The sequence below is a fragment of the Eleginops maclovinus genome, chromosome 20 (genome assembly GCF_036324505.1).
Source record: "Eleginops maclovinus isolate JMC-PN-2008 ecotype Puerto Natales chromosome 20, JC_Emac_rtc_rv5, whole genome shotgun sequence".
Taxonomy (NCBI): Eukaryota; Metazoa; Chordata; class Actinopteri; order Perciformes; family Eleginopidae; genus Eleginops; species Eleginops maclovinus.
The window spans coordinates 25,427,142-25,569,261 of record NC_086368.1 but is presented as its reverse complement, the minus strand read 5'-3'; the positions used below and the strand labels follow the sequence as shown (position 1 = coordinate 25,569,261).

General features: G+C 40.7%; 11 protein-coding genes and 1 long non-coding RNA gene across 13 annotated transcripts; 2 read left to right on the top strand and 10 right to left on the bottom strand.

Annotated features, from left to right (window-relative positions):
* Positions 1-21,962: 21,962 nt before the first annotated feature.
* Positions 21,963-40,225, bottom strand: mst1rb (macrophage stimulating 1 receptor b). Its single transcript, XM_063911481.1, has 21 exons — positions 40,056-40,225; positions 36,381-37,697; positions 31,831-32,007; positions 31,608-31,730; positions 30,765-30,935; positions 30,501-30,661; positions 30,145-30,280; positions 29,905-30,041; positions 29,498-29,677; positions 29,161-29,260; positions 28,854-29,072; positions 28,621-28,767; positions 27,842-27,995; positions 27,610-27,699; positions 27,283-27,498; positions 27,089-27,169; positions 25,831-26,012; positions 25,628-25,737; positions 25,323-25,488; positions 24,351-24,487; positions 21,963-23,534 (listed from the first exon to the last, which is right to left on the bottom strand). The coding sequence occupies exons 2-21, from the start codon at positions 37,584-37,586 to the stop codon at positions 23,303-23,305; spliced, it is 4,125 nt and encodes a 1,374-aa protein (XP_063767551.1). The 5' UTR covers positions 37,587-37,697; positions 40,056-40,225; the 3' UTR covers positions 21,963-23,302.
* A 1,052-nt stretch (positions 40,226-41,277) lies between these two features.
* On the top strand, positions 41,278-43,206 carry LOC134883232 (uncharacterized). 2 transcript variants are annotated; one of them, XM_063911513.1, is made up of 3 exons: positions 41,278-41,668; positions 41,885-42,478; positions 42,603-43,206. In XM_063911513.1, exons 1-3 carry the CDS (start codon positions 41,321-41,323, stop codon positions 43,008-43,010), a joined length of 1,350 nt encoding a protein of 449 aa, XP_063767583.1. In that variant the 5' UTR covers positions 41,278-41,320; the 3' UTR covers positions 43,011-43,206. The 2 variants fall into 2 exon arrangements, with proteins under 2 accessions (XP_063767583.1, XP_063767584.1); XM_063911514.1 differs by having other exon boundaries at positions 41,885-43,206.
* Positions 43,207-43,387: 181 nt separating this feature from the next.
* On the bottom strand, positions 43,388-46,751 carry LOC134883581 (E3 SUMO-protein ligase ZBED1-like). The gene is made up of 2 exons (XM_063912011.1): positions 46,256-46,751; positions 43,388-45,512 (listed from the first exon to the last, which is right to left on the bottom strand). The coding sequence occupies exons 1-2, from the start codon at positions 46,619-46,621 to the stop codon at positions 43,836-43,838; spliced, it is 2,043 nt and encodes a 680-aa protein (XP_063768081.1). The 5' UTR covers positions 46,622-46,751; the 3' UTR covers positions 43,388-43,835.
* Positions 46,752-47,589: 838 nt separating this feature from the next.
* LOC134882367 (uncharacterized) lies at positions 47,590-49,673 on the bottom strand. The gene is made up of 3 exons (XR_010168148.1): positions 49,383-49,673; positions 48,977-49,151; positions 47,590-48,722 (listed from the first exon to the last, which is right to left on the bottom strand). It is a non-coding gene; the product is annotated as an uncharacterized LOC134882367 (long non-coding RNA).
* A 687-nt stretch (positions 49,674-50,360) lies between these two features.
* mon1a (MON1 secretory trafficking family member A) lies at positions 50,361-56,857 on the bottom strand. The gene is made up of 6 exons (XM_063910683.1): positions 56,710-56,857; positions 55,263-55,414; positions 53,113-53,478; positions 51,811-52,576; positions 51,567-51,714; positions 50,361-51,334 (listed from the first exon to the last, which is right to left on the bottom strand). The coding sequence occupies exons 2-6, from the start codon at positions 55,384-55,386 to the stop codon at positions 51,194-51,196; spliced, it is 1,545 nt and encodes a 514-aa protein (XP_063766753.1). The 5' UTR covers positions 55,387-55,414; positions 56,710-56,857; the 3' UTR covers positions 50,361-51,193.
* A 389-nt stretch (positions 56,858-57,246) lies between these two features.
* traip (TRAF-interacting protein) lies at positions 57,247-62,296 on the top strand. Its single transcript, XM_063910684.1, has 16 exons — positions 57,247-57,435; positions 57,994-58,112; positions 58,201-58,258; positions 58,349-58,435; positions 58,586-58,625; positions 58,708-58,835; positions 58,929-59,023; positions 59,237-59,350; positions 59,460-59,547; positions 60,056-60,145; positions 60,250-60,338; positions 60,420-60,569; positions 60,693-60,738; positions 60,816-60,920; positions 61,022-61,072; positions 61,793-62,296. The coding sequence occupies exons 2-16, from the start codon at positions 58,015-58,017 to the stop codon at positions 61,898-61,900; spliced, it is 1,347 nt and encodes a 448-aa protein (XP_063766754.1). The 5' UTR covers positions 57,247-57,435; positions 57,994-58,014; the 3' UTR covers positions 61,901-62,296.
* grm6b (glutamate receptor, metabotropic 6b) lies at positions 62,076-81,746 on the bottom strand. Its single transcript, XM_063910682.1, has 11 exons — positions 81,409-81,746; positions 79,261-79,853; positions 73,733-73,949; positions 72,156-72,291; positions 71,655-71,809; positions 71,107-71,247; positions 70,244-70,444; positions 68,767-68,906; positions 67,295-67,918; positions 66,909-67,220; positions 62,076-63,773 (listed from the first exon to the last, which is right to left on the bottom strand). The coding sequence occupies exons 2-11, from the start codon at positions 79,795-79,797 to the stop codon at positions 63,546-63,548; spliced, it is 2,691 nt and encodes an 896-aa protein (XP_063766752.1). The 5' UTR covers positions 79,798-79,853; positions 81,409-81,746; the 3' UTR covers positions 62,076-63,545.
* Positions 81,747-82,456: 710 nt separating this feature from the next.
* Positions 82,457-88,945, bottom strand: comtb (catechol-O-methyltransferase b). The gene is made up of 6 exons (XM_063911229.1): positions 88,648-88,945; positions 86,786-86,957; positions 83,678-83,795; positions 83,264-83,457; positions 82,785-82,916; positions 82,457-82,707 (listed from the first exon to the last, which is right to left on the bottom strand). Coding segments are annotated over exons 1-6 (798 nt in total). The 5' UTR covers positions 88,650-88,945; the 3' UTR covers positions 82,457-82,527.
* A 255-nt stretch (positions 88,946-89,200) lies between these two features.
* LOC134883086 (SRSF protein kinase 2-like) lies at positions 89,201-99,234 on the bottom strand. Its single transcript, XM_063911228.1, has 15 exons — positions 99,073-99,234; positions 97,374-97,674; positions 96,887-96,995; positions 96,697-96,784; positions 95,334-95,421; positions 94,634-94,740; positions 94,320-94,485; positions 94,171-94,196; positions 94,014-94,070; positions 93,069-93,438; positions 92,759-92,850; positions 91,432-91,539; positions 91,260-91,329; positions 91,087-91,179; positions 89,201-89,956 (listed from the first exon to the last, which is right to left on the bottom strand). The coding sequence occupies exons 2-15, from the start codon at positions 97,600-97,602 to the stop codon at positions 89,772-89,774; spliced, it is 1,788 nt and encodes a 595-aa protein (XP_063767298.1). The 5' UTR covers positions 97,603-97,674; positions 99,073-99,234; the 3' UTR covers positions 89,201-89,771.
* Positions 99,235-100,114: 880 nt separating this feature from the next.
* Positions 100,115-118,305, bottom strand: ccdc120b (coiled-coil domain containing 120b). Its single transcript, XM_063909878.1, has 11 exons — positions 118,219-118,305; positions 118,010-118,108; positions 110,442-110,541; positions 109,522-109,652; positions 108,577-108,678; positions 108,367-108,487; positions 107,228-107,287; positions 106,489-106,642; positions 105,687-105,788; positions 104,268-105,296; positions 100,115-103,192 (listed from the first exon to the last, which is right to left on the bottom strand). Exons 3-11 carry the CDS (start codon positions 110,488-110,490, stop codon positions 103,096-103,098), a joined length of 1,845 nt encoding a protein of 614 aa, XP_063765948.1. The 5' UTR covers positions 110,491-110,541; positions 118,010-118,108; positions 118,219-118,305; the 3' UTR covers positions 100,115-103,095.
* A 1,417-nt stretch (positions 118,306-119,722) lies between these two features.
* On the bottom strand, positions 119,723-132,733 carry mbd1b (methyl-CpG binding domain protein 1b). The gene is given in 17 exon segments (XM_063911506.1): positions 119,723-122,094; positions 122,294-122,452; positions 125,174-125,257; positions 125,350-125,430; positions 126,722-126,898; positions 126,981-127,142; positions 128,325-128,417; positions 128,509-128,529; positions 129,094-129,189; positions 129,266-129,313; positions 129,315-129,407; positions 129,734-129,777; positions 129,910-129,992; positions 130,137-130,417; positions 130,505-130,643; positions 132,008-132,148; positions 132,394-132,733. Coding segments are annotated over 17 exon segments (2,487 nt in total). The 5' UTR covers positions 132,705-132,733; the 3' UTR covers positions 119,723-121,620.
* A 2,332-nt stretch (positions 132,734-135,065) lies between these two features.
* On the bottom strand, positions 135,066-141,258 carry cxxc1b (CXXC finger protein 1b). Its single transcript, XM_063909801.1, has 14 exons — positions 141,116-141,258; positions 139,897-140,012; positions 139,713-139,813; positions 139,465-139,604; positions 138,856-139,011; positions 138,314-138,460; positions 138,115-138,222; positions 137,829-138,007; positions 136,988-137,195; positions 136,338-136,448; positions 136,177-136,226; positions 135,999-136,095; positions 135,548-135,700; positions 135,066-135,424 (listed from the first exon to the last, which is right to left on the bottom strand). Exons 1-14 carry the CDS (start codon positions 141,116-141,118, stop codon positions 135,278-135,280), a joined length of 1,716 nt encoding a protein of 571 aa, XP_063765871.1. The 5' UTR covers positions 141,119-141,258; the 3' UTR covers positions 135,066-135,277.
* Positions 141,259-142,120: the final 862 nt, after the last annotated feature.

Sequence of the window (142,120 nt, the reverse complement as noted above, 5' to 3'; positions counted from 1 at the left end):
GCTGATGCTAATCTACTACAGCCCATTAGGACAAAGCGCCCGACCTGGGGTGAGAGGGCCTTCGCTGCAGCCTCCCCCCTCCCCTCTGGAACTTGCCTACACTCTTGAATCCTTTTTCAGTAGTGTTTTTCTTATCTCTGTCAGGGTGCTCTAGTCCACTGATGAATGTTTCAGTTCCCTAAGAGAAGAGCGAAGATAAGAAAAACATTGGTTATTCCCAGAAATCACTGGGAACCAACAAAAAGAGCAAATTGCCTCGTGTATCATGGGGTCCATTGATACTGTGAGAATATTGACTATCATTAACACCTACTGAACCATTAATAAAGAATGCCTGTGGTTAGAAAGCTTAAATAATAGGCCAGTGTTTGTATTCCACATCTACAGTGCGGTATCTTTGAAGACGAACCCTGTCAGAACAGTTTTCCTTCACTTAAAATAAGTAGGTTTCACAGCTTTGTTGATATTAAGTTCCCTGAGGCAGTATCCCAAAACCCCAGAGATCTCGACTTTCTCCTTGTTGGAAAAATGTTTGAAATGTACTTCAGATAAACTTCTGTACAGCAGACCTCGTCTTCTGACACAAACCAAGTGCTAAACTTAATGACTCCAGTCAGCAGCACAAAAGAAACCCATGCAGTGCCCTTCTCCTTCTTCTTCTTCTTCTGCTGCTTCTGCTTCATGCTTCTTCTTCTTCTTCTTCTGCTGCTTCTACATGCTGCTTCTTCTTCTTCTTCTTCTGCTGCTTCTGCTTCTTCTACATGCTTCTTCTTCTTCTTCACATGCTTCTTCTTCTTCTTCTTCACATGTTGCTTCTTCTTCACATGTTGCTTCTTCTTCTGCTGCTGCTTCTGCTTCTTCTACATGCTTCTTCACATGCTTCTTCTTCTTCTTCACATGTTGCTTCTTCTTCACATGCTTCTTCACATGCTTCTTCACATGTTGCTTCTTCTTCACATGCTTCATCTTCTTCTTCACATGCTTCTTCACATGCTTCATCTTCTTCTTCTTCACATGCTTCATCTTCTTCTTCACATGCTTCTTCTTCTTCTTCACATGCTTCATCTTCTTCTTCACATGCTTCATCTTCTTCTTCACATGCTTCTTCTTCTTCTTCACATGCTTCTTCTTCTTCTTCACATGCTTCATCTTCTTCTTCTTCACTTGCTTCTTCTTCTTCTTCTTCTTCTTCTTCACGTGCTTCTCTTTCCCAGTGAGCAATTGGAAGTGCAGTGACAGCTCCAAGGAGGCAAACTGAATCGAGTTCATGGGGACAGACAACCTTGTGAAGTCTGGTTTTATTTCTCTCTCAGCGAGGACGTTACAGGCTGGAGGTAGAGGACTGTCTCATGACGGTTTCTTTTTTGTTTTGTTGGCTTATGCAAGAGAGAGGCAGGCAGGCAGATCAACACAGCTCCCAGTGCTTTGCAAGTAACATATCAGCAGCCAAATGTACAAATTGCTCGAGGCATCTTTGAATTAACAAGAGGAACATGGTGGACTGCCAACTGTAGATGCCTGGTGTCTTGTCTAGACTCTGTAAAATCATTGTGTACAGTCTTACTCCTCAGTTTAAGGCAGAGTTTTGAGCATTAGTTGTGGATGTGACTGACAAAAGTAGCAGTCCCCCTGTAGACAGTTAAGTAAAGTTGGCAAGTGCAAATCTATTAGGGGCCGACTTCGATTTAGAGTCAGCATTATAACCTTACTGAAGGTAGGATGTATTGCAAGGCAGTTGTGTGAAACTATAAAACTTGCAGCCAGGAATTTCTAATAAGCAGCTGTATGCAAATGTCTCTAATTTGTGGTTTATTTGTACATTAAGCAATGATGAGCAGGACACTGTAATGTGTAGTTAATGAAAACGCAGAAGAATCAGCAACATTAAGTATTTTGGGGGCTTTTTTTTAAGTCATTTTTACATAATGTATCTGTTCAGAAAGCATGATCTGGACTCTCTGTTGATATTGTTAAAGCCCTTTTGTTTCTGAATCTCATTAACTAATTTAAACTGGATTTGAGAGTTCATGAATCTTGGGAAAACAAAGATGTGTATCTTAGTTAGAATAGCAGTGCAGGCAACATACCTTCATACATCTGGGAATAATACTGATAGAGTTGTTGATTAAAGTCAGTTTAAGTATTTAACTCTTTTTCATTTTGTATTTTATTCCACAGTTTTCCTTAAGTTTGTACTGTATGTTTGAAATAATCCATCTCTGGATACAGTGAAATACCTTCATAGATGGTTAGAGAGATAGTCATTGTAATAACAAATATTAAGTAAAACATATAATAATAATAATAATAATAATAATAATAATAATAATAATAATAATAATAATAATAATAATAATAATAATAATAATAATATTATTATTATTATTATTATTATAATTATTATTATTATCATTATTATCATTATTATTATTATTATTATTATTATTATTATTATTATTATAATAATTATTATTATTATCATTATTATTATTATTATTATTATTATTATTATTATTATAATAATTATTATCATTATTATTATTATCATTATTGTTGTTATTATTATTATTATTGTTATTATTGTTATTATTATTATTATTTTTATTATCATTATAATAATAATAATAATAATAATAATAATAATAATAATTATAATAATAATAATAATTATAATTATAATTATAATAATAATTATTATTATTATTATAATGATAATAAAAATAATAATAATAATAATAATAATAATAATAACAATAATAATAATAATAATAATGATAATAATAACAATAATAACAATAATAATAATAATAATAATAATAATAATGATAATAATAATAATTATAATAACAATAATTATTATAATAATAATAATAATAATAATAATAACAATAATAATGATAACAATAATAATAATAATAATAATAATGATAATAATTATAATAATAATAATAATAATAATGATAACAATAATAATAATAATAATAATAATAATGATAACAAAACATATGAAATAATATATATATTAATATTAAAGTAGTAAAAAAAAATATACCAACACACAAATAAGCAAAATAAGTAAATAAATCAATTTAAATATAACTTAGAAAAAGGATAAATAGCAATCTAATGAATCAGCCAGAAAAAGAAAAGGTGCAAAAGAAGAAAAAAGAACAGTAAAAAACCAGATTTGCACCCCCACATATTCATAAATGTATTGGCACCTTTATATATACAGTCTATGATTGGATCCTGGGGGCAGAGGAACAAGCCGCATTAAGATCTATGAATGCTAAACTAGCTGGTCCATGAGAGCTGTGAGACTCAACTAAAATAAGTCTCGGGCACCAAACCAAAAGAGTTGTCTGAAAAAGTCTCAAATGCACTTTAGAGCTCAGGAAATAAGTCCTGTTGACTAGTCTGTGGATTTATATGAGCTACAGCCGAGTCATTGATTCTTTGTGAGCGATAATAGATGATAAAACGTTCATCATAAATAATGTTTAGACAATAGATGTTCTAAAGCTGCTAATGTGTCTCAACTTTAACTGCTCTCCGTATTTTAACTTGAAACCACAGTGACGCCAGGAAGGAAATGCATTTGTGATTTTTGAAAAGCCTAAGCTATGAATACACGTACGCCCTAAAAAAAAAACACCAAGTTGAGTCATGGATCAAACACACGCAGTTAGACAAATCCTCAACAATTACCATGAGAATAACCATGAGTAAACCCGCTGAATATCAAACAACCGTTGTCCTCTTGGCTCAGATCTGGTACACAAAAGCGTCTGAAACCTGGATTAGAAGGAATGACGGAGGATGCTGGTTTGGCTGCGTCGTTATGTGATGATTGACAGGGCTGGTTACAGTGGGAGGTAAGAGGTGAGACATCGTGAAGAAAGGTGTCAGTGAGGCTGGGACGTTGAGTCCAAGAAAGACGACAGCAAACAACGCTACCGAAGCAACACCTGCAGGAAAATGTGGCCAGAGTGTCTGTCCGTCCTGCTGTGCAGTTAAATAGGTGATGATTAACACCAATTCATGTGAAACCATCTGGTATCAACAGGAGCTTCAAGACAATGCCTCCATACTGTGGGAAAGATTGGGTCCTGTGGTCAGTGATGGGTAAACAAGTTCAGCTGCATGTTGTTTATAAAGCTATAGAAACAGGTGGGTGAAAAGTAACCCACACCAAATCCCTCATCCTGCCTACTCTAGTTTGGCTTTTGTTTATTATTTTTTACCCAGAATGCCTTTGACTAACCACTAGAGAACTAACATGATATGTGCTGAATTATGTTTGGAAGTCGAACGAGTGTTTGATGACAGAATTGAACTTTTCTAGATGTAATTAAAACGTGTATTTCTGGAACTCTGGTTGGTGAATTGTAACCTCTGTCTCTCAACAATGATGCCTGGAAACAAGCCATCACTACATGATTCTCCACAGGTGACAGCATCTCACATGTGCTGTTGATGTCTAGGTTTGTTTCTGTTGTAACAGCTGGCAATATGTGATTGTGACAACATGTCATCTACAGTACATGTGGCCAGCTGTATGGAGTACAAAAGCAGCTGGCTCAAAATCAGACCAAATTGACAACCTGACATTGTTGTTAGTCCATCTCTTTTTGGCAGGTAGGGAGGTCATTTGTTCTGTCCTGACCAATCATTGGCACCCTGTTCATGTACTTGCCAGTTGAAATGCTGTAAAGGCTGCTAGAAGAAGTGGATCAAAGCTTCTTCCATACTAATCTCAGAGAAATCAGTCATTTAACTTACCCAAACCCTAACCTTTTCCAGTCACGTTCATCAACATTCACCTGGCTTTATTTTTCATGAATGTAGCTCAGTTACTAACCTTTAAAACAAATATTTATATTTCAGTGCAGAACCTGTTATCAGAAGTGTTCTGGTTTCCATTTGTGTTATATTTGCTGTCTGTATATATGTAGAGAAGTATTGACAAATCACGTTCGAGCAGCCTTTTGTTGCATGAAGGGAAACGGCACATGATGAGAGGAAAAATGGGGAGAAGCTAACGTCTGTAGCTTGTGTAACTGGATATTTGTGAATCAATCTTGTTGTAGACCTCCTCTCTCTTGGCAAGTGTATCTGCTATCCAGATATATGCTGGCTACACAAGAAGCCAGAATTAATTGCCCCTACAAGCTGAATCGTCATCAGACCAATAGCCGATGGGTTTCCGAGATTGAATGCTAGCTATGTAGAAAGATGACTTCCCCGTTCTTTAACTGTTTCTTGAACAACAGCCTTTAATCCGCAACAGGATGATGTCTGTGGGGTTAGGGTGTTACAAGCTGGAATCAAGCTGTAGTTTAAATAAAAATGTATTTAACAGATATAGGGGATCTACTAATGCATCATCTTGAGCGCCACACTTTAAACCAGAAGTCAGGACACCTCTGCCTTTGGTGATTTTTGTTTTTAAAGCCGTGCTTTGCTAACCCCCAATTTATTCAAATGCTATACTGAATCCCTTTAGACCCTTGTAGACATCTAAAATATTAAGTAGCAAGACAAAACACAGAGGCCTGACTACTAGGAAGAAGACAGCTATTTTTACTGTACGCTGAATTATACTTATTCAGATGGCAGCCGTTTGTTTTGCTGTCCTCCCCCGCTGTCTTTGCGTAGTTGTAATTATCGTGCGAGGGATTGAGGAGTTTCAGGCTTTCCTTAGTTTTGTCGATGAGTGTTGATTTTTAAAGGGGTGAAAGTCTCGTGTGTGTCTAATCTTGTGTAGGCCTGTTGATGGATCACAAGTGCCTTTTATGCACAGACGTGGGCGGGCACTGTTGTGTCAGAGAGCAGAAAGAGCCTTGACAATACACAAGGTCCTTGCTCGAAGCTTAAGGATGTCAAAGGTTAAAGGCAGCTTCATTGAGAAGGAAGTTAATGCATTTGTAAAAACATTATGTCAGTGTTTGGCTGAGAGTTGTTTCTGTTGTTCAGAGGACACACACACACACCGACGGCCCTTTCACAGGTCATTGTCTTTACCTTCCCGTTCACATTGCCTGTTCCCATCCATCAGCTGTTTCCATGACTCCCACTGCCGTCACGCGCTCCTGCTGCATCGGCTGCCACCTATTCCTGAAAGAGATTGTCTTTAATCACACTCTCTGTTTGGTGACTATCTTCTCTCCCAGTGGACTCGTTGGGACCTGTCAGACTGAACTAGCTCCCTGCGAAATAATTTTAACAAAGCTTAAATGTAAAAATCTGTTGATTGATTTGATTAATATTCTGCTTTCTTAGCTAGTTATTAATGGCCTTCTCCTTAGCAAACTGAGTAATAAGTAATGTGTCACAGGAAACTAAATTAGCATTCATTCTTAGTTAATCAGTGGTGCTCCGTTGTTCTACTACACAGCTAAATTACCAAATTGTAAAAAAAACTAATGGATGATAAATGTTGCAAAATGTGGAATAATAGCATATTTTTGAGTGAAAACAAATATCTTTTTAACTTTCCCCGGTGAAAACAACCCAAAAGCTTCTTATTTTCTCCAAACAAACAGTGATTATTTTAAGCACAAGCTGATTGAGCTATCTGTCCATACATTGCAACGTGGCTTCCGTTAGCGGCCAGAAAACAATCTTAAGTAAAAGTCAAGATGAAAAATGACAAGAGAAGAATGAAGTGTGTAGTACTGTTAATGCACAAGCAGCTTTTGTTACTCATCTGACTTTGTAGAACGGGTTTTATCATTTACAGACGCCTTCTTTGCTTCCTCTGTCAACAAAGCAAGGTAAAGATTAAGCTGCAAACTCATGAGCTATTTAGTCTTCAGATTGCAGTCGTCCATTGTATGTCTACATCTTTTATTTATAATACTTAGAGTGCAAGCACTGAAGCTGTAATGCACTGCTTTTGACAATGTGGGGGTAAAATAAGTTACTGACTTCTTAGTAACAACGTACAAAGAGAGCTGGATACAGCGTCAGCAGCGGGACCCCGTTCATTCCTACGAAAGTGGCGCATGAAACCAAAATGGCCAGACTCTCGAGAGCAAGTACCTGTATCTGGGCCCATAGAGAGTGCGCACTGATTCAAAAAAGGGCTAGAAAAGTGTTTTTGCTGGGTAGTTTATTTAGTTTAAAAAAAGCAGATTAACAGAGGTGTGTTTCCAAATGTTAGGTCAATGGGAGAGTTTCTTTGGGCTCAATTACGTCACGGACTGACACAGAAGGTGTTGGCCTATACGAAAATTGCCTACAACATTCGGGGGCTCGCCTGGTTCACATGATGGAGCCTCATGTTGCCTTCATTGGTATCGACGCAACACAAGCGCTATTCGTTCCTTTCCGAGTAGAACAGAGATTTATTGAGGTTTTAAGTGCCGTTTTTAAGGTGACAATCTTAATGCAAGGGATGATCTCATTCTAAAGCCATTCAATCGTGCAATCGACGTTTACCTAAAATGAAAATTTGAAGCAAAAAATCCTGTCCTCTTGCCACTTTAATCTGTGATGTTTCTGCATTTGGCGTGGATGAATTAACTTTATAAATAACAAATGAGCAGAGGGGATACACATTTTTGTTCGGAAAGGCTTCAGTGTGACTGGTGCAGCTGTCACACAACATCCTGCAGAGAGTGGAGTGGATACTGGACCTTTTATCAAGAAGAAACCCCTCCAGAGCCATCACTGTGGTGTTCCCGGAAACCACTTCAGCGGTCTGTATGGGAGCACTTTTATCTGCAGAATTGGGACCAATCGAGAGGGAACAGTGTTTGCACCCTATGGTGCTATTGGTTGTGGAAAAATGGCTTTATATGCCTTGGCTGGTATACAACGACGCAGGGTAATTTTCAGTCAAATGACTCACTAGATGGCTCTCCATATCATCACAGATCCACCGCCATGGTTATCAGTTGGCAACACACATCGTGGGTTGAAGAGATCACTCCAAGTGGAGACCTTCATGGTTTAAGGAACACACACACACACACACACAAACACACAGATAATTGAAATTCAACTTAATGACTGGCCTGCTCTGACTCACTGTGTTGTACTTAGCCAAGAAATAATTGGGATTGCCCTCAGCTGATGACGACCATATGGGACTTAAGTTCAAATATCTTTTCCTGATAATTAAACTCAAGCTATAATTGGGGAAAAGCTTATAGGCTGTCTTACTGAGAGTTACCTAAAAGCATCAATATCAGGTTCTTGTTATTACTAAAAAAGAGGAAACAGATAGCCCCAGTCAGAAGTACAGAAGAAGACAGACAGATAGATAGATAGATAGACAGATAGATAGATAGATAGATAGATAGATAGATAGATAGATACTTTATTGATTCCAAATTGGGAAAGACTCCCATTTTGACACGTTTTATAAAGTTATTAAATCCATTTAATTGTTTATATTCACTGTGTATTCTAATGTATTTCAACTTGAACCTTCTGTATGCAAAATATGCCAGAGCAGATATATCAACTAAAAGGAAAAAAAATGCTTCCAGCCGGAACAGCCAAACACTGAATAACAAAACACAGTTACAGTCATTTAGAGACAGAAATGATTTGAAGGACTTGTTAGCATAACGTGGGAAAGAAAGGGCCTGTTGTGAATGCCTTACGTAATAGTCAGCCAGCACTGGCGCTCCACGGATGGCCCAGGAGAAGTAGGCAGTTGTACCAGCACATCTATTTCCACAGAGCTGCAGTGAGAGCTCTCATGCCTCTCTGCAAGCCCCGACTCTGACAGGAGGCCGATGCACTTGATGAGCAGCAGCGAGATGCCATGATTAAAAATGGATGCTGATGCGAGAGAGAATGTCAGCATGATGCTTCCATAACACACTCATATAAAAAAGCAGCCAGATTTCTGTCACTGGATGTTGCGCTCATTGGTGGGATATTGATTATGGTGAGGTGAGCAGAGTGTGCTTAGAGACAGGCTGGTCCCCGGAGAGCACTTGCATGATTGATGCTTTCTTTACGAGGCTCGTACCCTGAGCTTGTCAACTAGTCATCTCGGAGGTAAAAAAAAAAAATGACACGTACTGCACCTGATGATTAATGGGATTTTGTTGAGATGTGATCACTAAAATATTGAATACCAGTAGGCCTACATAAAGTATGACAGCATGAATAGGAGCTCATTATTACTTTTTGCCACGTGTGGGGTTTGAGGAGAGGACAGCTTCAGTTTGCATTTGTGAATGCAGATCTCACACAAAGTTCCTCTGATTAGACTGAACATCAGAAAATGTGGTGCAATGCTGACTCAGGCGAATATTATACAGATGTCTAGGGATATTTCATATTTCCAGCTCTGCCCTCAAATACACAACCAGATAAGATTGTGCTGCAAACAAAGACCCACACACATCCAGTGGTGGGGGATTACTCAGATTCTTGATTTAGGTAAAAGTAGCAGTACGACATTCCTGCATTACAATATTTTATTAAAGGAAAGCTTATTTTTATATCTAAAACTCACCTGTGTTTCCTTGAATTCTTGAGGAAAACACCTTCTGGTTTGACTCCATCGAACAGAAAAACATTTCCAAAAATCTGTTGGCTGAACGCTTTTAAAAATGAGTCCATTAGAAAGTTCACTACTGCCCAAACACATGCATTTCCCTAAACCTTAAAGAGGAAATATTAAGCTCATTTTCAGGTTAATATATGTATTTTGTGCCTCTACTCTGACATGTCTCCATGCTTTAATGTTCAGAAAGCTCTTTATGTTTCTCATACTGCCTGTGCTGCAGCACCTCTTTTCACCCTCTGTCCGATACCAGAGCCCAGTCTGCTCTGATTGGTTAGCTGGCCGGCTCTGTTATGATTGGCCAACTGTTTAGAGATGTCCCAGCCCCTTAACATATCATGTGCAATGTGCCGGACCTCTAGTAAATAGCACGTAGTGTTACGTAGTGATGTCATTATGTTGCAGAAGTAAACAAAGGAGTCCAAAGAAGTGTGTTTATCTCACACGCACACACCCCTCCCCATTCCTAGAAACACACCCTGGAGGGAGCTTTGGGAAATTAGCGTTTGCAGATCATTTAATTGCACAAAAACCAGAAACGAAAAACTTCAGAAAGCACAATAAGGCCCCTTTAAAAACACTGCTCTATTTTGTTACTCGCACTGTTTGAAATACCTGCAATCCATTTCCTCATGCTACTCTGTGATGCAGTGTACTGTTTTTATCCATTTTGCATCCATGTGTATTTTGGTATGCACAAAAGATCAGCAAATAACACAAGCCAATACCAAGAGGCTGAATAATATCCAATTAACCTAAAGCAGCCTAATGGCTTGACACATGCATGATGTAGAGAGAAAAGAGAAGTCTATCAAAGTGAGCAGAGATGAACAATAGCTGAGAACTTCCATTAACCGTCACACAGATGAGCCAAACATGTGCTCACTCGCCTCCCATTGTGTTCCAGTGTTATCACCCCGTGCACCCGAGGCACAAATTAGTGACACGGATGTCCACAAAGATGGGTTTATCGTTAAATTTGCAGTGTAAGAAGAAGAAGAAGTACAATACGAGAGGCGAAGAACAGGACTCACACAAAGCCTGCTATAATTGAGCTCTGCCTTCGGCTGCTGGGAGCAGACTGCTGTCCCCCCGGATGCTGCTCTCGGTGACTCATTCCTGTATTGATGGTCAAACAAAAGCACATCTTAGCCGTTTAGGTTAGTAAAATAACTGATGAGATAGTGAATGGCTTAACGTTTAACACAGGGAGTATTTATGGATTCTGTTTGGCTTAATTCTCCACTTTTATAGCTGGCACTTCTTCCAGTTCTCTGTCGAACATATAAAGAGGAATATTGATGGCAGCGTATTTTAAAGAAGGCATTGAATCACATTATATACGCATTTGGAACCACGGGGCATAAAGATTTAATGACCATACTGCAAATGAAGAGAATAAGCGTTAGCATGAAGGGAAATGTTGAACTTTCCTTGACCCTTGAGGAACAATGTAATGAGTTAAACACTGGCAGGCAGACACTGTGGACGATTCAATGTCCTGGGACAATATTCAGTTGGTAACCGTTGATTCTTTGTGCTTTGTTGGACATTATTGTTCTTATGATAATCTTTGTTCGTTTCTTACTGTGCTGCCTCCAGGACAAGAAAACCAAATGCGTGAACAGGATGAGTCGAGGAGGTCCAAGTATTGTTCAAAAGTCTCTAGGCTTGCTGCTGAAGGCAAGGTACCGTTAACTCGATACGTAGCGAAAGCTGCGATGTATTGTGCGTACACTTTCTCAATATTAATTTGCTTATGGAGGATTTACAGTAGAGGTTTCAGCATTGCCTTGTATTCATACCCTTTGGCCTCTCCGCATATACACAGGATGCACTGCTCAGGTCAGCCTTGCTCTGGTTGGATTACCCAGCATGCACCTGACTACAGAGACTGTTGTTGAACTTCATAGTTTATTCCAACCTGAGGACAAGACATGAGATAAATGTGTGTTTAAGATGTTGAGGGCTAATTACATCTGGTGTAATCTGGCAAGAAAACACAATGATAATCTAGTATAAACCAGAGTCTCAATTCCTCCGATTTCCAAGATTCCAAGGTGTGACGTCAAATTTCACCAGAAGATGAGCGAAAAATGAAGAATAGGTATTAATGTAGTGACCTTTGTTAACAGATCTTTAATCGACCGATGTGAAAAAGCAACGTCCATAGAGTCTAGGTTAGAAGAGAGGGTATTGACATGTAGAAGCTTAAAGGGACCATTCTGATTGACAGGTTTGCTGAGACTCTTTGAGGGGTCCTATTGTGCTTTTTGGGGTTTCCCTTTCCTGTAGTGGTTGTATAGGTTTTCTGTCCATTGGACGCCTTTGTTTACTTCCGTAACATAATGACATCACTATGTAACACTTCTATTGGCTGGAGCTCCATCACAACGTACATGCTTAGGGTCGGGACATCCCAAAGCGGTTGACAACAGAGCCGGCCAGCTAACCAATCAGAGCAGACTGGGCTCTGGTTTCAGACAGAGGGTGAAACGAGGAGCTGCAGCACAGGCAGTATGAGAGAAATAAAGAGCTTTTTGAACATTAAAGCATGGAGACATGTCCCAGGAGAGGCACAAAATACAAATATGAACCTGAGAATGAGCAGAATATGTCCTCTCAGAATAAATGATGCACAAAGGGACAAGAATTTCACCTTTGACCGTTTTTCTGGGTTTCTCAGGCTGCTGGGAACTCCATATGGTTCACCTTGGTTTTGCTAAGTAGAAGCTAGTTTCTCTTCTGAATTATTTAAAACGTGGAATAAAGGAGGTGCCCGAAACCTTATACGGTTATTCTCAGTCCATTCCAACGTCCCTCTATAGAAATCACAACCTTTCTTTGAATGCTCCTAAATGGGATTTCCTCTTTGAAGGACAGCTGTAATGCCTCTTTGAATATTACATGAGTCTGCTAATGGAAAGGAAGAGACTCTAATCAGGATCAGACTCAATAATTGTTGTGCTTGGGGCAATCAATTATTCAAATAAAAGGCAACTCCACATGTGGACTTTGTCTTGGCTTTTGCATTACGTTTATATCGACTTCAGGTTTGAGGTGGTGACACTCATTTTACCTTCTTGTGTTTGAAACCAATTTTATAGAAAACATAATCACAGCTTGGTTTGCAACTTGAGTCCATACAAAAAAAAATGTCTGAGTCAGGCTGTACCTTTTTGGGGAACATAGTGATTAGACGGGCTCAGAAAAATCCCTTTAAACCATCATTTCCTCCAAAGTCGAGAGCTGTTTTTCACAGAGAAGCATTTCAGGTCACCAATTTCAAGTCAGAGCATGTGTCGATACCCTACATTAAATGCCGGGGATGATATTTACAATCATTTATTGATCTCCGCTTCTCTTGCTCTCTGTAAATCCTAACGGGTCACTAGCTTTGTCTTGACTGAATTACGGCGTCATTATGTAAGCACAGAGCATCCATCTTCCTCGTATTTGAGAACATGATTCATCAATAATAAATTAGCTGAAGACTCCTGAGCTCAATAGTTCTCAGCCCTTAGGTACAGCGGGAGTTTTCCGCCCTGTTGTTAGATGATCTTCTTCTGCAGTTTTAAACAAGTAGGGGAATACAGCGGCTGTTGCTGATCTAATTTCAGGTGGAGGTATCCCACTGGCAACAAGATTAGAATAAAACAACAGAGGATCAAAATTTAGCTGAAGCATCAAATAAATAACATTATATGGCCCTGGGGTATAATTTAAGAGGTTGATTGGACAAGCAGGGTTGGGAGGGGTACTTTAAACATGTATTCTGTTCACTCGTCACCTACGGTGGCCGACAGGTGCAAACGTGCTACAACGGCCTGAGCATTTCCATTAGGAGAAACGCGCTGCAGCTTCAGAAGCAAAAATGCAAAAACGCAAATGAGCCCAAACACATGCAAATTAAGAAACATGTTCACCAGCTTGACGAAACGGGCGCAGCATTTATTTAAAGCGCTGCATAATCGAAACGCTGCAAATAAAAAGTGCTGAAAGAATCAGAAACAGAAACCAGGGACACTAAAAAGTGATGCAGCTGAGACCGGAGCTTGTTGACGCTCAGGGATTTAAAGTTTGGCTATCAATCTCTGTTTCATAATTGTAAGTCTTTTTATTTGAAATCCAACGGTTGTTTAGATGTGTTATATAAAACAGGTCCAGGAAGCGCTAAATGGAAAGTAGAGTGCGACCAAAGGTGAAAACTCTCCTGATGATGGCGCTCGGGGTAAAGGTCAAATTGCCTTATCCTCTGGGAACCATGACCTGTACCTAATGTTAGAGTTACTCATCAAATGGTAGAGGATATAGATTATTTCTGGACAGATTTATCCCGTTTAAAATATTGGTATTGACTTATTGACGTATTTTGGGGGGCGATAAAACAAATAGATGTGTGGTGCTGTATAAATGAAATGCAAGACAAACTGGTGAGAAACATCTGAGGGATTTGTATTACAATAATTCAGAAATCATCCAAACTTTATCCTAAATCATATTTTTTAACACTTTGCCAATGCATTAGCTAAGTGTTGCAACATTTTTGGACTTCAGAAGTGATCAAAACTAAGCTTAGAGGATCAATTATAACCCCAGTTAATTCAGAAATATTTGAAACTAACGTCATGTTGTAGTTTTGTTAGCTCCACTGTGATGAACCCCTGTATAATGTGCGCTACACATTGTGTGGTAGTGTTCTTGCTGCTGCTTTCATATTGCAAACATTGGTCTGCTATCTCCCACTTAAATCCTCTGCAACCTCAAGGAACTGGCTCATGTGTCCGCAAAATGCCATACCTCCGATATCCCCTCTCCTAAAGGAATCAAGTGCATTGATATCCAATTCATGGTGAGAGTCTGTGCTGGAACTATGTTTTTTTATTTACACTTTAAGGTAATTCATTGGGAGCATTAAAACGTTGACGTTGACAGCCCTACTTATATGTTAACACCTCAAACTACAGATGAGTCAACTTAATTGTCATTGATTGAATTTTAACAGATCATGGTCTCTAGCTACGTTTACCGTAATGTTGTCAGTATGTGTTTATCATTTCTGTCTTCAGGAGGAACCCTGACCCCTTTAATGCACCCCTCACACTTTGGTGATTTAATACACTCTGCACCCCGGCATAGAAGTGTGAATGGACCTTGAGGACCGGCTTCTTCGCTGTCCTGTTTACAATTTACTACTGTCCAGGGAAAACTGAGAAGCCTGCCACAGCTTGATAGAGATGAGTGGGGGCAGGGAATCATTAATCCCCTCCTCCGTTTTGGATCTGGACAGAGCTGCACTGTTAGTTCCTCTGTGGTGAGAAATAGGGAGCAATCCAATCTTATTTTCCATTATTTTGATTTGTAATGAGAAGAAGAGATGAGTGGGAAACTGCTGAAGGAGCTTCACACATTTTCCCCGAAGTATGATGCAAAAAATAATTTACTTGAACTTTGAAGCTGAGGGAATTTGCTTGTTTATACATTTTTCATCCCCACTTTTGGCAGGGATGGACAAAGGCGGTGTGGAATCATTGGAAGATAGGTAAAAAAAAAAAAGACCTTCCACACTTTATCAAACTACTTTCCCTTCCTTCATATCAAAGCCCCCAAGATGAAAATCATCAGTAGTATCTCTCGACCTCCTGCTCTTCCTCCTGGGTAAAATAAGTCAGGCTTGATGCTGTAAAATCAATACCTTTTAACATCACTATATCTCAAGCTCAGGTACATGGACAAATATATCGGCTTGACAGAGCGTATCTGCTCTCTGATGTTAAAATCGGCTGGGGGAGGAAAAAAGTTAGATTTTATCTTCTCCCTGTAAAAGAAAAGAAGATGTGTAAATTATTAATGACTTCTACTACATATGCAGGCCAATTCTCTCCAGGGAGTGAAGTTTTTCTTCCTGATGCAGAACTGACATCGGACTACCAACAGTTTGCATTCTTCTCATGTGCTGCAGCTCGCGGCTCTCCGATCAGCAGAGTCAGGCTGCTCAGAGGCCGAGGTTAGAGGCTACTAACTCCTGCAAGTCGTTGCAGGGCTTTTGTTTTTCAGATTCATAACAAACACGTCAGCACTACAGGCAAGGCAAGATTACCCTTATACACAAATCCGCCGCGAAATCTATGGGCGCCGCCATCTTTGCCTGCCGACATCGCTGGAATGTGACTTGCCGGGGCCCTCTAACGGATTTTCAGTGAAAGCATCCTGCTCGCAGACTGCTCGTTAAAATGTCAGGTAGATAAGGTAGTGACAGGTATTAACAAGAAAATGGAAAATTTGATAGATGACGTCAGGCAGTGGCCAAAACTTACCGATGAAGGTAATTTATTGACAACATAATGTATTAATTGATGACAACAATAAAACCTAGCTGTCATTACTAGCTGTGTTGCTAATATGTTCACACGCTTTACACGTTGCAAATAGCTATTAACCACGACCAGTTGTAGCAGTTGTAGCAGTGGCGGCTGGTGGAGTTTTCTCCAGGGGGGGCTATAACTCCAAAATGTATTAAAAAAAAGAAAAAAGCATGCATACATGTACTAAGGTATCAAACAAGTGTATTTACATAAATGAAAACAACAAAAACAACATTATAGATAGATAGATAGAAGTGCAAAGAGAAACAAGTGCGATATATAGAGTATGTACAGTATATGCAGTTAAGAGTGATTATGTAAAGATAAGGGCAGTATAAAGAGGTGGGAATAATTGGCATAGTATAAACAGATGTAGTATGAACAAATATACAGATGTGCTATATTACTATACAGAGGGCCAATATACATATATAATACATATCTATCTATCTCTCTATCTATCTCTATCTATCTCTAGATATATCTCTATATCTATATATTTAAATAATATATATCAGATATAACATGGACAATACACATACTTTATGACAGAAGGCTGTGACGTCAGCTCCGCCGCCAAATCCAGCTGCATTCAGCTCGGGGCGCAGGAGAGGTGCGCCCCAACATCGTCCTATCTCTTGTATTGAAGAGGAGCTACTGCGCATGTACAACTTTTAACGAGAGTCAGGGCGGAAATACGTCACCAATCAGACAATGTCAACGAATGAAACAACTTTACTCATCATTAACTATGAAATATTTATCTTGCACATCTAAAAAATATATATACATATATTTTGAAATATTTTTATTTTATTATTTCATTTTTATTTCATTTTTTTTATGTCTTATTCAAGGAAATGTGGTGCGAGGTGAGTGGTGGGGCGGCGCCCTAGCACCCTCTATTGGCCAGCCGCCACTGAGTTGTAGCAGTAAAATACATGTTCTTACAGGTAATCAGGATTATTTTATTAATCGTCTGGCATGCGATGAGCTTCAGAACGCAAACTACAGGGCACTGATTGAAGGTCAGAATTACATGAGCTCCGGATGGATTGGCCAGATGCCATCGCAGATGACATGCAACCTGTGGCATTAACAGATTGAACAGTCAGAGCCAAACTTACCCAAGTGTTCTTGTTTGGCTTGAAGCCATCTCGGTTTATGTATTTTATCCACTTTTGACGCACATCTTGGTCCTCCGCTCGACCAGGAAATCGATGTACTCCGTAAGGCCGTAAACACGGGCAGTCAATGTGCAACAAAGGTTTGTGAATTTCACAAGCGGCTTTATGCCAGGCCTGTATTTTCACACTGTTGTTAAAACAGCCGACCACACAACATGTTCTTCCCGGCATTATTGAACAGCTTACGTACTAAAAAAGAAAAGAAAGAAGAACATTTCGCATCTGCAACAACCGCCTACAGGACCAACACGCTACAAAGCACGGCAAGTCACGTGATTCCAGCAACTCAGAAATGGCGGCGCTGCTTTACTTCCTGTTTCGCCGGATTTGTGTATAGCACATTTCAACACAAGGCAATTCAAAGTGCTTCACAACAAATGAAAACCATTAAGAGCAATAAGGTAGAGCGCAGCGGAAAGAAATAATGAAATTATATTTGAAAACATTTGAAAACAGGCATTTAAAAGCCAAGAGTACAGTGACCGACAGGTGCATAAACAAAAGGCCTCAAATAAAAAACTCTGCAAGAAGCTCAAGACACAACGGAGACTGTTTCAAGGGGACACTAAAAAGTGATGCACACAGCTGGGCTTGATTACGTTTGTGCATTACGTTTTATTGGCTTATTATTACAAGGTGATTGCATGATTCCTCACAAACGTATTGCAGATCTGCTAGCTCTCATAGTCTTGTTCTGAAATAGTGAACCATAACTCCTTTAGAAAAGTATGGATATGCAAAGATATTTTAAAGTTAAATTGGACAAAACTAAGATTGTGAGTGCTCATCCTGCAAGAAATGCATTTTTCAAAACTAAAAAAATAGCAATAGTTTTTGAACATGGTGAATAACCTTCTTCCAAAAAGTGGACCGAACGTCACTCACCTGATGTTTTTTTTAATTGGTTTGGGCACTGCTCTTTTAACTCTCATCCCTTAAAATAAAAAACACCTGTGAATGTACTTTACAGAAATGTGAAAAAGAGAGGGCGTCACAAATGTTTTTGCACATTTGGTTTCTTTAAATGTTAGTTTAAAAGTCTGAAAAACATTTCGCTACATACTAAGACCATCTCCTCCTCTAGATCCTCGCAGCAGCTGCCTTAAGTCTCTTTTTTCCAATGTGTTGTGAAACATCTTGACCTTTTGTAAAAGGTTAAAAAAAGAGGCAACATGCTACATAAAATGTGTACATTCTGTAACTTAAGGGGCACAGCCATGGCTGCTTACTGAGACAAACATTAACCTCATTTAGAGCAATGTATGGTGTGAGGAGCATGGTCACAGGAAAACCTCTCAGCCCACAAGAAGTAATGAATTCAAACATAGCAATAATTGCTCTGAGCAGGGAGAGCCTGGATGCACCAATTATGGTCTAAATATTGTACAAAAATATGTTTCCTCTTCAAGGCGGCCTCTAACAGCCACTACAAAAACATTAAGGCCCAAAGGCTGTGCAGTTTAATTAAGTTGAATGATTTCCGTGCAGCTCTCGTAAATTCACTCGGTCGTTTGGGGCTGAATGTGCAAGGCTGCAAAATTGAACAGATGAAACTTCTTCAGAATTATTTTTTGCAGTATGTTTAAATGTGCTTCATCTCCCTATCTTAAAGTTGTTTTTAAAGAGGCTCTTTTCTGCTTTTCAGTGTTTCCCTTTCCTGTGGTGTGTAATATAGGTTTTTGTGCATGTCAATGGTCTGCAAAGGCTAAAATCCCAAAGTTACCTCCAGAGGGACTTTCTCTCTCACACACACACCTCCATTGGACTCCTTTGTTTGCTTCTGTAGTATAATGACATCACTGTGTAACATTCACACTTCTTCCCACTACCTTTTTCTTTTTATATCTTGGCATTTGCATTAACGTGAACAGTTTGTTGCTGATTGGTTAAAATAGTTATCTGTGGCTTGGTTCGTTTGTCAGGGCTGTGTATGAACACCAGGTTTTCTTACAGAACACAAACAAAATAAAAATCAATTTTGACGTGAAGAGATTTTGAGAGTCTAGGGAGAGTCCTGGATAAGTATAGCTGACAGCATCTTTAACTGTAATGTCACCGTGGCACTTTCCGAATTGTAAAAAACCGAAGATATTCAGGCTGGGCTTCGGTGATTCTTGAGGGTAATACCTCCAGCGCCAAATAAGCTTATCTGAATCCAGGTGCTGAATGTGTCAGAAAGACCTCCATTTCTTGTCATTTAAGCTGCTGCACTGGTTCCATAAGGTTCTTCACTTCATTTATGCCAGATTCCACTGGAACAGAATCCAACAGCTCCCCGTTTCAGCTCCGTCACTCATCTGTGAGTGCCTGCCATCATCGCATAGCAATGGAAATAATTAGCATGCCACTTTTAAAAAAAAGGGTCTGTTCAGATGGCCAATATCACAGATTGCTCCCCCCCCCTCCCCCCTCCGAAATTGACACAGCTCTCAAGCTATGGTTATTCATGTTTCCTCTAATGAGGCTGCCATATAACACATGCAGACGCAAATCGCACACACTCTCTGCGTCACGATCAACCAGTGTCCACTGTCGCATCTCGCTATGTGGTTTCAAGTCAACACAAACAGAAGGTTGGATGGAGGAAATACATTTGGGCAGTTCATCCCAAAACCTGAAAAATGAAAATATATTTTTCCTCTTTACTTTTTTATAAAATTAGATGGTTTTGGTGTGAATTGCAGAGTACATCCATTACATATCATCTGTAGAGACGTCCTCACACATATTGGAACTATATGGTACTCATCTTGTGTTGCCACAATAAATACATTAAAAAACTCAATATCTTCTTCTTTTTTCCAGAGAACATGACCCGGTAACTCAGGTAATCCAGTTTAATGTGGGAATTATTTTCTTTCTACTGAACCAAACACATGAACGACTGAGCACAAGCCTCTTTTCAATAAGTAGATGTACAATTCCTTCTGCGCAGTGATCCAGTTGGCTTACAGAGACTAGATGGATGAATAGCACTGAAGGTAGGAGAAAATACGATTTTTTTATTCTGGGTAAAACTGTCCCTTTAATTAAGTATGAGACTCATTAAAGGGCCCTATTATGCAAATATTCAGGCGCCATATTTGTATTTTGTGCCTCTCCTGGGACATGTCTCCATGCTTTAATGTTCAAAAAGCTCTTTATTTTTCTCATACTGTTGTGCTGCAGCACCTCTTTTCACCCTCTGTCTGAAACCAGAGCCCAGTGTGCTCTGATTGGTTAACTGGCCGACTGTGTTGTGATTCGTCAACCGCTAAGAGAGATGTCCCGCCCCTTATCCTATCATGTACAATGTGTTGGAGCGCTAACCAATAGAAGGTGATGTCATTATGTTACGAAAGTTAAACATAAGGAGTCCAATGGAGGCGTTTCAGGCAGAAACTCCCTCTAGAGTTAACTTTGGGGTTGTTTCCTTTGCAGCCCATTTACATGCACCTGTATAACACACTACAGGAGAGGCATAATAGGGCGTCTTTAAAAGGAAGGAAACCGAACACCGCTCATGAGAAAAGCTATAAAGCTTTAAATCTATAAAGCTTGGTCACACAGCTGACAGCAGCACTCTTCACAGGTTCTGCTCTTTTTATAGCCCATACAATACAACAGGGCACAACAGACACAGAGAATAGGAGAGGAAAGGGGGGGGGGGGGATCATGGCTGTCTTGAATCTTTGGATCCTGCGGGCTCTGCATTGCAATATTTGGCCTCACACACACACACACATTTTGACATTTTCTCACTGTGTGTATATGAAAGGCCCCATCACGCGGGGATTGACTTTTGTTCTTGGCAGCATGAAACTAGAGAGAACTTTATGATGTTTATTTCCCCCTGGTTTTGTTTGACTCTGGTTTTGTTGTGGGGGAAGTGTCCTCGCTGTGTGTGTGACGTCTGTTTACAGCACTGGGACTTGCTACTGTATGTTGGAGACGCGTTAGTGTGGTTTGTTTGTGAGATTGACAGATTGTTTATCTTTTGCTGGCTGTTTCTTCAACTCGTTTAATTGAAAAAGTGTCCGTTTGCTCAGGCATTTTTCTGCATTTAATACCTAATGCTGCATCAAGAGTTGGTTGTTTCTATGGGATGGATCATCATCTTTTAGGGCAAACAATACTGACCTCTAGTGGGGGAAGCAACAAAAGACAGCAGCTTGATAAATCCTTAGAAGCGTCAACCTCCCTTGCTACATTTGACATTAAAACAAGTGTTACATAGTGATGTCACTATGTTACGGAGGCAAACAAAGGAGACTTTCAGGCATGTTTAAAAGACGTAAATGAAAAATGTATTAATTAATCTTTCATAATGTAATGAAATAATCAAATCTATATATTTGTTTTAATGGAATAAGGGCTTATACCTCAGTGCACCTACTTTTCTAGACCCCTATCAATTTCTCATTTATTTTTTATTATTTTTCGTTAAAATACGACTTGTCAACATTTTCAAGGACTTCAAGGGCAAACAATGCTGACATATAGTGCGGAAAGCAACACAAGACAGCAGCCTGATACATCCTTGGAAGCATCAACCTCCCTCGCTGTGTTTTATGAAGTAACACTACATTAAAAAATAGTGATGTCACTAAGCCACGGATATAACAATGGAGTCGTTTGAGGCATTTTTTAAAGACATAATTGAAAAAAATATCAATTCATCTTTGATAATGTAACCAAATAATCAAATCCATATTTTTTTTAAGTAATAAGGGCTTTTATCTCAGGCCCAAGATTACAGGTTGTACTCTTTTAGAACCTTAAGAATTTGTAATTTTCCATTTGTAGTTTAACTTGTACACCCTCGTCTTGATATCCATCATCCTACCATGTTTTGCATGAATCCACATATTTACTTAAAGTCCACAGAATGAGAAGAGATCTATAAACAAATAAATATTTTAATTTATTACACTATCTCAAAGACATTTGTGTCAGAAATACAAGCAACAGTGTGACGTCAGATTGCCTTCAGGATATTGTGTCTAACATTGTAATCCATAATATACAGAACAATCATTACACCGCAAAATAATTAAAAGCATATGTGTGAATGTCTAAACATATATGCACGAATGGGCTCTGTAACAGTACTCTATGTTGTAAGTAAAAGAAAGCTAATGGGCCACTGAATTACATAAATGCTCTGCTTTATGTAACATCTTTCCTCAATACCGTAGTCAACCCTGTTGGACATGGAAGAACTAGCTTTGCATTTATAATGTCCACACTGGATGAGGAAGAAAGAAACAGATATATGAAGAAGACTCCTGCTGGGCGCAAAAAGATCAGTGCTGAGGAAGATTTGAGTCTATGCAACCCAAGCCTGTTCTTTATTTCCACAATAGTTTGTGTTTGAAAACCTGTACTTCAATTAATGTGAAGAAACTCTGCTTTTTAAACCCTTGTTAGGTAATTAGCTAACCTGCAGGCTGGGTAAGCCAACCAGTGTAATGTGTATTAGCCTCTTGTTATTTTCTCTATCTAAACAAGCAAGTACGACTGAAGACGAAGAAATACAACAGAAATGAAATGCCTATTCAATTATTTTAAAGCTGGGCATACACTGTACAGGCAGCTGTTGCTCAAGAGGTAGACGGTCGTCCTCTGGTAGGGGGTTATTTCCCCAGTCACTTGAACGTGTCGAAGTGGTCTTGGGGACGATACTGAACCCCGAATTGCTGGGTGAGTCAAAGTGTGGTGTTCTGTAAGGCAGTCTACGCCTCTGTATGACTGTGTGGGAATGAATGAATGCTGAGTTGTATATTTAAAAGTGATTTGAGTGGTGGTAAAGAAACGCATCATAAATACAGTTTAACAATTTTAACCCATTTTTAGAGATCGAACACCAATTTTAAACTGAATTTCAGGTTTGTTGGGTGTTGTTGGCTAAGCTGTGTTCAGGGATAAGATAGGACCAATAGTGGGGCAATAAGATGCTGCAAACCGTACGGTGTATATCCAGCTTAAAATGAGAGTGGAAGCTCAAACTTTATTCATCTATGGTTGCAAAGTGACAGCCCTTCAGTATGGCTGCCCAAAAGTGTGCTTTGCTCCCTAAAGCATCTTACTTGACTTCCATGCACATAAACAGTACACAGCATGTCTGTTTCAGATGCTGACTTGTAGGAGACACTGTTGCGACCTGGTTGAGGTTTTTTTCGTGCCCCCGCTGTTAGCATCGATACCAATTTAAAGTCGAGAGAGGAAGAGGAAGTGGATCAGGAAGAGATGGAGCCTGAGTCTTCGACATCTGTGGAGTCGTTTTCATCTGCAGACTCTGTGAGGGCCGGGTAAGGCCTCGGCTGGTCCAGGTTTACGTAGGTGACGTTCAGACTGATGTAGTGTTCTCCCTCCAGGCCGGACAGTATGGTGGAGACGGCAAACACTAACGTAGCAAAGCTGGGCCTCAACTCTGGATCAGGGTCCCAACACTGGAGCATAATGTTATACCTGGAAAAAACAGGGACAGAGGGAAATAGTTTTACATAACTCAACTCACGTGAAACAACACTTCATTTATTGGGATTGAACAAACCACATATAACCATGTCAACTATTTCGCTTTAGAGGATCTGGTAGGGGAATTTTGTTAGCTCGGGCAGATGCTAGCTAGCAAACAGGGGGATACAGCTAGCCCCTTTATGCTAGGCTAATCTAACCTTCTGTTAGCTAAAGCTTCAAATGTACTCCCCAAACATAAGCGGTATCAATCTAAACGTTGGTTAAGCTAGCGACTCTTCCTCTTATTCTCTATGTTCTTCTTCCACATTGGTCCCTGGAAGACCCTTTTCAATGAGGCCTTTCATGAGTCAAGGGGTTTGAATAGTTGATTTATTCTCCATCAATCTTTAAGTTTGTGAGCAACAGCTTACAGTCCAAAGGATTTATCATTAAAATGGCAAAACACATGTTGGCTCTTCCTTTGTAAAGTCAGACCAGTGTGTGTGTGTGGTATTGTGACAGACAAAGTCTTTAAAGTGTTTTGTAGACATACACATTAACTCCTGCATTGCGTAACTGTTGGAATAACATAGTGGACAAATTACGGGTTTTACTGAGTGACCGTTTAAGAAATCTTGTTACTACTACATGGACTTTGTTCTTCCATCTTCTAGTAAATCTATGTTGTTATTATAGTAGTGTTCATACTAAACTAGCCCTCCATTATGTGGAGTTTTACATTTTGCAGACTTAGCAAACGCGACTAATTTAAAGTTATTCTTCGGACTTATTCATCAAAACTAGCAACACAATGCTACTACTTACAAAGGGTTCGGGCAGTACTGAGGCTGGGGGAGCCTCCGGCCCTTCAGTAGGTAATGTGTTATGTCATAAGGGTCCACCTCTGGGTAGGGGCTCGCTCCTCTTGTCAGCATCTCCCATATCAGCACACCAAAGGACCACTGCGTCAGGAGAGGCAAACGTTACTAGTACCAGAACACCTGTACACACTTCTTGTGTTTTGCAGACATTTAGAGAAAAGGATGGAAATCCATAAACTTTGAAAGGAACACTTATGGATTGATTGGTTTCTCACTCCAAAACTGTACAGCTTTGAACTCATACATACACTGGAGCAAGGTAAATGTTGAGACAAGACGATGATGTTGGATGAGGAAAATAATTGTGAAACCCAAATGTTTCCTCTCATTGTTCTGCCTGTAATTGTACAGCTTTAAGCTACCAGGAAGTGGCTTTACACGCTAAATTATTACAAACAATAGTGCACTATTAGTTCACATAATATTAATATGGTTGAAATATTTATTGGCTTTTAAGTATTGTTTGTTTTATTCAAGTTTTGACTTTGTCTTTTAAGTTTGGTTATGTTAGTTTTCAGAGTATCTTTGCACGGTCAGAATGGTTTAGTTTATAAATATGTAAGTCTCAGTTTGTTTGTGATAGATGCAGGTATTACATACATATTCATGGTTGGAGAACTTAGGAATGGCTGTGTATTTATTTTGATTTCTGGAATAAGCCTGAGTCATCTTTTGCTAGCACACTCACTGAGTTGAGTTTGGTAAGTTGGTATTTTATCTACTATAATATATAAATCATGTTCTTGTTAATTAATTCAACAAGACTAAACTGAATGTGGCAAACAATTGTGAAGCAATTGTGTCACAGTGCCATCTGCTGGAGTCTGCTCAACATGATGTGCTTCAATGTGAAGAGAACTAAGGGAGACTTGTGCTGTCCAGGAAATATCGTTCAGTATCGTTCTTCTTTACCCACCACATCAGACTTGGAGGTGAATTTCTGTGTCTGCAGACTCTCGATGGCCATCCACTTGACGGGCAGCTTGGCCTTCCTGTGATCCTGAATGCTGTAATACTCTTTATCAAAAACGTCTCTGGCCATGCCAAAGTCTGCCACCTTCACTGTGTATGACTCGTCCAGCCTGAAGGCAGGAAAAGTTAAATCAAAGTTTGTTGCAATGTGACAAGCCGAAACATCTCCCCACGCTAAACAAAAGGGTTATTCAGACCCTAATGGCGGTTGATAAAATGCTGCTTTCTTTGCGCATCTCAGTGACTCACATGCAGTTGCGTGCAGCGAGATCTCTGTGAACAAACTTCTTCTGAGCCAAATACTCCATCCCCTTAGCGACCTGCAGCCCGAAGCCAATCAGATCCTTAACAGTGGGATTCTAAACCAAACCCACCAACAAAGACAACACACAATTTAAAATCGTTGAAAATGGACATTGTTTGATAGATGGGTCTTAATGAAGGACTCTCACTCTCTTCTCGCAGCGTATGAAGTGACGCAGGTCCCCGTGTTTCATGTACGGCAGTACCACCAGTGGGAGCCCTTCCTGCGGCAGGAGGATGCCAAGCAGGGAGAGCACGTTGCTGTGGTGGAAACCCTTCATTATGATTCCTTCCTTCAGAAACTGCTCCACCTCCTCCACATCTGTTATTCCTGATGACACACATGAACATTATGTGCTTCAATTTAAAGGAAGAGAGTTTCTGGAAGCCCAGTTTTTTAAATTCATTAAAGTATTACGTTTTCTGAAATGATATATTGAAATATGGAATGAGGCATCATCTTATTAAATCCATGCTAACTTTGTTAAATCTGAACAATGGATCTTCTTTCATTGTAAGGCAAGGCAAGTATATTTATATAGCACCTTTCAACATAAGGCAATTCAAAGTGCTTTAGAAAAATAAAGGACATTAAGAGCATTTAGAAGTGTTGCAGCATAAACACATTATAGAAAGGCATTTAAAAACAGTCATTAAAAAGCAAAGACAATTAAATAAACACAACAGGTATATTAAACATGAATAAAAGTTATAATGCAGAATAAAAGTTACAGTGCAGTGTTAGATAAGAACAGTTAAACTAAAAGCAGCGGCAAAAAAAAATGTTTTCAGCCTGGATTTAAAAGTAGTAGGAGTAGCAGCGGACCTGCAGGGTTCTGGGAGTTTGTTCCAGATATTGTAGAGTTAAAGGATTTCACTGAAAGAATTTTCCCTTTTGTACCAAACAGCCTTAATTTCACCATGATTATAGGATGTTCTGTAGCTCAGGCTATGAAGGGGAAAAAAACTCTAAGGAATATAGATGTGATTTACACTGTAACGTCTGGTGTATGTCAGTGCTTCTACTGTCTTGTAAAAGTCCATTTGTTTTGCATAAACTTCAGGTGAGAAGGGTCAAACAACCGTACTCATGGATATCATCATTACCTTTCCCATGTCTATTGCTTTCATTAAGAAAATTATATTACAAGTTTCTGACATTTATTTGTTTGACTAGGCCAATGAGGCATTATCAAATGCTCACTTTTGGTGGATTTAGGAGAAAAGTACAGAGGCAAATTGACACAATTGAATAAAAGAAACACCATGAATTGTGTTTGCATGTTTTCTGCCTACTTCTCTGAGGGAAGACATTGACTAGCGTATGAACAATCTTTTTGCCTGTCCTGCCTTGATAAAATACTTTATGGTGCATAGAAATATAGTATATATATGGATGTTACTCACTATTCAAAGACTTGACGGCACAGTGGATTTCTCTGTTGTTTTGGTCAGTGAGGTAGCCATGATAGACCGTCCCAAAATGTCCTACAGGAGGAAAAAAAACAGAATGAAACAGTTCTACTGCTGCTGCTCTCTAATAACACAAAGTCCCATAATACGTTTATTTTGTCTCAGGTGGAGGCGCTGGAGTTCCTCACCCTTCCCTATGATCCGGTGATGTTGCACAACAAGCATCTCAGCAGGAATAAGAACATCCTTCACCTCCTCCAGCAGCTCGGGCCGGAAACTGGAGATGCAGATCTTCTCTGAAGGCATGAGGGGGGTGAGGGTGGGATCGAGGCCTGATGCAGTGTAGCTCAGGCAGGGGAAAACCACCGGGCCCACCATCGGGGTCGGAGGACTTAGGGACACTACTGATAGAAATCCAGAGAAAGGCGTTTATTTATTTTAACACACATGTTTTCGTACATTAAGGTATGTGTGTCGTTAGCAGTTCATTATTACAGTGCAGCATAGATAGTCACCTCTCCTGTAGTCCCCGATGGGCGACATCTCCGTGTTATTTGTCCCAGAGCGGTTAGCACTGTGGTTCAAACGGCTCTCGACCATAGAGGCTGAAAAATATTTGACAACCCTTTTTAAATCATCAACCCCAGAAGAAGGACACATGTACATCCCGTGCAAAACCAGGGATGTTCTAGTTGAAAGACTTGTGTGACTGTCTGACCAAGGTCCATGTTACAGAGAGGAGCCCACCTTTCTTCTTCTTCCTCAAGTGCTTCATGACAACGAAGGCCAGCACCGCCCCGGCCACCAGAGCCGTCAGGATCCCCAGAACAATGCCCACCATGTAGTGGTTGCTGACCCTCATCACCGTACCCACGTTGTGCACCTGCCCGTTGATAGAGATCTGGAAAAACAGTTATCATGAAAAACAATTATTAGGAAAAAAAAAAATGTTACCTAAGTTTTACTTTTGGGCTTTTAATGCAAGTTAATGTGCAAAGTGGGGTCTTTTCTAGAAATATATGGAGCTTTTTCCGCTTTTGCATATATCACGGCCCTGTGAGTGAAATGAGAAAATGAATTCTGGTTATCCGTTTTCTGTCCAAGTTATTTTTCTTACTTTCTTCTCATCTATCTAATTTTTTCGTATTTGACATGGAGAATACAGGTTTTTGTAGGCTTTAAAAAAATTGCCAGGATCATTTCTTTTAGATTTCTTTCTTATTTTGTAGAAAAAGGAGAGGTAGAGAGGCATCAGGAGTTTTTGTAGTTGTAGTACTTATTTTTGCCACAGGAGGCTGAAGAGCTACTGCCAGATGTTCTAAATAGGAATAAAAGCATTAAAGTTTTCTTCCAGATGAGTTTTTATTTCCCCATGCACTCTTAACACAAGGTACCAGGCTTAACCGTCATCCCATTGTTAATAGATGGAGAAAAAAAATGAAGGTTGTTCCTGTTGCTTCCTGTTGCAAGCTGAGTTCAGGTAAGACAGTCAGTTAATCATCATTTAAACCTCCCGCCTGATTCACCTTCACTGGCAGTCCTTCACCGGGGATGGTCATGTTCTTGGGGATCCTGCAGGTGATCTCATTATCCAGGACTTTAGCATCACAATCAACGCCTGCCACCGTCATGATGATGGTCATACAGGAGCTCACCAGATTCAGCTTCTGATGCTGTGCAAAGAGAGGGGAAATGAGGAAAGATATTAACGTGTTTTGTCAGGAATTCAAAACCGAATACCCTCAGAGCTTTCTCTTACATGTAGTGACACTTCGTCAAAGCCAGGGTACAAATTCAGCACGTGTCCCTCTGTTTCAAAAGGTATGGGCTCTCCGTACGGGTGGTAGGAGAACTCTTTGTTCCAGAGTCCCAGCGCTCCGTCCATGTCGAAGGAAAGCTCTCCCTCCTCTGTCTCATCCCTGAGGAACACCGGGGAGACGCACTCCATCCTGGTGGGCAAAGACTTACCGATGCACTCCTGAAATAAAACAGTGTGTTCGTACTTTAATGGCGGTACGTAGACTTAAAGAATATTGTCTGTGTTAATGTTATAATGAACATTGTACCCTTGTCACAGGTTTCAAGTGGCTCTCGTTGGGTTTGAAGCGGATGATGGTCCGGTAGACAGAATCCAGGTTCTCCCCCCAGATGACAATCCTTGACCCCCTGCAGTCCAGACAAAGGGGAGATGAGGTCACATTTTCATCAGAGGTGGAAGAAGAACTCTTTATTATTTACTTAGGTTAAAGACGCAATACTACAGTGTAAAAATACTCAATTTCAAGTAAAACAAATAGGTATTACCATAAATATACACTATAACGAAATGTTATGTTACAACTGAATGTGTCATATGAGCAAGAGGAGAAAAAGATGAGAGGTGGAGGTCACAGTGTGGCGTACCTGTCGAAGCTACAGTCAGGCAGCACGGCTGTAATCATCGGGTCTTCTTTGTAGTAAAACACCTTTGTGGTGAGGACAGGAGACTTGTCGATGAAAACACTCAGAGGGACGTCCCTCACCTCAGAGATAGGCTGGGACAGACAGATGATGGAGGACACATTGCCTTTGGGCTTTGTGACTCTGTGGAGAGACGGAGGAATGGGAATTACAAGCCATAACAAGTAAGTATGCCATAAATGAATGTCTTTTGCATGTTTCAAAAAGTACCAAATACTTTAGTTCTGAGTCAGTGTTTGGATGCCATGACCTGTGTAGGAGTCAGTCTGTATTTTCCCAAACCATAATTACACTACACAGAAGCTGAGGCTAGTGTAATGGACACCGATGATAAATAGGTCTTTCCAAACCTCTTTATAGGGCAGGGAACATCATTGAGAGTGACTCTCCTCGTCTTCCCAGCATCCAAGTGAGGTCCAGTCACTGTGATGAGTGTTCCCCCGACACGAGGCCCATAGTTTGGCTGGATATCTGTGATGTTGGGAACCTGGCGGGACAGTAAATTAAAGTTATTGGGTATAGAAATGACTTTGAAAAGTGGTAGCAGATTAGATTGTTGTAATGAGGATATCAGTAATGGCAAGAATTACCACAAATGTGAATCCTGGCATTTCTGCCTTCCCGTCAATAGCGTAGCGTCCCTCCACCTTGCCCTCATGCACCTCCACTGTAATGTTAACTGGTCTGGAAAGCTCAGTGGCCCCAGAACGAATCTTACACACCAAGCTGAAGAGCAGCACCACAAATAAGTGTGTCAGTGACGAATAGAGTAACTGCAACACCAGTGACATTCAAGTTTAAAAAACTATTGCACTTTTTCTCCTTTTTTAAGTAAATAACCAGATGTTTCTTTTATTATTTTAACAGCGCAAGAAAATCCCAAGGTTAAACGTTCTGCAGCATAACTACAACAGGTTCTACTTGGAAAAATAACAAGGATTCTTACTGCGTGTTATTGCTTTTGACCGCAATCACAGTGCAAGCAGTCTGCCCCAGTCGGATCTGGTGGGTTCTGGATGTGATGGCGGGTCTTAAAGGTGACTGGAACTCCCATCCACACACCGTTAGCTCTGTTTGACCATCAGGAGGAGCGGTCCGTGGAGAGAACTGTGTCAATAAAGCAGAATATATAGTGCCACTTTGACTTGCAATTGTTTTTATTAGTCGCACCAAGAGACGTTTGTACCCTGGATTACAGAACAAACCTCACCCCAGTGATCCCCGGTGGGCAGGACGTGTTCCTCCAGTGGCTTTGACACTCGCTCTTCCAGGAGCAGACTCCAGAGCACCAGCCGCAGCCCATGAACTTAGGGGCTGTCAGGCAGATCGCACACGTCAGGAAGTGTTGACAACCCGGCCCTCTCTGGGGCACCTGGATCATCTGGAACAGAGACGGAACAGTTTTAAAAGGTTAAATATTCAGGCCATGTTTTCACTTCAATTTGTTTGTTTGTTTGTCAGTCGGTTAGCAGGATTGTGCAACCTTTAAAAACTTGGTGAAGGGTGTAACATTGGCCAAAGAAGACCCCCTTACATTTTGGAGTGGTGCATTGCAGTGCTTGGCTGTTAAAATCTAAATACTGGGCTTCATTTAGCACCAGGCTGTTTAACAGTCATATGATATGCCTATCCTGGTGCTACTGTCTCAGAGTACAAAAATGTGTTACTTGTCCCACACGACCTTAGTGATTACTGATCCAGGTCCAGCTTCTCCTTGCAAAGTCGTATTAAGTTTATTGATTTAATAAATTACTTCAGCCCCTTCTCAGGGTCACGGGGGCTGCAAAATATCCCAACATGCACCGGGTAGAACGCAGAAAAACACTGTGTACAGGTCTCCAGAGCATCATGGGGTCAATATCAGGCAATCCCTCACGCTCCCAACTCATTTGTTATTGAAATGTAACCCGACCGGCATGTCTTTGGTTTATGGGAAGAAATTTGACCCCTAGAGCCTCCCACTCAGATGAAAGTGATATCCACAGAGCCGTTGTACACATTTGTTATTTATTTAAATCATTTCTATGGTCATTTCATGATATAACTGACGTACCTTGTCTCCGACCACAAAGAGGAGATACTCTGTTGAGTAAACGGCAGCAATTGAAGACACCCTCTGGTTTTCTACCAAAGAGTAATTGGCAAAGATAATAGGGCTGGATCGTGTCAATACAAGCTGCCGAAAAAACACAACATACAATTATTGGTATTCAGTATAAATAACGAGAGCGGCTGATAAAAAAGTATGTCATCTCTTTGTAAATCATGCAGTTTACCTGCAGCAGGCGTCCAGTAGAGGTCCCGATATGAGCCACGGTCTTGTTCTCGATGGTTGTGACGAGCAGAGATGTGAGCAGGACGTCCGTCATTTGCCTGTTGAAGAGGTCCACTCTGTAGTACGGCTTTGACACCATGGTAGGATGGTCTCTGCATGTGGCATTGTTCTCCATGCTCTAGTACCAAGGCCACAGGCAGCAGAGGGCAAGGAAATTAGACAATGAGGAAGAATCTCAACACCTCTTATGATAGTTTTATATGACAGGTTTGAACTAGGTTGACAGTTCTACGTAGATTCATCGAGTAGTCCTTGCAGACGACCTGTTTTATAATTATTTGTTAAAGCAACTGGCAGAAAATGTTGTTAACAGCCTCTTAAATATTGCAATTTTCTTTTTCTCTATTGTATTAAATATGAAAGTGAATATATTTGTGATTTGGACTGAAAAATATTTGTTTTCAGTTTTTCTGACAACAATATGTGGATTACGTTGACAGTAAGGTCAACACCAGGCAGCGTGCCTTTAGGAACAAAGAACAAACAGAAGAAAGAGAAGTCTGGCCTCATTTGATTTCAGATATAGACATTTGTTAAGGTCAACATATAGTTCATTTAAGTATACAATGTTTTATTGACCATGGAAATACGTAGTTCTTAGACCAAACAATCCAAACTCAATGTTAAGTCACGGAAAAAACCTTCCCAGTGCAAGGCTCACAACTGTAGCACACATCAATACTGGCCTTGGCCCTGAGGTGCCTCCGTGTTTAACAAAAGCACAACAAAACTGCCCTCTTGGATGCCCATAAGGTAGATTAAATGGGGAAAATGCCCTCTATGGTGCCTTTCATTAAAGCAGTGCCAAATATGTTGCCCTGCATGCTAGAAAACTTTCTTTGGCTGGTGCCCAACCACATGCAGCTGGTGCACTTCATTTTACTTCTCCCCAATGCCGCTTAAATGGCCTAAGCCTGCCACCCATGCTTCGTTGTCATGGAGATGGGTCTGTAGGAACAAGCCAATAATTTGACCTTGAGTTTGACAGCTCAGATCAGGCATGTGCAAAAATGAAATTCTCAGATGATAATATTTTATGTTTTTCAAATGTATCGCTGTAGTAAGACAGGCCCAGCTGTCAGCTTGTAAGGACTTGCTATCAGCGGCGCCGGTCACCAGGTTAATCATGATAAATAATGTCTCTGGCACATCAGAAGCACAACGTGAATGTGCCATGATAACATCATTTCATAATTTAAGAGGCCATGATAAATGGTTATGTGCTGCGTTGCTGCCAGAAAGATTGCCTGCTGGCTGTAAACACAGAGCAGGGCGGGTCACTGTTTGAGTAAAAGGGAGTCTATGTAAACACTGGATATTAGCTTCAGGACCAGATATACAAACTGAAAAATTACACTTCTTCTTGGCAAATAAAGGGCAAAACAGGAAACTGGGAAATAAGCATTCTTCGAATAAAGTGATGGAATCCTCCCCCTCATGATGTAAGCCCAGGGTTAAAGCACAAACAGCATTGCTTTTGACTGAAGTCATTCAACTCCAAACCCAAGAGGAGTATGAAACGAAAGCATAGTTTTTGTGGGACAACAAGATGACGTTGTTGGCACGAAAGTTGCTTTGAACTGCTGAGGAACGGAAGAACCAGGATTTCAGATTTTTGGACAATCCCGCTGGCAAGAGGTTACTCAAAATTCAGACCAGCAGCCAAAAGCAACAACACAGAGGAAACCTCAAGAGAAAAACGTTCACTAGTAAAGTGAGAAGTGTTCTTTTGAAGGCAAATACAAAAGAGAACAATCCAACTCCATTTAAATGTTTGTTTATACCTTTTCCAAAATGTCCATTTACTATGAATCCATCAGATAAAATCAAAACCACTGATATTTTGTCAGGCTGCCTTAACCTTGAACAACGGACAAAATCTTAAGCTGCAACTGCGATAAACAGCCCGTCAGTTGTGGGAATGTCACTACATGTAGATTCTCAAACTGATAAGAAGTATTTTTAGTTATCAGGGAATAAAACGTCGTACCACAAACTCCCACTCCTCCCTACAAGCTACCAAAAAGACAACATAAAAAATAACATTATGAGAAATATGTATATCATCGGGAGAAAGAAAGCAGTTTCCCACGAGGAATGACACAAGTAACCAATGCAGTAACAGTCTAAGGGGTTTGAAGTTGTACATACAAATGGCCTTAAAAGGATCAGTTTTCCTGGATTTAGCAGCGAGGGCTCACTGAATGCTGAGGAGGGGGTTCTGTTAGCACTTTTTTGTTGGCTGGATCCGGATGACATTAATGTCACTTCCTTTTTAAGCCTACTGTAATTTGAATGATCTAACACATGATGTAGATAAAGTCATGTCAAAGAAGACATAATGCAAATGTTTGGTTTACCTCACGCACCTTTCCTATTCGATGGTCGCAAAGCGTTCCTGTCAGTTCATGACTCTGATAGTTATGGTTTCACCACAAGTAGCCTATGGGGTTAGATGTTTTGCCAAGAGTAAGATGAATACATGAAGCTAGAGCCAGCAGGCAGCTAGCTTAGCTTAGCACATAGACAGAAAGCAGGCCTGAAACAGCTAGCCTGGCTCCGTCCAAAGCTAAATCATCCACATACCAGCACTTACTAATAATTATCATCGTGTTATGTCTTGATTTTTGAAACTTTGCAGGTTGTGTGGCAACCTCACAAACAATACTCCACACTTAAACCACAAATTGTATTTTTAACAAATACGTTTTTATATGGATTAATAAGAAGTTACTTGTTCATTAGTGAGCTTTAGATGTGTTGGAAGCAAGGCAGATATTTGTTTGTACTTTTGCACAGAGCTAGCATAGCTGTTTCCCTTGTCTCCAGTCTTTATGCTATGCTAAGCTAAGCTAACAGTCTCCTGCCTTGAGCTTCATAGTTCTCCAACACACAGGTATAGGGGAGTGCTATCAATCTTATCATTTGACTCTTGGGAAGAAAGAAGGAAGTCTATTTCCAAAAGTGGAAAATCATTTCCTTGAGCACATCTTTACGTACGACAATACTCTGCAGACAGTAAACAGTGACGAACACAATAACCACACACAGCTGGAGCCGTGACACTGTAAAACGTTTTGGTTTCATTTCATCATGTTTGGCTGAAAATATATGTGCACAGTCATCCGGCTCCAGAGCAATGTTTACAGTATTTCATAAACTAAAAGATTTGTATTCATAATAATCTGGAAAAAACACAGGAGGGTTTTATCCTTGTCACCATCATTTTTGATCAGACCCATTAGATCTGAGAAACTCCTTTTTTCTTTACTTAGTTATTTTATTCTTTTGCATTTCATATTTGCATTTTAATTCTTCATGTCCAAACAAGCTGTCATGAAGTTTATTTTCTACAATCTCAAAGTGTAATTGCTTTGATTTAATGTTGGTATGGATGTGGAGAGGAAGGTTCACATTCCTCTCGCTCGTTTGATTGACTCTTTTATTAGCCATGAGAATATGTGATGCATGAGAAACACTTGTTTACTTCTGCTGAGTCTTTCTGCTCACACAGGTTTTCTGTCAGGGGACTTTTATTCTCTGACTTGCCTAACAACTTTAAAAAGGAGTGCATCTCCCCTTCTTTTCTGCTTTAATGTCAGTCCATTTATACAAGATGTACGATTGAATTGTGCCTCTTTTTAGGGTATCATTTGATGAAGATACAATACATTTTTGTCAAAGTACAATAGTAGCTTAACTGCAAATTAGGAAGGACTGATGGGACTGAGGTTTAAGTGCCACTTACCACAAAGATTCTGATTGATGTGTGGAAAGTGTTTAGTATATTGTGTTCTTTATATCTGCATGCAACCTGTGTGATATATCCTAACAAAAGTGTCTGTTTCTTTTATGTATGATTTTTTAATTTTTTGCCTGCAAGCTGGTTCATTTTTTAACACTTACAGCCATTGTCGAGCAAATTATGGTTTCAAATGATTTCATCCAGCCACTACAAATCACATAATAAGAGAAAAGATCATTTAATGCTCAAGGCCCACATGGTAAGATTTTGAACAGGCCCTGCCAAGATTTTTTCACCGTGAGTCAGCAAATAGTTTTCCATTTGAATGAGTGCAGCTCACCTGGATACCTCCGTTTTTTTCTATCTTGAGTGAGTTTTATAGAAGTGATTAATGTATTGGATGATCTTATCCAGTAGACTCCACATACTTGCCAGCCCTTGACAAATCAGACACGCACACAACTGAATTTTCCTTTGATTTCCACCTGTCTGTCAGTATGGTACAACATTGCTTTGGTTGTGTCTGTATGGAAACCCTCAATTGGTAAAACCCTTGCAAAATGTTTAAGGTTAGGATTTGACCTTGATTGTTTAAGGTTCGGATAGGTGGTTGGGCAGCAAGTCTTTGTAAATCTAGAATTACCATCTAGACAGGACCTTAGCCTTGAATAAAATCAAAAGGCCGTAACTCAAAGTAGAACAAATCACCTAGAAGTTGATGTGTGTTAGCAGACTGATGGGCTCACCTCATGTGGACAGCTCTCACAGGACTGGAAATGGCAGAGCCCTCTACAGAGCTGCTCTGGTCCAGACTCGCAGCAGTCGTCAACCCCATCTACTATCGCCTTGTTCACATTATCCATTGGGAAGGCGCAAAGGGCTGAGTCGTGCTCTGGGACCCCGTTGTCATCAGTAACAGCAAAAACCCCATAGAGGATGTCATCTTCCTCCTCCGCCCCTAACTCCTCTGCCAGCTCCCTGCCTGCCTTGCCAAAATGTGCTGCCTGGACCACGTTGTACACCACATCCTTATAGGGCTCACTGGCTACGTTCCTCCGTCGGCGCTTTGGTTCAAACCGACACTCAAGGATCACCTCACGATACCTCTTCATCTCCCATTCATTCCTTGGGAGACGGCCCAAACGAGTCTGAAACGGAGAGGATTCTTGATCTGGACTCTCTCTCTGAACTGAGACGAAGTAGACAAACTCCTGAGTGAAAAAGCTGTAGACATATTCAATATGGTATGTCCTCCGCAAGCCTGGAAGGACAGTCAGGCCACGCACATCCTTGAAGAAACCATCTTCCGTGGCCATCGGTCGACGCACCGATATAGATTTCCTTCCGTAACGCTGGGTCACACTGTCGTTGACTGTGGTGGCAACAAAGAAGTAGACAGTCTGACCCTCTTCGACCATGGTGACTTTGGTACCGAGAGGACTGGCCACACAGTCAGGACAGTTGGCAGCAGAGTTTGTAACCTTCCTGAACAAACATTTTGAAAGAGAAGGAGGCTCTCCATCTGAGTTAAGTAGGTGGAAATGGCATACACCATACTGGGAACTTCCACAAGAGTATAAATACATAAAGAGGGTATCCAACAGCAAGACCTGATTGTTTGTGTCCTCCAGGAAGTTTGGATCCTTATCGATGTCGCACATATCACAAACCCGACACTCAGGGCTTCCCACTGGCCCGGTGCGGAGCTCCCACACCTTCTCCAAGCTTCTGTTGACGGCTTCAATCACATTCTTAGAGGCGACATACACCTCCTGGTAATACGAGTTGTTGACTATGTTCTGGATAGGACCCTTGGCCTGGAAGAACGGCATGGTGTAAACCACAGTGAAGTTGACAGGGTTGGGGTAAAGTGAGGGACAGTTGGCCAAGGCAAAGGCCAGCAGAGTTTGGATACAGACACATGTCCCCCACTGTGTTGTCCAGTGCACCATCTCCGCTGCGGGGTGCAGGGGGGGGGGGGGGGGGCAATAGCACAGACAACGTGGGGTTACCTCCAGGTCTGATGTTGGGACAAGGGCATCCTTAATACCAGCCGCTGATACCTGGAAAACAAAGTAGAGTAAGTCATTTAGAAATATCTTGTCTTCTACACAATCTGAAGTAATAAATCAACATAGAAGTAGAAACATTTTCTCATACAATCTGAAGTAATAAATCAAGAGAGAAGTAGAAACATTTTCTCATATACAATCTGAGGTAATAAATCAAGAGAGAAGTAGAAACATTTTCTCATACAATCTGAGGTAATAAATCAAGAGAGAAGTAGTCACAGTGGCCTGAACATATTATTTATGGTTCTGCTACATTGGATTCTGGATTATTTTTGACTAATGACATTTTAAATCAATATCACTTTTACGTTGCACTGAAACAGATCTGAGGTGACAAATACCCTCATCTTGGTTGAGCCAGGTGAAGATGAGAGCACATGTGGTCATAAATATAAAAGCTCCCTCTGACTCACCTCAAACACTTAGAGGGAATGTTTACGTAATAAAACAGAGTGCTGTGTTTTGGTCGGGCTCAGTATAGTAGACAGCGTATTAAAACTATTTTTATTGTGACTTCCTGTACGAGTCCTTCATATGCGTCTGGTTGTGATTATTCTGGTTAATCCAACGTCCCATCTGTTTCTTCCATTGTGAGTCATGTGCTTTTATGCAAGAGAACTGAAAGTTATCAAAAGTATCAACTAAAATTGAGCATTTTTCAGTGGGTCATCTTCATCCGTCTTCAAACGACCAACCAAATGGAACCGTGTTTCATACTCTGAGCCCTGTCTTCATCCTGAGCAGCCGTTGCTCTGTGGATCATTAACTAGACACATCACAGTAAGGCTGTTTTCAAGAACCACGGCCTCTTTACTTTGCATTCCTGTCACAATCACTACGTGCCTTTCAGGGGGAAAGATGTGCACGGACTGATGGTCATAAGACGACATGTGCCTTTTTTAAGCCCCAGGTGCCAGAGCAACGGTTCGCCTGCTCGTGCCAAATAATTTCTCCTACAATTATTTTTATATTTAGCAGCAGAGAAACTTTAATGTGTTCAATATCATTTCAAGAAAAAAGCAGTTTTGTAGTTAAATGGAAAGTTTCAGATCAAGTATGGCGTCCTCACATCAATAATTCATAGATTCCCACTGAAGTTGTGTTACATTTTAACATTTGCAGGTCCATGTGAAAGGTTAAGGTTAGAAGACATGGGTATACATAGTAATGACACTGATTGACTTTCTTTATGTTCGTGGTTAATAAAGCAAATGGTTGAAATTGAGTTTCCATTCATTGTACTAAACGTGCTATTTACAGGCTGGTCAGTACGCAGGTTTTTGTACCAGTGTAATCCATCTCAGAAGAGTTAGGGATTCACAATATGGATTTTCTTTTTTTGCTGACGCAGATAACCAGTAATGTCAAACAGGATTGTATTTAATGTGCTACTTTTATTCTTCAACATTTCTGACGAGTGCATTTTTAACCTAGCATCCACATGGATTTACATATTTTACTTCTCAGAGTTTAATTACAACAGCTACCTGTGATGCTATGGGATGCGGACATTGTATTGGCTGCACTAAGCAACAGCTCTAATGTGCCGGGCACTTTGTTGGCAGTTCATTAGAGAAGTAGAGAGCATCTCTCTTTCATCGATCACAACACAGATATCCACAGGGATTTGAAGAGGCAATCTGCTGTACAAACAATGTATAGGCAAAAACAAATTGTTCCCAAAGGACATCGTGTATTGATTCAGTGGCAGGACATGCATCCCAAACAGGTACAAAAGCCACCAGTGTGGAGCGACAGCATGTTATGAAACATTAATATAAGGATGGGTTTCTTTGAGTTTTGTTCTTCAAAAATAAAGGCCTGTTCTTGTCCCTTCGTTTCCTTTTGAATCTTATCTCTTTGTTTATGCCCTTGTTTCCTATCCAGTTCAGTGAAATCAAGCCAGTAAATTCAGGCTCTATTTCAAATATTAACAGCAGCACAAAACAAGGGAACACCTTTCTCTGTGAATGGTAATAACCACGTGCTTTGGTCTATCAGATATGCTGTACTGAGAATAAAGTTACATTTGAAATGATCCCTCTCAATATAACATTAAAGTAATAAACCTTCAGCACACCTGTGTCACTCATCATTACCCAAAGATAGCATGCCACAGTTTCAATAAAACTTGTATCATAATGTAAACTCTTATTTAAAATAACCACTCTTAAGGTTGGTTTAAAGCTGCGGTTAAACTGTATTTAACAATATGGCAGGGGTAATGCTCCTGTTATAGGGGGTTTCTGCATGTTTGCTATTATAACTACATTAGCTCGTACTTTAGCAGCGCAGATGTTATTATTTTTGTTCTGGTTCATGCAGCTGTGAGTGTTTTGGAGATCTTACCTGTGCAGGTTAGACACAGTCCTCTTCAGGGAAGCACACACTGCCAGGTTCGCTCCTTGTCTTGACTTTAGAAAAAGCGCAGTGATGATTTCAAGATTATTACACCTTTGAATTGAATGTGTGACCAAAATCAAACCCGGACAGTCCTCACAATGCGCTGTGTCATGTAAGGTATGTTGGTTTCGGATTTAACTTCCACCTCCCAGGTTGGGTATGTCCTCGGTGCCTCAGCGCAGCTCCGACTGGCTCCTCCCTCCTCACACAGCAAACCCAATTAACCCTCATCGTGTTGCTGTGCCCACCTTTTAATGGTGACGGACATGAAGCTTTCATGCAAGTAGTTCGTTGGAAATTGGCAGATTTGAATTTGCTGGTTCAATAATTAATAACAAAACGTCGGAGATCTTACTTTGGTGTCTATCTGCAACCGGAGGAGAGAGACTGCGCAGGGACCGTCTTCAAAGTGCAACACCGAAAAAAGACACACTGCAAAAAAGTTCAACAACTTATATAACGTAATCCAATAAAGTGCTACCAAAATCAATTCACATATTAATGATCTTCTAAAACAACACTTTTGAAGATTTAAAGAAAAAATATTTTTAATTATCTTTAATTTCTGACTTTTTTACGTCCATATTTTTCGATAAACCATAGGCTACAGATGTTCTGTGTTTTTCGATGCTATACCCTGACAGATGTCTTTTAAACAGAATACACCATGTCGTTCTTTTGATATTTTCGACCTACTGTATTCTGTTCACTTGTAAATATGTTTAACATCAATTACTATGTTGTTCTTTCTGATATTTGCGACCTAGTATATATTTTTCTAATATTTGGACGTACTATGTTGTGTGATATTTTTGATATATTATAATATGTGTTTTTTATATTTTTGGCATTCTAGACTACGTCATTTCTGATATTTTCAACAAATGATGCTATGTCTTTTTTTCTACTATATTCGACATACATTACTATGTTGTTGTTTTTCTGTAAGGTTGTTTTCCGATATTTTGGACATTGACTATACTGTCATTATTTGGGATATTTCCAATACACACTATGTCTTTGTCACACTAGAGCGCTCTCGAATATTTCACACCTTGTTCCACTGAGTCATAATCCCTCACTAAGAAACATCCGGGCACTGTTTGTATTCTGCTATATTTGTACAGTTTCCTAAAGGCTTAGGCAACAAAGTAATAGAGCTCCTGCGGTCACGTGACTTTTGGTTGGGAGCCACCATTTTGGCAGTCAACATGACCACCGGTGCCAGTGTTTTCTTACCGAGCGAGTATACTTCTCATTTTAATTCAAGTGAAATTCGGCTTTATAGTACAAAATTAGAGAGATTAAATATAAGCGACCCATATAATTCACCCGGTGTGCTTTTCAAGAGCATAACCTCCTGCTCTGAAGACGATGTACCCGACTTGCGCTACGCAGACATCCACAGCTATCTTGTAAGCTTTCCATCAGTGTACTCAGGAGACTCCCTCAGAGCGTACAAAAGCTTGGAGGCTTACAAATGGTGTCAGTCCGGCTTCGTAAACAACATTCAACTGTGGAGTCTTACATCCAAAAACTTCGGCATCATCACTGCAAGGGTAAGTATTAAATTATTCCAGTTTGATAGGCAGTGTCACGTTAGCATTGTTTGTTTATTAGCTTGGCTAGCTACGGAAGTGTCACGTTAGCATGTTTTTTAGCTTGGATAGCTACTGCAGTGCATCTGTAACTTGCTAGTTTGTATTTTTGATCGTACTCAACCAAAGTGGCTGGCGTTTTTTACCTTTATTTATCTGTTTTGGAATTTCATATAGGTTAATCACTCCCAAAGGCTTAATGAAAGTCAACTAAAGCCATGGGTGGTGGTGAGGAACGACGGTGTTGTGCTGGGAGCCCACTGCAACTGCACAGCGGGACTCGGGGAGAGCTGCTCTCATGTGTCAGCTGTTCTCTTCAGTCTGTGGGGAAAAAACAACGCAAGGCACGAGGAGATCAGCTGCACATCCAAAAAATGCAAGTGGGCCTCTCCCAGTGAGGATGCTGCGAAGAATGTGGAGTACCTGCAGGGCAAGGACATCATATTCAACCATACTCAACAAAATAAAAAGGGGAATTCCACCAAGGGTACCTCTGCGCCCCCATCTTTCCCACCCCTGACTGCTGCTGAACAAACACAGTTCTACCAAAATCTCTCACAGTGCCGGACTCAAGATGGGAAGTCCTGCAGACCTGCAGTCCTGTCAGTTGTTCGCGGGTACGCCACATCCTATGTACCCAAGGCTGTCAAGCTAGATTTACCTGAACCCCTTACCAGTCTGTATGACAAGAAGGCAAGAGACCTGAACCTGGCTGAATTACAAGAGCGTGCAGAAGGAATATTTGAGGACTTGACTGTCACTGAAGAACAGGTACATAACATATTCTGTTTACTAATGACTGAAATCTAAGATCTACCATGTTATGTGCACGTGTACTGTGTGTGCGCTATCTTGCAATGTAAATGAGAAACTGTTTGGATTGCCATGTTTTCAGAGTGATATTGTAGAGGAGGAGACCCAAGCACAGTCCAAGTCCAGAATTTGGTTTGATCAAAGGAGTGGTAGGGTGACAGGATCTACCTTCAGAGCAGCAACAAGAACAGACCTCAGAAAGCCAGCCGTGTCTCTCATAAGACAGATATGTGACCCAAAGTCCCATGTTTTCAGCAGTGAGGCTACCAGGTATTCATGGGCAGAGAATTCCAGCCAATGTCAACATGCAGTTGAACATCCTAACATACTCCAAATAGCATCCCAAAAGTTTCTGCCTTGTTGTAAGGTGTCAGCTGATGTTCATCATCCCAAAAGTAATGGGCATATGCATTTGATTACTTATTGTATGAAACATTGTGACATGTGCATCAGCAGACACCTTACAATACAGCTGTATCATGTGGGATGATATATGCCACATCTTCAGGAAGGTACTGACAAGTCAAGGGTAGTGTGTGTGAGCATTACAACTGCATGTTGAAATCAGCTGGAATTTCCCTGTAAACTAAAATAGGGTGTGCAGTGTGTAATCTCTTCTATGTATGTGTTAACTTACTTACGTACAACATATGGTGTACAAGAAAATTAGTGTGAGGTGAATGAACAGAGAGGGTAAATGCAGTAAGTACTAGGCTATTCTTTAAAAAGAAGTGTAAAACCAAGTACAGCATTAAACTAGTGTTGTCACGATACCAAAATTATTGTTTCGATACCGATACCAAGTCAAGAATTGCGATTCCGATACTTTTTCGATACTTTTCCTGAAAAGGGAGAAACACTCTCAAATATCATTGATGTGCTTTATTTTAAAACTGGGGCAACATTCTTATCATAACACACTAATAAATGAACATATGAACAGCAGATATATTAAACATTTGAACAAAATATGAAATATCAAAATATAAAAAATAAATTAGAGCAATGACACTCAAGGTAAAAAAATAAATAAATTTAGCAGCATTATCTCAGTCATAAGAAACACAAGCGTTACCAGTAATAAACATAAATAACAAATTAAAGCAATGGCATTCAATTTAAAAAAACAAATAAAATGTAGCTGCATTATCTCTTATACTCACAACTGAGTTTAAAAAAACAAATAAAATTTAGCTGCATCATCTCTTATACTCACAACTGAGTTTAAAAAAACAAATACAATTTAGCTGCAGCATCTCTTATACTCAAAACTGAGTCTCTTAAGAGCATTAGCCCTAGAATGGCCAGCAGATATTCATTTCTTACACTTATTTAAGTTCTTGGCCAAGAACACTAGCATGTCTAAATGTTCTTCAGTCAGCCTGGAACGTCTTGGGCTACAGATATTTCCAGATGTGCTGAAGACTCGCTCTGAAGCACAACTTGATGCTGCAATGCAAAGATAGTTCTTTGCAAAGTGTGCCAGGATGGGCAGTTGTGCCTCATGTTGACTCCACCAGGCCAGGGGATCCTCTGCAGGGCTGATTTCTCTCAATTGTTTGTATTCAAGAAACTCAACATTTAGTCGTCTATCTGTGGGTGTTGCAGGTGTGGGAGAATGGTGCCTCGTTTCAGAATTATCTGCCCCTTTCTTCTCTGTGGTTATGGTGCAGAGCAAACTTTTTAAGTCTCTCTTATTCCTCTTTGGTGCAGCACCTGTTCCTCTAGGGTCCACTGGACTGTGGGGTGGAAGCTGAACGGCCTCAGATTTAAGGAGCAGCTCCCTCTTGATATCCTCCTCCATTGTTACAAAAGTATCTTTAAATCTCGGATCAAGGAACGTAGAGGTGTTTAGGGTCATCTGCAGGTTGTGGTCATCGTACCTTTTCTCAAAATCTCCTCTAATTTTGTTCTTCATTTCTATGGCCAAGGGGCGGTCGCCTTCCTCTTCTATTAGGCAGGCTTTGATTTTCCACATCAGTGGCAGGACTGATGATATGGTGGTTTCTTTCTCTCCACTCAGGGCATCAGTGAAGTCACTGAGTGGAGCCAAGACATCCCTCACTATTTCTATAGTGGTCATGTCTGTGTCTCTGGGCATCAGGTGCCACTTCTTCCGGTCCTCAGCCAGAACCGCAGAGACAGCTTGCTGCTGCTCACAAAATCGTTCCACCATGTCATAGGTGGAACCCCATCGGGTGGGCTCATCATGGATTAATGTATGTTGTGGCAGTTTTAAAGACTTTTGTTTGTCTTTGAACAGTCTAGACATCTTGTTTGATCTGGAGAAGCCTGACACAGTCTTACGGAGCCTGGACAGACAGCTTGCCACACGATCAATATCTATGGCTTTGTTCACTGCCAAATGCAGATTGTGCCCGAAACAGGGTATCCAGGTGTATTCACTGAAAGCTTTGCGGTTGTTTGACGCATTATCTGTTGTCATTCCAGCCATATTGGCCATGTCTAGCCCCCAGGAATCTGTGATAATTTCCTCCAGGGTTTCCTTTAGAGTGTCGGCTGTGTGATCAGAATACAATGCAGAGCACCCTAAACACCAGGACTGCATCTCCCAGGACTGTGTAATGAACTGGAGTGTTACTGCCATGTAAGTGTCCACAGTTCTGCTGGTCCAGAGATCAGTGGTGCAGGAGAAAAATGTATTCGGTGTGTGACTAAGTTGGGCACTGATTATCGCTCTTGTTTCATTGTACATCTTGGGAATTTCATTGTACATGAAAAAATTCCTGGATGGGACGTCATACCTTTTGTCGAGATTTTGCATAAGGTTTCTAAACCCAGCTTTTTCCACTATATAAACTGGCACTTGATCCAGACAGATGAATTCTGCTACTGCCCTGTTAAGCCGTTTTACCTCCTTGGACTCCCTGGGGTACTTGTTGTGCTGCTCAAACATAGCTTGGAGGGTTGGCTGCTGGGTTGGCTGCTGCCTTTGAGGAGTTGCTCTTCCAGAGCCCATAGCTGCAGACCGCTGTAGCAGAAGAAAATGGAAATATTTAAAATATGATGGTGATAAATGTGTCATAACGGAGGACCTAAATAGTTTATGTGTGATAGTAACAATAACTTGTGACTAACTTAACATCTCTATGCAGTGGTAGTGATAATTGCTAACATTCACTTAACCATAACATTACCATTATTCATAGGATATAATGAGTTAACCTAATGTTGTTTAAACTGTGACATGGATTAATATAGGCGTTTCCTGTACTTCAATGTCTGATTTCTTTGATGGTTAACTTTATATTTGAGTCCATAATTTCTTACAAGGCAAAGGTTTCATATAGGCCTACACCTCCTTTGCGTACAGCAGGTTCATGCTCTTTAAATGCTGTAACCCAATACAGGCTAAATAAATCACTGACAAACATGCACATGCTGTGATTTTTATCATATAGGCTAATAAAGGCTATAGATCATTTTAGCTGATGTTTTGTATGCTTTATTTTAGCAGCTTGCGAATTATTTACGTCATCTATGAAAGTTGCGTTTTCAAAGAAAGATGCTGAACTAGCGTTAGGCAGGCTATTGTGGTTAGCCATGAGGATAATGCCCATAGTTAGCCTGCTATTTCTGTAGATAGCCTGGTCAAACTACGGTGGTGCAAAACAGTGACTTGTCACAAAATAAACTATAGCCTTCTCATTTGACTTGTTTTAAGGGCATGAAGTTCATGAACGTGATGATACATGTTATATTTCACATACTAACCTGTCGGTCTTTAAACTCCTTGTGCAACTCGGCGTGCTTGTCGGCCAAGTGTTTCGCCAGGTTCGAGGTGTTGGCTCCCTTAGTTTGCAATTGTTTGTAGCACTTACGACAAACAGGTCTCGACATATCGGTAGCTTTGCCCTCACTGTCAGCAAGGTAGGCAAAGTACCTCCATATCTCACTCCTCGCGTCATCTTTATCAACCAGCCGTGGACCGGCGGCCACAGTATCACTCGCACATGCAGCCATCTCTCTGTAGTGTTTGTTAAATGACAGCAGCAGTGCAGCCTCTTGCTGCGTGCGTGAGGAGAAAAAACACGGACGTCCATAGGGAGGCACTCGAGCGTGCGTTGCACACACCAACATGAAATATGTCTCTTACAAATATGGAACACGGACATTCTAGAAGTATCGATACTAATAAATTTAGGAATCGTGACATTTTTAATTTCCAAGAATCGCGGTGCTTTTGAAGTATCGGTACATCGTGCAACACTACATTAAACATTTGTAAAGGGCAGGGAGGTAGCAATGTGGGGTGGCATTACTATTGTCCAAAACTCATATTTCCATTGTTTCTTCAGATGGGGATGCAATAATGAAGAACTGGCCAGAAAATACTACGAAATGCAGCATCGCCTATCACACACAGACGTCCTGGTGCGACCAGCCGGATTTAGAATTTCACCTCTGCACCCATTTATCGGGGCCTCACCTGATGGGTATGTGTCCTGTAGCTGCTGTGGTACAGGTGTCTTAGAAATGAAGTGCCCATTTTCTGCAAAGGAGCTTTCTGTCAATGAAGCTGTAAATTCTGTTGCACACTTTTGCCTTGAACAAGATTCCCTAGGAAAAATTAGACTTAAGCGAGACCATGCATACTTCTACCAAGTGCAGATGCAGCTATTTGTTACCAAATTGGCATACTGTGATTTCATTCTGTGGACTGAAAAGGAAGGTGATTCACCCTTTGTGGAACGCATTACATTTGACCCAGAATTCTTTCTCAAAGAACTTGAACTTGCTCGTGACTTCTTCCTAAAATGCATCATCCCAGAGCTGTTAGGCAAATGGTTTTCTGCACCAAAACAAGCAACTGCAAGCACCGATCCCCAGCAACAGTGGTGCTACTGCCGTGCACCTGCGGCAGGGAATATGCTTGTTTGTGCCTCAGGGTTCTGTGCCGTGAAGAGGTTCCACCAAACCTGCCTTCGGATGAAAAGGGTACCGAAACAGTGGGTGTGTCCTAGTTGTAGGAAACTAATCAATGCTCAAAAAAAAAAAAACATAATTACTTAGTCTTACTTACTTACACAAACTTACACTTGCACAAATTCATCACTCAAAGGGCACCACAGAATCAGGTACATTTGTTAGTCCACAACATACACTCACAATTTTATCAAGATAAGTAACATCATTTTCTTTCTCTATGTCTGTGAAAGTTATTGGCACAGTGCTTTGTAAGATAGTATATTTCTGACGAAGTACTCCTATGACTCTTTCGATGTGAATCCTTAAAGAGGCTAGAGATCTTGTATTCTCTATGTCAGCAGGATCTAACTGTGTTTTTCCACGAGTAAATGCTGGAATTTTTAATTCAGCCTGACACCTTTCAACAGACTCTTTCACCAGAAACCCCCTGTCTGCCAAAACAACATCCCCTGGGAGAATATTAGGTAAAAAAGTACTGTGTTCTGTAATGAACTTATCACTGGTGCGACCTCCCCATCCAGTAGAAATGAAACAAATTGAACCTTGAGGGCAAATGGCAATTAAATATTTCATGGTGTGATGTGATTTGTATCTTGAGTAACACTGCGCACTGGGTCGCAATCTACTTGGTTTCTCTAGAAATATTTCAAAGCAATCAATGATACAAACAGTCTTCTCGTAGTCACCATTTCTAAATACATATGGAAGAGATGTTCTTAAAGATTCTCTTTCAGGCCACACCACTAGGCTTGGCACCAGTCTACAATACATCAAATTAACACAGTTTTTGAAGTGCCTGGAGACAGTAGTTGGGTCGATGCCAAAATAAAAACCCAAAAAGTCAAATGTTAAGTTCATTCGAAGCTTCATCAAAGTCAACATGTATTGTTGAAAACATGTTATTGATGATTTAACTTTGAGAAATGGAGCCAGATATTGAAAAATGGTCATGAGACATGCATAGGTTGCCAGCCCAGTGAGGACATTCACCTTTTTATCATTGTTATTTAAACTAATCTCTGTCAGGGTCTTCCTATTAATCTTTTCCCTTAACAACACATTTTCAGCCCTTAGAGCTTGGCATTCTTGCTCAAGACTCTGGATGCGGGTACAGCAGGTTTCAGAGGTGCATGGTGGTGTTACTGGTTCAGGCTGGACAGGATCATCGGCTGAGTCTTCCAACGGATCTGTGATGGGGGGCTCCTTCAAAGGCTCTGTGATATGGTCTTCTGGGGCTGCATCAGTTGATGTCCTGATGAAAACACAGAAGCAGCAAAATAAGCTTTCATGCATACAATACTGATGGCAGTTTGACATGTTTACATGTTTACAGTTTGACATGTTTAATGGAAATCATATGATATTAGCCTTCATTAAATGACTGGTGTGACGTTATTGTTTATAACCATATCACGGCAGTTAACTATTTGAAATAAAATAATCTGAATAACACACCGATCACAAGTAGACCCAACATGTAATCAGACAGGAGTTTGATCTACCCACCTTTGACGGATGGCTTCTGCAGATATCTTTGCCTGCTCTACTTTGTGCAGTTTAGCCTTCTGCCTTCTGTTAAAAACCTCCAGTCTCGTTTTATGTCTCCTCTTCTCTGGAGATGGAAGGTAATCGAAAATTGAGGGGATAAAATCCGGACTCAACGGATTATCACTCTTTCTCCCTACAAAATAAGAAGGAATATTTCAACACGGGTTTGTTTACCACTAGCTTGCTACAAGCTAACTTGCTAACTGGCTAGGCTGCGCCAGAGCCACACTTGTTGAGTTAAAAAGGGACATCACAGTGTCCATTAGCTATAATAACTGGGTGCTACTTCTTAAATTAAACTAATTAAATTTAATTAAACTGACCAGAAACTTTTTGTAGCATTGTACTGTATTCCTTCACCCACCTGATATGAAGTGATCACTGCATAAGCGAAAGCCAACGGCCGGGGGGTCCCATCTTTCAGTCTTTTTCTGAAGGCTCCTGGCTCTTTTAATCGCTCCAATCCACTTCTCCCTCCTCTCCGCGTCTTTAGGAATGCGATAATACGATACACCTTTCTTTTTCCCACGCCTATTTGTGCAACCTGGTGCACAGCAGTTATCCACCATCCTTGACAGTCTGCCAGTGCCTGTCAATTTACTGCCGCGATGACTGCCAAAATGGCTGCCCCTGTCGTATCTCGTCACGTGACCAGCATATATGACATCATCTGCAGGAGCTCTATATGTCTCATGTTGCTGTCCTGAAGTATGGATGTAACCTACACGTGATGGTATACTGTAAAATACACAAATTGAAGGAGAGCAGTAGTTGAAAGTGTGTATTTTTATGCTGGAACTAAAATGCTTTTCCTTCTAACACTGGAGTAAAAAAGGTCTCCTACTTTAGTACAATTTCGAGGTACTTTTACTTTACAGGTATTTAACTGTTATGCTAATGTGTACATTTACTTCACTACATATCAGAGGAAACTATTGTACTTATTTCTCACTACATTTATCTGATAGCTTGAGTTTCTTTACATATTATAAAGTCAAAAAAACATAACTAGACCTGGAAGTGAAACATTTTCCTGAAAGATGAAATATTTAAAAAAGAAATAAAAAGGTTAAATGTGTTTGAACTCCACCAGCTGTAACACAAAAACTCTGCTTATATATAATATCCCAATAATACAGTGCCTTAAAGGGCCATTCTGCCCAGTGCGTAGTTTTAATACATTAAGTTGTATTCTTTTGTTTTTTGAAGTTTAATCTCAAATGAAATACAGTATTTTGGGGGCGATACCGCTACTTAGAGATGAGCATTCCTACAACCATTCATACTAATACATTAAAGTAAGAAAATACAAACTTTACAGCCAACCAAGACTCACAATCTGTTTCATTACGAGCCATATTTATTCATCACAATCACCACTAGTTAAGGCATGATTAGTGGAGACAGATGTGGCAACGGGATCCTATGAAATACAGCGAACCTTAATGATTAGACACAAGCACATTACATTTCATACAATACTGTTCTTAACTAATGTGTAGATTTTGGCAAATTTTGAAATGTTCCAATGGTCATTGAAAGAATAATGGACATTTAGATTTCATGATAAGACAATAACAATCCAAACAAAGACAGCAGTAAACAGTTTACAGAGTCATAAACACGTTTGTCTTCGGAGATCCTTTTGCATAAAGAAGGTGCATAGAGGTGAAATGACGATACAGTAATTGGTCATCATGTAAAAGATAAAACACAAAAGGAATGTGGTTGACTCGTGTCTCAAGACAAGAGAGGATAGCCTCCTGCAGGGCCACAACAAATTCCAGTTTTTCAATTCAAATTAAACTCTTGACTTTTAAGAGCTCGAGCATTTATTTAAAAGAATAAAATCAGAAAGGAATTTTTCTGTCAGGTAAAACAATCGTTTAAGAAACAACTTCCAAAAGCGTACCAACACCACCCATCGAGTTGTTTGTGAGTCATTGATGATGCTGTTTTTTTACATTTGAAGTTATAAAACAAATCAAAATAAATTGCTTTCTTTCATTGCACAATCATCAGAAATCTGTGAGTTAGATTAGAAGAATCCAGAAGCAAAGGGGGGGTGGGAAGCATTGCTCCGACAATCAGTAGTTGACACAGAGCTGCACCTCCTGCAGCTGCTGTTGTTCAGGGTGATGCTTTTAGTTTCAGGAGGTGAGTCTGCAGACGGGCTCAGTATGTGAGAGGACTCAGGATGAAGAGGCGATCCTCCTCCTTCCTGATCCACTTCAGCAGTTTGGTGACAGCAGCGACGGCCAGGGCCTTGGTCCCCAAAGGGCTGAAGCAGAGGTAGAGCTCGAAGCCGCTCGTCACCTGCAGGAAAGAGAGGGAGAGGAATCAGGAATGTATTAGTCCCACACTGGGAAAATGTACTGCCGAGAGAGATTCGGGGTGGGATCCGGAAAGGACCACGGGTCGGGAATCGAACCCGGGTCACCAGCGTACGGTGCAGGTGCCCCAGCCAGATGCGCCACAGCCGGGGCCCTCAGCGATAAATATATATAATACTCTTAAAGACTACAATCATCTGATCTCCCAGGCTTACCCACGCCAGCAGGTTTTCTCTTTCCCCACAGCGGTAGAAGAAGCGGAGAGGTCTGGTCGGATGGTGCAAGCTGCTGTGGAGCTCCTGGTACAATCCCATCAGCCTCTCCTGCTCCGAGTCAGATATATACACATCAGGGAACTCTGGACTGGAGAAGAAATAAAGAGGGTCTTGTGAAGTGGGAAGAAATGATTTTCTCTATAAATTAAACCCATGTAAAGGTTTGATCAGACATCCCGCCTACCTGGTGTACAGCCCTGAGCTCTTTGATTTGTACAGGAAGTGCCTGAGCTCCGGGATGCCGACATGCTCAACAGAATAGGTGGGAGATTTCAGAGCATCCTTCAGGGCCTGGTAGGCAGTGCGCCTGCTCAGCCTCTCCAGGAAGCGCTGCTTGCATTCGGACATGTTAAAAAAGTCCTCTCGGTCGGTCGAGACCAGGATGAGGCAGAGCTGGGAGGCGGGCTCCAGGTAAGAAATGTGAGCGTGGAAAAAACCCGCGGTGTTGAACTTTGGCAGACAGATCGGCGTCCAGCCCTCGCCCTCCCGGAACGACGAAGAGGAGCCGACGAGGTTGAACACCAGGTGCAAGTCTATGTGGTGCAGGAACTGGTCCTTCTTCCTCAGCAGAGTGACCAGGCGGTCCCCTGCCAGCAGGATGGAGAACACCAGATTCTTGGACTTGGCGGCCTGCAGGCTGGAGGACACCGTGTCCCGGGCGGAGCTGGCCAGAGGCAGACAGGTGACGGCGCTGAGCAGCAGCCCGGGGTCTCGGTCCAGCCGGTGCAGCAGGTTGTCGGTGAGGTACTCGGAGCCGGCCAGCAGGCGGCGCAGGTCGTAGTTCTGCTTATGCTGGAAGATGTGATTGAGCTGGGTGAGGGTGAGCAGGCTGACGATCTGGTAGTAGATGTACTGCAGCTCCCGCAGCAGCTCCTTGTCCGACTGAGAGGTGCGGGACACGCCCACCAGCACCAGAGGGCTCTTGGTGAGGAAAATCACTTTACAGCCATCTGATACACAAAATATGCAGAATATTGATTCAATGTGTTCATAAAACACACTGCTTGTGAGAGACAGTTCTATTACAGAGACAGCTTTGACAGGGGGAGATAGAGGGGACGACACGTTTAAAAGGGACTGCGGGCAAGATTTATGATAAATGACAAGTCACCACAAAAGACTAGCCTTTCAATCTTATTGGACCACGGGAAAATAAAGTTGCACCTGATAAAAGGAAGGCGCACAGAGCAAATAGAGAAGCGCAAAAAAAATGCAAAAGCTTCACTGCTATTAGAAGCAATTACAAAAATCACCCCCCTGTCAAAGTAAACATAGTATGGAAACCCTTCATCTCCACATTTCAAATCTATATCTCTAATGAAGAATAAACTGGCCCAAAAACTAATTTAATTACAGCCTAAAACAGGAAAAAGAAAACACTTTAAGATATCCAAAATCCAAGAGGATATCTAGTCAATTCACTATATTGATATCATATCAAAATATTGCCTTCCCCTATTAGCATAACACAAAAGTATACTCTCACCTGCATGGATGGATCGAATGGTGTTCTTCTCGGACTCAACGACGGACACGAGGGCCATCATCACCCCCATGGTGCTGGATAGAGCCTCCTCCGTGCCATAGCGGGTGTAGATCGGCTTTCCAGCCTCGCTCAGCACAAACACGTGTTTTCTGTGGCTCCTCCACGCCTCGCTGGACACGTCTTCCTCCTTAGACTTACTCTCTGACGTAAGGTGTGGCTCCTTCTCTCCCACCAGCACATTCAGCTCCTCTTCACTATCCCCTGGATTGTTGATGTCGGCCTCTCTACGGACTTCTTCCTCAGCCTCAGCGGTCAGATCCTCGAAGGACTGGGCATGGACGAACATGGCACTCTTCTGACCAGCACCTGTGTTGATGTAGGGGTACATGATTAAATGTTTGGTGGAGATATAAGGAAGCCTTTAGTGTGCAAGGTGTTGTTTAACATAGTTGTGAAAACAAACTTCAGACACAGTTTTTTGGTTAAGAAGAGGGGAGACTTAAAGGGTAGAGACTAACTGTTTGGTTTGTCATAAGGAACGTCTGTTTAGTTCCCCCACCTTTTTAGAGCAACACAAAACCACTTTCCTATGAAAACCATCCAGGACTGTCTCAAACTCCAATGACACATTCCCAAATCAGGCTGATTTTGGCCAAAAAGGGCAGCTGAAAAAAAACGGGCGAATGAAACAGAAATAGTCTCTTAAATGTCGATATTATGCAATGTTTATTCTTTGACTTAAACAAACAACCAAACAAGAACCTGACTGATATTAGCAAAAGCCTAAGAAAAGTCTAGATAAAATGTGTTATTAATGAATGCGTTTATATTTGAAAAAGATACAAGAATGGTCCTATTTGGGTTGTCAGAAAGAATAAACCCCCATCGTGGTTAAGGTCACTTTAGGAAAGAGGAATTAAGAGCAGAATTGTCTCATAATGAATCGCTAGACAAAGCTGCAAAAACCTCATGTTATGTCAAGACTCAGTAGAGCTAATCCCCAGAAGAGTTACGTCATCATTCCTTCTGTCAGAGGTGGATTTTTCCAAGCTGGATGTGACATACCTCAGCTGCTGACAACATGATTTTACCATGACATGTTTTCCTTCCAGGAGATCTTTGCATTATTATAGTTAATGGCCTGTTTCTGTCTGATGACTGTTGGCCTTGTAAGGTTTCCCTAATGCATTAAAGTTGTTCTGTCACATAGTTAAAGAGAATATTTCAGATCTGACAAGGTAGTGTCACAGAGACCAAAATAAAGGATGCATTTAGGGGCTCCTTGTCAAGTTTATTACAAGAGCACTCCCCTCGGAGCAGCTTGGTAGTCGGGTCGTTACAGTGCATGCCATATAATCGCAAAGTCAAACCCACCTCTGTTACTCCCCTGATCTTCTGTCAGATAAAGGTATGTTCGATATTTCTTTGCACAAACAGGATGTACCATAGACTGTATATATTGATATATATATATATTCTATATATACAGTCTATGGGATGTACAGACTCATGCTCTATCACTCACACACACACACAAGCACACAGTGCTTAGTATGAGTCCTTCCTATTAGAGTGTTCATGTAAAATGGAGAACTTCACTTTGCACGCATGTGTTTCTATCATGCTTTTTTGACATGGTTTAATAAAGTACCAAATAAAAATGTATAATATTTCACAGTGTAGTCCGCTGCAAATATGTTCTGCTCCTACTGTGAAGCTGCAGTCATCAGAACTGCTTTTTGGCTGGATGCAAGTCCGGAATGAACTAATAAGTTGAATTATGTGTCAATGAAACTTTGCATAAGAGTTATTTGTTAGCATTCAAGAGAGTGGATCTCTACATATCCTTAGCAGTGTCTTTGTATAAGGGACACAGGTGTTCTGTAAACAGTTTACTCGTGTACTGTAAACATTTTTTATGTTTTTCTAATATCATCCCATGTGGGTCTTGCCACAAGATGGAATAACTCAAATTAAATTCAATGTAGTTCTTTATTCTGTTCATTCATGTACTTATCAAAGCCAAAAGACAACACAGCTTCATGAAAATTGTAGCCTACCAGGTACAGGACTTGAGTAAATGTCTTCAGCTCTGTGTGACTGAGTCTACTGACAATCTGCAACACGTGCTGAATATAGACCACTCTCACCTGGTTCTGTTCCCTCCACCAGACCCGGGGTGGGGCTCTCTGCCCTGTCTGAGCGAAGGTGGTCCCCGGGAGCCAGAGTCCCGTTCCCCCAGGATGCCGTCGCCCTCTGGGCTTCTCCATCCATCACTGCTGCTTGTGTTAGGGACACACACCTGGCAGACAAACGGACAGAGACCAAAGGTCAACAGCTTTGTGTTTGACATTATGGCTGAAGATCAAGCTGCTTATATACAGCTATGGTAATGATGTGCTACAATGGTGGAAAACGCAGTACTGTACGTCTAAATCTACACAGTATTTCCAGGATCTGTATTTGGTCCACATTGACAATACTAAAATGCTCTTACTTGTTAAAAAGCAGTCAAATAAAATAACCATAATTAAGTAATCATGTGAAAAGGTAAACTTTTGATACCTGAAGTACATTCAACTGATAATACATGTGTACTTCAAATTATTCTGAAATGGTTCATTGTGCAGAATGATTTCTTTTACTATTTGTACTTAAAGTATATTTTGATGCTAGTTCTTTAACTTGAGTAACATTTTGAAATCAGGACATTACTTGTAGTCGAGTATTTTAAGACCATAGTTTATTCACTTTCACTTCAGTTTGTAGTACTTCTGCCAAGACTGTGACATGTTATGGTCTGACTTTAACCCTTTATACAGTATTTTAAGAGAAATGTTATAGCTAAAGCTGAGTTTCACTTCCGTTATTAAAGTTACAAGCTGGTGTGTTGCTTAATTCAAAGATTTTTAAAAAAGAATCCTGGTCCAGTGTTGGAAAGTTACTAAGTATATGTACTCAAGTACTGTACTTTTGACAGACTTGTACTTTACTTGAGTATTTCAATGTTGTGCTTCTTTGTACTTCTACCCCACTACAATTCAGAGGTAGATAATGTACGTTTACTCCACTACATTAATTAAATACCTTTACTTACTTGGCAGATTTGGATTAATGTTGTGAAGTATAAACAACACTTAAATAAGACTTTAGTTACACTGGACAAACATTCAAAAGCTACACTGCAGTATACAAAGTCATTAAAACCATCTGCACCTTTACCAGCTTTGAAAAACACCTTAATGCATCAATAATTAAACACACAATAGTTTGATATTCTGAATTAGGCCAATTTGCATGATGCATTTTGGTACTTTAAGTATATTTCTATGCTAATACATTTGTACTTTTACTTGAATAACATTTTGAATGAAGGACTTTCACTTGTAATAGACCATTCCTACACCTACACCTGAGTACCTCACCCACCTCTGCCTACTCATTGGCTTTTACACTGCTTCGTACGGTATGCTAACGAAGAACTCCAAATGCTAGCTAACTTTAGCACATAGTTTCTACTGCTAGCTGTCCGCTGGTCTCCGCTTTAATTCTGACAAGCTGCTCTCATGACTCGTTTAAAACATTCACAATGATTACCTTTCATTCCCGAAATTGTCTGCATGTGTTTCGTTGTGCTCCAACTTGCCCGTCACATTTACTGCAACTGACAGTAGCTATCAAGCAGGAACATGACTGTAGTTCTTCGTTGTGTTCTACATGCCCTGCTGCTAACGGTTAACGTTAGGTTGCGGAAGTAGGAATTGTGGGCAATGAAGTTCTCTTCCAGATGAGTGCTCTCTTCTAGAGAAGTTATCAGGCCGATTTTACTCATATAAAACCAGTTATTATTAATGTTTTTTGTGATTCTGTAATATGGATAAAATAGTGTATAATGGATGGATATATTTATCTACCAATATTATAGCACATGAGTGATGATAAATTATGTTGTTCGGCCCTAATACATATCAGATTATCTGACAAATCATTTTCAGTAGAAGTTTCTTTTCACAATGGACGAATCTGATCGTATTTCAAGCATTCAAAAGTATAATTTCAAGCACAAAAAGTGGCCGTAGTGTACATTTAGTAGCCTCAATTGAATTGAGAAAGTGTCCGTAGTTTACGAGCATCGCCTGAACGCAGCATTGGTTGCGTGTTTGCGTTTGAACGTTCAGCGCGGAAACGGAACAGCCATTGTGTTGCTGTTAGCTCAGGTCAACAGCGTCAGCTTAACTCGGCTAAAATGTCTTATTCCACACTGGACTAGGGATGCTTTATTCCACGTTTAAGTACATGCCATTCATTTAAAGTCTTCGTTGTGTAAGTATGACAATTGTTCTTATGGCAGCAAACGTTAACCGAAGCTAACTAGCTTTTAGCGTGGCCCAATGTTGACGACTGCAGGTGTGCTAACAACAGCTAACACTAACAGTACTGCTTTATCCAAACAATGTTCGGTTATGCTAAAGGAGAACATAACACTGTTTTTTTCGTCTAGTAAAGCGGCTGCTGTAACGTAACTGTCACTATGCCAACATTATATTTGATCTATTTAGTTTAAGTATTGTCAGTCCTGCACAACCCTCCGAATACGTTGCACATGTGTATACAAAGCTACCTTTTAAATATCTGCACATATTTCCATTTTTCTTAACAATACTGCACCTATTTTATTTTGTGAAATTATACTGTACGTAGATTTTTTGTATATCTATATTTCATGTAAATATTTGTCTATACTTTAATGTTATGGTAGTTTTTAAAACATTTGATCTTCTTTAACCCTGTTCATGTATGCACCATGGACACCAAGGAAAATTCCTCGTATGTCTGAATCTACTTTGAAATAAAGCTCTTTGTGATTCTGATTCATAACAGGGGGAACCCTGTGACAGCAAGATGCCTATCAAAGCATATTGTACCATCTGCTCCGACTTCTTCGATCACTCCAGAGATGTTGCTGCCATCCACTGCGGACACACTTTCCACTATGAATGGTACGCTTATACAGTTAGTAGTATGTAAAGCATTTAGATTCGGACACCTTTTTCAATGTCTATTTGTTCCACTTCTCCCTTTTCTTAGTCTTCTCCAGTGGTTTCAGACAGCCCCCACTAAAACCTGTCCACAATGTCGAAAACAGGTACAGTACTTTACACTATCAAACAACATAAACTGCTACCTGGACTGAATCACATTTCTAACCTAAATACTGTTGTGCACTAATGTGTAGGTCAGCACCAAACACATCATCAACAAACTCTTCTTTGACATTGGTGGAGAAGAGGAGGGCGACTCAGTAGACCCTGAAAGTTTGCAGGTAACAAACCTAGAGCATCTAGCCAAAAAAAAACGTTTCCAGATAAATTGTGAATGCTTCAGAGATTCTTGATACACGATTGTCCTTCTTGTCATTGCATCATCTGGATTTATTTAGCCTGTTTTGATTGTATGTTTTGCCCTTTCTTAGAACGAGTTGGCTCGAATGAAGGTGCTTTTAAGCTCTAAAGGTAAGAAACATTACTACTTATTTATTGTCTGAAGCCAGATTGTTAAGAGTAGTAGTTCATCATCTGTCTGATTACTTTTCAGAGCGAGACTGGCGGGACAGACAGAAGGTTTTGGACGGTTTGAAGGACACTGTGGACAAGCAGAAGAGAGACCTGGACAGTGTACGGAAAGATATTTCGGAAAAGGAGATGATCTGTTCTGCCCTCAGAGTAAGCTGTCTGGTCTCTCTTGTTTAAAACCAATATAACACTGACTCCTATTGTCTCTGCAATGCCCTATTTGTATTTTGTTGTTGTTGACAGAAACAGATGGCGTACCTAGAGACACAACGGAATGAAACCCAGGCTGCAAAGGAGGAAGCCTGCAGACTCCGGACCAGAATGAAAACCTATGAAAGGTATCTCCAGTCACGCACAAGTACTGTCATCTTGTAGTTGTTCTAGGTCACACGTTATTAATCACAATACTCACGTTATATCTCAACATCAGAAATATTTACCCAAATCCTTTTTTATTAAAGAAAAAAATCATTTCGTAATAGACTGTCCGCCTTCATTGTAAAATCAAGTCTTACCCTCGCTGTGCACTAATGCTGCTGCTTTGCCCCCAGCCTGGACGTGTTGCTGCAGGGCCAGAGGTCAGAGGTGGAGTCCATGATCACAGATATGGGAGTCAGCCAGGCGGCGGTGGAGCAGCTCTCCATCTACTGCATCTCGCTCAAAAAGTAAGACAGATAATTGTTCCTTCATTTTAGATCTTCAGTTCTTATTAATGCAACTTCCCTGTCCTGACTCACTGTTCGTTTATCTCCTTCCTTCCTTTTTTAAATATAGAGAGTATGATAATCTGAAAGGAGGCCTGAAGTCTTCTAACGACATGTGTGAGAAGCTGAAGAGAGAAGTGCTCTCCTCAAACAACAAGGTAACTTTATGTTAGTAGAAGGGCTGTGTGGAAAATGTAGGTTTAGCTTCTGTTGGGGTTTTTAAATATAGCTTTGAATCAGTCATTGTGTTGTAGATGCTCATAAACCAAAAACTCTACATTTTAACAAAGTGATTCAGTGGAGTAAATTAGTGTAAATCAACCCTTCTAGACTTTTTTGTGCAGCAAGCAAGAGAGCAAGCATGTCAAATCTAGTTCTGGATTAAGGCAGAATATTGTCGAACGTAAACACATGTTAAAATGATTCGAAATGTTGACTTTTGGACCTATAACGCTCTGGAGTTATCAGAAACGTTCAGACCACAGGAGTCGGAATAATGTTACACAACTACTCAAATCCAACCCTGGAAATAATATAATGCTTATATTAGTGGCTTTCAGCAGAATGAATAGTCAGCTAAATAAAAACCTTGATGTTAATTTAGAATTAGAATGTCAAAGTTTTGAATGTGTCATCTCTAGTTCAAAGACTTTGTCCTTCATATAGTTACAAAAGGCCTCCATGGAGGTGAATAAGACCAGAGACGACATGATGTCTCTGCAGAAAGATGTGGCCAATGCTGACAAAGAGATCTCTGTAAGTCAAATTCAACTATATATATATATATATGTATATTATTCATTACATTTGAAACCAAACAAAGTCCTGGTTGTGATTCCTGCATGTGTGTCCGTCCACAGAGTCTAAAGAAGAAGGTAGAGATTCTTCAGAGGACTCTGAGCACCCCGACGCGGACAAACGAAGCCCTGAGTCGATTCGTCTTTGAAAGGTTTGTCACCGAGCCTCCAGACTGAAATATCCACTCGCTTTGACATCATGTGATTTACCGATGAGGTGCGTGTCTTTTCAGCCCGGCCCCGATGGAGCTGAAGCAGCCTTGCCTCCGCTACCCTACAGACAGCGAGGACATCGACCTCAACATGACTTTCGACATCACTACGCCCAATCTGCCAAAGAAACCGCAGTTCCAGTCCAAGAAGATGCGGCTTGATCCTCCAGCGTGAGTTTAGTTAACTGTGTTGATCTGCTCTGACTGTGAGTTTACCTGGAGATAAGTGGTTTGGTGTACTATAAAGGAAGCAGAAATGTCTTTAATGTGTTATGATGTATGCTTTATTTTTAGGTCGACTTTGGCCAAACCCAACAAGAAAAGTTCACCGCTCACCAAGGTTTGTACATTTCACTCATTGAGGTCCATTTCCACATTAGTTGCACAGGTCTCACAGTTACCTTTTTCTTACCTCAGGCTCGAGACGAGGATGCTTCCATGGATTCTTTCTTTAAGAACTCCCTGCTCTTCAGAAAGAAGATTGCCGGTAGCATGTTGGACCCTCAGAGGAAGCCAGGAGTTGTACGTACCATGAAACCATCTCTTGCACTTAAGGTTGTGATTAATAAGTGTTTCATTTGTCCTTTTGCTAGTTTAACGAAAGAACATGTTTCTTGTTTCAGATGAGAAGTGGATACGACGGTTTGGGAGGACGTACTAAATTCATTCAACCTGTATCCTTTTTTTCCTGCCTTGTGGAATATATGTGTCAAACAGGTGTTTCCTGATTTATACTTTAGGTTTAATGTGTTTGTTGGACTTTTAAAACTACTGTTTTAAAAAGGATTAGGCTGAGCAGAGAGACAGCTGGCGTCTAGCCTGTGAACATAGCCAGATATTTCCCAAAGGACATGGTGGAGATTAAACCAGATTTCAAATATCCGACTACATTTGTCATAAATGTAACTAATGCACTTGTTGGCAACATTTTTCTCATAACAATGATATTGGTTGAGTATTACTTTGCCACCTAAATCCCAATCATCGATCCCTTAGTTATTATTACAATACAATAAAAACGCCAAAGGCCGTGAAGTATCCGTGACAATTACATTTAGGTTATAAAGGAAAAGCATTGATAGAAATAATTAGCATTTATCTTTTCTGGCTATCGGTAATAAAACAAATAAAACTACAAACATCTTGACATTGGGCTACCTCCTTTTGATGTAGCATTAGCTATGCAAGCTAGCATTTTGCTAACATTAGCTTCCTCAAGAGCCAACAAATTAGAATTCAATGTGTCCGGGTGTCAAGCCACATTATTTAACCATCTTCAACATTTTCAACATAGTCAACCCCTAGCATAGCATATCTAGGTGAAACAGGGTAGGGGAAAGTTGAGCATGATCAAAACATACTGCCTCATTCCTTAACCAAGCGCTCCCCTCCAGTCTGCTTTATCGGAGATTCGCCCGCTGATGAAAGCTAAAAGAAAAAAGGTGAGCAGGCCTCAGCCCAAGCTGGCAACCTGCCTGACTATGGACGGCTTCCTGGAGTAAGAGTTGACTTTTCTTCCCCTGGACGTGGAGTCTGAGAGCTGATGCTGCTGTGAGATGAGGCGTGTTTGTGCTGCACTGGCACACAGCCAGCCTGGCACACTGATGCTGAGATTTCGTTGACATCAACAAACGCTGCACATTTCACTTTTTTGTGTTGATTGAGACGTATGTGGAGACTTTGCCCTGCTTTTCTTGTTCACTCTTAAGTCTGTATGTGTGTGAGGCAAATGGACTTATTTGCAAACCACTGGGATGTCAGTGTTGTTGTTCACAAAGCATCTGTTGACTTCAGGTATTTCTAACGCGTATCAACATGTGTAAATACTTTGGATTTTTATTTTATTTTACATGTTTGTCCACATGTAGACAAACAAATAATAAACAATTTATTTTTTATTATGGTTTGTGTGGGGTCTACAAACAATTCCCTCTCGACTGTGCTTGTAGCCACAGCACTTCTCCTGCAGAGGGCAGTACAGACAGTGTTTTCTCAGGACAGTGAGCATCTCAGCCCTCCTGCACTCACTCTTGGGGGGGGGGGGGGGGTGGTGGTGTATTGCGCGTGTTAACTGCTGAAACCATTACAGAAGGAAATTCCTCAAGAAAAACATCCTAAACACCTTCAGTAAAACCTGAGTTCTGAAAAAGTAACAAAAAAGCACAAAGCAAATGTAATCCTGGCAAATAAGCAACTGTTGTGAAATTTGTTTGCAGAAATAAGAACATGAGGATTTTCATGGTACTAAATCAAGTTTTCTGACAAGGTTCCCATGCATGAACAAAACAGTAGCTTTGGCATTTTGCCTCCAAGGACATGGCTTGATTTTTTTTTTTAGACAATATAGGGAAATGCCAAACATTGTTTTCCACTGCAGAGAAGTAAAATGTACAGGTAAATATAAATATCCTGCTCTAATCACTCTATCCGGTTTCCACTGTAAAAAACCAGCTCTAATAATTGCATACATGACACTAATTTAAGTAAAAAGCTTTGTTGCGTTTGTGATTGGATGTCAAATGGCCCCTCTGTGGGTGATTATAGTGTTTCATTACACCGCCCCAAGGGAGTAAATCATCAGGAATAGAAGCGGGACATTTTAAAAGCCGGTTCCTTCCGGTGCAATCAGAAGAAAGTAGTCACGACACTCCGTACAAAACAATATTTCAAAACATTCATGTACACATAAAACACGATCCATGCAGTGCTCCTGGAGTAAACAATGCTCCATCGACCCCAAGGGCATCCACGTATATGAACATCCTGTAGGGCAAAGGTCGCCATTTAAACTTATTCTTCCTAAACAGCATTTCCCAGGGAAAGCTAAAACTAACACATCTCCTCGTCAAGTTGAGACGTAAACGTGAATGTGACTATAAAAAAAGATAAATATCAACGTCCTCCCAGTTCTCCTTTTAGTGTACCATAGCGTTTTTCTGTCTCCTTTTGTGCCTTAGTCCATATTTAGATCTGAGTTATCTAAATAAGTGTGCGAAGAAACGACATCCAGGAATGTCTTTGCTGGTATTTCAGTCCATAGTAAAGGGGAAGGGGAAAAAACAATCAAGCCAAAGCTGAAGTATATTCTCTTTTATCCTCAGCTGTCAGTGTGGGCTTGTGACTTGAGGTGGTGAAAATGTGGATTTTTTACTGTGATCTGTCCGGCACGATCTTGGACTCTCCGTTGGGTTTGTCGTTGGACTTGACGGACACGGTGGCCGCGGTGGCGACGGCTTTGAAGCTGCGTTTCCTCTTCTGGACGTTCTGCTCCGGGTGGAAGATGATGACGTAGACTTTGGGGATGTAGAGCATGCCCAGGGATACGGTGGCGCTCAGGCTCATGGACACCGTCAGGGTGGTGGTCTGGATGAACATCTGCAACAGACGGACACGGCGGGTCAGAAAGGTCACTACACGCACACATGCAGACACACACGCACACACACACTGTGGTCTAAAGTTACATTTTTCTGCAATTTGTTTTTTGACAGACTCGTGTTTCAAATGTCTTGTTATTTCTTCTTTCAACCTTCACCCCATTTTCTTTGTCAAGGTGTTGTATAAGACCTTCCAGTTTTATGAAAGTCAAAGAAAACATGTTTGGTGTTTGGTATTTAGTCATTAGATTATATTGATTTTAGTCAATCTAGTCTGGCCAGAATATCACCTGGCTTCTTTTACTCAAGGCTTTTTAACTTTAACTGAAGTAAGAGCACACAACTACAAACATAAATGCTACATTGGAGAAAGAACATGATAACCTAATTTTGCCCAACTAAAATAAGAGATTTACATTTTTCATTTGAACTACATTTTTGTCTTTTTTCGTCTATGATATTGTAGAGTTGGGCAAAATATCAATATTCTATCCATATTATGATATAAAACTACTTATAATCTTAACTTTTTTGTGTGTTTGTTTTCTTTCCATGGTTAAAAAAGCTGCATTAGGAAGATATACTTAATTAATTCCAAATTTGGACATTTTTTCATTGCAGCAGCATTTAAAACAAGTATTGCACCTAATTAGAAATTAAAGTGAGTAGAAAACAAACAATTATACATTTGAAATAGAAGATAAACCAGAAATAAAATAGAGTAAAATTGTGTATTTTCTGAATTTGCAGCTGTTTTCTTATTTGCCTTTAGTCCCTTATTCAGTTACGTGTCTTTTTATCCACAGTGCTGATGATTATCCTATCAAGAAGCAACTGAGGCCTTTATTTACAGTCTCCCACTCTGAAATCGACCTTGTTCCTGAAAGAAAAAAGCTTTTCTCTTCTGATAAAAAAAACAGTTTGGAAACATATTTTGTTATGTGGAATAAAAACATGTTGGTCTTGGAAAAAAAGGTTGTTCAAGAACATTTTTTGTCCTACTTTCTTTTATTAACACAGTTTTGGTCGCAGTAACTGAATTTATGTTTTATTTCTGCTAATTTCCTGAGTATCCTTCCGTGTTCGTTAAATAATAGATTTTTCATCTTGCACAGGTCCTCAAAGGTTGTCACAATACAGTCTTTACATCTTCCTCTCAGAGCACAGGAGGCAGTGTTTTTCCCCGTTAAATGATTTATGAAATGTAGTCAGGGAAAGGAGGCACTATTTATGGGCTTTGACCACATCTTCTCCTAACTGCTCGTCGTCTTATTGCAAAAATCCAACAGTAATAATGAGAAGTAACTTCTCCTGAGACCTGCCTCCGATAAATTATGAACTCATTATTCAGGCTGTACAACTCATAAATAAATGAAGCCATATGTGCCATAAATAAGATATATTTGTGGAATAAATTAGTCATAAATTGTACACTATCCTCAGCAGCAGAGCATCCTGGCATCTAACAGCATGTCCATACAGGATACTTCCTTTAGTCATACTCGTCACGCTTTTCACCGCTGACCTCTCCTTTAGAGAAAGGAGCTGTGGTGATTGTATTCATGTTTCAGCCCGAGGCAAGACAGGCTCAGGAACAGTGAATGGTTGTTCCCTATGTACAGTAAATACATCAGGCAGGTAACTCACCTTCTACATACAGTCTTTAACATGACGGGATATACCGTTTTCTTCAGCCAGACAAAAGTTAGCGTCTATATTTAGCTCTGTTTCTAAGTAATGATTAATTGAAAGGGATGGCTGATTTGGTCTGCGAGGGTCTCTACCGTCCCTTGGCTCATCTGACCTCCTTTCCCCCTCCCTTTTACTTAATTCCCTTCATTTCCATTCGGAAGAGGTGAAAAGACTTTGAAAGCACCTCAGGCTTTAATTGTTTCAGCCTGACTGATTCATAATACAGCTCTTCTATTAGTCAAAGCATATCTCTATTTTTTCAAATATTCCCCCAGCAGCTGCGTACTTTGTGACGGCAGAAATAGCCCACAAGCTGAATTAAACTCTGAGTTCAGTGGATGCAGGACGTCCTGTGAGTACAGCAGGAAGCTAATGTGATCCGGCAGACAGAAAACTCACATTTCACGTTGGATAATGGAGGAATTAACAAAGTCTTTTACTTTAAGTGTGTGTTATTGTGTGCTACATCATTTTGATTGGCAGGATTATTTTAAATACTGCCATTAGTAAAGAGCTTTACGGGAATGTAATTTCCCCAAGAGGGATTAATAAAGTCCCTATTCTTTTCTTAAATGACTGTAAGGGAATTAATGAGTTAATATTCATTTTGTAATTAATTAGGGACTAAACTTTAACCGATCAATTAACAGATTATATTATTAAGAAAATAATGATGTCATTAGAAATCTCACAAAAGGAAGAATGAATGAGAAATCATTTAAAGTTTATCCAGAGGTAGAACTTTATTTTCTAGGTACTATTATGTATTTGTAAAAGTAGAACATTTGCAATATAAAAGTTAAACAATGTTTTTTTTAAGGACTGCATGCAGGATTTGAAGTATAGAAATACGTGTGTGTCTGTAACAGAATATACTCAACTTATCTAGCATACAAAGTGTTCTTATTAACATACCTAAGTATCGTCCATGATTACTGAGTACAAAGTAGTATATAAACTTCTCCAGTCAAATGATTTGTATGGTTTTGCTGGCAGCCAATCACTGCAGTCGTTGTTCAAATGAATGCAACGTGTGATTGGCCAACAATGCAGCAGTTACAACCACAGTGGGATTGTGAGCAAACAAGTTTGGTTATTTTAACTTTGAGAATGTTTTTCTTTCTTTGGTTAGCTGGCCGGCTCTGTTGTGATTGGTCCACCGCTCTGAGATGTCCCGCCTCTTAGCCTATCACGTACAATATGTTGGAGTGCTAGCCAATAGGCATGTGAGGGTTACATCACTATGTTGCAGAAATAAACAAAGGATTCCAATGGAGGCATTTCAGGCATGGGGGGGGGGAGTGTGTAGGAGAGGAACTTTGGGATTATAGCATTTGCAGACCATTTACATGCACTAAAACCGATATAACACACCGTAGGAAAGGGAAACCCCAAAGAGCATACCTAGGCCCCTTGAATGAACTAACCCAAAATGACTCACCTTCTCTGTAGACTGCGCTGTGCCAAAGAAGATCGGTACGAAGGCCAGCCAGACGATGCAGGTCGTGTACATGGTGAAGCCGATGGGTTTGGCCTCGTTGAAGTTCTCAGGAACTCCTCTGCTCTTGATCGCGTACACGGTGCAGGTGATCATCAGTACGATACTGTAGCTCAGACACAAGATGAGCGAAAGGTCACCCATGTCGCATTTGAGCACTCCGCGGGCGAACTCTGGGTTTGGGGGCTTCTGCTCCTCGTAGTCGATGATGGTGTGAGGCGGGCTCACAGCAAACCAGATGAACACCCCGAGTAACTGCAGAGGAAGGTTTAGGCATTAGTTAGAGCTACAGCGACTCTACATGATGCCTGAGAGAAGCATCCACATACCTGCACTGAGATGAGTATAAAGGTGATAATCAGCTGAGAGCCGGGGCTGATGAATTTCGGGGGCGTCACCGCGACCTTGCCCTGCTCGAAGATACGGTAGATACGGTTGGTCTTGGTGAGCATGGCGGAGTAGCTGATGCACATGCCAAGCCCCAGCAGCAGCCTTCGGAGCGCACACACGCCTGTGCTGGGTTCGGCTATCATGAAGAAGGTGATGAGGTAGATGAGGAAGATGCCCGTCAGCAACAAGTAGCTGAGCTCTCTGCCGGAGGCCCGGACGATGGGCGTGTCGTTGAAGCGGATAAAGGTGACGATGACTCCGCTGGTAGCGAGGATGCCCAGGATGGCCAGGAAGACTGGAATGATGGCCCACGGAGAGCTCCACTCCAGCTTGATGATCGGCGTGTCCCGGCAGCCTGTGCGGTTCTTAAAGGGCCTCATGTTGAAGGGGCACATGTCGCAGCTGAACTCGTCCAGCAGATACTGGTAGCCGTCGCAGAGCTCGCAGTGCCAGCAGCAGGGAACGCCCTTCACCATCTTTTTCCTCTCTCCGGACTCACAGGGGAAACTGCACACCGACTCTGGGACCTTACGGTCACCACCTGACCACTGCATCTCCTCTGACTAGAGAAGATGCACAAACACACAGAAGTTGTTTTAATATACTTGAAATATAAAAGAATAGGCAAAGACTTTGTTAAAAGCTAATGACCAGGAAAACACTGTTCAGATAAAGCCCAATTTAAGCTACAATTTGATCATCCTCGACTGATTTCCTGGCCAAATTTCTGCAGATCGGTTGTGGTTTTAATGTAAAACTTAATGAGGGGGTCGTAGAAGTCGTGCTTCCATTCGTTCTTTTGTTTGTTGAGGATGCATTTGTCTACTTTTGAATACATTTCATTGGAGGTCGTTGTAGGTGGATAAAACTAAGAAGGCTACATTGAGAGTGAGCACCATGTTGTGGCCGGACTATCAAAGAGAAGAAAATGACACATTGATGAATTAATTATGCATAGTTGGAGCTGAAAATAAGCGGAGAAGATCAGTAGCACTGTGATATCTGTACGCTAACTACGTAGGTAAAGCAAGCAACTGATTAGCTTAATTTAGCATAAAGGCTAACAAGGAAACTGCTAGATTGAATCTTCTAATTGCTAATTCCAGGAAGTTTCTGCACCTAGCCAGGGAACAGTGTGACACATAACCCTCGGTAAAGCCAGAACGTGATGCTTTAGCACTGGTTTTCCTATGGATTGAATAAACAAGGTGTGTTAGTGTGCTGGCTTTAGAGGTTGGGGAAGGCTGATTCTGTAACAGAGACAGACTATGTGTTTTCCCTAATCTTCCATCTTTATGCAAAGCTAACTAACTGCAAGTTCTTGTCACATGGTTGGAAAACAGAGAGGAGAATGGTTTCAATCTTCATCTAAATGTAAAATTGTCCTTCACTTGGGCCAAAAGATATTTACATTGAGGCGAAGGTGGTTTGTCCACTGGCCGATGACCTTGTAGCCGGGGTTGCTGACATTGGACAGCTGATACTGGAAGATGTCGTAGCGACCAGGAGCGTCTCCATTTTCATTGAACATCACTCCAGTTCCTGCGCTGCCTGTTGGAAAGAGATAGAGTTTTTTATCAGTGGTGTAAAATAACTCAGTACATTTACTCAATACCGTACACACGAGTACTCTGGTAGTTCTGCTTTTACTGAAATACACAATCTGAGTACCCTCCCACCTCTAGTTTTTATGAACCAAATAAAGCGAAGAAGTGAGTCAAAGGAGAGGAGAAACTCAAGCTCTCTAAGCAGGAGACATGCACCCCCATCTTCAGTGGTGGAGAAAACTCCCACATGCTGTTGAATACATCTTGTGTTTGATTCCTTCAGTGTTGTGCAGTCATGTGGAAGCTGAGTGCAGGAGGCTCTTTACTGAAGGCTTTCGTCCATGCTTACAGTCTTTCAGTGCACTCTGCTCTGTTGCCCTAACGTGATTGAATGTTCCTCTCAGGTCCCTGCAGGCGCTCAATCAGAAAATCTTTCATACAAACCAAGGTCATCCAGCAAGAGGAGAGCGGTAAATAGGATGCTTTCACAGAACATCATTTTTTTTTCTCTTCTTCCAAGCTGTGACTTTTTTTTATAAAAGACAAGGATGAAAAGCGGGAGCGGTGTGTATAGGGGAAGAGCAAGGAGGCAGGCCTGGGGAGAGGACGTTCTTTGAAGAAATGCCCTTTGTTCTGTGGCTAGGTACATTAGCAGGAGCAACTCAAGGCTTCCTGCTTGAAGCTGACCTCCCTTACACTGTTTTCTTTTTTAAATGTACTTCTTTTCAATCTTTCTGCTGTGACAGGAGCAGTGGTTAAGCAATGCTTTCGCCAGAATAAATCACAAATCTAGCTTTTGATTTGATGAATATAAATGAAACTATCTTGAATCAGACTTTGCATAAGAAAGGAGAAAAAACCCAAAGGTTAAAAGTCAAGAAATCCATCAAAGTGTATATATATATAGCCCAATATCACACCTTTGCATTTTTCTCAGGGGGCTTTACAGTTAGTACAGAATACAACACCTTCTGTCCTAAGACCCACGCATCAGCAAGGAAAAACTCCCAAAGAAACCCCACAGTTAATGGGGAAGAAATTGAAGAAACCTCAGGGAGAGCAACAGAGGAGGATTCCCTCCAAGGACGGACAGGCGGGTAATAGGTGTTGTGTGTGTAAATTGAAAAGATAATACATATAAAACATCGGTCCAGATGCTCAAAAAGATCAAGTGTCTATAAATATATAGACGGACGGACGGATGGACGACAGCTTTAAATCAAAGAGTAAAATCTATCCTGTGAGGTAGTGTAACTAGGCTGCAATATGTGCAAATTGTTCATGAAGCAGTGAGTTCTCTGCCAGCCAGGAATAATAATAAGTATAATATAAGAAGCCTACCATTGAAGCTGACTGAGCGGATGTAATGGAGCAGCATCCGACCTTCCACAGGGTCCATCTTGTCGCAGATGCCCATGTATCCGGGACACAGATCCATGTGCATGCTGTGTAAGGCGTGGGCCATGGCGTACACAGCGTCAATCACAAACTGCACCTTGCCCTCCTGTTCGTACTGAGAGTGCTGAGCAATTCTCTCCTCACCTGACAAAGTGACAGCAAGAAATTAGGGAAAGATCTAAACTGCTCACAAACACAGAACTTGGCAAAAAGTGGCATAGCAGGTAAAGAAAAGAGGCATACAATAATAAAGACTAAGCTATCTTATTAAATATAGAGAAGAAAAGCACAGATGAGTAATAAAAGAAGAAGAAGAAAGACAAATAGGTACACATCCATGGCTAAAAAAGAGCGGTCATTTAAAGAACTAAGTCACATATTAGGTGTTGAGCCCACAGTTAATGTGGAGAAATGCTACTTTATGCTTCTACTTCACCACTTTTGCAAGGGAGAAATTGTAAATTACTCCACTACATTTATTAAACAGCTTTAGCTTCTTGTATCGAGATGAATCCCCAAAAATTAAACCAGTGCATTAACTCTTTAAGTCAAAAAAGAGTCAAATTATTGACATTTTTTGCAAAACTTCAATCAGAAAGATATTATCTAGAAATGTCACATATAAAAATATAATTACATACACACATAAAGACAAGGATTACCTTTACGTTTTGTACTTAAAGTGTATTTTACTTAAGTAAGATTTTGAATGCAGGACTACAGTATAGTATTTTGCCAGTAAGGTATTTTCAATTCTTCCACCTCTAGTCATTTTCATCCTGTACTTCAAACTGCATCCTGCTTACCTGTACATTTCCTTCTACCAAGTTCATACTTGATGCCAGGGCGGGTCAGCTTGCACTTGAAGTCGTCCTCCCAGAACTCGGCAAACCAGATGTTTCTTCGGTTGTTTTCTAGCGATCTTGAAGTGAAGTACTGGTCGAACCCTGAAAGATTTCACAAAGCAGTAGTACTCTTATAATAGCTTTTAAATCCATTTCATTTGTATGATCTCACATGCATTGGTCTCAAATTGTTGAATTATTTCCTTTTCTATAGTTTTTTGTCTACACTTTGGATAACACTAGCCTGTACGAAATTGCTATTCAAACAAAGATTGATTGATTACTATCAGTACACCAATAATCATAATGTGCTGAAATCAGGGAATAAAATCAGAACTTTTGCACAGTGAAATATGGCTATGACCTAATTTCCTCATCTTCTTTAGCTACCACAGACTTATCAAACATCAATAATTTCCTTTATATGTAGCATTGGTATTAGACTCATCCATCAATGTCAAGTGACGCTATTTCTAATATTCCTGTTGCATCCAGTTGGTTTTCCCTACCGTCGATAGAGGCTCTTTTTGGCAGGATGGTTACAGCGCCCTCGGCCACATCCTCCTGGTCCTGAATGGGGGAACTTTTGGCTCCCCAACTGTCGGAGCCAACAAACAGGAAGTGGCCTGTCAGGTTGGCGGCTTTGGCTGTCTGCAGCACCCGTCTGAAAGAGGATGAAAAACACTACATCATACATGTTTTTCATAATGCTCTGTGTTTTACAACTAAACAGAGGTGGAGGAAGTACTCAGATCTTGTAATTAAGTAAAAGTAGGAGTACCAGAGTGTAGGAATACTCTGCTACAAGTCAAAGTCCTGCATTCAAAATGTTACTCAAGTAAAAGTACAAAAGTATTGGCATCAAAATATACTTCAAGCACCACAAGTAAAAGTACTCATTATGCAGAATGGCCCGTTTACTTAGTTACTTTACTCCACTGATATGAAATGCTATTCTTTATCATCCGTCTATTTTTCTTTAACATGACGTGCAGCAGAGCTTGACTCACTTGATGTCGTCCTCGTTGGCGAAGATGATGACCCCGCGAGCGTTAGACGTCTCCATCAGTCTCTTGATGATCTTCTCGAACTCCCCCGGTCGGGGCTCTCTGGGAATCTTTATGGACTGTGCAATACAAATCCCCCCTGTGGGAGAGAGATCGGAAATGTGTTAGCATTGCTTCCCTGTTTTTCTCCCTTTATTTCACAATAAAATAATTACAGCCTATAACTCCTATCAATGATCAATAACCTTAAAAATAAGCCTACATTTTATATTACAAAAAGGACGATACAGCATCTGGATATGAATTTAGTTATTCACGTTAACCTTTCCATCAGCCTTATAGCATGCTACCACGGTAAACTAATAGTTAACTATGTAAACCTCCTATCAGAGGCCGTTTAGGGATAAAGCATCTTTGATTGAAGAGTATCACCAATACTTTGTGTGCACGTTGGCTTGCTGCAGTAGCCTTTAGCTCAAAGCCGTGAAAGTGGATAGCCTCACAGGCTTGCTAGCATGATCGTGGACTGGTATGTTAGCTCTTTGATGAAGAGCATCGGACTCAAGTTTTAAAAACTAGGAAACAGGACTAAACTAGGAGGCGTATCAAACAGTTAAGACCTCCTTTAAGGCCATAACCTTACTTTGTTTATCCTTCCCTTGATTTATTCCAAGTTGAATGGCTTGTCATTGGCCTGTGCTACACTTTCCCACCAAGATTCATAAAAAATCAGGCCAGTAGTTTTTGTTTAGCCTGCTGACAAACAACGACCTCTACTAGTTGTTTATTATCAACATTGAGTAAGAACATAAACGGTGACACCAAAAATGAACAGCAATGCCAGCAATTTTGAGACTAGCTAATATTAGCATGCTATGCTAACGTACTGACGTGTTCACCGTCTTAGTTCATTTTTTCAGCATGCTAACATGTAGTTATCACCACTGAGCACAAAGTAATGATGGAGCATTAGACCTAAATAAAAATAATAGGAAACATGTGATGTTTGAAGACCTAAGGAATTAACTAAAGCTGTAAAAAAAAATCACTTTTAGGTGAACCTTGAATGTCTGTAGGCCTACCACATTTTACGGCAATTTTTCCAAGAATATTATGTGTTTATTATTAGTTTTACTGAAAAAACACACATTTAAACCCCATGGGGGCACTAGGTGAAAGGTCAGGTGCTCACCAGAGTCATTTACATTTCTCCTCTGGAGATCATTAATATCTGTAAAAAAAAGGAATGGTAATCCATCCAATCATTTTTTGGATATTTGAGTCTGAACCAGACTAACGGACTGCTCGTGGTCCACATCCTGACATAGTGATGACCTGTCCAGCATTGTCAATTATTGATATGCAATATGAGTATGATCCTTTAATGATATGAAATCTGAACCCTCATCTGAGCTTTTAAACCCATATGAGGCGGTGACTTCTCTTTGCCCTGTTACTTGTTGTGTATTAAAGGATTGTTGTTTCCTATTATAGTCTTTTAATGAGTGAGAACAGCGCGGCTTGATGAATCAGAAATCCCTCATTGTCCCAGAAGTGAATTCAAGTTCATAGAGCCAGACCTGCTTCTCTGGATATTTGGAGGAAGGCGTCGACGCCGCTCTCTCCGTAGTTTCCCTCCGAGGCCAGCGTGGAGACGTAGTTCCAGCCCATGGCTTTGACTATGTCCAACATGGCCTGGGCCTGGTAGGAGTCCGGAGGCACCACACGGGAGAAGAACTCGTAGCGACTTTTGTCGCTCAGCTCGGGGGCAGTGGAGGCGTAGCTGATCTGGGGGATCTGAGACACACGATAGGGTCAGTGATGACGAAAGAGCCCGGTCAACGGGAAAAAACATCAGCAGCACAATTAGGCCAATATGTGGTACCAAAGATAAAAAGGAATGACAAGAAGAGGCAGTGGACCGTATCGGAGGATGATGCACCACTTACTCACTGACAAAACCTTATCAGTCTAAACGCAGACTTTCTGTATTAAAACTAATGAGTTTTAGTGCATCAAAACCCCAAACTGTGGCTTTCATAGAGAGCGCTTTGCTTGAAAAGCTTGTGTGAATCTCAGAACTGAGGCAACTTCAGATCTGTTGGATCAAGCTGAGCGTATAGATAACGTCATAGTGAATACAGATGGTGGGACCCACAGCTGTAAAAGCATTTGTTTGGAGAAAAAAAGGATGAGAAGATTAATTTACTGGTGTGCTAGTTCTTTAATGACACAGTTTATGCCGACAGTCTCCATCCTGACCCCGCTAATGCCGGTCCTCACAGCGTGGCTTAACATAGCGGGCACTCCGGATGGGGTGAGCAGAGAAAGGTAGACACAAGGGGTAGTGAAGGGAGAAGGAGAGAGGAGCGAGAGAACCATTTCACAGATTATCTGGAAGGATTATAGGGGTTTTAGTCAAATTACGTTAAGCACAGAGGGAGAGACAGAGATCAAGAGAGTATGAAAAGGTTAGCATTTCTCAGCTGTAAGCCATACAATATATTTAATTCTGATGGCCACATGTGTTGACCCTGCCCAGTCGAATCTTACTGGTCATCCTCCACTTCCCTGACCACGACTTCATAAAGGTTTAAGCTTTACAGAACAAAAAAAACATCCATCACCATTTCAACTTTTACAGTTCTTTAAGTGTCCGGAGGAGATCTTTTTGGTTTACACATTAGGCTTGAACAAGAGGAAACGTAATCCCCTCCAAATTAATCCCATAGAAGCATCTGCACCAATTCACTTTCTAAAATCAATGAGCCGTATCAGTTACACAGGGATTCATTTACAATGAAGTGCTGCTGAATTCTTCCTCACTATCAAGAGTAGGATGGAAACCGTCCAAGATATTCCAGGATCCACGCCAAGGAAATATGATGGTTTGATTAAACTTTACCAAGCAGGAGTGTGTGCTGGGTACTAGATAACGATGTTATGACAAGGATGAATTTTTAATGTGTCAAAGGTTAAAGGAAACTGATTTGAATCAATGATTTCCTTTATCAATTTGCAGCAGACCTATAGGAGAATGAACTTAACTACACAGACTTGCAGATGATGATTCAGTGTAAGGCTTCGATTTTTAGATTGTCATCGCAATGTCAAATAAACACATTGCAAAAGACTATAGCATGTGACACTGAAGTAACCGGGTTTGTTTCTTATTGGGAACCTTTGTGATCAGTTCAATCTTCAATTAAAAACATCTGGAAATACTTAACGATCCTTGTTTTATCCAACAAGCAATTTTGGGGAATTTAGTACCTCTGAAAACATGAGAACTGAGTACACAAAAATATATGTTTATATATCAGAAGTAACGTCTTCATCCTGATATTCAACAATATTATCAGATATTTTGTACCTATCATGGAAACCTGTGTTGAGATGGTGTTAAAAAAAATTGGATGATATTTAATAAGTTGCATAATTTATCTGATGATTGTTTTGAACAGTAATTACCAAGACCGTTCAATTACTTAAACTGAAAAACATAGAAATGTAGACTTATTTACAAAAAAGAAAAGCAGAACATCCTTAAAATAACTTCCTCATAATCAATAAAAAATAGATCTCTTAGTGAGTGAATTTACTGTTGGATGAACTGAATCCCCCTTTATTTCACAAGCTTAACTTTTGATATAAAGCAAACATTATATGATATGAGTTGATATCTGCTACACATATACTGTACAGATTTCCCTAAAACTGCATGTGTGGTTGAGGCTGAAACCTGCACTGTTCTGGCTGTGAGCGCGATGCTTATTTTGGAGCTCTAATTGAGATGAAGTGTTTAAAAAAAGTATTGGATGATATTAAAAAAGAATTGCATGGTGCATTTGTGGCTGCGAGGAAGTACGGTCTTCTTTCAACCTGAAGGTTCTGGGTTCAATCCCAGCCAGAGCAGTCAACATGTCGATGGCGAGATACTGAACCCTGAGTTGCTCCCGATGGCCAACGGTGTGTGAGTGTGTGTTTCCAGAGCAAGTGGTTCTGCTCTACGTGAATGACTCGTAGTATGTAAAGTGCTTTGAGGGGTCGAAAAGACCTGATGAAGCACTATATAAGTACAGACCATTTATTTATAAATAGGTCTACAACTAATAACGGTTTTATTATCTTAATATATTTGATGATTGTTTAGTACATAAAATATCAAAACGTGCAAATATTAGTGAACATAAAAGTAAAAACATGTATTTCCACATTGTTTTAATTAAATTGCTTATATTGAAATGTATTAAAATGCACAGTGATATAAAAGAAAGACAATTAAACAGCTGGGATACCCACCAATAATAATGAAAAGAGTGAATTAACTGTTGGAGCTACTGTATACCCTGCAATTTAACAAGCTTAGCCGTCGATATAAAGTAAACACTGTATTATTTAATATCTGCTACACACACTGTACCGTTTTGACTTATATGAAAACTAGGCAGGCTGAAACAGCATGTGTAGTAGAGGCTGAAGCATGCTCAAACTCTGGCAGTGAGCAGATGTTCAACGTAAAGTGAGCATCAGAAGTATCTGCAGAGCGGAGAGCAGCACATATGGACAGTAGGAGGAAACATACCATTTAGATAAATCTGCGACCCTGTCCCGGCTACAAGTTGCTGTTATCCACGAACCAAAGCCATCGCGCTGCCCTGATGCTCTATTTTCAGCCCTTGGTCCTGAGCTGCTGAGAGGGGCTTAGTGGAGGGTGGGATCTATAATTCTGTAGTTAACATCTGCCCTGTATGGATGCATCCTTCGCTCTCAAGCCAACATCCTCACTCTGAAGAACACCGCAACAAGTAGGGATACCTGGTTGCTCTTTTTTTCTTTCACGTTAAACACATTTGGCCAATTTAAACCCCAACAGTAGTTACATTTTTCAAGACTTTCTGTCAGTAAGTCAACAACAGCATGTCATAAAGTGGGATTTACATAGATTCAATGTCCCATGATCGCTATAAGCGGTGTAATCAATTATCAAAGGTCAATCATCTGTGCATGGAGGGAAAAAAACTACAATGAACACAACACGGATTAGCCAGTGGAGGCCACACATGAAAAAGGATTTAAAATCTCCTGTATTGTATGTGTCTATACATCACTGAGGGGAATATGTGCAATGTAACCAATCAGAAAATCCAAAATGGTGAGCAGATGATGTGATTAAATGTGAGGCGAACACTTAATTAGGATCGTAAAGTCCATAGGCGAATCCCAATTACATCTCACTGTGTTCATGCTCCAAAATGAAGACCAAATTTAATGATGCCCCCCCCCCCCCCCCCCCCCATTCATCATCCAAGTGGATAAAATTATTAAATGAATGAGACCGTGCTGCTGTACATCTTCAGCGGTGGGCTAATTCAACAGCACAAGCATGAAGAAGTTAGTTCATTAAATAGAATCATCAACTGGTTAAGAGCCAAAAGCAAAGTGTGTGTGTGTGTGTGTGTGTGTGTGTGTGTGTGTGTGTGTGTGTGTGTGTGTGTGTGTGTGTGTGTGTGTGTTTGCCTGTGTCTGTGTGTTCAGTCTCATACTGTAGTCCTGTTTCTGTGACTGCTGTTACTAAGATGTTCAAAACTAAACATACAAAATATCAGGGATGTATTTCTGACAGTTGCTCTCTTTTTGGCACAGTCTCTCCTACTTGAACTCCCAATTGTGTGTAAATGAAATTAAAACCCTATTTGTGCAAAGTGTTCTCGTATGACACATTTCATGTCTTTTGAAAACTCGTTTTTTATGTTGTGATTTTGTACGAATGCCCAACAACAAAGGTCGTGCGTGCTGAGAATGTTGATTCAACAACAGGCCCCCAGGTCGGGGACCAGTGCTTTCGCTCGTGCCTTTTATTTTCTCTTTTATGAATAGATTAAAAAGAGACCTCAGAGAGGGATAAAGGCTTTCACCTGGATTCACCCGTTCAGCTTACATACTGAAAAAAGGCAACCACGTTGAATATTATCTGCCCAATAAATATCCCTCAGTGGTTATCACGACCACTCTGGTGCTTAACCACAGCAAACTGCTCCTACCAGCACCAACACACAAAAAAACGGCGGAGAAAACAAAGTACATTTAGTCAAGTATTGTACTTTTTGGACATAGTTGTACCTTATTTGAGTATTTTCATTGAATGCTACTCTGCTATGCTTCTACTCTACTTCTACATTTCAGAGGCAAATATCATACTGTTCAATTACACATTTATTTTAACATAACATATAAATACATGATATGCTGGTATGGTATCATGGAGTACTGTTCTACTGATCTATACAGTATTTCAAGTATCTAAATTTGGTCCACATTGACAAACTACAATACCAAAATGCTATACATGTGTAAAAACAGGATAAAGTAATAACTATGATAATAAGACACTGTGAAAAGATCCATTCAATTTACTTTAAGTACTCTTACTTTTGATAATTGAGGTACATTTCGCTGATGATTCTTCCGTTATATTTGATCGAATTGGGTCATTGAGGTCATTTTACTTTTTGTACTTTAAGTAAATGTTGATGCTGATTGTTTTTAGCTATTTCTTAATGATCAAATACATTGAAAGCAGGACTTGTAAAGGAGTACTTTAAGACCATGGTATTTGTACTTTTACTTAAGCAAAGGATCTGAGGATTCAGGCAACTTTGGGATTTTAGCATTTGCAGACCATTTACATGCACAGAAATCTATTTAACACACTACAGGAAAGGGAAAACCCCCAAAAGCATTATAGGGCCACCTTAAGTTTACCCTTTAGGATGTGAGTATTTCTTCCAACTCTGGGTTTGAGAAAGCATCCTGGTCCTAATTAGTTTGTTAATTTATGTAACACTACATACATGTCCCCTGACTTCCTCCTTTGCACCCGTCATAATAACTGCGACCACTACAGGTTGAAGCTTCTCTTCTTGTATTTATAACATGGATTCAGAATTTGAATAACGGCCTTCTGAACATACTAGGTCTAGCTGCCGCTTCTAACCCATGCTGTAACTATGGGGCTGATAACACCCATTCAATCAGCTAATACCATTTGATGAGGATTAAAGAGGACGGTCTGTTTTTAATGGAGAACAGGTGAAAGAAAACTCACCGCAAACAGTCTGAGCACGTTGGCCACCATGATGGACACGGAACTGCCCGACGCCCCGATAACCCCGGCCACCCTCTCTGGTTTGGGGATGATTGGCGGCTCCCCGTTTGAGCATCGCACGTCTGAGTTGTCCTTCTGGATGAGGGCCTGGACGAAGGTGAGCGACTGCTCCAGGGCGTAGGTGTCTCTGGAGCAGGTGTCCAAGATCCGGGCCCCCAGAGTGATGTTAGGCAGCAGGTCCGGGTCGCTGTTGATCTGGTCCAAGGCGTACAGCATGGCCTCCAATCTGTGGATCCCCTTCTCTCTCTTGATCTCCCCGCAGGGCACACCAGCAGGGCCCCGAGAGTGCATGGGGAAAAGCCCGCCCAATTTGATGTCGCCCTCGATTTTGATGGACTGGGGCTGGTTGCCCTGCTGGGCCCACACACCTGGGCTGGTACCCACCAGCAGCACCCACATCAGCTGAAGGCATGTTCGATACCTGAAAGGTGAAGTGAGCCAGCAGAACCAATGGGATGAGCGGGCCTCTGATGTCATGATGATGACCAGCAGATGTACTGACAGGACCGGGCCACTCCCTCTACCTTTGACACCTGAGGGCAGGAAGACAGATCAGAATATCAGTAGCTAGAGTGTCTTTTTTATTTTTACTAAGAGATCTGCAAATGGTCCAACTACTATTCCAAATGACCTTAATAAATAACTTTAAAGGGGCCATATTGTGCTTCTCAGGTTTCATATATTTGTATTTGTGTCTCTACTGGGACATGTCTCCATGCTTTAATGTTCAAAAAGCTCTATATTTTTCTCATACTGCCTGTGCTGCAGCACCTCTTTTCACCCTCTGTCTGAAACCAGAGCCCAGTCTACTCTGATAGGTTAGCTGGCCGGCTCTGTTGTGATTGGTGAACCGCATAGAGATGACCCGCCGTTTATTAGCCTGTCCAGAAAATGTGTTGCACTGGCCAAAAGAAGCCAGAGTGTTACATAGTGATGTCATTATGTCAGTGAATTAAAGAAAGGACTCCAATGGAAGCTTGTTTTATGTTTTTTTTAATTTAATGACTATTTTTAAATCAATTTATAATGTGTTTCCACCTTCCGTTAAAAGGTGTTATATAAACTTGCCTTGCCTCTTCACGCAACTTTAGGATTTTAGCCTTTGCAGACCATTTACATGCACAGAAACCTGTATAACACACTACGGGAAAGGAAATACCCCAAAAAGCATGATAGGGCCCTTTTAGTTCACCCTTCAGGCTGGAAGATGGATACATCAATCACTTAATCAAATTACTTCTTTTTCATATCAATGGGAAGTATTTCTTTTAGATGGTATTTCACCTTTCTGCAAAAGGAAATTTGCACTGAAGGAATTACAATGAATCCAGGATATTAAAAAAAAGATAAGAGGAAATTTGATCATTATCAGGTGAACTGATGTGTAAATGCTCACTAAAATAACTGTAAAAAATGTATGACCGTTTTTACAAGTTTCCTTCAGCAATCTGTTTAAGCATTATAGATCCAAACTGAGCAAATATAAGAAAAGACCGGATATAAGGTCCACATGTATTCATCCTTAAAGAAGGCTGCGAGACTTCAGACAGCATGCAGGACGACACTGAGTGAATATTGGATGCTTTTATCGCCGAGAGCTGAGAGCCCATGATGGAAAACACTATAAATTTTGCAAAACAGAAAACATCAACTGAGCCATCGCAGCATTTCATGCTCCAGAGGATGGTGCAGGTTAATTTTATCTGCATGAGGAACATTTTTAAAAAACCTACAAAACAGAGATCCCACAGACTGTGACAGGAAAAATTAAGCGTTACAATTTATGTCATATTTCCAGGCAGAATATACCTCAGGAAACTAGTATTATATCCAAATATCTAATATGAAGGAAATCCAAATGAAAAAATGTGCATGCTTGTTCAAATTGCATCGCATACTTCTTTTTATTTTAACACTTAAAATCTTATTTGGATTCATGGAAATTTGCTGAAAAGATTTTCAAAATAAGAGCACAAATCTACATAAACGCTTTCAGACATTTGTTCCTGTAGAAAATACGTTCATATCCAACCTGCCAGTGGAGACATTTCCTGAGTATCATTTGAAACATATGAAATGACTTCTTACCTGCCCATTCTTCATTGACCGCTCTCGATTTTATCCATCACATGCGTTTTCCCAACAGGCCTCCCATCCATGGTCCTAAATGTGATTATATATATAAATATCTAGAGGCAAGGCTCTCCTCTCTCCACCAAAAGTAAATCCTTTATCATCTCAGACAGCCGCCGTGCACTCTCACAAATAAACAGAACAAAAACAATGGTTAAAGAAGAAGAACTCAAATGAAATCTTGTCAGGCTTCAGGGTGAAGTGTCAGGATCCGAGAAAAGTGGAGGAAAAAGAAAACATTACAGCAGTGAGATTCTACAAATCACCGCCAAATCCCTTAAAAGCTCCCTCTCTCTCAGTCTTTTTCCTCTGTGTGCATCTCTGTCCAGGCACTCCCCCCTCTCCCTCTCTCTCTCTCCCCCCCTCCGCTGAACTCTCTCCTTGCTCGATCTCTCGGTGCACTAATGGCCACAGATTGGGATTATCATGCAGGCGTCAGTGAAGAAAGCACTAGGTGGACGACTAGCCCGCTTCTTTTTTCATGCAGCTGAACCAAATGCTCAAGCCCCCACCCCCTCTCACTTTGAGAGATTAGATGAGCAGCGATTTGATTCATACTCTCACATGTACACACATTCACAGGCCACACACACACACACACACACACACACACACACACACACACACACACACACACACACACACACACACACACACACACACACACACACACACACACACACACACACACACACACACACACACACACACACACTCTTTCTTCCCTCACACACACACCTGTCAGCACTGGCACAATGGTGGAGCATATCAGAGCGCTAAATAGGTCTCTGCACCACAGAATGCATCTGGATTAGATTTATTATTGATTTTATTTGGTACCCTGGGAAAAGAAGCACCTCCCCAGCTCTGTATCAGTTTGCAGCTGTCAATTAGATGCTTGAATGTGGCATCACTACTGCCGCCTGCTGTACTAATGTAGACAGAGTGCATGAAATATTAAATCTATCATGTGGTGATAAGAAAATAAAGCACGCGACACAAATTCCTTCACGTTATGTTTAATTTTTAGAAAAACAGACTCAGTGAAACCAAGAGGTCTACAAGCACCTCAAACTACCCTAAGAAGACGGACTTCTCCAGGCCGTCCTCCACTTTGGTGTACTCCAGGTGAGATTTGAAGTATTGGCTCTCGTAGCGCGGGCTGCTCCGCACAAACTCCAGATACTCAGGAGCTCCGGGGCAGATGACGTTGTCTGCCAGCAGGACGCCGCCTTTTCTGAGGAGGCCACACTCCTGATGGGAAAAAGCATCATTTATGCATCATGGCGGAAAGCATCAAAGACTTTAAGCTAAATAAAAACAGCACCTGCCTCAATCAGTTTTGTGTCTGGGAGGTAACGATCCTTCCAGTGATCCAGGAACACCAAATCAAACGCTTTCACCCCAAACTGCTCCTTCAGTTTGGGGATTAAGTCTCCAGATGATCCTTCGACTAACTGGATCTAGAAAAGAGAAACCAGCGGTGGAAGAAGTGCACTTAAGTAGAAGTATTACCATCAGAAACTCTTTACTGTCATTACGCTTCGGTATAACAAAAAGTTGTTGCCTTTACTTACCTTTTATATGGCCAGATCATAACTCATGGGTCAATAAAATGTTTGTATTTAATGTGAACCTGATTAGTTATATTTACCTAACCTTGATAAATAAATGCATTGAGTAAAGAAGTACAATATTTGCTTCCAAACTGCAGCGGTACAATACATGATTGAATGTTAGTTTCCAAAATCGTAAGGAACACACCGGCCTGTACACATTAATGATTGCTTCTGAAATGGTGCAACTCTACCTTGTCCTCCAACCCCGCCCAAGCGATGACTTGTCGAGCAATCACAGCGAATTTGGGGTTAAATTCAAGCGTGATGAGTTTGGCGTGGGGGGGCAGCAGGCTGGCGATGCGCACCGTGGAGTACCCACAGTACGTTCCCAGCTCCAACACTGTGGACGGGTTCACCTCAGACACAACGGAGTCTAGGATGCAGCCTGCGGCGATAAAGGAATATATGATTATAAAAGGAGATATTATTATCAATGAGCATCATATTATACTTAAGGCACCAAAAGTAAAAGTACTTATTATGCAGATTGCTCTATTCCAGAATAATATATATTGTATGTAAAGTCAAAGTACCTCAAAAATTGTAAGTACAGTAGTTGAGTAAATGTACTTAGTTACTTTACACCATTGATTAAGAGACAGTACCTTTCTCATCCCCCACATTCATGGCCCACTCCTGGCTCCTGCAGTACTGATCGATGGCTCTGACCACGCTGCGAGGGTCCCCTCTGGTGGCGTTCTGCTGTACTGCACCCAGGATCCTCTGGAGACAAAAAAGACCATACTTAGAAAAGGGCTTTTAAAAAATGTCTTTAAAGTCACCAACAACACAACATTGAATATTCATGCACAACTACCTTCTCAAATTAAATAAAGCAGAGATGACATGCAACTAGATTTAAGTACAAAGTTGAGGTACTTTTCATGCCACTTCTACTCAACTCATATTGAATTTGTAATTCTACGTCATTTATTACGTGTCACTTGTTAGTCGCTTTCATCCAAAACATATGAAGAGCAACCTCAGATCGTCGAAATGTATTCTTCATTTAAAAACATTTGAGGGTTTTAACTCATCGAACAGGAAAATATGCAGATTTTCTTCTAAATGTGAAATAAAAATACATTCAAATAAATCCTGATGCTGTCACTTTAGGCTCTGGGTAACGTTGACGGCATTTACACGTTTTTTAAAAATCAACTACTTATTAAATTCCAACAACTAAGAAGAAAGAAATGAAGATCATAATAAGTGTACAAAAACAACAACGGTACAATTCTGCTTTTACATTCATAATTCATCAGTAAGATAAAACATTTGAAAAGTCACATCCAACATTCTGGCATTAGGTTTCGACATTTTTTAGAGAATCATTAATTAAATATTCCCCAGGGACTACAGGTGGATGCTGGTGGGGAAGAGAAGCCTCAGCCTTGTAGAAGCAGGGCAGCAGCGGCATTAGCGAGGCAGAGGGAGAGATTGCAGCTTAAATAGAGCGCCAGATTACAGAGAATGAGTTTGGTTGGTTGAATGAAGGGGTAATGCAAATCACATGTATATGGATCATAGGTGCTCAAGGTGAACTGGCCTGAACTAGCTCACAGGCTTCGCTCCATTTATTGCATTTTTAAAAAGAAGGCTGCTTCATATGAGCCTGAAGGGAACATCAAGTTAACAAGGGGCCAGTGGTGTTAAATACATTCAGAGCAATATCCTGACCTGATGTTGACCAAGGAAAATCACATAAGGCATAACTATATTGGTTTTCCTACTCCTCAGCTTGTTTTCTGATCCTGAACATCATGGCTGCCATCAGCTGATCAGCACCATGCCCTGCTCATTGCTGCACAGCTGTCTCCTGTTACCTCCATAACCTGTTCTTTATAGGCAGCAGCTTGTCAAAGTTGTCAAGCCTTTCTAGGTAGTGTCAGTGTGTCTTTTAATCTGTTGCTGAGTCACTGTTTGTCCTGCGTCTTAGGGCAGAGGTATAAAACTTGTTCTGGGCTTTCTTTGCTCAACCTGATCTTAAAATATACACCAATCACGTGTTTTTACTGATCCTGCATCTCAGGGCAGAGGTTGCTGTGTATCTACGGACTCCTTCACTCTCCTGCTTGTTTTTGTTCCACCAGTTACTGTGGGAAAAAATGCAACCGAGTCTCAGGACAGCATGAATAGAAAGTCCAACCTGAGCAGAGTTTTAATCAACTAGCAAAAGCAAAAACACCCAAGAGAGTTTGCAGAATGGCCAATTTCTACGGGTTAAAGAGCTACATAATACAATTTTTCAGGGATGCAAACTCTGAAATGAGAGCTCCAGCCTGCCTCACATCTAAATCTAAATAATTTAGAAATTGTACAATTACTGCTTTTTTTTTAAAGAATCTTTTGGGCAACCAGTGCCTTTAATATAGTGACAGTGCAGGTCAGAAACAGGGAGACAGAGGGGAAGACGCGCGGCAAAGGGACCCAGGCCGGATTCGAACGCGGGTCCACCGCAATTACTTTATTCATTTAAAGAGCCAGACTGCGAAAGATGTGATCATAGAACAACAAGGGCTAAAGGATGTGGGGTGTGTGTGTTTGCCTTTTAGAAGGAGAGTTGAAGAAGCTTCAGCCCTAATTGATTAGCATAAAATAGTCCTTAATTTACAAGATAAGATTTATTTAGTTTTGTTTCAATATACAATGTTTTTAAGTCGTTTCGAGAGCATTATCGAACCACAGGTCTAACCTGAAACCATAGACCTTTCTTTCCCAGGTGTGACTAACACAAATCAGTCACTGCTTTGTATTAAGCTCCTGCTATGACAAGCCACAAGCCTATAATTTAATAAAATACAAATTGAATCTCCTCCTGTAAACACTAGATGCTAAAGTAGCCTGCCGTCAATCTTCCCACAGAGATGTAAAGATTAAAGCTGTATAATTTCCAGTCGTGAGAAAATGAGCAAAGCATCAGAATGAAATGTAACAACACCCAGGATAGATGTATGTTGACTCATAAACATAGTGATGAAGAAGTTGTGAAGAAAATAGAGATGAAAAACATCTATCTTTGACTACACAATGTGTGTGTCGTTTATTACCTGCTAAAAAACTAGAGGGAGAACCGTTGCTATGTTACTCTGAACATTCTAAGGTAGCATAGCAACACACTGACACTGCCCGACTGTTACTGTGAGTAAAACATCACAGGAAAAGAAACATAACAGAACATCTTATGGGCCATTATGTTTATGCTCATTTTCAGGTTCATATTTTGTGTCTCTGGGACATGTCTCCATGCTTTAATGTTCAGAAAGCTCTTTATGTTTCTCATACTGCCTGTGCTGCAGCACCTCTTTTCACCCTCTGTCTGAAACCAGAGCCCAGACTGCTCTGATTGGTTATCTCACCGGCTCTGTTGTGATTGCTCGACCACTTAGAGATGTCCCGCCCCTTAGCCTGTCACGTACAATGTGTGGGAGTGCTAGCCAATAGAAGTGCGAGTGTAAGGTAGTGATGTCACTATGTTATGGAAGTACACAAAGGAGTCCAGTGGAGACGTTTCACGCAGGTGTGTGGGAGAGAAAACATAAATACTATGGCTCTATGACTCAGATATTTCACGTAGTGTGTGTGGAGACTTCTTTTTTCATTTAATAAGCCTACAAGGTTTCATCAGTACCATGTCTCATTCTCTTCCACCTGTATGATCATTAATGTCCATTAGTGGGGCTAACAGTCGGGGGCTGGTGATTAATGCCCACCTGAGGACGTGTGGACTGGGTCACAGTGTCCAGTATCCGCTCCACAATGACATCATGCCAGATCAGTGCGAGTCCTGCATGGTACTGAACGACAGCGGGGATCACCCATCTGTAGAGAGCATACAGGAGAGCAGCTCCACCGGTGATACTGTAGAGAAGAGTCAGCCACATCCTGCAAGCAGAGAATCAAAACATAACTTCAGCATGGTTACTTATACTGACGCATTATAGAAACCATGATAAACGATGCACACAATAACAACACATCTGCAGGAAATAAATGAAAGCTCTCATATCTCCCCTCTCCCTTTGTGTGAGGCTAATGAGATGGGTGTTTACTATGCAGCGTACAATACACTCTCTCGGCTCCTGTTTTCATTATCAGTCACTGCCACGTCCAAGCTGCACACCCACACGCATCCCAATGTGCCGGTATCACTGTAGGATATCATTTAATATCCACTGCAATACGAGCTGGTAAACACACAACACAGGCCAACTCCCAGAAACAAATAAATGTGTTGATGAATCTGAGTAAAAAAAAGAGGGAGAAAGGCACAGCTTGAATCCGCAAACAAGGGGCTGTTTCCGTGGAGATGCAGAGAAGAGCACAGCTGGAAACATTACCTGCTCCTATAATGTAACTGTGGGAGAACAGCAGGGTTTGAGGTAATTACTTTTGATGTGGAGTTTGAGTTGCATGGCAACTGGCTGAGGGTTAAAATGTGTGTCACAAACAGGAGAGCGCCGGTACTCTAACCTTTACCTTGGCGTCTTCCTGACAAACACACCGTGAGAGATTTACAAACAGAGAGCAGATCTAGCATGGTTTGATGAACACGTGCTTTTCATGTTCTCATCACTGTGCAGAGAGACATTCACCAAGTTTAATCCCGGGCATATGATTTAGAAATTCCATCGCTGTGCAAATAACATCAGGAAAAGTTTCAAATAAATAACAGGAATATAAAGGTGATCATTATTTCAGAAGCAGAATACCTCATTTATCCCAGGTTGTGACAGTTGCTCCATTTTGGAATTTTATAGACAAATAAACCAATACAGAAATATTATAAAAATAGTTATAATAAAATGTAATTGATGATATAAAAACATAGGGTGTTAAAGTAAAATGTCCAATAAAGGAAATCAATCTAATAAAATATAACATAAATATTCATTCAAACTGTTAAGAGTTCAAGTGAAAATGTGCTCAAAGAAACTAAAATAAAGGTTGATTAAATTAAAGGAGAAAGTTTATGTAAAATGTCAAATACAAGATACAATTAAATCAAATAGAATACAAATATTTATATAAACATAGGAGTTAAAGTGAGAATGTGCATAAAAGATACAATTGAATAAATATATTTATACAAACATAAGAAGTTAAAGTAAAATGTTCATAAAGATATATAATTAAATAAAACAGAATAAAAATACTTATATAAATATAAAAGTTAAAGTGAAAAGTCCCATTACAATTTTATAATATACACATCATATTTTTTACAGTAAAATGTCCCATAAAAGATGACAATTAAACAACTAAATTATTACTGAAAATATAAAATCTAAATATGGATACAAACATAAGATAAAATGAAGGAAATATGTAATATATTTGTTCTGAAAAGGCACTGAGGAGTGTCACCAGCTAGGTCAGTTTTGGCACTGAATCTGCTGTAGCCAGTTTCACAACACAACGGGTGCACACACTCTCCAGCTCAAAACAGGAATTAGTAACAGCCTGAGCCGTGGTCTCTCTTGAGCAACACAGGAACAAACACATGGTAGATGTACAATAACACATGGTGCTTTCTTTAAGGGTCTCTTTAAAATCCAACAGAAATGAGACTTACATGTGAGGGCAGGCGGCGCTCCCTGTCTTCTCTGCCCTTCTCTCACCGTTAGAGGAAAATATGTGAGGCTTCTAGCAAGCGGACATGTGCATGCCCTCATGTGAGACTAACTCCTCCCTCCTTCCATCCCCCTCTCCGTGCTCTGCTGAGAGAGAGCATGCACACACACACACACACACACACACACACACACACACACACACACGCTCAAGGATTCCTTGGCATTTATCCATGCTCACTCTGAGTGTTGTTGCAACCACTACTATGCATACTGTCTGGATGTTTGAGCTGATCATTTATTTATGTTATTTCTAAGATTACATTCTTAACTTTCTTTTCAAAAAGCCCCTCAAATGCTGTGACTAACACAGACTTGCTGTTCTTGGAATAATACAACCCTCTCCAGTCCCCTCCTGGGGTTTTCCTTCAAGATGACTGAGTGCTGTCTGAATAAATCCATCTCATACTTCAGACTGGTGCACCGCTACCTTTCCAAAAAGCACCTCTTGAAGGTGAGGTCTTGTTTTAAAAATAACTGCAGGAGGAAAAAAAACAATCTTAGGTCAATTTATTGATATTGAAGATAGCTGTGATCATAAAACAAGGTGGGTTTTCCATTCAGACAAACGTTCTCTTTGGTCATTGCTATGCCTTAATTAGAAGAGACCGACATTCAAAGAGGCCATAATATGCTTTTTAGGGTTTCCCCTTTCCTGCAGAAATCCCTGTGTTCCCACCAGAGGGAGTTTCTCTCCCATACACTGCCTGAAACGCCTCCAATGGATACCTTTGTTTACTTCTAGAACATAGTGACATCACTACGAAACTCTTGCACTTCTATTGGCTCCAGCAGAATGTAGGTGACCTTTTGGAACATTAAAGCATGTCAGCATGTCACAGTGGAGGCACAAAATACACATTTTAACCTGAACAATAGCATAATAGGGCCTCTTTAAAATACTTAAAGACAAAGGAACCTGATTAGGGAAAAGGTGATAAAAATTCAGGTGATAAATATCTATAAAAGCTGTGCTCGTGATGCCAGCACCAGACAGACTGCTGTACATCCCATAGTTGTCCAAGCCCCATATCAGCTATTCCACTGGGCGTTGAACAAGTCATGACTAGAAGGAGATCCAGGGGTGTTTCAGACACTGGGCGGCTGTGGCTCTTTTCTCCGGCTGCAGCTCCAACATGGTCAGGAGGAACGAGCTGAACTGCATGGCTTCCTCCCGCGGCCACTCGTACTTATCCAGCAGGATCTCCAACAAACTCCACGGCTTCAGGTTGGAGATTTGTCGCAGTTGTCCTGCACAGGAGTTAAAAGTGGACTGAAACACTGCTTTGGTTTTCTGTGGTATTCAAGCAGGTGCATGCAGTTTTTGATCATTGCGCCAATGTGTAAAAACTCCACAATAAGCTTACATTTAAGAGGCCTCCGAAAAAAACTACACTCCTTGACCTCCTCTTGGCTCTGTTTTAGGGCTTTAGAAAATCTGGCCAGTGACGCAAGATTTTGGCAAAGCACAGGTCATCTCAGCAAAGGGGCTGTTCCTATTGGTTCTTCAAATGCTAATGCACATCCCTTAAGTTGGTGAAAGCCTCATTTGACCTTTGAATACCCTGCAGAAAAAGTAGCTATTCCATGATTGGCAACAACTTCCTACACTGCAAAGCAACCCAGAAGTGGAAGACTTACATTATAAAAATAAAGTCTATAAAGTGTATTAAACACAGAAAATTACCGAAATGTTAGACAATATGGAAAAAGCGTCTCAGCAAGAGAAAAAAAAAGTCACAAATAGTTAAGCTTTTTTCTAACCGTAGCCAAAGGATTAAAAGAGCACAAGTTTGCAAAGAAACCCGGACAAGAATTCCTATGCCATCTTGCAATATCACATTACAGGGATCACAATTCCTACTGTACAGAGATGATGTTTAAAAAAGAAGTAGAGTGGCGTGAAGAGCTGCAGAAAAAGGCCTTCATTTTCAAATGATGCCGTTTGGAAATGCCTTCCTGAAACTTTGAAGTTTATATCTCAAAGATCAGTTCTGTTATCTTTGGCTTGACATATAGGGATAAGTGTGCTTTGATCTCCAGTCCCAGAGATTCCCGCTTGGAGTCATCAAAGACATGGAGTCTATAGAATTGCATATTCCAAGGGCTTTCATCCGTGTGTCATACGCATGTGTTACTTCATTTTACTCATATTGACTTAACAGACATTTAAATTAAAGAATTATTATCAAGTTCATTTGGACAGCCGTACTTTATCGCAGTTCCAGTATATAAGTTGTTGATATCAAGATATTAATTCATGTAACAAAGCACTAAATCCTGAATGTCCTAACATCAGACGCTGTTTACTTGGCAGTATGATGAGTTATTATGAACTTCTAAAATATGACTTCTTTTTAAATCAATAAATATTACCTTACCTTTATGGTTGAAGAATCGTTTGGAATTTCTTCCTGACAGGGCAAACTGGGATGGAAGGGATCCCAGCAGCTCAATGATGTGGGCAATGTGATCTAAGAGGTGTCAAAGCACACTTATTACTAGCCCTATGAGATTTATCACCGTCAAATGGGATGCAGTGAACAACACAAACCTTCCTCGCGGCAGAATGCGGCTCCTGATTGTGGATCGAACAGATAGTCCCCTGTGGCCAGCTCGAAAGCCTACGATATACAAAAAGGAATGCTAAGAAATGGCATTAATGGAATGAAACAGAAAGGAAAGAGAGGAAAAACACATCTTCAGACAGGTAGTTGCTGAATTACCATGCAGGCAGTGCTCCAGATATCAGACGGTGTGTCGTAGTCGGCCCCGATCAGAACCTCCACAGAGCGGTACTGACACGTCTGGATGTCTTCAGTGAAGTGTTTGTGCTGAAGACAAGAGAGAGAAGATATGAATTATTATCATCACTCCTCAAGAAGTAGTTGTATTCCTCTTCCGCTACATTCAAATGAACTACAACTTATTTAACTTTCTACATGAAATGAATTCACGCTTTTTTGATTAATGTTCATATGATAGTTAGATCCTCAAGGCTCTATCCTGGGGCCTCTTCGTTTGAACATCTACATGCTTACTCTGACTCTGATTATGGAAAACAATCACCTTAACAAAATGTCAAGGGTTAAAGGATTTATGTCTCAGCTGAATTTGGAGTGGACAAGACATCTCTGACTTTGTCTTTACGGCTCTCACCAAACAAAGAAAGCAGCAGGTCCACTGAAATACTCAAGACTTCTTATTACATCTTTTGTTTTACACAGCACTGTTTTTTATTTTCTTCCATTTAATACCTGTCTTATGCTGTTTTGACTTGTTTCCATTGTCTATTCAAGTTTTTAAATGGTATTTGAATATTCATTTATGGTGTATTTCTTATGCAATTTGTCCCGGATGCTTTGATCTTTTATGTAAAGCGTTTTGAATTTCCTGCAGCTGAAGTGTCTTGTAAAAAATGCCAGTGGAAATATCATCAGAGGAAATAACATCATTGTCTCTTTTCTCTGAGTCAGCCAAATGAACTGAGAAGCGTAACCAACATCACCACCGGGTAGTTCTGAAACGCTCAAGATTAAACGGTACGTCTCTTTCAAGTTGCGGTTCAAATCAGCCCACACTTGTCTCACTGAAAACACATGGCAGCTGTGTTTCTCACTGCAGGGCATGATAAGTATGGATACTGTGCTCTACAGAAAGCACCAGTCACATGTGGTTGTATAAAAACGATGGATTGGGAATGTTTGAAACTTGATAAGTGTCTCTTATAAAGTCTGCCTCTCTGTCCTCCGCCTGCTATCCTCCATCCGTCCACCAGATGCCCTCAGACTCTTCCCCCGGTCCAGTCACCTGACTCTCAGCACCACCTGCTCACCTGTTTCCACTTTCCCTCAGCCCTGCAGAATATTTACAGGCACATTTCCACTCATTCCATGCCAAATCAACAATGTTGCTTTGTGCCTTTTCAGCTTTTTGGCCATCTGTGCTGCTCATGCACTTTCTCCCTGCCTTATTTCTGTCCACCCATGGAATCTCAGTAACTAGTTTTGTAGGATTTTTAAGGTTTGGTTTGCCTGTTAAATAATGACTCACCACCCAGCAGGCATTGCCCAGGTCCGCAATCTTGATGAGGATTTTTTCAGCATTCTTGGGCTTTAGTAGATCCAAAAGTACATCTGAGTCACCTAGAATAACACAACATAATGATTAAAAAAGCCTTGTAAATGCAGACTACCAGGACAGACTGTTAGTTTACTGATGATACAAGGACATGCAAAAAGGAACATACTAGTTGAATAAACCCACTGAACCTGTCCCAAATGTAAACATTAAGTTTCCACAGGAAGAGAAACAAACGGCCCACATCACACTTTAGGAAAAACACAGTTGTCCTGCGACTGACCTCGGGGAGAGCATGGTGAAGGAAGAGGCATCTCTTTGTTTGAAGCCTGATGTAATAACCCTGATCTGGAGCCAGAGACGGGAGCCTGTGTGTTGAGGTCCGGCCACGAGCAGATGGACTCTCTGTGGCTGCATGGCGCAGAGTCCGGTCCATCTTCGAAAAGCAGCGTCTGCCGCCTCACTGTGACGTTAGGACCCGCTGTGAGCTTAGAGGGACAGGTGGAGCGAGGCGTGGTAGGTGGAGTAATGTCTTCAGAGAAGGAAACGTGAAGTTTGTCTTTTTTATTTTGCTCAGATGCGTTTTCCTGTCCTCGTCGACTCCTGTCTTTTCTTGTCAGTCGCTTAATGGGGCTCCTGGAGACCTTGCTGGACTACAGCGGTGCCATCAGTTGTGTGAAATAATAAAAGGTGGGCATTGAGTAAAACAAGGAATGATTTACCACATGCCTATTAAAGACTAACATGCAGGTTAACGTCACAAATGAGGGATGCCTCTCAATGTCGAGCTAATTTGAATGACTTTAATCATGTTTGCAAAAATGACAGATAAGATTTAACATTTTAATGTCTCATTTACAACAGGTAAGAGTTTAGACAAATGAAATGTGAAATACCTTTTTCTCCTTTGAAAATTGTTAGAAAATCTGATTTTCATTTGTCCTAAATATTGCTTGAATTTGTGGTTTTTATATTGTTCATTTTAAATGATTTAAATGTACATATTTCTTGGTGCACGACACAGTGGGGTACGACTTTATTAATTGGAAATGAATGCATTTTCCAAATTATTTGAAGTAACATTATTATGCTGAAGTTAGTAAGCTATTTGGAATTACATTTTAATTTGTACATGAAATGCCATAAAGTACCCTGTGGGCTTCCAAAGCACGCTGTGATGTTGTCAAGATGCAGTTAACAAAAGCAGACAAAACAATATCCATCTTACCCACTCCCCAATAGTGTGGAAAACTCCGGTCAGCTTCCCCAACATGTTGGACAAACTCTTTAGAAGTCAAAGCAGAAACACAGATGTCATTATACATGACAACAAAACAAAAATGTTTCATAAAATAATAATGAAGTACACATTTCAGGAAGCACACCTGTTTTTCTCTGGAGCTTGTTTTCACTGGCAGGAAGCAAAAATATCAAATATAAGGAAAGGAGAAACAGGATGGAAAATATCCTCTTGTTTTTTGCATTTAATCAAGATGCCTTCACCAGCATATTCTTTTAAAATGAAGTCAGTTACCTGTGGAGCCAGTGAAAGCAGAGGACACTGGCATCTGCCACAGCTTTGTGTTTGCCGCCAGGTTCTGAATGTAAACCTCATCCACCCTCAGCAGGATGTTTTCAGGCTTGATGTCTGTGTGGATGATCTTGCATTTAGTGTGCAGGTAATCTAAACCCTGCAGAACCTGTGATAGGAAAAGAAAACAAAGTCACTGTCACTGCAGCCCATGTCATAGAGGAGCAAATATAGAAGATAATCAGTTTAAAAAGAACCCAGCCAGTGGTGAAAGAAAGGGAGGACGATGTAGGATGGAATAAAGGGTTGCACAGCACCTGTCTGAGGATGCTCTTGACGCAGGGCAGCGGGAGGCCAGTGTAGTTGGATTTGACGATCCACCTCAGCAACTGATGGCCCAGCACCTCCAGAACCATGCACACATCTGGGGAGCAGTTAAAGACTTTTGTTTTATACTGTACAGCGCTGGAATAGAGGGTTTTGGGGGTATTTTTGAGAGGACAAAATCCCATTGACTCAATCGTTTTATCTTTTTGAATTACTGAATAGTACTACTGCACACAACTATGGAGCCTCAATAATCAGGGCCTCTCCCTCTTGCCTTTGCCTACAAAATGTATCTCAGAGAGACACGTAACAACCAGGAAGAAACTCAAAATGACCATAAAGAGACAAAAAAAATACTACTTATACCCCAACACAACTACAACAAAATGCAAAACAGCTGCAGAGAGACTCACATCAGCTATGAAAAGCAACCACAAAAGACAAGAAAAAACTGCAAAGAGACACACAAAATACGACCAATGCAATCATAAATCAACACAAAACCTCTACAAAGAGACACACAACACCAGAGAGACGCAAAATGACTACAAAGAGACACAAAAAGTCGCTTAACAGATCAAACATGTGGGAGACGTGGCCTTTTGCATGTCTGTGCCTAGCGGCCCATAATCTGCATATTAATGTCTGACATTTTTAGGTTGGAACATTACATGTTTCTGTAAAGGATACGCTCTCCATTTGCTGTAGTGATCCTGAAGTCATCAATGAGATGCACGATGGTCTCACGGTTTGGATCTTTGGGGTCAACGTCCCTTACCTGATGATCATATACAGAACATATTATAATATCAATACAAATGTTTTATAAAGATAAACACACTGTGATAAAATGACCTCATAACAGCTATAAAATGCAACAACAGGCACATTTCTTTATTCAATTAAAAATAAATAAAGCTACAGTGTGAGACATTGGTGGCTTCCTAATTGTGTGTATTAAAAAAAGTCAAAATATTTGCAAATAATGCTGATCAACACGAAGAATTAGTATAATGATACGTCATATTAAATGTGTATTTCAAAATGTTGTTTAGTTCGCTCTGTCCTTCTCCACATGCACACACACCACAGTAAATTTCCCCCATCTCTAAGAAAGACAAAGTTAGATCTTTTCCACCTAATACACTTTTTGTTAGCAAATAGACACTTACTTACAGTCTACAAACTAGTGTTGTCACGATACCAAGAAAATAATTGCGGTTTCGATACTTTTTCTTAAAAAAGGGGAAACCGTCTTAAATGTCATTATTGTGCTTTATTTCAAACCTGGGGGAAAAAAATCCGTCAAACAAACTTCTTATAGTAGATGAACTACATTATTCAAAAGTTTACATTAACTTTGGATAATAACACAGGAGAAATAAATGGAGTGCTCTCTTTTCCCCTCTCCCTCGCTCCCTCTCCTGACAGCCAGTCGTATCCGTCTCATGCAGCTCAATGATCCAGTAATGAGTGACCCGACAGTGAATAATAAACATATTTATAACTAGTTTAGCTGGTTCCAGATGTAGATAAGATAGTTAAGTGTGTTAAGTCTTTTTTTGCTCCGTGCACCGGTCCCGTCACAACGGGCGGAGCTGCTGCGGTGATCATGAGGAGCTGCGTGTTCTCCATCAGCAGAGATGTAACCAAAATATTTCCAAATTTCGTTTCTTGCGTCTTTTTTTGTCAACAAGCCGAGGCGCATCGGCATAGCACTCGCACATGCAGCCATGCTCTCGTTTTGTCACATGATATGACAGCTAGAGCGTGCATGAGAGAGGGGAGGCACTGCAGGCACCGCTGCAGGGAGTGGAAGCAGAGTGCTGAACACACACAGGAAATACGGCTGTTATTAAAACAATGTCATTCTTAAAGTTCCGATACTAATGAAATGGGGGAATCGATGCTTTTTTAACGGTAGGGTATCGCGATACCTTTCTAGTATCGGTGCGCCGTGCAACACACAAAGACATATTTCCTACGCATTGGTACTCTAAAAATGACCAGAACAAGTAAGCATGTTGAACAAAGAAACAGGGGTCACACTGACACATTTCAGGAGTTTGATCTCATCCAGTGCAGTCTCTGTGAAAGTTTGAGCACTCTTCACCACCTTCAGAGCCACAAAACGCCCCTTCCTGCATGCAAACAATGATGGCAGTTAGCTACTATCATGATTAGATCATCTCTATGTTATCATGTTAAATATGATGTTATCAAAAACTTAAATGTTTACTTACACCATATCCCAGCAGAGCCATACAGTAGAGAAGTGGCCCCATCCCAACTTTTTTACCACTTGGTAACGGTCAACGAAAATATCTCCAATCTCTACGTGGTAGTAACCACCTGCATGAAAAAGAAGAAGGGTGAGGAGGAGGACGAGTAGAAAAAGAACAAAAAAAAACGTTATTAATGCTTGAGGGAAAACTCAAAACTTATACTGTGTTGTTAATTGACATTACATTACATCACATATAAAGTGCCAAAATACACAAACAGCACCATTACACATTAATGGAGAAGGACCAAAGAAACTTGGGAGTTTAATGCGTTGCTTAAGGACACATTGGACGAGCAAAAGGAGGCAGACTGGCTCCTCATGCTGGTGGTCTGTACTTGGAAGTCCCGAGCCAAGTCCCTACAGACTGAGATAATGCTGCCGAAATACCTGAAAGAAAAGCTCTCCATCTGTGTGTTGGATTTTGGTGTTTGGCTGCTTCTTACCAATGCCGTAGTCTTCTGGATTCTCCTGTTGCTCGTCAAAACATTTCAGAGACTCAGGTGAATGAGGTTGTGTCTGTGCAGCTGGAGGGCTGTGGGCTGGCTTTGAGGAAGCTTTAGGTTTTCCTGCTGGGCGTGGGGAGGGGTGATGACTGGGTTTGACCGGGATAGTTAGATTAGAAGAGTTGGCTGTAATGAGAGCCGATATAGCGGCAGCATATGAAGACGACATGTTCAATGGAGCCTGAAGAGTTCGAGCATAGCTGAAGATGAGCCCAGAAGACAGCAACACTCAGGGAGAAAGCTGCAACAAAAATATGTTTTCAAAACTTCTTCAATCATGCCTAGATATCTGAAACAAGAGTTCACCAGCTGTTTTTCTCTGTCAGCTTGTTTGTGCTTTAAGTCACTGTTTGCAGGAGCATTGACATTTTAAAGAAGCAGTGAATGTGTGCGTTTATTTTTAGCAGGATGAATGGCATGTCAACGTAAATAGCTCCTGACACTGGCCCAGCTGCAACTGAACTCTTCCTGCTAGTGCATGGAGTACTGTGTGGACACAACAGTTGTAAACATGAATGAGTAACAGTTCAATTATTGAAGAAAAGCAAGACACTAGGTCCAGCAACCTGAGGGTTTGAGATGTCTAAGTGAAAGATATATTTTGGGCCTTAACCAAGAAATTCCTTCCTCCCACCTTATATAACTTCTTCATCACGTGACCATTTTCTTCAATTGAGTTTCAGGAGTTTCACTGTGCTGCTGTGATTTCACTAAACAGTTTTTTAAGTATTGTTTTCTGGAGCTGTATGTTATTATTTTCCACTGTTATTTTCCCCTTTAATATATCTTAATTTGATATCCTACTTTTATATTGTGTCAGCTTTAATTTAACCCTGTTTTTTATTTGTCAGATAGTTTACAGATATGTATCTTCTTTTATATTTTCAGTCTTTTATTACATTTTATCTTAATGTATTGATTTGGACCAGTATTTAGGTGAGTTTGTAACAGAAATGTTTGCTATTACTTGTCATGTCTTGTCAGTGGCCACTTAATAAATAACGTTTGACTAAAAACAGGGTACCTTAGATTAGTTTTAGTTAGTTTCAAAACGGCAAACCAAACTTTCTACGATTATAATATTATTATTATTATTATTATTATTATACAATATATAGCAGGACAGGTCCATGTTAGCAAGTGTTAATCAAATGATCATGTTCTTACAAGGGATACGTCTCTAAAAAATGTTGTATTATTTAAGTAACGTGTAAAAATAAGACTACAGACAACTGTCATACTCATTAAGAAGTTAGGCAGTTGAGTAAGAATTAGCTTAGCCGTACATTTCGACTGTTGGCTTTTACCTGAAAACATGCCTAAAGGGACAGTAGTAGCATGATATTAAAAGTTTAGAAGAGAGAGAAACACATCTTGTAGCAGCATACAGTAGCTCCTTTTCACACAGCTGCCATGTTTCAAATCTAATTGGATGTAAATAAGATTTGGGTACTGCTAGCTAACTTCGGTTGGTCTTTTCCAGTTGTTTCATTACACGTTAAGCACTTCTTAACAGCTAGCTTAACTTTTTACTTTCTACGCTGCTTGATATTTAAAGCCAAGCATTTTAAAAGTTCACTTGGTAACTCAGCGAGTCTCACAATAGATACTTAACAACATTAGAGGAGGAGCTACTTACCCTCTGTGTGTACAATATATATCCAGTTTTAACGTTTGTAACACGGGACATAGAACGCCACGAGGACTCAGCTCAGCTCTCGTGCTGTGCTCCTCGCACTGTTCTGTTCAGGTCCAGGAATAGCAGAGCTGTGCTGCTGAACACACTTCACGCTATGTAGATAGCTGGTCTATTTCCAGAACGGGCGAGGGGCTCATTCTCATATCTATTATTTCACCTTTGACTTTCTTACAATAAGAGGGTTTAAAAATACTAGAGGCCATCATCAAAATATTTAGAATAATTATAAATCAAAGGGAAATAAAAACAAAACCGTTGTGTAACAATATTCAAAGCCTTAGGTCAAAAGGATTCATTTCAAAAATAGATTTTCCAATAGGATGAAAGTGAAATTGTATTATATGAGCTAGCACAAGTCGTTTTGTATTTCTCAAAATGTGACTTGACTTGGAGTGTAAACTTTACTGAAGGTGTTTCAAATCTATTCACGAAAATGTATTTCTACATTTGGAAAAAAACAAAAAAAAACCCTCCTCTGATTAACTTATGCCTGGCACAGATACTGAAAGCTGGATTTTCAAGTGTATTCACTAAATCTTTCCATTTTATTCTCATTATATTCTCAATATTCCCCCTTTTTACTTGATCTATTTTCTATATTGTTGATATTTTCTTGACATCTTCTCTTTATTCTTTGTGTTCTCAATATTTCCCCTTTATTCTTTACATTTTTTCGTCATTTATTCTTGATATATCCTTTATTTTGATTATATCTCGAGGCCCTCAGTCCTACGGTAACATTCTTCCATACAAGGACACACTCTCCCTGTTTTGTTGAACATGTCATTATGGGAATCTTAAATCATTATCATTTTTACGAGATCATTAAGTTTGATGACATTACACATAGTTCATTGTTTTCAGGTGTATTTCAAATGCCAAGACCCCCTAACTTTCAGGACCTTGCCACTGTCTATATGTGTAACAATAAACATGTCTGACTCATGGAGTGATGATTTCAACATGACACTTTATTTAGTAGAATGAAGCACAATCTCATACATACAGCATTGGGCCGGCCTATTTTGTCTTATTTCACAGGCCTGGGTATAAAGTAGGGAAAGAGAAAACAGCTGCATTTAAATATCTAAATAAAAAATAAAGAAGAATCAAATATTAACACATCACACTGCTGAATGAAGTGGTTTTAACACACATTACCAATTCCCGCACTGATAAGGAAGAGCTACAGTAGGTATAGCTACAAAATGTTATAGGCTCATAAATATAATATAGTTTGAATAAATTTGCTTCAGAGCTAAATTTATTTTATTGATTTGCAACTTACAGAGTATATGAAAAATACATTTATGACCCCCCAGTGCACAGCAGTTTGGTCTTTAATTTCAGGTTTGAACCAGCTGGAAGAAGCTCTATGAAGATGGATACTGAACATGGCCAAGAAACCGGGAAACATTCAGCGGTGTGCTACAGCTTAGATTAAAAAACAACATCACGTATGACAAAGAATTACATTCAAATGAGTTCCAATATGGCCAAAGATCGAGTACATTAAATGGAGGTAAAAAATGTTTTGTCTAGACCAGGGGTCGGCAACCTTTACTATCAGAACAGCCATTTTGCCCCTTTGTCACCAAAAATGGTTGGCCGAACAAATTTGATACACAGCTTTATACATATTTATACTATATAATAAAAACTAGTTTGTTGCACCTGTGAACTTATCGATTGACAGTAAAGAAAGATGTTGAAAATCTATTGCTATTTTTTCCTGTTACTTTAGTTGAACAGCAACAACTAAAGTCTATGTTCAGGATCTGTCTTTCAAGGTTACATTTTTTGTGGTTTGCTAATTTCTCACTTTACATCAACCATAAAGTTAGTGTTGGCTGTACAAGCAAAAAAAAAAATCTATTTTATTTATTTATCCATTGTTAGTTTCCCAAGGCCGGGGTCTAAAATTTAGGATAGGCCACCTCCAGGGAAAGGCACCAATACATAGATGTAGAAAGATGTGACACATCTATTAGCTGACAGAATATTAATATTATTTCAGTGTCACAGCATCAACTCAAACTCCAAGATAAAAAGTGTTCCTTTTAGAAAAGTGTCCACTGTGCCACAAAAAGAAAATAGCTGTTATTTATTCTCAAAGCTACAAGGAGCTACTGCAGAGGGTTCCCCATGCCTGGTCTAGACTAAAGACATATTCTTTCAGTTTCCTTGAGGATTTCATAGAATGTTTTGATCTTTCTGAAGATTTTACTGCATAATTAGATAACAAACATATTTTATGATGCATTACTACGATTTAAAAACATGAAACGTTATTTTTTTTAAGTCTAAGCACATGAAATGAGCTGAAATCATTACAGATACAAAAAGAAATCAACCAGCATGACTTCTTATGAACACATTTACTGGTATGAGACCCGCTCACACCGTCATTCAAACTGCAGCCCTATTCTGTACTTTTTTTACAAACCAATTAAATAGTGCTCACTTGGAGAAAGGGGGTATTTCGGGGGAGATTTTCTGATTATATACTTATCATGTGGTTAGTTTAAAAATGATTATTGTTGTTAATACCGGAATAAACATCAGCTTGAAACTCATCAGTACAATCCACGCTATATACAGACTAACACTCAGATAGACCTTCAGTAGATGTTGACACTTATTAACTCCCCCAATTAAAAAACGCTGTCTCATTTGGTGACAATTTTCTAAGGAATTAAGGCTTAAGATGTTCATAAAGTGCTCCATATGACACTCAAATCCTCCATAACTAAACCCAGGGGGAAACTGGTTTGATTACACTATTGTCATACAGCCATGTGCTACTGCCTTCCAGTAGCTTTAACAACAGCCCTCAGGGTCGTCCTAAAACTGGTCTAATTGTTCTGTCAGCACAGAGAAAGCTACATTTTATGGCCGAATCTATAAAACAAAAAAGATCACGATATAAATGACATCATTCCAAAAAACCCTAATTTGGTGACATCCTAAACTGCTTTCAGTTTTTTTCGGCTTACACTAAGCTCACAAAAGCTTATCGCTCACATTTTGAGATCATCAGAAAGCACTTTAAAGTTTTCTAACCAAGGTTTTTAAAACATTCAGGCACTCCCGTCTGCTACACACACACACTTGAGTTCATGGCCCCTTTCTTTTATCAAACGTGGAAAATACAAATGGCTGGGAAATTAAACGGCAGATGATCGACTGAAGCATGTTGTTTTTTTATATAGTTCTACAAACACACATTCACTGGCATGAGTTAATACTTTTTTTTAAATGATGGTGAGCTCATCTTTGTATATCACAAGATTAATGAGCAATAAATTACCTCTTTAATATAGCTGTTCTTTATATCCCAGAAGATACAAAATAGTAATTTAGAGTTGTATATATTCTGTAAAAAAGTATATCTCAGGTGTTTTTAGGGTTATTAGGATTTTAAGGTTGTGTTTGACCAGAAATATTGATGTATTAAGTACAGCATGACCATATTGTTATTAGATGTGTTGACTCCAGTGCACGTTCACATGAAGTCCATATAGGATCAGTTATAACACGGGGAACTAGCCAAGGCTTTTTCACACTGTACAGCTACAGTTTATCACGTATTCCAGTCACTTTCTGCTGAGGTTGCCGTGTTTTACTCCGCTGTTGAGGTCACATTGTATCGACTTGTCTGTGTGGGCGAATGTCTGTGTGAGGCTACAGTGTTTCTGCTTGAGTTTGTAGAGAGTGTGTGTGTGTGTGTGTGTATGTGTGTGTGTGTGTGTGTGTGTGTGTGTGTGTGTGTGTGTGTGTGTGTGGTGTGTGTGTGTGTGTGTGTGTGTGTGTGTGTGTGTGTGTGTGTGTGTGTGTGTGTGTGTGTGTGTGTGTGTGTGTGTGTGTGTGTGTGTGTGTGTGTGTGTGTGTGTGTGTGTGTGTGTGTGTGTGTGTGTGTGTGTGTGTGTGTGTGTGTGTTGTGTGTGTGTGTGTTCTGCTGCTTCAGACTAGGGTGCCTGGGTCTGCACTGGGTTCCTTTGGGGTCGCCTCTTGCATTTGTGGATGAGGAGTCTCCTGATACAGAGAGAACTCCATCGACCTGTATGGGAGGAAACACAAATCAATAAAACACACTCCACAAGAGGCAGGAAGTGGGGGTTAAAACTACCATGACAATACATCATGAGAAAAAAAAACGAGACATGGTCAGTAGCTTTGAGAGCGATGTCCTATAAAGTGCATTGAATCCCTGGAAAAAGAAAGTGGCACTTTTCCCAAAGGAAATATTCTGCTCATTGTGCGAGAGAAACCCCCTCTGGAGGGAACTCAGGGATTTTAGATTAGACTTGGATTAGTGTTGTGAGTTTTTGAACAGATGTTTTGATGCCGTTTTACTTTTGTTGAAAGGGGCCCCCTTTGCGTTACTTCATCAAGACTTGTTTTCTGTTCTTTGATTCATGCATAGCAGTGGAGTCAAGCGGGAAAAAAACAACGTCAAGAATTCAACAGTGTGAGCCTCTGATATACATATTGTCATTTTGTAGGTAAAGTATTTCTCTCAGGCAATTCAAGGAAGCCTTTGAAGCGTTACTGTTGTTTGATTAGGAGACATTCCGCTGCCTGGATGTTGGCATCAGCACAGCAGCAGATTATGCTGACCATGCAAAACACAAAGACAAACAAAAATAAAACAAAGCACGGCTGTAAAGGTCACGGGATGATAGATGGGGTAGAATCACCATCCTCTGCTGGGGACTTGCTGCCAGCTTCATGTGAGAAAGATATCTAAGCCAATCTCAGTGTGAAATACCGACTGCGTGTACTTGCAGACGTGCATGCTGGTATTTATTGTGGACTGAACGTTTTCTTACAAACATATAATGCTGCTTGTTATTGTTTGAATATCTTTTGTTGCTTTTGAATGAAGGAAGTTTTTGTTGATCGTTTTTTACATGCCTCCTTGATCGTTAAATAAATATGATGTGATGCAACGCTACAACGATCTCTGCATTTGTGTGGAAACAAATTGAGCCGAGTAAGAACGGTAAGAAACCACAACCCGGACAAAGGACAGTGGCTTTTTATTTTAGAAACTGACCAAAATGCCCTGACACCCCTTGTATTTTCTCTCCCCGATAGACATGCAAATTCAGGAGAGAAACATAAACACTGACCTCCCATGCAGCGGGTGGCCATGGAAGCTGGCTGACTGGGGCATCTGAGAGCGAGGGGGGTTGGCTGCTTCACCCTGGACTGACTGCTGGTGCACCAGCGGGTGGGGGTGTGAGAGACGAGAGATCCCCGCCTCGTTGCCCTTCGAGGCGGCGGGAGGATAGCCGAGGGCGTTCCTCAAGTACCAGTCCCTCAGTCCTTCCAGAGCCAGGGCTTTATGCAAGCTCCGGGTTGAGTCTTCTGGAGTCGGGAGGGAGAACTGAGGGGGTCTGCGGCTGAACGAGGGGCCCGACAGTTCCGTCTGGTAGGGGTGCAGGTTGGGGATGGAGGACGTGGTGTTTCCGGTGGCGGGGAGAGGAGCGTCGTACGCTGACAGCAGGATGGCGTCCTGGGGGTGTTGCTGCAAAGGAATAAAGGGTCCACAAGATTTGGTCCTGGTGACTTTGACCCTGCGCAGCTCGGCTTGGGACCCCCGGAGCACCATAGGGCTGAAAGGAGGCGCGGCGCTGGGGAGGTTCACCTGGGAGTGGGAAAATCCGTTGGCGTGGGGAGGCACCGCTGCGGTTGAGGAGCGAGGGGAGGGTATGTCCTGCCAGATCCGGCCTGTGGACTGGTACAGGTGGTGCTGCATCCTCTGCTGCTTCCCCCAGATGTAGTCCATCAGGAGCTCGTTGTACCCTCCGCCTGCCGCTCGGTCGCCCATCGACAGACGCATTTTGGCCTGCTCCACGTTGCCGTCAGCGTGTCTCTCGGGGCTGCCCAGGTGGATGTGTCGCAGCTTGCCATCGGTCAGTGTCTCTGAGCTCTTGTAGGGCCCTCCTCGGGGTGGCATCCCGTTCCTGGGGGCCGGGTCGTCGGGGAGGCTTGATCTATCCAGCAGGGCCTCGGAGCTGTTGCTGCGCCGGGCCCGGGAGCTGTACGGGCAGCCGCGGCGGTCCGAAGAGGAGCCCTCCTGAGCCAGGGGAATCATGTAGGGAACGTCCAGGCTGCCAGACCACTGCTTCAACCCGTTACCGGCCGACCCATCGGACCTGAAGCAGAAAACAACGGCTGATATTAGGAAAAACTTCAATCTCAGAGAGTATCCAAGTCTTTTTCTCAGGCTTTGACTTTAATCTTAATAGTACTGAGTTTTTCCCACAATCCAACGCTTTGTTTTTAATGGCCTTGAAACACCGTGAGAAAAAGTGAGTGAAAGTAAATGTATTCAAAACCCTGCATTTCACACAAAATCAATTAGGCAGCGACATAGTTTGTATGCTCAACCACCAAACGATAAGCCCTCGCTGCTAGCTAATATGACACTAATCTCTGTAACAACCTTGACTCTGTGTCTGAATTTAACTAAGTCATTAAGCTGTTTCTGAGCAAACAGAGATCTCAGCGGGGGGGAGGAGTAGCTGCGACCTGCGGCAGGTTACCTGACGTGAACGCTGATGGGGGCGGTGCGAGCTAACAGAGGTGTAGCTGGAACACTTCTGCCTTCAATGTTGGACGCACTTCTCGGCAAAGAATGAGTCGGGCTGTGGGAAGAGACACAAGAGGAAGTGGATGTTTTTTAATATTCATCACCAATTTATGGTAATGATCACATTTACATGCACAGGCTCCTGAGCGATGGAGCAGACGAGGCAAATGCATTTACTTTATTTAACTCGGGGGACTAAGTTAAAAATATCAGCAGACAGTCCAAACAATTATTCTTAGTAGCTCACATCAATGCTTATTTTACTTTTACACAGAAAGAAAACAAGTAATTAAAAGAATCTGCATTTTTGAAACACACATTTTAAAGATGACATATGTTCATTTTCAGGTTCATATTTGTATTTTGTTTCTATGTCTCCATGCTTTAATGTTCAAAAAGCTCTTTATTTTTCTCATACTGCCTGTGCTGCAGCACCTCTTTTCACCCTCTGTCTGAAACCAGAGCCCAGTCTGCTCTGGTTGGTTTGCTGTCCGGCTCTGTTGTGATTTGTCTATATTTGTTTTCATTCTGCTTTGGGACAAACAAACTAAATCAAAGTGTTGGCTCTTTTAAAAATGGCTATTTATACTTTAATTATGTTTCTCGATGTAATCCAAGAGGTCAGGATGTGGTGAAATGCATCTTTGGAGGAAAACTAATTATATATATTTTCGAAATGTGCTCTCCTCAGGTTCACTGAGAAACATGAAGCAGACTGCACAGCTGGCAGCGTGGGGTCCCTTTGAGAGATGTACCTGACGGAGCTGGTGACAGAGTTGCGGCGTGTCCTCATCTCGTAGTAAATCTCGACTGGTGACAGCTTCCTGCTGATCCTGTGGTCGGGGCTCCCCACTGTGAGCCGGGGCTGAGACAGAGAGCGCTGGTCCGCTACAACGCTGGGAGAAGACTCTTTAGGGAGAGGAGAAACAAAGACATTATCACTGATGCACAAGCAGAGCTATTTTAACTGAATTGTGACTGAAAGATCCTTCTTAGTACACTCTGCCACCAACACCATCGCCTATTTTCAATGTTGATTATTTATTTTTAATACAACTGACTGTAATGCTCTGATGTTATATCTTAATGGACCACACGCCAGCACAAGAACAAACCACTTAGCACTTTTATTGTGACAGCTAGTTTACCACTCACTTTCAGATGCATTGTTTTGTGTATTGGGTATGAATTATACGTAGTGCTGTGCATGGGGAGTGTAGTTTTGCTGGTGCGAAAGACACATTTCCATTTTATGTAAATGTAATGGACAATAAAGTAATCTGAATCTGAATTATTTGGTGTCTTAGCACCAGAAGTGAAAATGAGGCCCCCCACTAAGTGTGAGTGATGTATTTTGAATGTGAAAAAGGCTGCAAATACACTGAGCTAATTCTGCTGCCTGCCAACTCCTGCATGAGTTAAGCTGATCATGAATGAAGATACAGTACAGTATCCACCAGAGATAGTCTGACAGTGTGTGTTCAGTGGACTCACCGTTGTCATGGGATGTTGAGTCTGACATGGAGCTTGTACTCTCTGACATGACAGTGTCCTCTGAAAGACAACAAACCGTTCACAGAGGATGCAGCAGGAAGTCTTTGCTCAACATTAATGCAAGTTTTCTGAAGAGGATCAGGGCCACATGCGACATTTCTTATTGAGATCTGACCAAAAGTTTGTTTGCATTTTGACTTTTTTTCTGAAAGCTGTGAGATTTAAGTCATAATTCTAAAAAGACTCCGTATTCACAGAAAAAACGTTTGGCCTTAATCCTCCTCTGTACACTTTACAAAAGCGTAAAATATAATTGACAATAAAGCTTTGTTCACTATTGAGAGATATGTACTTGATTGTTTTTCAGAATCAGGCAGGTTTATTTCCAAGTAGGTCAACTCATACGGGGAATTTGACTTGGTGTTATGGTGCATACAGAGACATACACATAAAGATAAAACAAAAATAGGGACTGTGATAAAAAACTATTATAAAATAACTATAATAACATCAAAAATATAGCAATGTTTACATTGAAATATGGGTGTACCCGTAGAAATTAAATTAAAATTGGAATGAAATATGTGCATTTTTTTAGGGGAGACACTACAGGTACATTTAGAAACACTAAATAAAACACAAATAAAAAATACACATCACCATGAAACTACCCCAGTTGATTTCTTGCATCAAGAAATGTGTTTTCCGCTAAACGTTTTCTGTAGTGTTATGTTAAATAATTGCGAATGAGGCCTTCTTTAATGTAATGGGACGGCTGTGGCCCAGAAGCTAGGAATCGTTGTCCTCCAATCGCAAGGTCGACGGTTCGATACCCAACCCCCTGCAGTCAACATGCCGATGTGTCCTTGGGAAAGACACTTAGACACAAATTGCTCCTGATGTCATGGCCGGTGGTGTGTGATGTAGCGTTTCCTCTGCCACTGTATGAAAGTATATGGATGGGTGAATGCTGACTCGGATATTAAAAAACACTTTGAGGAGTTACAAAGCCCGGAAAAGTGCTATTTACCATAATAACTTCTTTAGGAGAGATCTGAATGCTTTCTTTATGACTACTCGGAAAGAAGAAGCTTTGAAAAACAATTGGATATATGGTTGTGGTTTGAGGTTCTTTGTACCTGTGTGACAGCCCCGGTGAACCGTCCTCTTGCTGTTTGGGATATTTCTTTCGGACTCCGAGTGTCTGTACAGAGCCCCGGTGAAGATGGCCTTCATCTGCTTTCTCTGGGCAGCCTCATCCTGCCGAAAGTTGGCCATGTTAGACCACGAGTACACACAGAGGTACAGCTGCTGCGTAAACACTATTGATATTCAAGGTGTTGACTTACCTCTGCCTTGGTGTTGGGCGGCAGGCCAGCTCTGCGTTGCACCACTGGGGGTTTCTCTCCCGTTTCCAGGGGGAAAGCAAGTGAAAGCTTCCCAGTCAGCTCCTGCAGAGACACATTCATTAGCCCCAAGAAACTAGAATCCATCTTCTCACCGGCCAGGGAGCTCCAAAGTGTTACATAAAATGACACCACTTAACAGATTACTTTAAGTCTCAATAAAAACTGCCCCTTAAATGGTGGACTGCACTGAAATAGAAAGCCATAAATATTGTTTCCATCAGGATTTACCACTAAAGCAGTAACAGAATAATTGTGCAGATGAGAAGGGCTTTAAACTTCTAAAAAATATCGACGCTGAAAACAGAAAAGACTAGTTGTGAATCACGGAATAGAGACTGCACGGACACTATACATCCAGTGACTACACATACTTTATATGCATCAGGCAGATTCTTCTTCTTAAGGAGGGGTTGACAATTTCTCAGTAGCAATCAGGCAAATATCAATATGCAACCAATTTGACACGATTAAGACAAACTGGTTGCCAGGAAAATCTTACGTCAATCTGAAAAACCCTAAACTTTTTCTCAAAATATAACCCCATTGTTTACCTACAACGGCCCCCTCATACACGTTGTGAGCATCAACGTTTAAAGGTTTTGAAACGTATGGAGTAAGAATAATGTACATGTTTTTAAAATAGATTTACCACTTTAATCTCCAATATAGAGTTCAATTTGTTTTGTAAAATTAAGTTAAGTGACTTTAAAACCCACAGCTTTTTCCTCAAAATATAACCCTCCTTTTACCAACAATGGTCCTAAAAAGGCTGCATGCCATGATAAATCACAACATGAACAGGTGTAGATTACTCAAACACTTGATATGAAGTAAGAATAGCCTGAGCCACGTTATCTCTCAAAAAGTGAAGTGAGAGCTACTCACAGCTTCCTGCAGACACACATGTTTGAGCTCTCCCACTCTGGAGTTGAGCAGAGCCTCCAGGGCCTGCTTCCTCTCCTGCAGCGCTGCAACCCGCTCCGCCTGCAGCTTGCTGTCCTGGCAGCCTTGAACATCTACACAACGCAACACATGTAATGCATCGTCAAGAGGATCTGAATTCAAGTTTAATCTTTTATTACATTTTCAACAAATCCCAGGGGAAAAGACCTAAGGGAACAATGAATTACACCTCACTAACAAGTATTGTTTGTGTGTCCAAATCCTGATAGATCATATTCCTCTGTCCATTGTTGTCTGTGTTGTTCTTTTATAACCTTTTTCAGGAAAACTCCAATAAGTTTAGAAAGAGGATCCTTCACACACCATTTGTTAGACAATTTGTAGGAAACAAAAGGCTGAGGATTAAAAGGAACAGACAGGGCAGGGACGGGTTTTTTTAACGCTTACCTAACTAACTAACTAACGTTGCAGTTTGTTTCTTCTCATGGGATTTGTTGACCAATAGAAAATGACAGACTTCTCATTTAAAAAAGGTAAGCTAGACATTTTAGACCAAATCACCTGAATTGAGATTAAATGTCAAACTAAGACATTTAACAATATTAAATATTTAGTCTTCAATTAAAAATGCAGTGTCTGAAAATGGCTGCTTTTCTTTTTTCTCACAGTATGATGTGCGCTCACAGTTCCTCAGTGCTGTGATAAAATAATCTGACAGCTGTGTCATGAACAAAAGGCCTTCACACATGCAGCTGTTGTTTCAGCTGGTGGTTTCCTAGAGAAACACACTTTTGTTTTCCTTCTGTTGGACTGTGAGAAAAAAAAACAACACACCAGCCATTCCAGGCTTGTCCAGACACGAAATAGTGTCCTAACGCTGTTAGCGCGTCGTTAGTACTCACCAGGAGCCCCCAAACCCATGGATGTGATCAGATGACCTTTGACCTCCATGTGATGTAATTCTGGGGACTTTACAACTCTCGCTCCCAGTCACGCCCTCACCTGAGGGAAGAAAGCAAAAGAGACTTAGCTGCTGCTGAGATGCATCAACAAAATCTGATAAACTTTGGATATTTTTCTTTCTCTAATCCTGCAGTACCAGCCATGTGTTTTCTCGAGGTCTAATGGTTGCATTTTTAGCAAGTCAGCAGTAGATAAGCTTAGGTGTCAGGTTCCATCAGGGGGAGCTACTGCACCTCTGTTCAGGTATTTAAAGCTGCAGCCTTGAGAAGTAAAAAAAAAAATATATATATATACATACATACACATCACCAATAAAGCCTAAAAGTTAAACATTTTTTGAAAATAGAGATAACAAGCAGGATTACAATGGTATTTCTAAAGATATATTATTGTTATTAACGCCTGAATTTACCTTTTGGTTTTAATTTAGGCTACTTTCAAACCTCTTGAACAGAATTATCACAAGGGAATTTTGTATTAGCCCTTAATTAATGTATTAAGCTAAAGGAGCATTTGTAAACTATACTATTCTATAGGCCTATACTGTAGTTTGAAATACATTTGTGATTGTGATACCTTGGTTGGTCTATTTTTCAAAGGTTTACACGTACGTGCACTCATGTAAAACCCATATTACTGATATTTCTTTTTACTTTTCTTTATTTGCATTGCATTTGATAAGAGTGTCAACCAAAAGTGACAGAATCAGGTTACTTTTATATTGTAATTATTAGATTAATTTACATTTTTTAACATGTACCTAGTCATTGTGAAGGAAACCCTTTTTAAAGTAACCCTCCCATCTCTGAAGCAAAACAAATCCCAGATTTTCCATTACATAAAGCCATATTAATAATGTGCATTCAACTGGTTTTGATACAAGATATGGAAAATATAAAAAGTTTGGATGATAACCTCTTTGCCCCTTAGGGCTTTCTGAAAGTAAGTAACTCTAAAATTAGCTTTCAGTTTCAATTAGCCACCAATTCATTTGCAAAGAGAAGGAAGCGAGACAGGGTAAGAAACATTAATAATGTATGGCCAGAAACAGAGACGGAGAAACCTAAACCCTGAGTGTTTTATGTTTCAATAGCTAGTGGTACAAAAGACAAAAAGAGACAGACCCAGAGGAATACAGCCAGGAGCAAAGTGATGGAATAAATAAAAGAGGAAGCGAGGAGGAGTAAATGCAATGTTCTGCAGAGTTTTCCTCTTTCCAGCCGCCATGAATATCAAGGTTTACCGGAAATTCACTTTACATGGGATTGCGTTTCATATGTTTTATAGCTTTTTACATATCAGATCATCAGGTATAGTGCCAAGAAAAACAAACTGTTGCTTAACATTGACCCTCTAAAAAAACAAGACAAGAAATGGTGCCTTCAATTAATTGAAGCAAGTGAGCAATTAATCATGTACACTGTTCCCCACATAGCCGAGTTTCATTACAAACAAAACCTCTTCCCTAATTCCCAAAAGAGACTCGACATCCAAAAATAGAGATTGCGTTTTCTGCCAAAAGCCTCTCACTCAACGCTGCTCACAAATCGCTGCCATACACAAGCATCTTGCCAGTCGAGTAAATCATAAAACGTCTCCATTCAACCCCTTAGATTTCTAAAAGGAAGGCCTCGAGGGCTTAATCATGATTTACCCGTCCAAAGACTGCTTCTGCCAGCATCCCATCTTTCTAAAGGAAACATTTATCTATCAGCTACTCGGAGCAGCTGCCTCAAAGCTCTGAACACAATCGACCAGATTTCTTTTGCTTTTTGGGGGCATTTAAGACACAGTGTTCTGCTTTCCTCACTCAAACAACACAAGGCTCACTTTGTCTGAAGACATACTTGAAATACTTGTGAGTTTGTGTTGGCTCCTGTCCTGGATCTGAACCAGTAACTGCTGTTTGCTCCTGTACGTGTGAAAGCCCAGCATGCTTGACCTCCCATCGACAGACAAGTATGAGCCTTTCACAGAAACCAGCGGCAGAGTTACGACCGACTGCTCGGACAAAAGCTCATCACATGAACCCAGTTAAACAAAGCTGAGCCTGGGATAATCAGGTTTTAAGTTGATCTAATAAACTGAGAAGGACTTTTCACCTGGGAATGTACGAAGCAGTGTCATGTCTGTTCTCTGTTGAGCAGCAAGGCTGAGCGGTAAACCTCCAGAGAGAAGCAGCCGGGAGAAGACAGACAGAGACATTTGGTATTCATCGCAATGGTCGCCTGGCAGCTGGAGCCAAAAGGCTGCCGTGCCTCGAAGGAATGGCTTTGTCCAGCAACATAAACATTTGCTTGGATGCTTGGTGTTGTCCTTTTCACTCACTAAAAATGTGCCTTTTATCACTTTCACTTCTAACATCCTTAGTCTTCAGTGCTCTTGGTTAAACGTTGTTTTAACTTTGCTGCTCCAACTGACACAGCTATTTGAAGAAAGAAATAACACATTCTTCATCTTACAAATCAAAAGTTTCATTCATTAGCAATAAAACAAGACTTATTTGACTTCAGGGGGATTGCTGCTGCAACGCTACTTACAGTGGTAGCTACATTAGCCCCTACTAGCTACTGTAAGAGCTAGTGAAGTAAATAAAGTTATAAATAAGTCAACTGGCTGAGACATGTCAGTTACTCAGCAGTAATTAACTTGCTAAAGTTTGCTAACATTAGTTACCATTGGCTCCTGTAGTAGCTACTGCTAGTGTTGGCAAATGTTAGCAAGTAAATACATACTGTTGTTTAAATTAACTTCACTGACTGAAGGAATTACTTCTCTATCGGACAACACACACAGTTGTGGCATCTTAACAAATGTCTTATTCCACATTGTTATCCCACATCAACTTTCAAGAACAGCAGCCATTGTAATGACATCCAGCAAATCCAGTCTAATGTACATCTCAACCTTTCATCAATTGAAGTATGTAAAGTAATGTGAAACACCACAAAAAAACACCTTCGGAAGAGTTTTATGTTCTCAGCATGAATGTTTCTTTTGTTCAAATGTAGAAACCCCCACCAACAGCCTATAACTAACTGATGTTATTCCCCCTGTAACTAAGTCCCATTTGCCAGTAACTTGACTTTTTGATTTAGAGCCACTCTACAGTGGCTCCATCGGTTTTATCTCCCTTAGCCCTAATCAACCTCTTAAAATGGTATCAAGAACATGGGACCCCAGGAATAAAGGGATGACCCCATTATGATAATTGGATTGCCAAGTCGAAAGAGGATTGTCAGAAGGGAAATACATAGAAAAAAATGTGAAATGGCACTAGAATATGAGCCAACAAAGAGCAGAAGCACAGCAGTAGTGAGTGCTCAGCAGCATATACACATAGAGGGCCTCCAGAGTTACCACAAACTCAAGTATTGCTTGAGGTAAAGGACGAATCAATCAAGTTCAACAGGTCGGGCCTCCAAACATGACTGAGTCTAACAAATGAAACACCTGAGATCATCAGTGGTCTCTCTGGCTGAAGTCAAGCGTTAAACAGCTTGAACATCTGGCGTACAGATGTGCACGAGGTACAGGTACAACAACACGAGACAGCATCACATTCCTGAGAGAAGCCTGCGGGAGAGATGGCGGGACAAAGAAGAACGAGATAAACAGAGAGTTGCAGAGAGCAGCATCAAAGGAGGGGATCAGGAGATATGAGTAAGAGAGAAATGAACGTGATCATCAAACACATGTTGACTTAACATGTGGGGGGTGGGCAATGGATGGGGGTGTAGATAGCACTGTGGGAACCGTGTTGATTAAAACATGAGCTGTGCAGTGAGAGGGAGCTGTTCAGCGCGCATCACACGAATGCAAATCAGCGGCGAGTTTAATATTCAAGTCCGGCGGGCTGAACACTGGAGCCTGGAAGGTAGGTCCAATCTTACCGTGTCCACACAACGAACTGCGGCGCCGGCACTTCATACATATTAGATCACCAGATTCACAGTGAAGCTAAATTCCTACAGGCAACAGTTTTATATCCAGTTTTCTCATCCCCTTGATAAACACAATGCCTCGCAGCTCTTAAAGAGATTCACTCTCTTTGCTGTCAGCTTTTATCTGGCCCAGGAGTCCCGGGAACAGGCTGCTGTTGTCAACAGTGTTTATGTAACAGATGTATTCACGACTTACAGTACAGCTTGTCTTAATGTGTAACTTCTGCAACAATCTGCGTATCTGTTGCAGGTGGCAGGGGATGCACAATGTGTTTGTTAGTTTCTTTCAACAGGCGGTGTGGAGCAGCTGAGAAGTATAAGAGCAGCTGAAATATCACCTCCACCCTCTGCAGACAGGTGAGGCCGGCAGCCCTCATGTTGACTGTTGGTGTTGACACAGCTGCTACTGTTATGAACTTACACACGGTCAGGAGGGTTTACCACACTGTTTTGTGAGGAGGCACAACTAGGTCAATAGTGTTTCATACTGGGATGCTTTAAATGATCTAAAGTATTGCTAGGTTGGTTCTAGGACAACAATTCACACAAAAAGTATGGAGGGGGGGGGGAAAGTATTTTATGTGAGAACCTAGATATTGCTATAGACAGTAATCCTAAATACCGAGTCAAAGTTGTGACTTGTATTTTGTGTGATTTGCTTTAAAAGAGATTACTTGAAATAACGCTTTTCTGAGATAATGTAAACACACTTTGTTGACATACTTCAAGAGGCCATATGTTTAATTACGTTTTATATGCATGTAAATGGTCTGAAAGGCTAAAATCCCAACGTTTCTCTCCCACACACTCCCCCATCCATTGGAATGTTTACTTCTGTAACATAGTGACCTCACTAGGTAATACGTGTACTCCTATTGGCTAGCACTCCAACAGATTGTACACAATAGGCCAAGGGGCGGGACATCTCTAAGCGGTTGACCAATCACAAGTAAAGGCACAAAAAACTAAATTGAAGATGAGCACAATATTATGTCCTCTTTCACTAAGATGTTTATGTATTTTTATATTTGTAGATTTTACGCTATTAATTAACGCACACCGTACTTGAGTAGATCCTTAAAACAGCGTCACTATGTAGTGAATCCAAAAAAATCGATCACATTTTGACCTCAAGAATCAATGTTAAAAAAATGTTCAATCAAATTGAATCAAGAGAATCCAAAGAATTCACTCTCCTTTTCTGAGGAGTCAAAACAAGGCCTGTAGTGATGCAGACTGTAGCTTTGAAATATCAAACGTTGCCACAAAATGCCTTCAAATGGCAGCCATTCAACAATCCTGAACCTCCCTCTGTTCATTTGTGAGAGAGCAGTAATGTGACCTTTATCTGAACGCCTCTCGACGCCATTCAAAGTCCACGCCATTCAAAGTCCAAGGATGTTATAAACGGCCATTGGTCACTTGTAATGATGATGAGGAGGAATTGAAATGTCGACATCTAAATGTTTTAACGTAGTGGGAATAAAAGGGGAGATTCAGGTTTCTGTATGATAACGAGATCCTTCGGATTCAGACGTACAGCGGATTGCGTGCAGAGGATTTACTGAACTACCTCCACCTGAGTAACCCCAACCAAATATCTGTGCAGGGCTTATGGAAGGTCAGGTCACCGCGCCCCCTGTCCCCCTACACTAATATCATCTCCTCTGGTGCTCTCTATATCCATGAAATACTGATTTATAACACGCTTATCGGCACACAGCAGGACAGTTTAGCCCTGGACGGACCAATCGCGTGGCTCTCCGTTTCTCCTCCCCGGCCTTGACGCTCACCTTTGTACGTTTGACACAGCTACCTATACAGCTGGTAGAAACAAAGCAATCCCGGTGATTGCTATCCACCTGGATCCTGCTTAGTTGAGGGGGGGTGGAGTAATAAAGAAAGGAATGCGGCTCTAACGTCCGAGGGGATTATTCCTATGCTTTTTTCCCTTTGCTCTGTAACACCTGGGGGGATTTCCGTATGTATTCCTAAGTTGTTTTTATGTTTCCTCTGAAGCTGTAATCCGCCTTGTTTGGTTTTGGACGGAGTTCAGAGCTGCTTATGATGTGCAGCCACAGCCATGCGCTTACATTGAACACTAGACATGCATAACAGCTTGATCTGATTCTTTTTTCCTCTTTATGACTGGAGAAATGTGGGTGAATTCTCTCGCTTATTCGTGGCACTACTGCTCTGGTGTATTTTCAGCTCTTGATAAGGTCTGGGATTTGATTCCCTGAGCTCACACACTCAGACGTGTTTTCACTTTGAATCCAAGCAAATGCACGGGTAAGAGTTTTTCCAAAAAAGGTTCTAGATCTAGATCACAGGGGTAAGAGTGTGACTTTACACACACCCCCACTTAAACCTGCATGCTTGTCAGTCAACTGCTAGTGAACCAGATGCTCAAATCATGTCAGTCCATGTCTTAAAGGCATCATAAACATTGCAGTGTCACCTTGGTGTAATGGCAAAAGGATCGTGTTTGCACCAAACTGGGTCAATTTCATGGTGTTTGATCGAATTGTAGCATCAGGAAAACCACGGGAGTGTTTTAAAAAAGGAGAGTAGAGTGCCATGCTACCAATTTGTAGATAACAGCTAACAGCGTGGAGAGAAAACAAACACCAACATGTGTCAAGAAACACCGAGCATGAATGGTCCTCCTGCTTCCTCTGCAATAAAACACCCGAACCAAACCTCTTTGTTAATTGGCCTAATGGTCCAAGAACCCCAAAATAGGAACGATCAGCACTTTGGATATTAGTTGGCAGCAAAATGGAATATCCTCATCAGAAAAACAGAGAGGTGTTTCCCATGTCTTACATCGAGAGGCAAACTAGCTGAGAATCACCCTGAAGGCACTGAATGACCCACACAACACATACTGATGAGTTTTGTTTTTTCCCCACATCCAGACAGACATGCTTGTTCAGGAATCTGTTATAATAATAGGGCTGCTGCATGAGTATTCATAAATGAAATCAATAAGGCCCAGCAGGCAGCAGCACACAGTCTATTTTCACCCCATAATAACAATGCAGTAAACAGAGAGAAGTTGTGTATTCCCAAGAAGCATGACACATATATTTAAAGCTGCTCATTTGAATACAGACGCTGTTGCATTTCCTGCCTTTTTTTTAATGATACACACACAGCACATTCCACCGTTTTCCAGGCGCTGGAATAATAAGCCTACAGCACATATATTGGATTCCGTTTGATACATCCCTCTTTTAATTTACAGGCGTAACGTTTCATTGGAAGCATGTGCAGCCCACATTAAGCCCGGCTTCCGAGGCTGCAGACATCTGCATAGTGGTTGCACACGGCAGAAGCACCGGCTGCGAATGAAACACTAATTAATGGAGAAATTAACAGATCGCAGGTGTGTCGATGACACCTAATGACACGATTACAAACACGTTTTCTTACGTTAAGGTAATGTATCATGTGGCATATATAAAATAGCGTCTTGTATGTATGCCATGCTATTTTCTAATAGAGAATATAAAGGCTATTCATTAATACGCCCCGTTAGGATGAGAAGGACATCTTACCAGAGAGCATGACCGATGCCTTCGGAGGTCTCCATGGTCCTCTGTAGCAAAACCAAGCCGAGAAAAATCATGCCTGCATCAAACCACAGGATAGAAATCCTCCCCCAGAAGAGATTAATGTTTTCATTAATTAAACGTGCAGGGATACAGGGGAAAAAAGCCCCTCGTTCATGGTGCCTTCGTATCCCAATTGTAATTCAGCAGCAGACCTGCTCGGGAGAAGAAAGGCTTCCCTGCTGCACCGGATGAAAACCCTCCGTGTTACACCGCCGACTGAACGCTGTCACACGGACGCCCCTCCCAGATGCTCCTGCCTCAGTGTGCGCCACTTAATCCTGTCAGACTCTGTTGTGATCCAGTTGTTGCATAGTGGAGCGCAATGATCCTGAATAGTAATAAATAAATCAAACAGAGTGGATTGACATGTGAGGTGCTCAACTGGTTCCTCTATATGCACTATTCTGTTAAGTGCTTTAAAATAACACATGTGTACATATTTAATAATCTTCTTATCTTATTGTGGAATACATTTCAAATGTACGTTTAGGACCAACTTATGGTTACACATTTAAATGATTGAGTTGTCCCTATTATTTTATTTGGTATTTTTTAAGTCCTATTATTTGAAAACATATGTTGTTTTATATTATATAGCAAATGTTTCCATACACAATAACGCTGAACAGTGATAGAAGAAAAACGTTCTTCATCCAATTACTCTGTGACTACTTTTTAAAACAGTTATAATAAAATCAGTGAATTTGGTATTTTTATTTCTTATATGTATACATTTTGAATGTGATATCAACATTTTTTAGATAAAAAGCACATTTGGTTACTGAATACTAAAAATAAATTAGGCTGACGTGTTTGTGCAATTATTTTGTAAATAAAAAAACACCTACATTATTTTCAGTAAAGGACATTCTCATCGAGTTAACAAATATATGCATAATTTAAGCACCTTTCATTTGTTTTCCCCTTATTTCATTTGGTAATTAAAAACATATATTACAGTAAATTAATAGGTATTGGTTAAGTGAAGCTCAAGCCTTTAAAAAAATACATTTCTGGATTTAAATATGAATTGTACATGTCTTGCTGATCATCGCATCACTTTTAATTTCACTGTTGTGCTTTGGCAACATGGTTTTTTATTTGTCAAGCCCAATATAGGTTATTTAAATCACATAGTGTTTAATATAATGACAGCGTTTTGTGGTTCAAGCCACAGAGAATACAGTCAAACAAACCATTTTGAAAGGGAGCCTTTCCTTTTGTTTAAAAGAACAATGGTGCATAGTTAGTGTTAATGCTACACGAGAAACTGCAGCACATTACCCAGAATAGTTTGAGGGCTTTAGAGATGCTTCACTTCAGACACACATTGATGGACCTCAGATCGAAGTCTCTTATGCAATATAAAACAAAGGCGAGGCATTAGCTGCTGTTTCCACTGACACAACGCTTAATAACAAAGCTAATAACTCAACCACTCAGCCTGTGAAACACTATCCAGCTCAGTTTACTGTGACACATCATACACACCGACAAATATAAAATAACCAGATATGCACGGAAGCAGCAGCTGTGGTCATAGGTTTATAAAATAGTTCATTATTCTCGAGATGCGTTTCAGATCTAGGGAAGGGTTGATTTGCACGCAGTTGTCAGGAAGACACAGACAATCAAAATATGTCTGAATTCTCTGAATAGGTTTAATTTTTTATTTATTTAAAAGTTTAACAATAGCAATGGCTTTTCAAAGAATTTAAACTGAACTTAAACATTTCAGTGACTCGAGGAAACCGAGATAACAAACATCAACCTGATATATGTTAAGAATGCATAAACCTCCGCGTAGGTAAAGTCTTGTGTCACTCTATAAATGTCCCAATAGAGAAAATTCTATTCAATCTCGGAAAATTGAATTACTGTACAATTTACACACAACACAATATTCAAAATCAATAACATGACGATTCACAACAGAAATGGAACATATTATTTAAACCGCTACTCGTCCAAATAAATACACAAAGCCGTCATCTGCTCGATGAATTTTGGCTACAAAACATCTTATCAAGTGCAAAAGCTTCGCCGCAGCCCCTAATGATGATGCATGAAGAAAAGATGAGGTGTTTCTGCTGAGAAAAAGTTACCTGGGGGAGGAATATTTAGCTAGCAGTGTTACACTGTTCACTCGTTAGCTGTAAATTGTTCACTTACTTTTGAATTTGACTTAGCTTCACTGCACTGCGTTTCAAAAGTAACCCATTATTTCTTAACTCATAGGGCTTTGAATGTATTCGTCCAAAAAAAAAAGACCCTTTAATATCGAACTGTTCGTAACGATACACGGTGAAGGACTCCTGAAGTGTTAGATCCTGTTGTATTAAAAATAGGTAGAGGGGCTTTTTCTTTGCAAACTTCACCCTGTTATTTGGAGACTTGTCCGTCCTGCACTAACCGTTAGGTATAATTGATGTCTCGACCCCAGGACCACGACATTGCTGTTTTTAATCTGTCCTTTTTGATTACGTCGACTTCATTCCCCCACGTGGGTTTTGTATCATTTTGGTAAATTCATAGTTCACCTTTGCCCATGTTTTGTTGTTTTCCAATTGACTTAAAAACAGAGGAGGTGGAAAAAGTAAACTCATAGGTACATTTGTCATATGTCAATAAAAACATACTGGAGCACAAAACGCCATATTTTCTATTATTTTTAGGCGCATGTGTGTATAAATAATATTTTAACAGGTTAGTGCAAACACTGCAGGAAAACATTTAATGAAAGAACTGTTTTGATGTTGATTTCCATTAAATTAAAAAAAGACAAGGTGAAAAAAAGATGTTTACATGAACATAATCTGTCTCAAAGTCATATGTGATATTAAAATACCATATTCCAGCCATCCTTTTCAAAGTCTTTTTAGGCAAATGCGTGTATACACAAAAAACTATCGAGGCGTTGGCGTCCAGGTTAGTGCCAGAAGTGCAGGAAAAAAAACTCAGAACTTCTGATGCCTTCATAAACTGCTTGCATTTAAGAAACAAGTGGAGTCAAATCAACTACAAAACTAGAACTGATTAACTGGCCTAGATATAATCACAACAAGACCATAACTCGTTTTGTTCAGAAGACTTGAGGCTGCTGGGTAAATCCATTAGATCTGGTAGACGTGACCAATGTTGTTGACACGGTTGTCAGTGCTGCGGGAGAAGAGATAAAAGAGGGGGCATGGCATTTTCATTTTTGGGCTAAGAGAGATAATATTTAGGAGGAGTAAATAACTAATCAAAAGTGTAGTGATGGAGGTGGGGTGAGGGTTATCGACACCGCAGGATAACCACACAGCCAGCTAATGGATTTCATCTCGACCCGTCTCCAAACCTGCCATAACAGTCATAACAAAACAAAGAAACAGAACAGAACACGTGAGGAGAAACGCGTCCTGGAATGCCTTTGGTGGTTTTAAAAAATAATAATAATCCAGAGGTAAATCTGTGAAAATACCATATATATTATATTGTATATCACTGAAAGGAAACAAAAAAACACAAAGCTTCACTAGAGACCCGTCAAAGATCCTCTGTCCCTGCTCCAGTTAAAGTCCTTGCAGCGCTCTGCAGTTTGAACAGATGCTCACCTTCTTCTTCACCAGGAAATCACAGGTTGACGCCCGCTCCAGTATGATAGGGTCCTTTTTAAATACAGGGTATTTGGGGGGAAGTCCCTGGCACACCACGTACTCCTCCAGGCCCAGCAGCAGGTTGACCACCTCGGTGACGGAGGTTAGACGTGCCGGGTATTTATCGTACAGCGGGTGTGTGGGGAGCAGCGGCTGCTTCTGGACGGTGACCTGGTAGCAGAAGCCCGGGTCGATCAGCACGATGGCGTCCGTCAGGTTGGACTGTTTGGAGCACTGGATGATCTGCAGCTGAGGGCCGTCAACCAGGATGGCGTACCACAGGATGGGCATGACCGAGGAGCGCAAAGACTGGAGCAGCTTCATCAGCTGGTTCTCGATGTCCACACCACTGCTAGTCTGGCTCTCGGCCAAACTGAAGATCTGTGTGATCTGCAGAGAGAGGAAAATGTTTTTAAAGCAAACACAGCACAAGCCTTAGCCGTAACACAAAGAATTTCACTCAGGTTTAAGCATACTTATTCTCATATCAAATCAAATAAGCTGCAAAGTTCCCAGCGCGAAGCTAACCGTCATCCCTGCAGCACTATATCCAGACAGCTAATGTGAAAAGTCTCAGCAGGACACTTACCGTGGGGAGCTCATCTTCTTCATCCTCCTCCTCATCCTCCTCCTCCTCATCCTCTTCCTCGTAGTCATCATCATCATCTTCCTCGTCTTCTTCTTCAACATGTCTCTGACCATGTCTGCCAGCGCGTGATTTCTCTGCATCCCATCTGCTCAGCTGGTCCTGGATTGATAAGGGGGAGGTCATGAGCCTTGCCATTAGCTACAGCTTGAGACGACTAAGACAATCACTCAGACAAAACCAAGAAAGTTAAATCATATCGGATCCAATCTCAGCCGCATCAGATCTGCACATATTTGTATTTTGTGTCTCTTCTGGGACATGTCTCCATGCTTTAATGTTCAAAAGGCTCTTTATTTTTCTCATACTGCCTCTGCTGCAGCACCTCTTTTCACCCTCTGTCTGAAACCAGAGCCCAGTCTGCTCTGATTGGATAGCTGGCCGGCTCTGTTGTGATTGGTCAACAGCTTAAAGTTTTCACGCCCCTTACCCTATCACATACAATGTGTTGGGCCTCTACCCAATAACAGAAAAACTGCGACTCTGAAAAGGTTAAATTAGGGAATTAGCAGAATTCTGCAAAGTTGTCAATAGCTGAACTTTGCCATCCTGTAATAAAAAAAACTTTGGATACCACCATGATACTTGACTACACAAAGCATCACCAGATCAGATGACAAAAGAAGAGAGGGGCAACAGGGAGAGAGAACAAGCTTGGCATCCTTCAAATGGAGATCAAATTCACTTTTTGGGATGGCCTGGTGCCAAGTGGTTAAGCTGTGTACTATGTCGTTACAAAACCCCCAGATTGAGTCTGTCTGCATATGTTGCATGTCACTCTTCCTCTCCTCATTATTATTTCCTGTCTGTGTCTACGCTGTCAGACTTCGCAATAAAGGCACATATGAGCCCCAGGATTAACATATGTGCTGTTTGCGTTGCAGAGTGGGAAGGACCACACTGATTTAAGGCAAAATAAAGGAAGTCTGATGCAAAAAAAGCGAGCCATGGACTGTAATTACCATGGACTGGAAATAAACATGGTCAAACAGACAGAGCTGGAGCCAGAGCTGGAGCCAGGCCTGGATTCATCACACTGAGCCATATGGCCAAAAACAGCAAGACAACAGCAAAACAAATAAGGACATCGTCAAGGAGCCACAAGCATTGTAAAGACAGTGGTAAACAGGAGGCCCTGAAACTAAAACACAGACACACTAGTACCATTTAGAAAAAAAATCAGCATACAGTGGGGCAAAAAAGTATTTATTCAGCCACCAATTGTGCAAGTTCTCCCATTTAAAAAGATGAGAGAGGCCTGTAATTGTTATCATAGGTATACCTCAACTATGAGAGACAGAATGAGAAAATAAAATCCAGGAAATCACATTGTAGGATTTTTAATGAATTAATTTTCAAATGATTGTGGAAAATAAGTATTTGGTCAATAACAAAAGTTCATCTCAATACTTTGTTATATACCCTTTGTTGGCAATGACAGAGGTCAAACGTTTTCTGTAAGTCTTCACAAGGTTTCCACACACTGTTGCTGGTATTTTGGCCCATTCCTCCATGCAGATCTCCTCTAAAGCAGTGATGTTTTGGGGCTGTCCCTGGGCAATACGGACTTTCAACTCCCTCCAAAGATTTTCTATGGGGTTGAGATCTGGAGACTGACTAGGCCACTCCAGGACCTTAAAATGCTTCTTACGAAGCCACTCCTTCGTTGCCCTGGCGGTGTGTTTGGGATCATTGTCATGCTGAAAGACCCAGCCACGCTTCATCTTCAGTGCCCTTGCTGATGGAAGGAGGTTTTCACTCAAAATCTCACGATACATGGCCCCATTCATTCTTTCCTTTACACGGATCAGTCGTCCTGGTCCCTTTGCAGAAAAACAGCCCCAAAGCATGATGTTTCCACCCCCATGCTTCACAGTAGGTATGGTGTTCTTTGGATGCAACTCTGCATTCTTTCTCCTCCAAACACGACGAGTTGAGTTTTTACCAAAAAGTTCTATTTTGGTTTCATCTGACCATATGACATTCTCCCAATCCTCTTCTGGATCATCCAAATGCCCTCTAGGAAACTTCTGACGGGCCTGGACATGTACTGGCTTAAGCAGGGGGACACGTCTGGAACTGCAGGATTTAAGTCCCTGGCGGCGTAGTGTGTTACTGATGGTAGCCTCTGTTACTTTGGTCCCAACTCTCTGCAGGTCATTCACTAGGTCCCCCCGTGTGGTTCTGGGATTTTTGCTCCCCGTTCTTGTGATCATTTTGACCCCACGGGGTGAGATCTTGCGTGGAGCCCCAGATCGAGGGAGATTAGCAGTGGTCTTGTATGTCTTCCATTTTCTAATAATTGCTCCCACAGTTGATTTCTTCACACCAAGCTGCTTACCTATTGCAGATTCAGTTTTCCCAGCCTGGTGCAGGTCTACAATTTTGTCTCTGGTCTCCTTTGACAGCTCTTTGGTCTTGGCCATAGTGGAGTTGGAGTATGACTGTTTGAGGTTGTGGACAGGTGTCTTTATACTGATAACGAGTTCAAAAAGGTGCCATTAATACAGGTAACGAGTGGAGGACAGAGGAGCCTCTTAAAGAAGAAGTTACAGGTCTGTGAGAGCCAGAAATCTTGCTTGTTTGTAGGTGACCAAATACTTATTTTACCGAGAAATTTACCAATTAATTCATCAAAAATCTGACAATGTGATTTCCTGGATTGTTTCCCCCATTCTGTCTCTCATAGTTGAAGTGTACCTATGATGAAAATTACAGGCATCTCTCATCTTTTTAAATGGGAGAACTTGCACAATTGGTGGCTGACTAAATACTTTTTTGCCCCACTGTATGTTTGGCCTGATATATGAAAAAACAAGGTACCTGTTCAAAGCTGTTGTTGTTGTTGCTTATGTCAGGAATTCTGTCAGGGAGTCCGTTCAGCTGCCCGAAATCCAAATGATTTAACTGCAGAACAACAAAAATTAAGTTTGCATTACGCTTCAGTAAGATAAGCCTCAGGTGACAAAAACAGGTGAATATAAAGTCTATTTTCAGACCTGCATAGATGGATGGTGGTTTGTCACATTCAGTTCGTAGGAGAGACTGTTATCACTGGTAAACTCAGGGTTCCAGTTCATCTACAGCAGAGAAACATGAGTAAGAACAAACCACCATTTCTACTTTGAAGGGATTTTGTGTTTAATAAGGGGGTTGTATAAGGTGCTACTTATCCATAGTGAGTGTGGAGACACAGATAAGAAGTCAGAGTGGATGAGAGGCAGCAGCAAAATGTATTACATACCCCTTTTCAAAATGAGCTCCGCTGATTCAGATTGCTAACCACTTAAAAACTAGTTTGCTTCCCCCCCCCACCAGAGCCCGAGAGGAGCCACGTTATGATGTCACAGTTTACTGCTTTTTCTCAGATCGGCCACATCATGTAGTCTTATTTTTACAAAAGCCAGATTTAACTGGGCCCCAACTCCAAACTGGCTCTTGGTAACACCTCGTGGAAAAGGCTTATCAGTCAACTAAAAAAGGAACCACCTCAAAACGCTTGATACCAGGTTAACTTAATATTTTCACAGCTTTACCTTACCGTCAGAAAGCCCTTTCAGAAAGGGAACATGAGCTGAGTAATGTTTCTGTACAAAACATGAACTCTTTCAACTCTAGATGTATTGATAATATGTCGTGTGATGTCTGGGCCTCTATTCTCAAGCTTCCTATAGCTTATCAGGTGAAGTGACTCCATAACCCAAACGTGTACCTGGTTGCATCGCACTATTTTATTAATTACAAACAGTATTTAATTGTACATCACTGCACAATACTTAATCTCAACTCTTAAAATTCTGTTATTGTATATTTAATTCTCTACATACAGAATCCTGCATACAGTTGATCACTTTCATCCTGCCATGCATAAGTTAGCTTGTTTTGTTTATATTCTATTCATTATTCATTTTGCACTACTTTTATTTTAAGAAGTAGTATTTCTATTTTATTATTATTTTGTCTTATGCCCTTTTATAATATGTTGCACTGTTGGAGGAGCTCGGGACCTAAGATTCTCAATGCCAGAACTACACTGTAGCGACTGTGCACATGATAACAAAAATCCTTGAGGTGTCAAATTCCACATGCCTCCTTTATAGCTCATGATTCTACTTAAACTTGTGAATAAATGAAATACAATTAGTAATTTTACAGCTCAGAACACGGAAGATGCTGGTGTACCGCTGCCTCATTCGGTTATATCGTTTGTGCTACTTTGTGTAGCCCCCCCCCCGTCCACAGCAGCATAGCGCTTAGCTTCAGTGCCAGTACTCTTGTCTGTTCAGCCAAACCAGGAGCTTCTTCTTTATTTTATTGGATATGGACAGACACAATAAAAACCTTCTATGACCAAAGGCATCAGGGACTCACTCCTTGCAGGTTACTGTCGTCGTCTTCGTTGTCAGTGAAGTCTAAGCCCGATGTTCCTTTGTTTTTCTTTAGACCTGACTTTCTGCTGTATGTGTAGTGCGGTCGAGGTCTGCCCGGCAACAGTGAGCTCTCTGGCCCGAGGTCTGCTTGTCCCATCTGGTACGGCAGCAAGTGTCTCTGCCAAATGTGACAGAGATATTTAATCACCTTTACATTATTACTGGATGAGCACTTTTATTCACACTCTATAGGGTCTCACCATCGCCTGTCTCTGACACTGACGTAGTCGACACTTCTGCCTCTTCTTGTTGCTGCCTCCGAACTTTGGTTTGTCCACGCAGAAATCACACGTGCCGCAGTCTTTCCTGCAGAGACAGGCTTTGCATTCTCCACAGGACCGTCGCTTCCGCTTCTTATGCCACTGAGGGCAAGTCAAGTATATAATATGGGAGAAAGAGACATATTTAATGTAGTTATTTCAACACTGTCAGTGGCACCTTTTCTGTTGAATGAATCATGGTATAAAGGACTCAAATGTCAGCTACAATATAAATGAACACATCAGATGACAAAATAAATACATGAAACAAAAGTATTGCCAAATTTACATCACATGGTTTTCCATTAGTGACAGTAGTTGATGGAAACATGTGGTTTTAGCAAATGTGGTGAAAATGTCTTTAGTCCAATGACCAATAACCCCAGCAAAATACCAGAACTAAACATCCATGACAAACCATAGACAGCACATGTTTATTTGCGCCAGCATTAAAGCATCTTTACCTGAATGGTTTTTACATCAGGTCCTAAAATGCTAAAAAGGTTATATTATTACCTCTGTGAACGTGTCTACGCGTATGCACCTGTTGATCCCTCTTTCCTATTTCTCTTCCCTTTCACTCTTCCTGCCTGCCTGGACAACATCTATCTACTCCTTTTTCTTATGTATTTTCTGTAGCTGAAACAAAGCCTCAGTTTCAACTGGTACACCTTACTCACGGGCGGAGGGGCGGGCAGAGAGCATGAGGCATATAGTGTGGGTGTAGGTCTTCTACAGTCGGAGGGTTCAGTGTGTCCATGCCCTACTGCTTGCCTCCTTTTCAACTTCAAGCATCCTGAGAAAATGCTTTAAATTCTAAAATTGGTTATTTTTCCGACAGAAACTTTATAATAAGTCGCATTCGGCTAGATAGAATTGATATGCTTTATAAATGCTGTGACCCATCCTAGTGTTAGGAGCAGTGGGCTGCCATTATGTACTGCGCCCGGGGAGCAGTGTAGGTAACCAGTGTCTTGCTCAGGGACACCACGGTGGCACTTGGTCTTTCGGGGACTTGAACTGGTGACCTTCCAGTTCCCAGGCCAAGCCCCTATGGACTTTGCCACCACCGCCCTGCTTTGCCACCACCACCCTGCATTTCGTTGTCCTAGTACTTGTACTCTGTGCAATGACAATAAAGTTGAATCTAATCTAATAGTTGTTTTCCTGTCTTCACCACAGATGTTTTTCCCTGTGAAGGAAAGAAAAGCTGCACACTTTACCATCCACTATTCAGGCCTATAAGAGTCGCTCAATGAGGAGCAGGTTCATAAATAAACTCACATCATCATCATCGTCAGTCGACATGTCATCGTCGTCATCGAGGTCCACGTTGACGGAGAAGTTCTCTGTGTCGCTACTCTTCAGACTCAGCTGCTGTGTGAATGAAACAGTGCCAGTGAGAGAGGGTAAAAGGTAGCAATCATATTATGTAATATACGTAAGATGGAAATGTGTCTTGATTTACCTGCGAGTCCGTGACTTCATTCTGTAAAATAAAAAGGTTTTTTTAGAAATGAAATTTAAATTCAGTGTAGGGCTGCACGATACGCAAACAGTGATTGCATTATGATTCTCAATATTGATCTAGTTGAATCATAATTATCATTGAATACATATGAAATGATAATGGTAACAGTTTCAATAGGATCTTAATCAACAAAGATTTTTTGTAAAATACTATTTATATTTCTTTAGTAGAATAGGATTTGTATGCAGGGATAACTTTGCAGTTCCAAAATGACTTGAACACATATTAAGCCTTTAACAAATACTGTGCTAACTGAGATTTCAATTTTTGACTATTCCTTATTGCGCTATGATTTCAAATAAACAAGAGCTGATCATGATTTTATGCCAAAGCTTCAGTGTGTAATTTTGCTGTGATTACAGTGTTGAACATTTGGAAGGAGTATAGGATAGTTTTCACCAATAGTCATTCTATTTGAAATTCTATTTTACTAAAAACACTGGCAACGATCAAGGTTGACTTAAGGGTAAACCTTGGTCTAAACGTGACACAGATTAAATACAAATAGCAACATCATTTGACCTGCGTAGTGTAGCAAGAACCCATGATTTCATCAAACGTCTCTGGAATTTCGTTGTAAGGCCTCTGCGGCATGAAGCCCCCACTTCCAGGGCCCTGCTGGAACATAAAACAAAGCGTCAATGCAAAAGAAATACACCTCTAAATAAAAACTGTTGAGCGCCCGGGAGCTAACCTTGCGAATAGGACAAATACATTTGCGTTTCCGGCATAAGCGCTTTCCGTGTCTCTGGGCTCTGCAGTCCATTCTTGCAGTTGGCACACTGCCCACAGTTGACCGTGTTCAGGCATCCCACACACTGTCCGCAGGGAATCCACTACCAATAGCATGAACATAAATAAGAAAGCACGTTTGATAATTAACTAACACCCATTTTCCTTTCCTCTGTATTTTTCTCACATTTCATCTCTGGAAATCGAGGCATATGGTCTTTCGGGGGTTGAAGATTCTTTTCATGTCAGACATAAAACTGTCCGGTCAATTTCCGCAACTCCCCTGATATAAACCCAACATTTACACATGTACGTTCTGAATCCATGGTTTAAATACTGTGTAATTCACACATTACCAATAAGCCACATGCTAACCTTTTGGCTATTTAAACAGTTCATCCACACCACTGTTGGACAGACAATGCTTTACCTTTCTGAATCGAACCATCGGATGCTCTTTCGTCTTCGAGCTGGCTGAAATTAGAAAGAAAGAAACATTGTAGGATGAAAGCCTTCACCGGAGTTATTGCCATTATTTTTATCAACAATTTCTAAAGCTGTAGTTTCCTCAGAATCATGACGTTGCATAACCACAAACTGACATACCCCAGCAGCTGGGACAGCAGGGCCTCTTCCTTTGTTTGTCGTACCACGTGCCTATGAAGGAAATACTGCATCTGGAACAAACCCTGCAGGGAAAACAAAACCGCTCAGCATATCACATCTAATCCCCACAAACAACTCCCTTTCATTAAACTGAAAGACTTGAGTGTCTTGTTGATTACATCAGCAGCTTTAATGGTTGACATATAAACAATTAATAATGGACTAACAGTGTGTTTTCCTCAGAGCCGACTTCCCCATTTATGGAGGGGAGGGGGAGTGCTCTGGATGATGAAGGAAGTTGAACTTTATTTTTCTCTTCTGCCGGTGGTTCTTCATATTCTTGTTTTGGAATTACTACTGTGCTGTTGGAGGACAAAACACTCTGTTGGGGCGGGACGTTTTTGGGCGGAAGGTTGGGGGTGAGCCTGTGGTAGGAGTCTGGAGTGTCGGCCCCCTCCCCTCGCTCCATAAAGCTGGACTCTGAGGAGGAACTCTCCGGGACTTTCCTCTAATGGATAAAAAGAGAGGATGACTTTACTGTGAGATTCACACCTCTTAAATGTTTCAAGCTTTAAGTGCTAGAAGAGGCTGTTACCTTGGCTCTGTTGCGAACTCTCGTGGTGGGTAGTCCGCCTTCGATAAACTTTCCTGACTTGTATTCAAAGGTTGACAAGTCAACTGCCACCATCGCTGACATCAGCTCTACTCGGCTTCTCACTCGATCCCCTCGCGGACTGCAAAGAGAAAAATAAAATAAACAACCGCTAAAAACTACAATCCAGTTGTCATCTAATCGCATGCATATCTAAATATCTAAATATCTTGTTTTTTAGGAATTAGGCTTTTAAAACTGTCTTTAAACAGTTTTATTGTTTCGTCCATAAAATGTTCCTACTAAACCTAAATATAAAAATCTGTAAATATAAAAATCCTAATAACGTATACCAACACATTTTAAAAATAACAAGTACATTTAGGCTCTAAAATGTCCATCCATCTATCCATCTTCTCCCACTTTTCCGTCAGGGTCGCGGAGGTAACAGCTCCAGCAGAGAGCCCCAAACTTTCCTTTCCCTGGCCACATCAACCAGCTCTGACTGGGGGATTCCAAGGCGCTCCCAGGCCAGCGAAGAGATATAATCCCTCCACCTGGTCCTAGGTCTACCCCTTGGTCTCTTCCCAGCTGGACGTGCCTGGAACACCTCCCTAGGGAGGCGCCCAGGGCAGATCCAGTGAGTGCTGAAGGGCACAGACCGATGAAGCCATTAGGACCACATCATCTGCAAAAAGCAGTGGTGCAATCCTTAGCCCACCGAACTGCAAACCCCCTCCCCCACGACTACGCCTCGAAATCCTGTCCATGAATATCACTAACAGGATTGGTGACAAAGCGCAGCCCTGGCGGAGGCCAAACCTCACCGGAAATCGGTCCGACGTGCTGCCGAGGACCCGGACACAGCTCTCACTTTGAGAGTACAGAGATTGGATGGCCCTGAGCAGAGACCCCCTCACCCCATACTCCCGCAGCACCTCCCACAGTATCTCCCTGGGAACCCGGTCATACGCCTTCTCCAAATCCACAAAGCACATGTAGACCGGATGAGCGTACTCCCAGGCCCCCTCCAGGATCCTTGCGAGACTGAAAAGCTGGTCCGTCGTTCCACAACCAGGACGAAAACCACATTGTTCCTCTTCAATCTGAGGTTCGACAATCGGCCGGACCCTCCTTTCCAGCACCTTAGAGTAAACTTTCCCGGGGAGGCTGAGTAATGTGATGCCTCTGTAATTGGCACACACCCTCTGATCCCCCTTTTTAAAGAGAGGAACCACCACCCCGGTCTGCCACTCCTTCGGTACTGTTTCCGGCTCTAAAATGTATTAAATCATATTTTCAATGTATCCATTGCGGTACGTAGCCGTTATGATTGTTGTTGTCACATTGCACAGAAAACACAAGAGTAAAAGTAAAAATAAATACATCACATTACCTCTATCAACATTGTTGAACACAGAGTCAAAATATAAGTTACGTTCTGCACCCTGCAATTCAAAACCACGGTACATTGGATTTCTTTACAATTCACTACGCAGTAATTACCTCAAGTAATATACATCCTTCTGTCCAATGCTAGAACCTGAGCGCCGGACTACTTCTTTGCGTTTCCAACCATCTCCAAGAATTGGCCATTCTTCCCATCCTTCATCGGGATGCGATCGCTTGCGACGGGGAAGCTGAAATCTGAATTTAAAAAGGGGAAATATAAATATTGTTATATACAGCTTGTCTCTTTCACTAAATTGAGGTAGAGTTGCAATGAATCCCTAAAAAGTAGTTCAACAAAATACAGAACATAACACGATGAACTATAGAAAATAATAAGGGCATCTTAGTAAATAATACTTTACATATAATCTATTATAATCTAATCTGAGATAATGACGCACAATGTCAGGACCACAGAACAAGATAGAAGGACAACTTACTTATAAACCTTCTTGTTATTCTTCTCGCTGCCCGCCACGCTCACACTCTTTTCACTTTCTCCTGCCAGACTTTCAGCTTCATCATAGTCATCATCCTCCAGGGGCTCAAACCAGTCAACAGGGGGCTCTAAACCAGCAGCCTTATCTTCCTCCTTGACTTGTACTGGAGTTTCCTTTACAGGATCTGAGCTGGGGGGGTTTTTCTCTGTTGATATTTCTGTTTCACTGCTGATCGTCTCTGTGCTTTGTCCCACATCTTTTGCCTCTGGCTCTGTGACAGAGGCTGGTGCCCCAACTGGTTCCTCGTTCATTGTTGCACTCCTTCAAGCTCCAAATTGTATTCCTGGAAACAAATAACGATTTCCCTTAGTGTCGGCATTGCATCCCATTTAACGTTCCCATGTGTTGTCACACTGTCTGAGCATGTATCCTCAAACTATGGTTTGGTTAGATAGATGAATGGTCAGGATGGTTGACAACCTTTCAGTTTTTCAGAACCAAAACTGGAAAAAAGTCGTATTGACTTGTAGCTGCATACTGAACACAACGGTAACCTAGCTTTATGGTTGTTTGAGTAGTAAAAATGTTAGTTAAAAAGCCTGAGCTGGCCCCGGCCGTGGTGCAACTGGCTGGGGCACCTGCACCGTATGCCAGCGACCCAGGTTCGATTCCCGACCCATGGTCCTTTCCGGATCCCGCCCCGACTCTCTCTCCCACTTTCATGTCAATCTCCACTGTCCTATCCGATTAAAGGCAAAAGCCTCAGCTGATCAGATATCCATTCAAGTGTATCTAGCACATTATGTACACAGACGGATTCTAGGTCATGCTCCATTCTAATAAACATTACCTTTCATAAATAAAGCCAATATTGTCACATATCCATGGTAAACAGACTAGCACTTGATTGTTATAATAACACCAAGCTACACAAAGGTATCATCTGCCATTTGAAGTGCTGTTTTTGCAAAAAAGAAACTACACTAATACTCAGATATTGGTTATTATTTCTAAATACGTAGTTTGGCATAATCCCATATATTACTAGTAGCTACAGTAACGTTAGAAAGGATTAAGATACTAGCGACTGTCAGCGGCTGTTAGCTAGCTACAGCATCCCTCCATGGTTCATTTACCCCCCCTTGAGTCGATAATCAGTTTACACATACCTGCTGTTACGAGAGCCAAACAACACATACCTTTACATTAACATTTCCAGGATTGTTGGCAGTGTGGTCACATAAGGCACCACTTTAAAGAGGTAGAGCTAACGTAGCTAGCTTACAAACATCTAGTGCTAGCGGAAACAGTGGTAGTACCAGGGGTTTAACATTCAAGATGCTAATCTGCCTGGTCCGTGCATGTTCGGGAACCCTTGCCCCCTTCCTACAGAGACAACACTACAAACAGCAAGTTTGCATTACCAAGTAGTTTCTTATTATCTTTGTTTTTATATTGAAGTCAAATTATAACACGGGCACCTTCTATGTGTATTATATACAATGAAGTGTCAGTGTCTCTCAGGCAACGTGGTAATTCTCACATTTACTCAAGCAGACACGTGTGTATAGTGTGTCTGTTTTACATCTCTACTTGAGCTATTTCCGGTAGCAACATAGTAACCCTAATATACCACCGTGAGACTTGGTTGAATTTAATTCGTTGTTTACTCATTTCAAACGTTATTTATTTGAATTTTGTTGCCAGGAGAAAAGGAAAAAACAATAAACAAGCGGAAGGGAGTGACTTCTCTCATACTGCACTCTACCCTTTGATAGCGCTCTCTCGCCTTCAAGCTATTGTGCTGCCTTCACGGGTTATGGGAAAGAAGTGTACTGGTAGCGCTGTGTTCGTCTTAAAATAAGGATTGTCTTCACATCGGAGCACAGATAGAACATCATATCTACCATTGACATTGTTTTATCTTATAGTTTGTTCCTCTTTTGAAACTATTTTGTAGCGTTTTCTTTTTTTTTAAGACCATCTGATATGCACACTATTGGTAAACAAGCAAGAATTTAGGAGGAGCACTTGAAGGCAACGGTTCACTTTCTCATTTCTTATATATACATATTTAAAATGTACAGATATTCAGGCAATAAACAAAAATACACACATAACATTGGGGAGTGAACCATTTTTGTGATTTAAGGGGCAAAGCCTTATTCAGTTTGTAATGATGTGTATTTAAATAACCAATACATCACCTTTTCACAAGAAACATTACCCATAATCAGAAAGTAAGTCAACTGATGCATAAAACATAGCTAGGTAAATACAATACAATCTTCTTCCTTTTAAATAGTAAAAAGCAGAGAGTCAGTCAGGAAGTCCCATCACATGAGCAGTGCGGTATGAGAGGTTGAAAAGTTGTGTTTTTTAATTGTAATCTGGGTCTGTACTCAGCGTTTGGTTACTATGACTAAGTTACTAATAGTGTTTGTTGCGGGGGGAATAGTCTACCCTGCAATGTCCATCGTACTTCACTACTTTTGATGAACTTTTTATCAGCCTTTCCTTGCTTACATTCATACATGCAACCATTTTCCCCCTTTGAAAAACAGCACTGATTGTTTTGAAGATGGACCGATACAGCCACACTTCTTGGTCAGTAATTTTATTCAAAGATACATGCATTATAGAAAGGCTAAAAGAAATTCTAGAACAAATAGCAGATTCGTCAAAGTGTTTATTCTGAGCATTCATACCAAAAGCAGCTGTTATCAATCAACAGCAAGTCATCCATCGCAGTCAGGAAAATATATATATCCATTTACCTCTTTCAGTTAGTTATCACAAAAACATTTTAAAATAATTATCTAGTTAGAAAATGAGTTTTTGACCAAATGGTATCATTTAAATCTTTAAAACTCAGACAGGTCGACTACCTATCCTTGTTACTACGGAGATCAGTGGTCACGGGGTCATGCTGAATAGTTTGGTGCAGCATCAGAGCGAGCAAACCGGCTCTGTTGGTCATCGCTGTTCTGACGTTACGCTCCTGTTCAAAGAGCTCGTCCAACTTGTACCACTTGAAAGAAAAGAAAATCGATTTCTTTGACGTTTCAAATGGAAAATATGCAACATTTCCAATAAATAATCACAATTTGATGTCCGTTAAAACCAAAAGAAACATTCCCGGAGTTCGACTTACCACTCTGACTCGCTCCAGGTCCACCTCCGCTCTCCTGAGCTTCTCCCAGTTGTAATGTTTGTTGCATTTCCTTTTGGCGACCCTGCAGTAATCTCCGGTCAGCTCAAACACATTCTTCACCAGAGGACACCCACACACCTCATCCAATGGGATCTAAAAACAAAAAAGGTCAATGAATTAACCATTTACACATAAACACTAATAGGCAGCGGACTGTATGAACATGATTCTCCATTAACTGTGTTTATTACAATATGTGCACTCGTATAATCCACAGAAAAAGGTCTGGTTAATTTATTGTCAGCTGAAGACATCAACAATGTGTTCCCTCTGGAGATCATCATAACCAATTTCTTTATTTTTTCAGATATCAATTAATATTTTAGGTCTTAGCAGGATTTTTTTATTGAAATGTGGATATCATACATGTGTCTGAGGGGTTTCCACTGACCTTAGGATCTCTGGAATGTTCCGGACACAGAACCTGAAGTCTCTTACAATACGTTTTGCTTTGGGGGTTGTACACGTCACAGAAGAGTCTCGTTGCTCTGTGGAAAAGGTAAAGACATTTCAGTAAAGCGACTAAACAGGTTGAAGTTAAACATTTTGAGAGGATTCATTTCTCTTACCCTTCTATCTTTGTAGGGTACATGGAACCGAAGGAAGTCTGACTTTCATACTGTTAAGATAATCATACAGGAAAGACATTTTAAAACCAGCCCAATTGCTTTATGTTAAAGACTGTATGTTCTATGTTTAGAGGCAGCGACAGCATTTTAAATACACTCACTTTTGCGTAACATCTCTCCATGTGTCTCAGGGCCACTTTTGGATTGATGGGATGACTACAAGACACGCAGAAGATCTGCAGGTCTGTGTCCTCGCTGTCGTTTTCATTACTCTGCACACAGAAACAAAAGCATTTAATCAAAAAGTTTTACCTCTGCTCCGTTTCAGCAGCCTTAATTGGCCTTTTCATCTACTGTTTCGAATGACAAAAGAACACTCGTCTTTTTTGTCTGGGTTCTCCGAGGGCTTCCAGTTGAAAATATGTCGAATTTCTGTGCCGTATCTTCCATACATCATAACAAAGACTAAGTAGCTCATTTTTGGAAGCAGATCAGCCGGGTGAGTGTTGTGCTTTTATCCCCGAACGCAAATCCTCCTCCTTGTTAGACTGAGCGATTGAAAGCATAAACTCATTCGTACAAAGTGTGATAGCAGGTGTCTTCTGGTTGGTGCTACTTGTGAAAAACTGGTCTCAAAAAAATATATAGCAGCATATAGAGATAATAAAAGCAACAGGCAATGCTAGTGTGTCATATGCTGCCAAGATACAAGTCCGGAAATAAAGAATTACCCTGACTTTCACAAGACTCACTGGAAGCACGTGGGAGAAATAGTTACAATAAGCGGAGCCATTGCCCTCTCCCTCCTCACCTCCTCGTCCTGCTGGACCGCCTGGTGCTTGGCCTTGGTGATGATGCCTTCCAGTTCGTGGAAGCGTCGCTCCATCTCTGTGAGGCGTTGCCGGGCGTTCTGCTGATCCCGGCGGATTCGCTCCAGCTGCTTCTTGCCGTGCTCCTCGGCGATGCAGGGACTCTGCTGCCACTGCTGGATGCGCTGAGGGAGGATCTCATAGATCCGGCTGTGGAGCAAAATGTATGCAAAAGATTGTTAAACAAGGAAGCATAATAAGGATTTCCTCATTGATATCAGTCGCAAAATACCAAACTGAGGAAGAGAAGGACAAAATAAAGAGACTAAATAAGAGACTTGAAGGCAGTGAGCAATTTACCCAGCATTTCACTTTTCCAACACTAGGTGGAGCTATAGTACTATCAGGAAATAACAAACTGGGATAAAAACAGCTTTTGGCTATTTGGTTCCTAATAACAAAAAATGATTCCTTTTTTTTTTACTCGTAAATTAGTGAACAGAAGATACATTAGACTCCTATCTAAGCGATGTTGACTTTTTAAAAGTTCTTCTAAGCAGGTATAGAGACTTAGGGGTGGGAGAATATAGATTGCAGATCTATTGTGGATTGCTAAAGTTGTGGTGAATTTAAAAAAGACACGTCACATCTGAGATGGAATCCAAATCTGAGATGGTTTCTTAACAAGTGATTCCAGTTTTAGTGTCATTCTAAGCATATTCTGATGATATTATACAATATGGTGAATAGCAATTATTCCTATGGATATCCAAAATGAAGTATCGGACCTGATAGAAGCAACATTATTGCATGAATGGTGAAAGTAGTAGTAGTAGTTCTTACTTGGCGGCTAGCTTCATGCCGCAGTCCTCGGAGCAGTATTTGGAGTTGACTCTTGTTGGCTGCACACAGCTCGGCCCGAGACACTGACGCTGCCCCGTGCTGTCCCGGAGCTCGCCTTTCTCACTGGATCTGGTTTTGTCTTTGTGCTTCTGCTTCTGTTTGTGCCGCCGTGACTCCTTCTAGATAATTTAAAAAAGAAGGAGGTGTTATAATGTACGTTACTTTCATTTACCTTACCTGGCAGAACCTCACATATTGATGATAATAGTTCAATGAGGGAACTTACTTTCTTGTCAAACTTCTTCTCTCTTCTCTTGACGTGCTTCACCTTCACAGCTTTCTTACGCATGACAGGACTGAACGGCGCCTCATCATCTTCATCACTGTTCCATGCCTGGGTGAGGAGAGCAAGAAAAATAAGACTCAAGATCATTTTTCAGATTAAATGATTCTACACGATAAGATATTGTTGAGTGTTTTTCTACCATGTTGTGGTTGTTGTTTTTTTTCCCCATTGCCTTGTACTTCTGGTAGAGTTCCTCCTCGCTGTCGTAGTCATTGGAATATCGCCTCCGTCTGTTTTCTCTTCTTTCTTGCAAAGACATCTCCTCGTCCTTCACACGCAGCATTTTCTGTACCAAACAAGAGGCCAAAGGTGTCACATTTCCAGAGTTAACTCAAGGGAGTGCACAAATACATCAGTTAACCGCTTCAGGGAGGAAAAAAAATCTCATTTTAAACCACTCTTTGGGTCTGAAAAGGTACCTATAATATATTATATGCATGATTATTTTACAGAGCACTGCTACTTTAGGGGACAAGAATATTTTGTCTCTCAGTTTGAGCATGGTGTTTCTAAAAACTACTAAATTAAATGTATTGCATCCATTCTAAGACATTAGAATGACAAAAAAGTTAGTCACATGAAGATGAAAACCTTAAAAAATGGGTGGAAATGTTAAATGTACTTCTACACTTGAGCTTGTATACTTATGTTTGTAAAGAAACTTGAGATGTAGTGACTTACCCTGGCTCGGACCTCACACTGCCTGAACCTGCACTTCTGCCTGATTTTGTTGGGGCCTCCAAACTTCTTCATGTCCTTACAAAAGTCACACGCGGCGCAGTCCTCCGTCCTCCTGCAGGGCTCACACTCCCCACACATACGAACAGAACGCTTCACCTGAAGAAAAGCAAACAATGGACAATAAGAGCCATTGCATCCTAAGAAATGTGCATTGTTTTACATCCTACATAATGAATACGTGTCCACAAAGTTCATTTATTAGGTTTGGAGTTTAGAACTTCAGAGAAAAACTATAACATTGAAGAAGATGAAGAGCAGTCAAATTGACAGTTGGAAAATAGGGCTGCACAATATATCAAACATCTATTGTAATCTATACTAGCATTTGCAGAGTATTGCAAAGACTGCCTGAACTGCCATAAATGCTTGTCTATTTATTGAACCATAGATTTCTAATCCGCATGTTAATATAAGGGGATGCTCTAGTGCTCAAGATGAATTAATAATAACAATTTGAAAGATCTCACTCTATATATTTTGTAAGTATTTTTTTATGCTCTTTGGATATTGCAGTCAAACCTAAATATTTAGTTCAGAAGTACGACTTACTTTGGATCCACGCCGCCTTTCACTCTTATAGTCGGGAGTACTCGGGGTGCTGTACTGTCTGTCGGATCCTCTGTCATACTCAACCTCCTTCTCTTTGTTTTTCTTTGTTCTGTACTTTATTTCCAGTGATGGGTTTTTACCTGGTGACAGGGAGAATGACACAGGAATGTCACGATTATGTGAAGTACTTAATATAAAGCATGGCACTTTCAAATGCTGTGATAAAAGACAAAAGGTTTTCTCAGTACCTTTGCATCTCATGCAATACCATTCCCTGATTGCCTTCGCCATCTTCTCAGTGATGTTAATGCAGTGGCCATGGAACCACTCGTTACAGTTATCACAGCCACTGTCAGTGGGAGAAGCACATGAAGGAATGAGTGTATGAGCATTGGTGCATCCATATGCAGTGATGAAAGAAACTGGACTTACATCATGAAGCAGTTGATGTCCGGTTTTCGGCAGATACAGTACAGTGGTGCGTTCTCCCCGTCCATACTGCTGTTCTCAGGCCCTGGTGCATGGTCAAGGTCAGACATTTCACTGTCCTGAAAAATAGAATATGTGTTATAACACACATAACAACTGGTAAAAACATAAATACAAGACCTGCATAACGGACTGCTGAGCTGCAGGACATTTTTCCTCAAAGGCTAAAGGCTAAACAAAACAATATTTGGGTTTTCACAATACCACTACTTTGAAGAGTAGCTCTGCTGTAAAACAGTTTTGCTGCTCAGTAACTGGGGATCTTTCCTATCAAAAGTCCCCTTATGTCCCCCCTTGAATTTCCTCCCCACCATACAAGTTCAACAGTATGAGTAAATTAATCTCCAGTAAAATCAAACAGACCCTTCTTCCTGTTGCTGTAACAAAACACTCCTGTTTCTATACTTTGAGTCAAATTAACACAGGGTTATTACACTGTAAAGGCCAGAGCATGGTGTTTAATATTAAAACTAGGCTTAGCTGTATATTATTCATATTGTCACATCCAGCTAGAAAGACTCGGTTTGTTGATGTAAGGATACTGTTTAAAATAGTGGTAGTTGGCAATGTAACCAAAAGACGTACAGTAAACCTTAAACTCCAAGGAATATTAAAAACAGCTGTGTTTATCTTTCACTAACAATATTTATATTTATATATATTTCCTTTTATTTCGTTTTTACTTTCTGTTTTGAGATGTTTATATTTAATATTGAGTCATTTTTTTTACTATGTTCCCTTTTCACATTATGTGCAAAGCCTTGTTTATATGCTGCTTTGATAGACAATCCCGATCGGGGTTTACAAAGTAGATCTTATCTTATTCACACACTGTATGTTACTGTTTGTGGCTCTGTTAGCATGCTAAGTAACATTAGCCAGTTAGCATCAGCTAGCTAAATGTCAGTTAAAGGCGATTAACTAGCCTTCTTTGCTGTACCACATATAAACTAAGTCACCACAAGTATATTGAATTTAGCTAACGGTGTAAATTCATTTTTGGGATTCAATTGGACCTATATTTACACACCTAAAAAGCTAACTAAATAGCATCACAACAGTCTCCTTTGGGATGTAAACTTATGGCCGTTTGACGTTAACGTATTCTTGTTTTTTTAACATTAGCTAACTTTGATATAAGGTGTTTCTATCGTTTACTTACCATTTTGGGGGATCTTTAATCCTTGCACGCTTGGATCGTTCAACAATTATTAATGTAAAGACAACAGATGCAACATCAAGACAGTGAACGAATTAGCTTGATAGCTAGCGTTCTGTTAAGATGTACACGGAAATAACATCGGTCACTCTCGGCTAAATTCGTTACTACTCGTAAATATACACCAATCTCATTGGTCGTTGGTCAGTTGTTCTTCTTCTTTGGTGGCAAATTAACCATCCAACGGTGCGCTAATGCCACCTGTCGGATTGTTTGAGAAATGCGTTTGTTGCGGAGAATATACTAAACATAATTCAAATCAGTGATTCTTCTATTATTGTCGTCACAATATATATAGAATATAGTTTAAATATGTGGAATATAGGATGAAAAGATAAGAAGTGTATTGGTAATAATGCTGATATCTGTGTACTTTAGTTCCTATGAGAAAGAAATGAATACTTTTTTTTAGGAAAGTCTTGTCAGAAATTGCTCCAAAATAAAAAAAAGGAATAGAATAATTCCTCAAACTGTATAAAATGTATGATATTGATAATGAATGTAATATTGCACACGATATTAAAATAGTACAGGAGGAAGAATACACATACATTAAAAAGCAAAGACATTACAACCATTCTTGTTTCTGTTCTCACACACACACACACACACACACACACACACACACACACACACACACACACACACACACACACACACAACCAATCACACACACACACACAGATAAAGAGAGAGGGGGGGGGAGAGAGAGGAGCTGTTATGGTCTTTATGTTGCAGTTAAACCTCCAAAGCTGAGATTTCACTCAGGGATGCATCTACGACAAACGCTGCACAGTGGATCGCCTACTTTTACAAAATGTCATGAGAAGTGAGTACAATTGTATATCACAATATTCTCCATTCAGAGAGGAATAATGAGAAATAACCACAGTAGGCGTTGGATTCCTGTACATGACAGCAAATAATCAAATCTAATTCATCTTTAAT

Bases quoted from the DNA above. Each gene is read 5' to 3' on its own strand.
- mst1rb (XM_063911481.1), bottom strand. From the start codon at position 37,586: ATGGTGCACTGGACAACACAGTGGGGGACATGTGTCTGTATCCAAACT. The intron at 31,731-31,830 runs GTAAACTGCATG...TTTTTTCGGCAG, and splicing joins CTACTGGACGCCTGCTGCAG to CTTGTATTGACACGATCCAG. The intron at 23,535-24,350 runs GTAAGTAGTAGC...TGTTTTTTCCAG, and splicing joins CAGTACTGCCCGAACCCTTT to GTATAACATTATGCTCCAGT.
- LOC134883232 (XM_063911513.1), top strand. From the start codon at position 41,321: ATGACCACCGGTGCCAGTGTTTTCTTACCGAGCGAGTATACTTCTCAT. The intron at 41,669-41,884 runs GTAAGTATTAAA...AATTTCATATAG, and splicing joins TCGGCATCATCACTGCAAGG to GTTAATCACTCCCAAAGGCT. The intron at 42,479-42,602 runs GTACATAACATA...CCATGTTTTCAG, and splicing joins TGACTGTCACTGAAGAACAG to AGTGATATTGTAGAGGAGGA.
- LOC134883581 (XM_063912011.1), bottom strand. From the start codon at position 46,621: ATGTTGGTGTGTGCAACGCACGCTCGAGTGCCTCCCTATGGACGTCCG. The intron at 45,513-46,255 runs GTTAGTATGTGA...CTTCTGCTACAG, and splicing joins AGGAGTTTAAAGACCGACAG to CGGTCTGCAGCTATGGGCTC.
- mon1a (XM_063910683.1), bottom strand. From the start codon at position 55,386: ATGGATGGAGAAGCCCAGAGGGCGACGGCATCCTGGGGGAACGGGACT. The intron at 53,479-55,262 runs GTGAGAGTGGTC...ACATCAACACAG, and splicing joins GGTGGAGGGAACAGAACCAG to GTGCTGGTCAGAAGAGTGCC. The intron at 52,577-53,112 runs GTGAGAGTATAC...TTTGTGTATCAG, and splicing joins CATTCGATCCATCCATGCAG to ATGGCTGTAAAGTGATTTTC.
- traip (XM_063910684.1), top strand. From the start codon at position 58,015: ATGCCTATCAAAGCATATTGTACCATCTGCTCCGACTTCTTCGATCAC. The intron at 58,436-58,585 runs GTAACAAACCTA...GCCCTTTCTTAG, and splicing joins TAGACCCTGAAAGTTTGCAG to AACGAGTTGGCTCGAATGAA. The intron at 60,739-60,815 runs GTTTGTACATTT...TTCTTACCTCAG, and splicing joins AAAGTTCACCGCTCACCAAG to GCTCGAGACGAGGATGCTTC.
- grm6b (XM_063910682.1), bottom strand. From the start codon at position 79,797: ATGACATCAGAGGCCCGCTCATCCCATTGGTTCTGCTGGCTCACTTCA. The intron at 71,248-71,654 runs GTAGGGAAAACC...GAAATCTTTCAG, and splicing joins AAAAAGAGCCTCTATCGACG to GGTTCGACCAGTACTTCACT. The intron at 63,774-66,908 runs GTGAGTCATTTT...CGTCTGTTGCAG, and splicing joins CAGCGCAGTCTACAGAGAAG to ATGTTCATCCAGACCACCAC.
- comtb (XM_063911229.1), bottom strand. The intron at 83,458-83,677 runs GTACTGTCTCTT...TTATCGCCGCAG, and splicing joins GAATGTGGGGGATGAGAAAG to GCTGCATCCTAGACTCCGTT. The intron at 82,708-82,784 runs GCAGGTGCTGTT...TTTTCCCATCAG, and splicing joins CAGACACAAAACTGATTGAG to GAGTGTGGCCTCCTCAGAAA.
- LOC134883086 (XM_063911228.1), bottom strand. From the start codon at position 97,602: ATGTCGTCTTCATATGCTGCCGCTATATCGGCTCTCATTACAGCCAAC. The intron at 96,996-97,373 runs GTAAGAAGCAGC...TTTTTCATGCAG, and splicing joins TCCAGAAGACTACGGCATTG to GTGGTTACTACCACGTAGAG. The intron at 96,785-96,886 runs GTAAGTAAACAT...GTTTGCATGCAG, and splicing joins TGGCTCTGCTGGGATATGGT to GAAGGGGCGTTTTGTGGCTC.
- ccdc120b (XM_063909878.1), bottom strand. From the start codon at position 110,490: ATGGAGGTCAAAGGTCATCTGATCACATCCATGGGTTTGGGGGCTCCT. The intron at 109,653-110,441 runs GTGAGTACTAAC...TGCGTTGTGTAG, and splicing joins CATGGGTTTGGGGGCTCCTG to ATGTTCAAGGCTGCCAGGAC. The intron at 103,193-104,267 runs GTCAGTGTTTAT...CCTCCCATACAG, and splicing joins GGCCACCCGCTGCATGGGAG to GTCGATGGAGTTCTCTCTGT.
- cxxc1b (XM_063909801.1), bottom strand. The intron at 139,012-139,464 runs GTAAGTCGTACT...GCTTTTCTTCAG, and splicing joins AAAGGCGGCGTGGATCCAAA to GTGAAGCGTTCTGTTCGTAT. The intron at 138,461-138,855 runs GTAAGTCACTAC...TGTTTGGTACAG, and splicing joins AGTGTGAGGTCCGAGCCAGG to AAAATGCTGCGTGTGAAGGA.